General features: G+C 44.6%; 25 protein-coding genes, 2 long non-coding RNA genes and 7 other non-coding genes across 42 annotated transcripts; 24 read left to right on the forward strand and 10 right to left on the reverse strand.

Moving 5' to 3' along the window:
- Window positions 1-8,099: 8,099 nt before the first annotated feature.
- On the reverse strand, window positions 8,100-9,381 carry LOC4351185 (xylanase inhibitor protein 1-like). Its single transcript, XM_015762245.3, has one exon. It carries the CDS (start codon window positions 9,344-9,346, stop codon window positions 8,432-8,434), a length of 915 nt encoding a protein of 304 aa, XP_015617731.1. The 5' UTR covers window positions 9,347-9,381; the 3' UTR covers window positions 8,100-8,431.
- Window positions 9,382-12,826: 3,445 nt separating this feature from the next.
- LOC4351186 (xylanase inhibitor protein 1-like) lies at window positions 12,827-14,140 on the reverse strand. Its single transcript, NM_001423286.1, has one exon. The coding sequence runs from the start codon at window positions 14,070-14,072 to the stop codon at window positions 13,134-13,136; it is 939 nt and encodes a 312-aa protein (NP_001410215.1). The 5' UTR covers window positions 14,073-14,140; the 3' UTR covers window positions 12,827-13,133.
- A 1,323-nt stretch (window positions 14,141-15,463) lies between these two features.
- Window positions 15,464-16,642, forward strand: LOC4351187 (xylanase inhibitor protein 2-like). Its single transcript, NM_001423287.1, has one exon. It carries the CDS (start codon window positions 15,521-15,523, stop codon window positions 16,391-16,393), a length of 873 nt encoding a protein of 290 aa, NP_001410216.1. The 5' UTR covers window positions 15,464-15,520; the 3' UTR covers window positions 16,394-16,642.
- A 1,793-nt stretch (window positions 16,643-18,435) lies between these two features.
- On the forward strand, window positions 18,436-19,599 carry LOC4351188 (xylanase inhibitor protein 2-like). The gene has a single exon (NM_001423288.1). The coding sequence runs from the start codon at window positions 18,550-18,552 to the stop codon at window positions 19,426-19,428; it is 879 nt and encodes a 292-aa protein (NP_001410217.1). The 5' UTR covers window positions 18,436-18,549; the 3' UTR covers window positions 19,429-19,599.
- A 1,700-nt stretch (window positions 19,600-21,299) lies between these two features.
- On the forward strand, window positions 21,300-22,466 carry LOC4351190 (xylanase inhibitor protein 2-like). The gene has a single exon (XM_015760211.3). The coding sequence runs from the start codon at window positions 21,384-21,386 to the stop codon at window positions 22,251-22,253; it is 870 nt and encodes a 289-aa protein (XP_015615697.1). The 5' UTR covers window positions 21,300-21,383; the 3' UTR covers window positions 22,254-22,466.
- A 2,463-nt stretch (window positions 22,467-24,929) lies between these two features.
- On the forward strand, window positions 24,930-25,933 carry LOC4351191 (xylanase inhibitor protein 2-like). The gene has a single exon (XM_015760212.3). The coding sequence runs from the start codon at window positions 24,974-24,976 to the stop codon at window positions 25,826-25,828; it is 855 nt and encodes a 284-aa protein (XP_015615698.1). The 5' UTR covers window positions 24,930-24,973; the 3' UTR covers window positions 25,829-25,933.
- A 7,461-nt stretch (window positions 25,934-33,394) lies between these two features.
- Window positions 33,395-35,454, forward strand: LOC4351192 (xylanase inhibitor protein 2-like). Its single transcript, XM_015760432.3, has one exon. The coding sequence runs from the start codon at window positions 33,430-33,432 to the stop codon at window positions 34,270-34,272; it is 843 nt and encodes a 280-aa protein (XP_015615918.1). The 5' UTR covers window positions 33,395-33,429; the 3' UTR covers window positions 34,273-35,454.
- A 3,721-nt stretch (window positions 35,455-39,175) lies between these two features.
- On the forward strand, window positions 39,176-40,433 carry LOC4351194 (xylanase inhibitor protein 1-like). Its single transcript, NM_001404595.1, has one exon. The coding sequence runs from the start codon at window positions 39,283-39,285 to the stop codon at window positions 40,195-40,197; it is 915 nt and encodes a 304-aa protein (NP_001391524.1). The 5' UTR covers window positions 39,176-39,282; the 3' UTR covers window positions 40,198-40,433.
- Window positions 40,434-41,311: 878 nt separating this feature from the next.
- On the reverse strand, window positions 41,312-42,472 carry LOC4351195 (xylanase inhibitor protein 1-like). Its single transcript, NM_001404594.1, has one exon. The coding sequence runs from the start codon at window positions 42,393-42,395 to the stop codon at window positions 41,493-41,495; it is 903 nt and encodes a 300-aa protein (NP_001391523.1). The 5' UTR covers window positions 42,396-42,472; the 3' UTR covers window positions 41,312-41,492.
- Window positions 42,473-44,161: 1,689 nt separating this feature from the next.
- Window positions 44,162-45,322, reverse strand: LOC4351197 (xylanase inhibitor protein 1-like). The gene has a single exon (NM_001404593.1). The coding sequence runs from the start codon at window positions 45,284-45,286 to the stop codon at window positions 44,381-44,383; it is 906 nt and encodes a 301-aa protein (NP_001391522.1). The 5' UTR covers window positions 45,287-45,322; the 3' UTR covers window positions 44,162-44,380.
- Window positions 45,323-45,753: 431 nt separating this feature from the next.
- LOC4351198 (xylanase inhibitor protein 1-like) lies at window positions 45,754-46,919 on the reverse strand. Its single transcript, XM_015761046.3, has one exon. It carries the CDS (start codon window positions 46,859-46,861, stop codon window positions 45,953-45,955), a length of 909 nt encoding a protein of 302 aa, XP_015616532.1. The 5' UTR covers window positions 46,862-46,919; the 3' UTR covers window positions 45,754-45,952.
- A 970-nt stretch (window positions 46,920-47,889) lies between these two features.
- On the reverse strand, window positions 47,890-48,538 carry LOC9269083 (zinc finger protein ZAT18). Its single transcript, XM_015760897.3, has one exon. It carries the CDS (start codon window positions 48,436-48,438, stop codon window positions 47,947-47,949), a length of 492 nt encoding a protein of 163 aa, XP_015616383.1. The 5' UTR covers window positions 48,439-48,538; the 3' UTR covers window positions 47,890-47,946.
- Window positions 48,539-51,419: 2,881 nt separating this feature from the next.
- Window positions 51,420-52,255, reverse strand: LOC4351199 (zinc finger protein ZAT8). Its single transcript, XM_015761043.3, has one exon. It carries the CDS (start codon window positions 52,152-52,154, stop codon window positions 51,642-51,644), a length of 513 nt encoding a protein of 170 aa, XP_015616529.1. The 5' UTR covers window positions 52,155-52,255; the 3' UTR covers window positions 51,420-51,641.
- A 7,589-nt stretch (window positions 52,256-59,844) lies between these two features.
- Window positions 59,845-63,296, forward strand: LOC4351201 (protein ALP1-like). The gene is made up of 2 exons (XM_015759818.3): window positions 59,845-60,279; window positions 61,922-63,296. The coding sequence occupies exons 1-2, from the start codon at window positions 60,138-60,140 to the stop codon at window positions 62,953-62,955; spliced, it is 1,176 nt and encodes a 391-aa protein (XP_015615304.1). The 5' UTR covers window positions 59,845-60,137; the 3' UTR covers window positions 62,956-63,296.
- A 3,177-nt stretch (window positions 63,297-66,473) lies between these two features.
- Window positions 66,474-67,522, forward strand: LOC4351203 (osmotin-like protein). Its single transcript, XM_015761131.3, has one exon. The coding sequence runs from the start codon at window positions 66,663-66,665 to the stop codon at window positions 67,299-67,301; it is 639 nt and encodes a 212-aa protein (XP_015616617.1). The 5' UTR covers window positions 66,474-66,662; the 3' UTR covers window positions 67,302-67,522.
- Window positions 67,523-68,499: 977 nt separating this feature from the next.
- Window positions 68,500-70,173, forward strand: LOC4351204 (thaumatin-like protein 1). Its single transcript, XM_015759619.3, has 2 exons — window positions 68,500-69,043; window positions 69,489-70,173. Exons 1-2 carry the CDS (start codon window positions 68,523-68,525, stop codon window positions 69,979-69,981), a joined length of 1,014 nt encoding a protein of 337 aa, XP_015615105.1. The 5' UTR covers window positions 68,500-68,522; the 3' UTR covers window positions 69,982-70,173.
- A 420-nt stretch (window positions 70,174-70,593) lies between these two features.
- LOC107278088 (RING-H2 finger protein ATL39) lies at window positions 70,594-71,724 on the forward strand. The gene has a single exon (XM_066305354.1). It carries the CDS (start codon window positions 70,594-70,596, stop codon window positions 71,104-71,106), a length of 513 nt encoding a protein of 170 aa, XP_066161451.1. The 3' UTR covers window positions 71,107-71,724.
- Window positions 71,345-73,486, reverse strand: LOC4351205 (vacuolar protein sorting-associated protein 2 homolog 1). Its single transcript, XM_015759617.2, has 5 exons — window positions 73,331-73,486; window positions 72,989-73,119; window positions 72,284-72,388; window positions 71,848-72,108; window positions 71,345-71,722 (listed from the first exon to the last, which is right to left on the reverse strand). Exons 1-5 carry the CDS (start codon window positions 73,365-73,367, stop codon window positions 71,582-71,584), a joined length of 675 nt encoding a protein of 224 aa, XP_015615103.2. The 5' UTR covers window positions 73,368-73,486; the 3' UTR covers window positions 71,345-71,581.
- Window positions 73,487-75,451: 1,965 nt separating this feature from the next.
- Window positions 75,452-77,229, forward strand: LOC136354031 (uncharacterized). Of its 3 annotated transcripts, none has more exons than XR_010737717.1 (4): window positions 75,452-75,593; window positions 76,308-76,430; window positions 76,506-76,621; window positions 76,795-77,083. It is a non-coding gene; the product is annotated as an uncharacterized lncRNA (long non-coding RNA). The 3 variants fall into 3 exon arrangements; XR_010737716.1 differs by having other exon boundaries at window positions 75,456-75,593; window positions 76,308-76,434; window positions 76,506-76,688; window positions 76,795-77,229; XR_010737715.1 differs by having other exon boundaries at window positions 75,466-75,593; window positions 76,506-76,688; window positions 76,795-77,229.
- Window positions 77,230-78,346: 1,117 nt separating this feature from the next.
- LOC4351207 (uncharacterized) lies at window positions 78,347-80,006 on the forward strand. The gene is made up of 2 exons (XM_015761008.3): window positions 78,347-78,642; window positions 78,761-80,006. Exon 2 carries the CDS (start codon window positions 79,038-79,040, stop codon window positions 79,779-79,781), a length of 744 nt encoding a protein of 247 aa, XP_015616494.1. The 5' UTR covers window positions 78,347-78,642; window positions 78,761-79,037; the 3' UTR covers window positions 79,782-80,006.
- Window positions 80,007-87,207: 7,201 nt separating this feature from the next.
- On the reverse strand, window positions 87,208-89,138 carry LOC112936841 (uncharacterized). Its single transcript, XM_026021169.2, has 2 exons — window positions 88,546-89,138; window positions 87,208-88,007 (listed from the first exon to the last, which is right to left on the reverse strand). The coding sequence occupies exons 1-2, from the start codon at window positions 88,975-88,977 to the stop codon at window positions 87,720-87,722; spliced, it is 720 nt and encodes a 239-aa protein (XP_025876954.1). The 5' UTR covers window positions 88,978-89,138; the 3' UTR covers window positions 87,208-87,719.
- A 429-nt stretch (window positions 89,139-89,567) lies between these two features.
- LOC4351208 (heat shock cognate 70 kDa protein 2) lies at window positions 89,568-93,725 on the forward strand. The gene is made up of 2 exons (XM_015761009.3): window positions 89,568-89,859; window positions 91,774-93,725. Exons 1-2 carry the CDS (start codon window positions 89,646-89,648, stop codon window positions 93,507-93,509), a joined length of 1,950 nt encoding a protein of 649 aa, XP_015616495.1. The 5' UTR covers window positions 89,568-89,645; the 3' UTR covers window positions 93,510-93,725.
- Window positions 90,385-90,471, forward strand: LOC112937233 (small nucleolar RNA Z195/SNORD33/SNORD32 family). Its single transcript, XR_003239748.1, has one exon. It is a non-coding gene; the product is annotated as a small nucleolar RNA Z195/SNORD33/SNORD32 family (small nucleolar RNA).
- On the forward strand, window positions 90,571-90,653 carry LOC112937234 (small nucleolar RNA Z196/R39/R59 family). The gene has a single exon (XR_003239749.1). It is a non-coding gene; the product is annotated as a small nucleolar RNA Z196/R39/R59 family (small nucleolar RNA).
- Window positions 90,715-90,854, forward strand: LOC112937250 (small nucleolar RNA F1/F2/snoR5a). Its single transcript, XR_003239765.1, has one exon. It is a non-coding gene; the product is annotated as a small nucleolar RNA F1/F2/snoR5a (small nucleolar RNA).
- Window positions 91,152-91,238, forward strand: LOC112937232 (small nucleolar RNA Z195/SNORD33/SNORD32 family). Its single transcript, XR_003239747.1, has one exon. It is a non-coding gene; the product is annotated as a small nucleolar RNA Z195/SNORD33/SNORD32 family (small nucleolar RNA).
- Window positions 91,347-91,430, forward strand: LOC112937236 (small nucleolar RNA Z196/R39/R59 family). The gene has a single exon (XR_003239751.1). It is a non-coding gene; the product is annotated as a small nucleolar RNA Z196/R39/R59 family (small nucleolar RNA).
- LOC112937251 (small nucleolar RNA F1/F2/snoR5a) lies at window positions 91,489-91,628 on the forward strand. Its single transcript, XR_003239766.1, has one exon. It is a non-coding gene; the product is annotated as a small nucleolar RNA F1/F2/snoR5a (small nucleolar RNA).
- Window positions 93,726-94,727: 1,002 nt separating the features above from the next.
- LOC4351209 (uncharacterized) lies at window positions 94,728-96,812 on the forward strand. Its single transcript, XM_015760329.3, has 4 exons — window positions 94,728-95,046; window positions 95,940-96,036; window positions 96,156-96,215; window positions 96,507-96,812. The coding sequence occupies exons 1-4, from the start codon at window positions 94,790-94,792 to the stop codon at window positions 96,585-96,587; spliced, it is 495 nt and encodes a 164-aa protein (XP_015615815.1). The 5' UTR covers window positions 94,728-94,789; the 3' UTR covers window positions 96,588-96,812.
- Window positions 96,813-97,060: 248 nt separating this feature from the next.
- LOC112936807 (putative disease resistance protein RGA1) lies at window positions 97,061-101,138 on the reverse strand. 2 transcript variants are annotated; one of them, XM_026021078.2, is made up of 3 exons: window positions 99,989-101,138; window positions 97,542-99,705; window positions 97,061-97,410 (listed from the first exon to the last, which is right to left on the reverse strand). In XM_026021078.2, the coding sequence occupies exons 1-3, from the start codon at window positions 101,042-101,044 to the stop codon at window positions 97,394-97,396; spliced, it is 3,237 nt and encodes a 1,078-aa protein (XP_025876863.2). In that variant the 5' UTR covers window positions 101,045-101,138; the 3' UTR covers window positions 97,061-97,393. The 2 variants fall into 2 exon arrangements, with proteins under 2 accessions (XP_025876863.2, XP_066161760.1); XM_066305663.1 differs by having other exon boundaries at window positions 97,077-99,705.
- Window positions 101,139-106,092: 4,954 nt separating this feature from the next.
- On the forward strand, window positions 106,093-109,565 carry LOC4351211 (probable GTP-binding protein OBGM, mitochondrial). Its single transcript, NM_001404596.1, has 5 exons — window positions 106,093-106,323; window positions 106,861-106,969; window positions 107,292-107,374; window positions 107,916-107,978; window positions 108,074-109,565. Exons 1-5 carry the CDS (start codon window positions 106,198-106,200, stop codon window positions 109,277-109,279), a joined length of 1,587 nt encoding a protein of 528 aa, NP_001391525.1. The 5' UTR covers window positions 106,093-106,197; the 3' UTR covers window positions 109,280-109,565.
- Window positions 109,566-109,846: 281 nt separating this feature from the next.
- Window positions 109,847-109,919, forward strand: TRNAK-CUU (transfer RNA lysine (anticodon CUU)). Its single transcript has one exon. It is a non-coding gene; the product is annotated as a tRNA-Lys (tRNA).
- Window positions 109,920-113,003: 3,084 nt separating this feature from the next.
- On the forward strand, window positions 113,004-113,834 carry LOC4351213 (metallothionein-like protein 1A). Its single transcript, NM_001404597.1, has 2 exons — window positions 113,004-113,214; window positions 113,356-113,834. The coding sequence occupies exons 1-2, from the start codon at window positions 113,162-113,164 to the stop codon at window positions 113,525-113,527; spliced, it is 225 nt and encodes a 74-aa protein (NP_001391526.1). The 5' UTR covers window positions 113,004-113,161; the 3' UTR covers window positions 113,528-113,834.
- A 294-nt stretch (window positions 113,835-114,128) lies between these two features.
- On the forward strand, window positions 114,129-121,089 carry LOC136354060 (uncharacterized). Of its 6 annotated transcripts, none has more exons than XR_010737779.1 (9): window positions 114,129-114,362; window positions 114,778-114,905; window positions 115,558-115,636; window positions 117,034-117,125; window positions 118,020-118,298; window positions 118,403-118,483; window positions 118,956-119,054; window positions 119,152-119,255; window positions 120,702-121,089. It is a non-coding gene; the product is annotated as an uncharacterized lncRNA (long non-coding RNA). The 6 variants fall into 6 exon arrangements; XR_010737778.1 differs by having other exon boundaries at window positions 118,409-118,483; XR_010737781.1 differs by having other exon boundaries at window positions 118,409-118,483; window positions 118,959-119,054.
- The last annotated feature ends 2,057 nt before the right edge of the window (window positions 121,090-123,146 follow it).

A 123,146-nucleotide genomic window follows, 5' to 3' on the forward strand; every position in this document is an offset into this window, starting at 1 on the left:
AAAGAGGTAGTAGGCACGTTAATGTACTGCAAGTGATGCCTAGTCTTCTGCATCCTATGTTACCCATATCATTTGGAAGTGAAAGCTGTTTCATTGCCTCAGGTAAATAATTCAAAGGCAAAAATGCGGACAGTCAGTGCATATGTCCTTGCTTAACTTTGAATTAAGAAAATATTTTTTTCCTCAAGTTTCATTTTCCATTTATTGTGGTGCACATAGCAAAGGGTCCCACCCTGATTAGCAGCTATCATTTCATCGGCCTGATCATCAAATATGTGGAGATAATTCTCGGTGTGTGATGATGGAGACCACCACAAGTTGATGGGCCAGCACTCCAGCGGTTTGTGCTGAAAGATTAAGTTAAGTAATTCAAGTCTCCAGAGCTTTTATATCCAGGTTTGATTTTATTAATGGTTTAAAAACCAGGGCTTCTTACTGATAATAGCATGTGGATTTCTGTATTGCTCTATCTTGGTTATGATGCATGTAGATGCCCGTGAGAGAACGAACCAGCCAATTAACTCAAAAGCTTAAGCGATAAGAATTCCAACTCTCTTTTTATCTTGACGAATTTGCAGGTGATCCTGGTGATGGCAGCAACAGAGACGTCAGTGCAGATAAAACAAAAACCAATTTGCATGATTTGGTCTCTACTAATCTGAAGCTGTAGTTATCTGAGAGAGCCAACAAAGGTGAGCAAAAGCAACATCCACTGGAAGCTGGGAAAAAAAAATTTAGGGATGCATTAGCATTTGTGAGGTTGAGACATGATGAGATCATATAGCCGGGCTTGCATTGGGGCACTTGTTTCTCCATATGACTTAGTGGATATCATCTTCTGGCTGACGCATTGCACACCATTAGCATTAAGATGATTACCTTGTGGCCATGATTTAGACATGTGGATCCAGCAGAGCGGTATACTGTTACTGTGTGCATGCTGCAGTTGTTTTTAAGACAATAATAATGATAATTTTTACTCAATTTTTTGCAGGCACTGTGAGGTCAGATGGTTGTGCAGCCGGGGATGATAGTGTAGCCTGCAGGCTGATGGTTTTGTATACTCTCAGCTATTGTTTATGCTGAACAGTGGAGGACCATTTGATAAAAAAGTCAGCTATCTCCGACCAAATACCAACTTAGTTAGGAGATGGGTAGATGGCGTTGACATGAAATGTTTTTGTAGCATGAAACGAGTGCTGGTGACGATGAGCTAGCTCATCATGTCGATGGAACCAGAGTTGAAGCACTGGTATGTTGGCACTTGGCACCTTGACACATGTACTGTATATCTGCGTGCTGCATTTTATCAGCGGGTGATTTTGCATGGTAAAGCCCTTGAATCAAAATCAACCTGAAGCAAGGTGTAAAATTAAGCTTACTGAGCTCATCTGTTAATTAACGATGATCTACTTAGGCCGTTTGGCCAATTACTGATAATACGCCAAACAATGTATCAACGATTAAAAAAATAATTTATGGTTAAAACTTTTACATATATGTTCTTAATAATTTAAACACTAATGTTGAAAAAGAAACTAGAATGAATAAAAAACCCTCAAAACTAACTTTAAAGTTAAGTTTTAAGATTTAAAGTTTGGCATCGGCATATACGTTGTAGGGCAAAAGATGTGGCCCTTTAGGCATGTTTTGATGGGCCGAAATCCTAGCTTTCGAATAAATAATACTTGTATAGTTTTTTTTTAATAAGACAAATGATAAAAAGAAAATGTGTCTAAAGTCAGGAATATTGTACATTTAAGAAAGGAGGCAATACCTGGTATATACTTTCTTTGTTTTACTGTTTTAGGTTTTGAATATATTAATTAATGGATTCATGTGATTCATATGTGTTTCCGTTAATGAACAACATGTTGTTTTCTCTTTAAGAAAAAGAGAGGGCAGAGATTGGGTTCTCTTGGGCCAGAAGCCCAAGGAACTGCGGCCCATTAGACATTGACATGATTCGATGGCCCACAATGGGGGTGGCATCAGCTAGCTCACTGAGATATATTTTGTTTCTAACTCAATGGAAGTATAAAGGGATAGAAGAATTAGCTAGATTCATCTTTATGACTTAATTCCTTTTCAGTTTCAATATATTACAATCTGACCAATCATATTTTGTTCTTTTAGGACCGACAATAATCCGAACCTTTGTGGAGCTGATAATTGCGGTCCAATTCGGAATCAAAAGAAGAGAGACAACACTTGTGCTTGAGGTTGTTCCCCCATTTGTACTTGTGTTTGTGGCTCTTACCGGCTTGTTTGGTAACTCGAGGGAAGAAGATTGAGAGTTTACATAATGAAATTGATGGTGAGATTAAGATGGGAATTTAATTTTTAATCTCAATATCTTGTTTGGTAGAGATGATGGAAATTGATAGAGAGTTTGGAGAGCGCTACGGCTCAGACGTCTGACATCTCACCAAATATCGGACGCCCAGCTAAACACCGAGCGTATGTGCATGTGCATATTGCTGCACTTCATTCTTCACTCCTCAATCATGAGGAATCTTCTCATCTGACGTCCCATGTCCTAAAGAAAATTGGTTAGTCAAATGTTCTAGTTGACCATTGAGTGAAACATCAAATTATATATGGTGAAACAACAAATCAGCAACTGAAATATTTAAAAATTTTATGAAACATGATGAAGATATATGTTGAAACATATCGCTATCATATATGAAACAACTAGTGTTAATGGATTAAAACATATGTTTTTCTTTCATCAAAATATAATCATGTGATATCTTGTTGTAAAAATTTAATTAAAACGAATACAAATGTGTGATCGAATCATAAATTGGATAATTAGTTTATGAGAAAAATTGTTTTGAAGCTCGCTAAAATGCATACATGCATGCATGTTTGAGGTGGAGAGAGAGGAGAGAGAGCAGGGAGATGTAGTTTCACGAAATTTGTGAAACATGCCGAAGAGATATATTGAAACATATCACTATCGTGTGTGAAACAAAGAGTGTTAATGGATTGAAACATATAATTATTTTTAATCAGAATATAATCATGCGACATCTTGTTGTAAAGATTTAATTAGAACGAATACAACAGTGTGATCGGATTGTAGATTGGATAAGTAATTTACAAGAAAAATGTTTTTAATATCGTTAAAGGTACATGTGTGTAGGCTTGAAAAGGATGTGTCAGAGTCAGCCCGTCCGATTTTTCTCCTTCCGTCCGGACGTCCGAGTTGAAGCATTTTCCAGAGAGTTTAGTTGAAGATTAGGTCATTAATGAAAACGAGTGGCTGAGATTTGTTTAGCCAAAGGAAAGGAGGAATTTCCTCCTAATTACTACCCCTACCTAGGTATTAAACAGGAGAGAGTTCCTTTCTCAATTCCGCATCTCCATCCCACCAAAATTCTTATGTCTGCCAATCAAACAAAACAGTTAATAGCCTCATCCCTCTAAACTCTCAATCCCTCGTGAACACTCCCCTAACCAAACGGGCCAAACTTCTACTTGCTGTTTGGTACTGCAGAAAGAAGATACCAGGTAATTAAAGTGAATGTACATAATGAAGGAAATTTTAGCTTCACTGTCACTGAATCTAGCATATGCTTCCCTTCGAGTTCATCTTATACGCAAATAGGATAAGTGATTATGTGGCCTGCAGATGTTACTCGTGCAACTAATCCATTTGAAAACCGGAGATTCAAGTACAAGAAACTCAAGTTCATCACAGATGGCTTCAAAACCACAATTGGGAAGGGTGGGTTTGGGCCTGTATACATTGGTTATCTGGAGAATGGAACTCCCGTTGCCGTGAAGATGAGATCACAAACATCCTCTCAAGGGAATACAGAGTTTTTGGCTGAGGTACACATACATTACTCTGTCAGTACAACGGACTAGTAACAGTTACTGCTTATTGGATCATGCAAGTGCGTATACTCAAAACTTAGTAGATGAATTAACAGCATATAAATTTATCAATCTTCGAAGTTTCTTGGAATTTTCATGTATGTATTGCAGGCTAGGGTCCACCACAGAAACCGGGTATCATTAATAGGCTATTGCAAGGATAAGAAACATCTGGCCCTTGTGTATGAGTACATGGATGGGGGAAGCCTAGCGGACCACTTGAAGGTTTGCAACCGTTTCCCTCAGAAGCTTATTCTTCATGGTTGCAAATATAAACCTCATTTGGTGAAGCATACCTGAAAATAGTTGCATGTGACATCAGGCTATCAGTTCAATCCTCTTAAATAGTGAACAGCTTGCAGATTCCATCTTTTTCTTCTTCACAGGTCAGAAAGCTTGTCAAACTGAACACCTCACTTGGTTGCAACGCCTTAACATCGCATTAGACTCTGCCAATGGTAACCAGCAAGCTTTGAAGTTTTTCTCTTATGATAATATGTGCTGATGTCTGCATGCTCATCCGAACGTGTCCCTCTTACTGTTTCAAATATTCAGCATTATGATCATTTATCTATGTCTGATGTTCGTTCTTAAATTATTCATGTATGTAGGACTGGAGTACATGCACAGGTCCTGCAGCCCACCATTGATCTCTATCACCATTGATCCATAGAGATGTGAAGACGGAAACTATTTTAATCCCTCGAGAAGATATCTTCTCGTTCTTTGCATGTCACTCAAATGGTTATGAAAAAATTTAAAATAAATGAGAAGGTGTATTAACCTGTGATATAACGCTCCACAAACATACAAGTTAAAATTCAACTTCTACATCTTGTAACGAAAAAAAACAAATTAAACCGCAGCTAGTTAACGTATATTCAAAGTCAAATTTGTTTTTTTCGTTGCAAGATGTAGAAGTTGAATTTTTACTTGCATGTTTGTGGAGTGATATATCACATGTTAATACATCGTCTCTTAATTTTTTAAATTTTTTCATAACCATTTGAGTTGCATATAAAAAATGAGGGGATATCCCCTCGAGGGATCAAGATTCTCTTCCATGTGAAGACCCACGACATCCTCCTTACTGCAAATCTCAATGCAAAGATAGCAGATTTTGGACTGACAAGGCCTTTCAGCAGTGAAACGAAAAGGAAAAAGTATACTTGGACTCCCTCAACTATCGTCCGAGTATGATTCATATCCTCCAACCACAAAACCGGGTATATCAACTCCTCCATCTATCAAAACCGGTGCAAACAATGTCCCTCGGTGGTTTTGGAGGTGGTTTTGGTTGACGTGGCGCCTACGTGGCGGTTTTGACTGAGTCTTTGTCCTATGTGGTGCTTACGTGGCATGAGAATGAAAACAAAAATAAAAATATATGTGGGACCCATACGTCATTCACACACAAAAAAAGTATTGTGGGACCCACATGTCATCCTCCCTCTCCTTCCCTTCTTCCTCCCCCCCTCTCTCTCTCTCCCTTATCTCTCTCTCTTCCTTATCGTTCTCGGGAGTGGCGGCGGGCCGGCGGCTGTGGCGGTGGGGACGAGGCGGAGGGGAGTGGTGGTGGCGATGGCAGTGGCGAGCGGCGGCGATTGCGGTAGGGTCGAGGCGGAGGGGAGTGGTGGTGGCGATGGCAGTGGCGAGCGGCGGCGATTGCGGTGGGGTCGAGGCGGAGGTCGAGGAGCGGCGGCGGCTGTAGCGGTGGGGAGCGGCGGCGATGGGTGCGGCGGCGGCGGAGGTCGGGGAGCAGCAGTGGCTATGACGGTGGGGAGCGGTGGTGGGGACGAGGCGGTGTGGAGCGGCGGCAGCGGCGGTCTGGGAGCGGCGACGGCGGCGGTAGGAGGAGGAGAAGGCGGAACAGGTGGTTTGCGGGGAGAATGCGGTGGAGGAGAGCGGAAGAGGAGGAGCACGGGCATGGCGTCCTTCGGGGAGGAGCTCGTGCTTGCGCCACCACCGGTCCACCGCCATGCTCGTGCTTGCTCCACCGCCGCCGCTGCACTCCCCTTCTCCTCATCCCCACCGCTGCGTCCCGACCATCGCCGTCGCTGCTTCGTGCCGCCCCCGCTGCCGCGCTAGCCAGCCGCCGTCCCCACCGCCACCGGCACCGCCGCCGCCGCCGCTCCCCACCGCCTCGTCCCGACCACGGCCGCCGCTCCTTCGTGCCACCCACGCCGGCGTGCTAGCCAGCCGCCGTCCCAACCACCACCGGCACCGCCGCCGCCACCGCTCCCCACCGCCGCCGCCGTTGCTCCCCGCCGCCACCGCTCCCCTCCTCCTCGTCCCCATCGGCCACTGCCACCGCCGCCGCTCCTGAGGGAGAGAGAGATAAGGGAGAGAGGGGGAGGATGACATGTGGGTCCCACATGGGTTAGTGGGTCCCACTTTTTGTGTGTATGACATATGGGTCCCACATATTTTTGTATTTTTGTTTTTATTCTAATGACACGTAAGCGCCACGTAGGACAAAGACTCGGTGAAGACTGCCACGTGAGCGCCACGTCAGCCAAAACCACCTCCAAAACCACCGAGGGACATTGTTTGCACTGGTTTTGATAGTTGAAGGAGTTGATATACCCGGTTTTGTGGTTGGAGGTCATGAATCATACTCGGACGATAGTTAAGGGAGTCTAAGTATACTTTTTCCAAACGAAAACGCACACCACCACCCAACCGGCGTGTACTCTTGGATACTTGGACCCTGAGTATGCATGACCCACTGGGCCTTTCACGAACGCACTGTGGGGGTATTTTGGCCCAGCAAAAAAGGTTGGCGTGAGGCCCAGTACAGTAACTTCAGGCTTGGCCCATGGAGCTGATTCGTGTTCAACGAGCCATCTGCCTGTCATGCTGGATAAATAATTACAGTATACTATCTCCCTCCCAAAATATAAGAACCTAGTACAAAATAGGACACATTCTATTACTACGAATCTGGACTGAGGGTTTGTTTAGATTCGTAGTACTAGAATGTATTCCATTCTATACTAGGTTCTTATATTTTGAGACGGAGGGAGTAGCATGGAAGACAGCTCACTGGCAAGCTAAATTCCACGAAAACGACATCCATTTTTCTTATGCATGGATCACATCGGATCGGTTAGGGGTAGGAAGTGAAATTAAGGGTTTAGGATTTAGTTCCCAATATTTTTTTTCCAAAAATATCACATCAAATGTTTAAACATATACATAGAATATTAAATGTGGAAAAAATCCAATTACACAGTTTGCGTGTAAATTGCGAGACGAATCTTTTGAGGCTAATTGCGTCATAATTTGACAATGTTGTGCTACAGTAAACATTTGCTAATGATGGATTAATTAGACGAAATCTATAATTTATTTTATTATTAATCTACGTTTAATACTTCAAATGTGTATCCGCCCTCTAACTAAACAACACCCCCTAAGGAAAGTATATATGCGATGGATTTAGTGAAGTGACGTGTTGCTACATCCTGCACCTGCACGCACAAATGGCCGCAGCACAATGTTGACGATGCGACATGCCCATCCGTCTACGAATGTCTTGTTCACATCCTTCTCCTGCGGCTAGCCGGCTGCGATTAAAATCAATCATATATATATATATGAAATCAATCGCTATTAAATTTAATTTTTAGAGTTTATTTTAAAACCTTTTTAAAGTAGTTTTTTTTAGTATTTACGGTTGAGACACTTTAAAACACATACTATATCGTATGACTTATAAATTATTTTTTAATTTATAAACCGTTTTGAGCTCATCCGATTGTGGGCGAGACTCTTTTGGCTACTGCAGTTCCTGTCTACTGACTCGTCAAAGCTGGCCGGTCAAAATTGTATTCTCTCACCATTAGTTTTGTTGTTTTCTATTGCTCTATTGGCCCCATCCGAATGATCGTTTTTAAAATTAAGTCTGATAGTGTTTTCTTAAATTTCTTTGTGGAATTATATTGGCGTGCACACAAACTAATATTACTCAGCTAGCCTTAATAACTTTATTTTTTCATCATTTTTGCATGGAATAACTACTACCATAGATTGCAAAAAAAAAGACTAATTAAGGACACATCGATCACACATGCATTTATGACAAATTAAAAATGTAATTAACACTAGCTTTCGCTAGCAAGCTAGGTCAAAAGAAAAACAACATCCCAACCCAAAACATGATTTTCATAAACTCCACATCATCAAGAAACTAGTACTAGACGCCACTCTTCCAATGCAAACACTACTATTCCATACTTAAATTTAATACTCATTATCTCACATGATGTCTTGGATGTTGTGTAGAAACCATGTCTCATGCAAGACATGATTTCCTTCTCTTTCCTCATTTATTTACTTGTCACATCATTTTTCATTCTAGGTGGCACCTTATTTAATGCTATAGACACCATCTTAGTCATTGGGTTGAGAATGGCCTACGTAGGGATTACTTTCCTATATCAAACACATGACGCCGTAATTACTGAGATAGTGATTGAGCTGCATGCATGCATGCACGGGCTCAAGTAATTATTGGTTGATTTGAGTTTAATTAATTATATCAAGCCAAGTCCTTGACGTATCGGCCGTAGTGAGTGAGCGAGTCGTAGTAGCTGTTCCAGAGCATCACTCCTCCGTACGTATCCGTGTTCTGCACCGCCGGCAGCAGCTTGTCGCGGAGCTCGCCGACGGCGACCATGTCGTTCTTCCCCGTCAAGTTGGCCGCGACGACCCCCAGGAAGATCTGCCCGTCGGGGTACGTCGCCGACCACTTGTTCCACTGCGCCATGACGCCGGCGAGCCCGGCGTGGTTATAGGAGCAGCTCGGGTCGTCGTAGAAGCGAACGTGGATGCGCCGGAACAGCTTGGTGTCCAGCGCCGCCTTCATCCTCGGGTCAGGGTAGGAGCACCTCACCGTCGCCGTGAGCATGATGCCGATGGGGTCGCGGATGTTCTGGTTGTAGTCGTTGATGCGGTTGGCGAGGTCGTCGTAGTGGTCGGCTGGGCCGTTGTCGATGAAGAAGTCGACGCCGTTGACGATGGTGTCGTCGCCGAAGGGGTGGAAGGCGCCGGGGCGGTCGCCGCCGAGGACGGAGTAGTAGAGGTTTTCGGCGACGTCGGCGGCGGACTTGGAGGAAGGGAGGGAGTATTGGTAGCCGTCGCCGCCGATGGAGAGGAGCATGTAGACGCCCTTGGACTGGCAGTGGCGGATGTCGGCGCCGACGTCGCGAAGGTCGTGGCCGGAGAGGTCGAGCCAGTATTTGCCGTGGCCGAAGACGCTGAGGAAGGAGATGATGACGATGTTGTAGTCGCCGGTGTCGCAGGTTTGCCGGAGCGAGCCCTCGGCCTTGTTGCGGCCCCAGAAGACGGCGACGTTCTGCCTCTTTCCTTGAGGATAGGCGGCGGCCAACTGGAGGAGCAGTAGCAAGGAGAGGAGGACGGCGGTGGCAGATGATCGCCGGCGTTGGGACGCCATCGTGTGTATGCTGATGATTCGATGGTGATGAGATTAATTAGGTGCAGATGAGCTTGCATATATATACATGTAGTAGTAGCTCTAGCTAAGCTAGCAAAATTTGCAACAACTAGCTAGCATTTGGACAGATCGATTGATCGTTAGGTAGTAGCAATTCGCAATCCACGGCGGGTGGGTGTAATCCGGAGCTTAGCTAGCACGCATGAGCTCTCTGTTCAGTTTGACTAGTTTGTTTTAGTTCTAGTACATACATATATGCTCTGTCTGTGTTTCCTGCTTTTACAATACAGCCAGCGGCGGCACACAGGAAAAGACTATGCTGCAATGCTATGCTTCTCCTGTCCATCAGGTTATTACCACAAAAACAGGGAAAGTGAAATCACAACACAAATAAAATTTCCTTTCCTGACTCATGAGTACGTACCCAGAGCCAGAAGAAGGAAGAATGCTGCAAGTGCTGAGTGGGGGCCTATTTCCCTGGCCTTTACGCAAACGACCGGCCGGATCGGATAAGAGAATTTTAGACCAACGCTTTCGATCTAGCTGTCTCTGCTTCTTCAAGCTACTCCTATCAACTATATCATACACGACAATATCTATATATATATGTGATCTGGATGGTCATATCTCAACAACAAATTTCTTCAATCCTTTTTCTAGTAGTGTGCATGAATCCATTAACTTACACGCACCATAGGAGAGGGGCCTGCGACACCAACGGCTAGTCATCACCTTCTATAACGTCTTCGTTATCCATAGTTGGGCTATTTTCCGCTATATTATAAGTATATAGGCAAAGAAGGTACCTTGAGCTAATAAGGAAGGACTATGTGGTTCCACTTGGGGTGCAAAATATCTTGCCTGCCCTTATCTCCTATCCGAGTCTTCTAGATCTCCTGGTTCTTATTCCCGAAAAAAGATCTCCTGGTTCTATTTGAAGAATAGATTATATTTTGATATAAATATAGAGCCACCAAGAGAGGAGAGTATTGAATCATGTAAAGAGAGAACATTGTGCAGGGTGTGCGAGAGGTTCTTAGAAGAAGACATCAAGAGCATCGTTGACAAACGCCTAGCGGAGATGTTGCCTTAGTGCCTTTTTGGTCTTTGTAAATATTACTACCTCCATATTTTAATGTTTGACGCCGTTGATTTTTTATCCAACGTTTGACCATTCATCTTATTCAAAAAAATTATGTAATTATCATTTATTTTATTGTGACTTGATTCATCATCAAATGTTCTTTAAGCATGACATAAATATTTTCATATTTACACAAAAAATTTGAATAAGATGAATGGTCAAACGTTGGATAAAAAGTCAACGGCGTCATACATTAAAATATGGAGGTAGTACTTTTATTCCTTACATGTAAATATTGCTCCCTGCTTATTCAATGAATGGCAAGTTGTGCCGTCGTTCAAAAAAAAGAGCGTCATTGACCCGAGGACAAGATCGAGCAAATTGTGGTCTCAACTCTGTACCGTTGAAGGTGGTCAATCTCGCCATGCATTGCACAAGGCGTTACAGGGGCGTGATCGACAAACGATAGCGCAGGTGATGGAGGAGGGTATAAGGGAGAGCTTGCAACTCGAGAGCTCTTTGCATTCTATGAGGTGCAGCTCCACTAGGGATACTCGCCGATGCCGAGTCCATTGGCTTGCTGAGTCGGAACATCGGAGAAACATCAGCTCGATCACTTGCATTGTAGTCTTTAAATTTCTCGGTCCACAAGTATATACGGATTTCATCACTATATTAGATTGTGTTGACACCCAAATTTAACATCTATACGAAAGTATAGAAAGTTTTGGTCAAAATTAAAAAAGACCCAAACATTTCATACAGGACCAGTCTGACCTGTGGCATACGACCATACCGACCGGCGGCATGGGGTTGGACAGATTCCAACGGTCGGTCTGACTGAGGCTGACTCCGAGTCCAACTACGATGTTTCATGTATTTCTTTGTTTGGACCTGGGGTTTTCTGAATCCTATTTGATTTATAGCTAATAGGACGTGGAAAAGGCTCTGTGGAGGTAAGACCAATCTCTTTATAATGGCTATGATCAGTTTAATTGAGAACACACAATCTATAATTAACACATTAGCCAATAAAAATGTTCTTTTAATATTGTCGTCTATTCTTTTACCTAGTTTTTAGCCTAGCTCATCCATTTTGGGTCGGTTCGCGTTGTAAGCCATCTGTCCTCACTGCGAGAGTGCGATTCTTCTTTGTAGGCTTATCTAGAAAGCCTTCCATTTCGTCCACGAGAGGAGTGTTTATCATAATTAGTCTAAATCAGCTCTGCTAACTGATTTTTATTTCTAAACCCACCTTAGATCAGGATCTTCTCAAGGAAAGGTGGTTGGTGACTCCCTCCTGGCTACTTTTTTATGTTCTTTTTTTCCTTGTCAATTAGCTAGAATAATTTTTTTGATACATTTGTAACCATTATTTTATTCTAGTTAATTTACTAAAGTTAATTTAGGGCTTAAGCATTTTCTTGGAAAATCTATTGTTATTAATTCTTTTACATGGCAGGCCTTATTACTTTGTATATCAGTGGCCAAAAGTTTCTGTACCCATTTTGAAAGGTTGCTTTGTTTCAGTTTGAGAGCTATACAAGTACTCCCTCCGTTTTTTAATAGATGACGCCGTTAATTTTTTCTTACATATTTGACCATTCGTCTTATTCAATTTTTTTTTACAAATATATAAGATATAAATCACACTTAAAGTACTATGAGTGATAAAACAACTCATATCAAAATAAATTACAATTACGTAAATTTTTGGAATAAGACGAATGGTCAAACATGTGAGAAAAAGTCAACGGTGTCATCAATTAAAGAACGAAGGTAGTACTATATATGTAGTTAAACTTTCTAAAATTGGACCATTAGTAACGTTAACGACGGACTTATTTCCCTCATGATTTTAATGCTATTCATTAGGGACTATCTATGTGGCTTTTGACAAGGAGAAAAAGCCCAAATTGTACAAATTTTGAACCATTGGATCACTTTGGGATTCGTGTAACATATCTAAACTTAGCATTTTCTCCTTCCCTCCTCAATTCACCCGCTGCCACCACTTCCACGCACTCGCGCTCTTCCTCCACTGGATCCTCCACCACCGCGCGCAGCCTCCTAAATAGTCTTGCATTTTGCCCATGCGACCAATGTTGGCCCACCGCGCCACTGGTCCTCTGCCGCCCACGGCCATCACTTTAAGCCCCGAGAAAACCCCCCTCTTCCCCCTCCCCAACCGCCTCCTATCTTACCCTAACCACAAACCTTAATTCGTATGTCCCCTACCGGAGTTGTAGATGTCGCCAGTGCCGGAAAAGGGGGGAGCTTGCCGGAGTCTAAGAAGAAGAAGCCCATGCACAAATCTTGATGTGGATCCAATGGTCCAAAACCTATAAAATTTCATTCCTAAATTTCGGTCTAATAACATTTAGCAAATCCGTATTCATTAAACATCATGTACAACTTCATTATACATCAATACATACACAGTTGCAAAAAGGAAAAAAGGGAAAAAGAAAAGTACAGATACATCGATCACACATGCATATATGACACACTAGAGTTGTGCAAATAAAAAAAACACTTGCTCTCGAGACCAAGATCAAAAAACAACAAACAACATGTAATTAAGTGGGGGTAGTTTACTACATTAAACCCATGACACCGTGATTACTGCGATAGTGATTGAGCTGCATGCACTGTAGTAGATTATTATAGCTGGTTGATCTGAGCTTAAATTAATTGATTAAATTAAGCCCAGTGCTTGACATATCTTCCGTAGTGAGTCTTGGAGTCGTAGTAGCTGTTCCAGAGCGTCACTCCCGCGTAGCTCTCCGTCTTCTGCACCGCCGGCAGCAGCTTCCGGCTGAGCTCCCCGACGCCGACCATGTCGTTCTTCCCCGTCACGTTCGCCGCCGCGAGCCCCAGGAAGATCCGGCTGTTTGGGTACCTCGCCGACCACCTGTTCCACTGCGCCATGACGCCGGCGAGCCCCGCGTGGTTGTACGAGCACCTCGGGTCGTCGTAGAACCTCACGTGGATCTGCGTGAACAGCTTGGTGTCCAGCGCCTTCTTCATCCTCGGGTCAGGGTACGAGCACCTCACCGTCGCCGTCAGCATGATGCCGATGGGGTCGTGGATGTTCTGGTTGTAGTCGTTGATGCGGTTGGCGAGGTCGTCGTAGTGGTCGCCGGGGCCGTGGTCGATGAAGAAGTTGACGCCGTTGACGATGGTGTCGTCGCCGAAGGGGCGGAAGATGCCGGCGCGTGGGCGGCCGAGGAAGGAGTGGTAGAGGTTGTAGGCGACGTCGGCGGCGGACTTGGAGGAAGGGAGGGAGTAGCCGTCGCCGTCGCCGCCGATGGAGAGGAGCATGTAGACGCCCTTGGACTGGCAGTGGCGGATGTCGGCGCCGACGTCTCGGAGGTCGTGGCCGGAGAGGTCGAGCCAGTACTTGCCATGGCCGAAGACGCTGAGGAAGGAGATGATGACGATGTTGTAGTCGCCGGTGTCGCAGGTTTGCCGGAGCGAGCCCTCGGCCTTGTTGCGTCCCCAGAAGACGGCGACGGTCTGCCTCTTCCCCTGAGGGTGGTAGTAGGCGGCGGCCGGCTGGAAGAACACCGCTAACAAGGAGAGGAGGAAGAAGAAGACGGCGATGGTGGCGGCGGATGATCGCCGGCGTTGGGACGCCATTGTTGTGTTCTGGTGTAGTATGGTTGATGGTTGGATTGTGTTGTTGTTGGGTGTAATCAGTGATGAGATTAGGTCGCATATATATGCATAGATGCATGCATGTAGGTAGGCTTGTTATTGAATGAAAATTTGCAACTAGGGTAGGGAAGCTTTTGGACCAATGGATGATCCTGCGTGCTTGCAGCTGCATCAATCCTCTGTTTCTGAAGCTAAAGCCGTCTCCGGCGCCGATCGAGATCTATCGATGAATGATGGATGAAGATGAATGGCCCCTTCCTCTGCCACTTTTTGAATGCATATATGTGCACGTGTTAAATAACGGTTGGATCACTATCAGTGTGTCTTGATTAATTAATCAACCATGCATGACCCATGAAGAGCCATGCTCTGTTTTTTACGTCCTCTGTTTCGAGCGATCTGTTGAAGAGAGAGCACTGCTCTGTTTTTACATGTTCTGTTTTCCTGTGAAGTGTTCAACTTGAGTACTCTGCATTTACATGATCTGTTTCTATGTCTATAAACATTTGCACATGTTATTTGCATACAACCTTAATAATCGTAGAGAAATTTGAAACAGTCTAATTAGATTGGTGATTACGATATGCCCTTGGAGGAGAAGAATAACAAAATTTAGTACTGCAAAATATAGACAAGATATGTTATTTGTATTTTTCTTAGTGTGTAGCTGCATGTTTATGTACTAACTTATATTATCACAAATTAAAATACTTTACTAATTGTTTTGATATTTTTATTTAACTATTTACACCACATACATAGACTAGGTGTAATTTTATCGGTGTTAATAAAGTAATCACAAAAAGGATATCGAGATACGGAGTAGCACTATATTTTCTAATGTAAAACTTAGTACATTTATACTAGATAAAAATTAATGTCAACTTTTAGTACTACTTTATCAAGGACAGTAAAATTTATAAAAAAATAAATATTTCCTTGCACCTGTTTTTCCTGGGAATTAACTGTTGAAAAACAATCAGTTGTCTGTTAGTACGATACAGGCAGCGGCACACAGCAAAAGATTAGCTAGCTTCTCCTGTGTCCACCAGGTTATTATCCCACACAACAAAAAAGAAAAGCAGATATACTCATCAAAGTACCCTTTCCTTAGACCATAGTGGCCTAATTCCCTGACTTTTACGCAAACGACCTGAGATGATTGCCATCCAGCTCTTCTCCTTCAAGCCCTATCAACAATTAAGCTCTGGATCGAGCAGCACCGACGAAGTAGCCGCCGATCATCGAGTCAAATGCTCACATCTCATAACCTTCAATCCACGTGGAAGAATCAATCCATTAAACTTATATCCTCATGCACATCACGCACACCACAAGAGGACATGAAGCTTCACCTGAAAATCTCTCTATAAATTCATCACAAAACCATCAACCTAGCACACAGCAACTTGCTTTACATTGCTGCAAACATGGGCCTCGTGCACGCACTCCTCCCCTTCGCAGCAGCAGCAGCATTGCTGCTCCTCGCCGCGCCGCCGCCGGCGACGGCCGACGACCCGGGCCTCGCCGTCTACTGGGGCCGCCACAAGGAGGAGGGCTCACTGAGAGAGGCCTGCGACACCGGCCGCTACACCACCGTCATCATCACCTTCTACAACGCCTTCGGCCACGGCCGCTACTCCCTCGACATCTCCGGCCACCCGCTCGCCGCCGTCGGCGCCGACATCAAGCACTGCCAGTCCAGGGGCATCACCGTGCTCCTCTCAATCGGCGGCCAGGGCGGCGCCTACTCCCTCCCCACCAACGCCTCCGCCGCCGACGTCGCCGACAACCTCTGGAACGCCTACCTCGGCGGCCACCGCGCCGGGGTGGCGCGCCCCTTCGGCGACGACGCGGCGGTGGACGGCATCGACTTCTTCATCGACCAGGGCGGCGCCGACCACTACGACGACCTCGCCCGGCGGCTCGACGGCTACAACAAGTACTACCGGGGCAGGGTCGGCGTGCTCTTGACGGCGACGACGAGGTGCTCGTACCCGGACCACCGGCTGGAGAAGGCGCTGGCGACGGGGGTGTTCGCGCGCATCCATGTGAGGATGTTCGGTGACGAGCAGTGCACCATGTCGCCGAGGTACTCGTGGGAGAAGTGGGCGGCGGCGTTCCCCGGCAGCAAGGTGTACATCGGGCTGGTGGCGTCGCCGGAGCAGGACAGCGCGTGGATGTTTCAGAAGGATCTCTACTACGAGATGCTGCAGTTCGTCAGGTCGCTGCCCAACTATGGTGGCTTGGCCATCTATGACAGGTACTTCGACAAGAAGGCCAACTACACTGGTGAGGGTTAATTAGCTAGTGATCATCGTCTTTGCTGTCTGAAGTGAAGACTAGATTTTTACCATTATGTAAAAGATCTGAATAAAGACACCTCTTTTTTCTGTAACATTGTGATTTTGATGTACTTCAATAATGGACGAATAAAATGAGGTCTCAAAAGCTATGTTGGCATCCCTCCAAAAAAAAAAAGGAAAGAAGGTTATGTATGGATCAGATCTCAAATAATGCTTAATAAATTAATCATCACTGGCTGTAATACATCACTGTGTCAGTTTATGTTTCACTGCTATTTTAATGTGCGAAATATATAAATTGTAGGGAGATAAAATGCCGCTTTTCGCATATTTCGATTAGCTGCCTTGGAAATAAACTCGGCGCAACGAGAGTTTAACCGACAATCACATTTCTTTAACCTGGTAGCATGTGAGCTGCAAATTAATTAATTACTCTCTCGAGGTTAAAAATAACTATCATTCGGTACCAGATTAATGTTAAACTTATTGAGATAATATGTATACGTTAATCTTAAAGAAATTACTTCAATAATACAATATATTTATCGATATTTTTATATGTATTGTAATGAAAATAGTGTCAAAGTATTTTTTTTACATTGTCTGATCCTATCCAAAACATTTTTTTTCCAACCTGGAGGGAGTATTTTATACCCAGTAAAAAAATGACACTTGACAGAACGTTTGATTATTAACAAATTCCAAATTGTTTTGTATGAAAACATAATTAAAATGGTATATTTGGATTTGTATGGATAAGTACTTCCATGATCTCATAAAATTATTACTCCCTTCGTTCCTGAGTAGTTTTCACCATTTGCTAGCACAGTTTCAACTTTGACCCCCTAATAGCTTTTAAAAGGTTAGTCTATCATCACAATAGAAAGCTTAATGTGTATGTTTAGGATGTAAAAATTTGAATGTGAACACTGTCCGGTGATAAATATTTAGGTAAAGAGGGAGTATATATAGTTTACAAATTTCCAACAGAAAATTACTTGAAAATAAAAAAAAAAGATACAAATGTTATGTATTTATCACCGGAGGTCCTATTAAACGAAAGAGTCGCCATACACAACGAAGAATCACCCAGAGTGTGTGAGCTGATGAGGATCAACGAGAGCATGTGAACATGTGAAGTGAAGCAGATCAGCAGAGATTTGTCGAGATTTATTATGTGTAGCTCATCCCTTAAAAAAAAAGTGTAGCTCACAAGTAAAACGAGGTCAGAACGTCTCCTATATAATAACTGTGCATCAATCGTATCTGAATAATATCTTTCTGCGAATAATCAAACATGTACAGCGCGTTGTGTACGTATTTCACTCATAGCATCCATTGAATTGGATTCGTCGTTCGATCGTTGACCACCGACATCAGTAGAATCCGGAGGGCTTGGTATAATAGGGGTTGTAAATGGCCTATGTATTCTTTCTCAACTCATCTCACCACTTAAATATGGTAAGAAAAAAAGAAAAAAAAAGAAAAAAGAATATGGTAAATTTTATCCAGTTCTATTATTTACGGTGTTTTCCTCTCAAAAAAAATATTTACGATGTTTATGTTATTGGACTTGTTGGAATGTGATAAATCTGAACAACGTAAGATAAACCTTGCTCCATTCTCGATCTTGTCCAAGGCGTCATTAGTTATGAGAGGGTTTTTTATGAACCGTTTCAAACGGATTGAGAGACTCTATAACTTACTTTCCTCTGACATAGATCGATATCTAGACCCTCTACCTGTAGTAACCGATCGAAGGGTACACCATTTGTGAGGCTGGTCTGAGCTGGGTGACAGTAGTAGAACAGGATTTAAATCAGGAGCCTCTGCCATTGGTTTGTGAAGCTACATCGTTTGGCTAGAGTAATTAAACAATACAAAATGGTAGGGTGTATCATATCTGTCGGTCAAGCATGCATGGCGTCCAACCCCACCAGTCGTCGGTCAACCATGTCTGCTTGCTGCAGGATTTTTATAATTATATTGGATATGCATGCATGCATTCATCTGACCTTGATCCCGTCGTCGTCAGCTTAATCATGCATAAAGATGAACATTACATGCATGCATGGTAACTATATAAACTACTATACCTTCACAGCTAATGTATCTACTACATCTAAAAACAGCTAGCTAATTAACTCACCATCATGGCGTTCGGACGCCGTTCACTCTTCTTGCCGGTGGTGGGCGTCGCGGCCATCCTGCTGCTCGCCGCCGGCCACGCGACCGCCGTCAACACCGGCGAGACCGTCGTGTTCTGGGGCCGGAACAAGGACGAGGGCTCTCTCCGTGAGGCCTGCGACACCGGCCTCTACACCTCCGTCATCATCTCCTTCCTCGCCGTCTTCGGCCACGGCCGCTACTCCCTCGACCTCTCCGGCCACGACGTCTCCGCCGTCGGCGCCGACATCAAGCACTGCCAGTCCAAGTACATCCCCGTGCTCCTCTCCATCGGCGGCCAGGGCGGCGCCTACTCCCTCCCCACCAACGCCTCCGCCGCCGACGTCGCCGACCACCTCTGGGACTCCTTCCTCGGCGGCGGCCGAGCCGGCGTGCCCCGCCCCTTCGGCGACGCGGTGGTGGACGGCGTCGACCTCTTCATCGACCAGGGCGGCGCCGAGCACTACGACGAGCTTGCCCGGCGGCTGTTCAGCCACTACAAGTTCGAGATGCTGCTGACGGCGACGACGAGGTGCTCGTACCCGGACCACCGCCTCGACATGGCGCTGGCGACGGGGCTGTTCACGCACATCCACGTCCGGGTGTTCGGCGGCGGCGGCGACGCCGGCTGCACGACGCGCCACAGGGCGTCGTGGGAGAGGTGGGCGGCGGCGTACCCCGGCAGCCTGGTGTACCTCGGCGTGGTGGCCTCGCCGGAGCAGGACGCCAACGCCTACCTGCCGCGTAAGGTTCTCTTCTCCGACGTGCTCAGCCACATCGTCGAGAAGCCCAACTATGGTGGATTGATGATCTGGGATAGGTACTACGACAAGAAGACCGGCTACTCCGCTGGAAAAGTTTTTTAATTAACTTCCAATAGACTGGAAATTAGTTAACCATGGTGACCAATACTAATGAATAAGGATTTGTAGAAAACAAGGATGTGGTTTTGTCAATGATGTGCTTCTATGCTCATAAATAAATACACGGACTTAATAAGAGGATCAGAAGAATGGATTTTAATCTCTTGAGAGAAATTCCGTTTGTTCTTCATGTCATCGAAATAGTTACGTTAAAAACTTGACTAGATAAGAATTTGATACATCAATCAATAAACATATAATTACAAGTTCGACTTGTAAAAAATAACAAATTAAACTCCAAGTGGTATCACTACTACCCAAATCGTTTTTACATGCAGGTAAAAGCGAATTTTGCATGTGGCCAAAGCAACCGCATGCACCAAAAGGTATGCAAAAATCAGGATTTTCGCATGCGGGTAACGCAAACTCATGCAAAAATCCGTTTTTCGCATGCGGTCACCTATACCGGCCACATGCGAAAATAAATTCAGCGAAAATGAATAAAAATAAAAAAAAAACCCCAAACCCTAGACTGCCGCCGTCGTCGCCCAGATCCGTGCTGGACCCACGCCGCTCGCGCAGTCATCATCCGCTGCCCCCATCGCCCGCCATCATCGCCAACAACGGATCCATGCGAGGGAGGCCCCCGGTGCCGGCGGCTCAGAGGAGGAGAGGAGAGAAAGAGAGAGGGGAAAGGAAATGAGAGGAGAGAAAGAGAAGATAGAGAGGTAAATATCTGTAGAGGGAGAGAGAGAGGAGGGGAGGTGAAAAAAATTGAAGTGGTGAGAAGGGAAAGAGAGAGGAGGAAAATAAAATTGTGAATAAGTGGGAAATATTTTCACATGCAGACCACTCAAGAGACTCACATGTAAAAATATATTTTCGGTCCCTTATGAGACCCGTATGCGAAAATAGATTTTTGTATGTTGACCACTTAAGAAGCTGCATGCAAAAAGGAGGTCGATTTTTGCAGACATGACCAGTTACGGTCCTTCTGTAATCTATTGGGGTTCTCGTATAGAAAAAAAGTCATTTTTATAGTTTATGTGTATATTTAGTTATATATAATATATTTGTAGAAGTTAAATTTGAACTTGTATTTCATGAAACGATATATCATATATCAATCTATCTTAAAAAGAAATTGATATCTATTTCTTGGGATTAAAATATTTTTCTCAAGGATAAATCGGCAGGAGTAAATAAAAGAATCCACACCGTTAATAAATGTGAAGTAGTATGATGTATACTTTACAAACAATCCAACGGGAGCAATCCAGAGCAGCTATTGGTTTCTGAACCTGCAGAGGTGATCGAAATGGTCGGTACGTCCGTACGAGTCGTCGGTCCATGTTTGCAGGCGACCGTACGTACGTGGATAATATGCAATGCATATGCATTACTGATCCATATCACGCGGTGTCGCGATCAGCTAATTAGCTTAGCTGCTAGCAGATGAATAAATATGTGATGAGATGAACAACATTGATTAATATTGGTCAAAATATTTTCAACTCTAAAACTTATTAGTTGTACTCCTACGTACGTATGACTGTCGGAAGAGAGTAGTACGTAATTAAATCATTTTCATTATTAAAAAAGAAAGAAGATGATGAACAACTTCACCGGCCGCGCGCTGTCTGTAGAACTCCCATACATGAACAGCTAGGCATTGCAAGGTATACGTACACGTACCAACTGTTTGCTGGCAACCTGCATTCTGCACGCGATCGAGCGGCACACAGCAATTTATATTGAAGAACAAATCAAAGAGCTTAATTGGTCAACAAGATGAGCTGCCAATAAGTACAGCTGCTACGCATATACTCCTATGCTGTGTACTATATATATCATGCGTATGCCTTTTGCATTCCAAATCATAGCCACTCATCACTGGCTCACCGCAATTAAACGCCATCTCGATCGAAAGCTAGACTAACCAAGTATATATACGATCGATGGCGTTCCGGCGCCGTTCATGCATCCCGGCGGCTCTGGCCGTCTTCTTCCTGCTGCTCGCCGGCCAGTCAACCGCCGGCGAAGACCAGACCGCCGTAATCTGGGGCCGCCACGGCGACGAGGGCACCCTCCGTGAGGCCTGCGACACCGGCCACTACAACACCGTCATCATCTCCTTCCTCAGCGTCTTCGGCCACGGCCGCTACTCCCTCGACCTCTCCGGCCACGACCTCCGCCGCGTCGGCAACGACATCAAGCACTGCCAGCGCAAGGGCATCGTCGTGCTCCTCTCCATCGGCGGCCAGGGCGGCGACTATTCCCTCCCCTCCTCCCGCTCCGCCGCCGACGTCGCCGACAACCTCTGGAACGCGTTCCTCGCCGGCCGCCGCAAGGGCGTGCTCCGGCCATTCGGCAACGCGGCGGTCGACGGCATCGACTTCTTCATCGACCGGGGCTCCGGCGACCACTACGACGAGCTGGCCAGGAAGCTCTACAGCTACAGAAACAACAAGGGGAAGGGGGTGATGCTGACGGCGACGCCGCGGTGCAGGTTCCCGGACCGGCGGCTGGAGAAGGCGCTGGCGACGGGGGTGTTCGCGCGCATCCACGTGAGGATGTTCGGCGACGACGTGAACTGCACGGCGGCGCCGAGGGAGTCGTGGGAGAAGTGGGCGGCGGCGTACCCGGCGAGCCAGGTGTACCTCGGGCTGGTGGCCTCGTCGGAGCAGGACCCGGGATACCTGTCGCCCAAGCCACTCTACTACACGCTGGTGATGTACATCAGAGACAGGCTCAACTACGGTGGCAAGATGATCTGGGACAGGTACTACGACAAGAAGACCGACTACTCCATTGGAAAACTTATTTAAAACCTATATATATACTCCTTTTTCCATTGGGAGCATGGAGATATATATATATATATATATATATACCAAGTATTGAATAGGGCTTAATTTCTAGCTATATGGAATAATGTAATCCCATGTCGCAATTAAATAAGGGTGATTATCTAAATTGTTGTTGTTTTTTGTAATCCTCCAAAATAATATCAATAAAGTTCACTGCATGTGAAAGTAAAATCTTTAGTCATATCTCCTGATAGCTGTTCAAACGCATGCTTACGCAGGATCGATGCAACGTCGTCATTTGTGTATTGAATAACCTTTCATCCTTACGTAGCGTTCTAAACAGCATGTTGACGTAAAATTCATCGCACACATAAATGTCTGAGAGATTTGCTCAACTCTAGCTAGTGCATGTCCTATCAACCGGGTTCAGAACGTGCCAGTTAGTTTGATCCTATAACTAATACGATAAAAATTAAAGATTATATCGTGGGGCCGATATAGTATCATACGATAGAAATTCGTATCAACGACTATAATCGATTGGATTTTAAGTATAAAGAATAAATTAAAAAAAAACATCGCCTAAGACCTAGGTGTAATATAATTGTAAACAATCTAACTCTTATTAAAATCAATCTTAATAGATCAAACACTGAGATAGTATAAAAATAAAAATAATAAAGGAAAGATATTAAACAATTATATATTCTGTGAATACAGACCAATGCTTCAAGTTGATTGGAAATTATCATTAACTTCTATAGGAAGAGATAGATTATCATCGGCTATAACCAGATAGAATATAATTGTTAATAGCCTTTTCTTATTGATCACAATCTTGATAGATCAGACCTAACCAATACAATAAAATTAGGAATTAGCCAATTATATTATCTCTGATAGTTAACTGATGAAACAATTTAGTTATTGATAATTTAGATAACTTATCGGTTGGAACTCCGATGAAACGATGAGTAATATCTATTGACTTGAGCATATCTAACTACCAAATACAATCCAATAGATCGGACTCAAACAAAACAGTACGAGATTAATAATAAACTTGATAGATTTAAACGAGCTGATAGATGTTAAGCAAAGTGGTTGATATATTGAGTCTAACTCATTCCAATACATTTTTCAACCAATTTTCGATAATCGCGGCATTAATTCCTTCCCTGACCCAGTCATGACTAACGGCAATTGCTAAATTTCACAGTTAACACGCCTATTAAAGCTTATTGATTGCTAACTTTATTATAGGAGAGAATTACATATTACACATGTATTATATACCTAAAGATTAGAAACACATGAATAGAAGTAGATAAAGAATTGGAATATTATGGTTTCTCAAATCCTAGAGAAAATATGGAGAGAAAAAGCACAACATAAGTTTATCATGAGGTTGGACTTATGTTAAAAATTTCTTATTAAAAAAACTACGAATTGAGGCAATCCATAAGAAGTTAATAAGATTTTAGAAGGGAGGCATTCTTATGTTCCAAAGGGACACATAGGATTACTAACTACTCCCTCCGTTTCATATTATAAGTCGTTTGACTTTTTTTTATAGTCAAAGTTCCCTAGGTTTAACTAAATTTATGGAAAAAAATAGCAACATTCACGACACCAAATTAGTTTCATTAGATTTAAAATTGAATATATTTTGATACAATGTTTGTTTTGTATTGAAAATATTATTATATTTTGCTATAAACTTGATCAAACTTTATTAAGTTTGACTATAAAAAAAAGTCAAACGACTTATAATATGAAATGGAGAGAGTAACCTTTTGCGAACTAGACTGCCCCGTTTGCATTCACTCTACAGTTTTGAACGATCTTTTGCACAGCACTGTCCTGTTTTTCTTAACTAGTTGCATGCCCGTGCATTGTAATGGGGATCAAGATATAAAAATATGCTTTAATTTTTTATATTCGACCTTTTGTGATGGGTTTTTTTGGGCTTTATGTTTGGAGCAGTTCATTTGAAAGGGGGAGCAGTTTTTTATAAGGCGGAAGGTTTTAAAGGATAAGAAGGAGAACGACCGTGCTTTTAAAATGAGTTAAGAAATACTCCAACTACTACTATGGTTTGCAATTTCGGTAATTTCGAACGCTACCGGCAAGCAGCACAAAGCTTCCCCCGAATTTTTTTTGTCTTTTAAAATATTTGTGAACTTGGTAAAAATTTGTTTAGATTCAATAAAAATATGTTAAATTTTCAAATAATTTCAGCCAAAACACCGAAATTCAATTTTTTAAAAAAAATTTGGGTGGTCACCAAAATTGCAAATCCTGGCTACTACGGCACATCAAACACAATTTTGTTTCTAACACCAGCTATGCATGCATGCATACCTCCTAACGGCACACAGGAAAAACTAACAATAGCTTTTGCTTTATCAGCATACTTATCGACCAAGCTAGTTTTACTTTGGACCGGGGCCAACCGGATAGGATCGACCATCACTAGACACCGTTATCATATGGAGTATAACAGGTCAATGGTCGTATCTCATCAACTAAAGATTCCACTTGACACACCTAGCAGTGGCACACAACAAAGATATTCGAGAGTTTAGAATAGTTTTCCAAGAGGCCCTACTGTTTTAGGCTTTAGCCATGCATCAGCTGCTGCTGCTGCATTCTTGTCTGCCTATATATACATCACAATAACTTACTTGCTTCAGATCATGCAAATCACATACACATAACGTGTGCGTTGCTGCAACATGAAGATGAAGGCTCTCCTCCCCGTAGCCGCCATGCTGCTCCTCGTCTCCGGCCAGCTCGCCGCCCCGGTCACCGCCGACGGCTACGTCGGCCAGCTCGCCGTGTTCTGGGGCCGCCACAAGGAGGAGGGCTCGTTGCGCGAGGCCTGCGACACCGGCCGTTACAACATCGTCGTCATCACCTTCTACAACGTCTTCGGCTACCAGCGCGGCAGGTACGGCCTCGACTTCTCCGGCCACCCGGTCGCCGCCGTCGGCGCCGACATCAAGCACTGCCAGTCCAAGGGCGTCCAGGTCCTCCTCTCCATCGGCGGCCAGGGCGGCGAGTACTCGCTCCCGTCCTCCCAGTCGGCCTCCGACGTCGCCGATAACCTCTGGAACGCCTACCTCGGCGGCCGCCGCGCCGGCGTGCCCCGCCCCTTCGGCGACGCCGTCGTGGACGGCATCGACTTCTTCATCGACCAGGGCGGCGCCGACCACTACGAGCAGCTTGCCCGGCAGCTGCACGGCCGCGGCGTGCTGCTGACGGCGACGGTGAGGTGCGCGTACCCGGACAGCCGGATGGAGGCGGCGCTGGCGACGGGGGTGTTCGCGCGCATCCATGTCCGGATCTTCGGCGACGACCAGTGCACCATGTTCCCCAAGGACGCGTGGGAGAAGTGGGCGGCGGCGTACCCGCGGTGCACGGTGTTCCTGACGGTGGTGGCGTCGCCGGAGCAGGACGAGGGGTACATGTTCCAGAAGGATCTCTACTACGGCGTGCAGCAGTTCATCGACAAGGAGCCCAACTACGGAGGGATCGCCATCTGGGACAGGTACTACGACAAGAAAGCCAACTACAGTGGTGAGGGCTAATGCATCATGATCAATCTCTACCTGCTATATATCTCTCTCAATATATGTAATGTAATGTAATGTAATAATATTCGAATAAAATGAGGTCACAAATTATATTATAAATATGGATCAGACCTCAGATGATTTTTTTTTTCGAACGACTCGCACGAGACGGTGCAAAGTTTTATTGATAGAGTAGGAATAAAATTACAAGATTACAATCCTGGAGGGTCATAACTAGGAAAAAAGAAAAAATATACCACCTCCTATACATCGACAGCGCCAACACACACGACCAGGAGAAGGCTAGCACCGGACCGGCCACCGCTAAACGTGGCCGGCCGACGCTAGACCAATAAAGGAACATAGACGAGATCGCCCTACAGCTAGGGGTGCCAAAACGACGTCTTCAAGAAGAGAAGCGACGGAAAACCGCCGCTGCCGTCCGTCGGGGCTCAAAGGAGCCAGGACTAGGCTTTCGCCCGGCAACCGCCCTTGTTGAGAGGTGAGACAGCACGACAATGCCATTAGGAAGGGGAATTAACCATCGTTGTCGACCCGGCCAAATTAGCCGGGCTAGGTTTTCACCCGCCGATCACCACCTACAAATCCACGGCTGATGCACCGATGCTCCACCACCACTCAACCTCTGCCGACATGTGGGACCCCTGACCTCAGATGATTATTAAATTAATAACTTGCTACTGATTGCGATATGTGAAAGCTTTAAATTTGAGACGGAATCTAGTAAGCATAAAAGTGCTTTACTATAGTATACAAGTGCTTTACGAGAAGAATTAAGCATATCAAACTCTTGCAACTGGCAGACTGGCTATAGCAATGATGTTCACAACCTAAACACAAAAGTCATATTTTGGCCGGTTGCTTCTAGGACAATAAAAATGAACACGCTTTGGGTGAAAATATTCTTAAGACCAAATTATAACTATCGTAACGTGCACACATTACGACAAAAGAAAATTTGTAGAACACCCTTTTTTTTTCTGACATGTCCTATTGCGCAAGACATCTTAATTAAATTACTTACCATTCAAGAAAACTGAACTTTCATGTCGATTGGGCTATTGATCGAAGAGTTGAAAAAACAGCTCATAATGTCATCTTTACAGGGAAATCGAATTTCAATCCCATGCGCAAATAACCTGTAGAAGTCGAATTTCAACGTGTATGTTTCATAAGTGATATATCTTATATCTATTATATACTAAAAGTCCATTAAACTTCCTACAAATGTTCCTAAACTGTCATGTGGCGCTCCTATAAACGCTTCTAGATTGCCACGTGGCGCTTTAATAAATCCTAGAAATTCTAAGAAAAAACAAAACATCTAGCCATCGATTTTCATTTAATCTGGTGGACCCACTATTTTAAACCATTGGATCTTTATTAAGAAAAAACCCAAATCAATCTATAAAAAAAATCCCACGTTACCCCCGTGGTGTCCCCGTGGACCTGTACGTATGTACGTTATGTACGTACGTATCCCGTGCAAGTCTTTTTCTTTTTTTTTCTTCTTATATTCTTAGATTAGATGAAAAACTAAAAAGTCCATGTTAAATTAAAGTTGTAAAAATATATGCTATTTCAAGTATTATTCTAAATAGCGCATCTCATCAAAACATCCACTAAAAATATTAATAAATTAAAATTGTAGATTATATTATTGTATATCTCTTAAGAACATAGTTAAATTGGACTTATATTTTCAAAAAACAAAAAGAATTTAAATTATGAGCAGCGTTCTAAAAATTTACTCACTCCCATAAAGGGAGTAGCCAATCCGATAAGATTTCACTCCCATAAAGGGAGTAGCCAATCCGATAAGATTTTAGAACTCAACCTTAAATTTACTATAAAATATATAGTATCAATCATATATCAATCACATATCAATTAGGAATAGAGCCAAATATATCAATCATATATCCCTACTAATTCCTATGTGTATAAGTTTCATATACAAATCACTATCCACCAATTATCAAGTCATATTAATTACTTATGAGGCATCCGTGCTTAATGCACCTAATAATTAGATGACATCTAATATGCAGTGTGTTATCGAGTACTGATAATGGACAATATTAAGTGAGAAACCATCAACAAATGATAGGTAAGTATTGATACCACCAAGCCACAACAAATAATAGTTGACTACAAATATATTGGAACTATTGGGTAATAGCGTTCTCACACACCTACATACATTCCTAGGATGCCACGTGACGCTCTAATAAATTAGGGTAAATCTAACAAAAGTTATAAGAAAAAGTAAAACATCTAGCCATTGATTTACACTTAAACTGGTGGATAAATTATTTTTAACCATTAGATTAGATCTCTTCAAGTAATCAATTACGACTATGACTAATAGCATTCTTGCACTTCCAAGATGCCGCCTAACGCTCTAATAAATTAGAGAACATATAAGAAAAAATATATTAAGAAAAGCAAAATATGACTGTTTATTTACACATAAACCAGTGGATATATTATTTTCAATCATTATATTATATCTATTCAAGTAATCCCTCACTATGTATATACACAAGAGATGTCATAAAGGAAAAAAAGAAGTGTGTATACGATCAGCCCCATCAAGTAGTTTTCTCTTTCTTTCTTTGCAGCTCTGAGATTTTCCACAAATTGTGCATATGAGTAGCGACCACTCCTGGCGAGGCTGTCGAAGAAGCCACGCTGCACAGCACCGCTTCACGCCATCTCGCCAATTTTCTTGAAAGCATTTTTTTTACTATTAATGTTAAAGGCAATCTCGAGCGCATATATAAACGTGTGCACACCCATCATAAAAATAGGCATACGCACACCTACCCTAAGAGAAAAAATATTTGTCAAAAAAGAGGAAAAAATATGTACTTAGTATTTGCAAGGAAAAACATAGATATATAGCATCAAAAATGTTGCATGTAACCACATTATATCTTTTTAATTATATCATTCCCATCTATATAATTATATGCTAATTATTAACATTATAGATTATTCCATCGTATATTACCCATGAACATGCATAGGTGAATCAAATATATAATAAAAGAAAAAACAAAACAAAAAATATATTAACTCATATGTTAACGAACGATGGTGATAGACGAGCTTAGATATAACCGGAACAATTCGCATTCGCACTGTCATTATAGTTTAAGGGTGTAATTCAGACTATTTCCTTGTAAAAAAAGTCACTTCCACATAATAAGGATTCATGATACAAATTTAATCAATACTAATTTAGTAAAGTGCCCGCGCATGTGCGCGGACCATCTTCCTAGTTAAATTAGAAAAATTGATGACTATTTAGTGGACATGCAAGAAAAAAGGGGAAGGATGAAAATCAATCTCCTCATCGTTACAATGAACTGGAGTATTTGAATTACAAGAAATAACAAGATATCACTACTGTAGATATGCACAAAAGGAACCGGCACGTATAGTGCTTTTGTCCTAGACGCGCGTCTGCGGGGTGCCATCGGCTAGGACCGACACCTTTGTGGAGAGATAGGTGCCGGTTCTAAACAAAAACTAGCACATATAGTCTTAATGCCGGTTTTTTCAGAAGAACTAATATCTATATATAATATATTATAGGTCTCTCCTCTCTCGGTCTCTCTCCGCCTCCTCCCCTCTCCCTCTCCCCCACGCCGCAGCCGGCCAGGGAGCAACGACGCTTTCGTCGCGCCGCCGCCGTCTCCTTCCAAAATTCGGTCGATCCTTTCCTTCTCCGGCCGAATTGATTGAGGGGAAACAATCTTTGAGATATCCTCTACCTTTTCTCTTTTGGAATCATCCTCTACTTCGGTTTGGAAATCGATGGATTCGAGTTTGTTTCGGATTCGTTCTTCCCGAAGTTTCCTTCGCCGTCGCCGGCCGCCGTGGGCCTTTGCCGCCGCCTCCGAGCCCCTTTAAAAGGACCCCCGGTGTCTCCTCTACCCGCCGCCACCCTCGCCTTCGCCTCTCGTCGTCGGAAACGCCCTAGCGTCGTGCGACCTTGCGCCGCCGTCGCCGCCGTCGCTCCAGCCGTCGCCGTCGCTCGGGAAGACCGTCGTCGTGGTCGCCAAGTCGTCGCCGTCCTCGTCCGCCGCTTCGCCACCGTCGGAGACCGCCGGAGCATCGTCGCCGTCGTCAAGCCGAAGACCGCCGCCGTTTCAACCTCGTCGCCGTCGCCGTCCGTTGGTCGTCCGCCGTCGCTTTGGTCGTCGGTGAGTTCGCCGTGCCGTCTGCTACCCGTTGGTGTCCTCCGTTCGTGCCGTAGCGCCGCCGTTCGCCGGTGAGCGTGCGTCGTCCGAGCCGCCGAGCCGCCGCCGCCGGTGGTGACGTCACCGCTGACGTCATCGGGGCCGTTCGTCGTAGTCCGGTCGTGGACCGATCGATCTCGACCGTCCGTTTTGGATCAAGTCGATCTCGGACGTCCGTTCGCGTGAACCGCCGCCGTGCGCCCAGTCCACCGCGAAACCCTAGCCCGCTGACGCAATAAATCTCTTTTTCCTTTTCAAAAATAATTCATTATTGCGTCATAATTCAATTAAAATCTATATAAGTGTTTTAATCCGATTTAATCTTTAAAAATTCATAACTAATTCATCTTAGCTCCGATTTAGTTGGTTCAAGTCTCTAAATTTTTCTAAAATTGAGATCTACATGTTAAAAATATCCACATGTACTGTTCATGCTTGTTTATGTGCTGTTTTGGTGATTTTGCTCTTTTCTGCTTAGATTCCGTCGTTTCCGGAGAGTCCGTTTTCGCCGGAGAAGAGTTTGAAGAGTTCCAAGGCCAGCAAGGCAAGTCACACAGATCCCAAACAACCCTTTGAGCATGTTGATCCCGTTTAAAGCTATTGTTTCTATTCAACTATTGCATTTATTTTTGAATGTCATTGGGTGGAATTAACCTATTGTTTGTTATAGCCCTTTTGTTCTTGTTTACCTTATTCCTTGATACCTTGGGTTATTATAACTTGACTAGTTGAGCTTTATTTATTGGTTCAACTAGATATTGGAAATAATTGCTTAGCCATGCTTAGAAACATCAGCTCACTATTGGGATAACTTATGACTCACTATTATTTAATGATGGCTTAATGATAGTTCATGATGGTCAATCGTGATTTGTTAATTAATTATTTGCCAACTAAAACCTGATAATGGTGGGTTGTGAGCACATGGTTTTGATGGTCGTGCTCATGACAATTAAGGACCGGTTCACGAGTTTCGGTTGTGAAACATTAACCGTGCCAACCACAAGCCAGCATGGGCAACGGCTTTATCTTTTGTATAGCATGGTTCATTGCGGGGCACTAGACTGAGAAGTGGCGGAGATAAGCCCACGGGGGTCGCTGGGGAGTCCATGCCTTGTTTATAAGGGGGTGATTATGATCCAGGAAGGTGCGCTGCAGTGGATTGTGTTATGCAAGGGGTATTGTCACAACTCCTTTCCGAGGTACCGTGGTGGTATTGAGGCACATGGTGACATGATGTGGGGTTGTGTCTTGTGGGTACAGTGGTACACCTCTGATCAGAGTAAAACTATTCGAATAGCCGTGCCCGCGGTTATGGGCGGGTCTAACAATGTCTTTCGTGATTAGTCTCACCCTTCTCATCATAATAAAAGGTGCTTTAACTGGTAATAATTTGATTAGCTCCTGGTTTGGAATGGTATATTCCTGGTTTGGAGATAGAACTGTGCAGTCGGGGTGGTTGTTCAGAATGGTTGGGCCTATGCAACAGGGTATGTTGTATAGTGTTGGTTTAATATTGTTTAATTATCACTTAACTGTTTTATAATTCTCAAATGTTTGCTAAATGCTGCTTTTGCAAATGAAACCCTACTATGCCATCCTTTGGTATCCTTGTGCACTTGCATATTTGCTGCGTGGCTTGCTGAGTATGTCATATACTCACCTTGCAATCATTCATCAGAGGAAGAGTTCTACAATGAGGCTGATGGTGTGGAGGATTAGGTGTAGCCTTGGTCAAGCTGCCTGTGGAGTGGAGCCGTCTGCGCCGTTTAATTTATTTTTCCGCTGCTTAGATCTTTATTGATTGAGAGGAACTATCTACCTCTGTAATGACATTTTATTCGCTTATTAATTAGAGTAATAATTGTACTCTATTATCAATTTGTTATTGTGTGCCTCGGCTGATTCCTGGACGAGGGTTCACACACATGTAAGCGTTTGGAATTTTGGATAGAAATTCCGGGCGTGACACTTTGCGGGGGGCATCCCACTTGAAGGCGCGCGGCGGCGGCTCTCCTTCTCTCCGTCCCTCTCCCCCCACTGGCAGCGCACAGCCGCCCCTCCTCCTCTCCGCCATCGCATCCAGCACCTCCACCTCCAGGCCAGTGGATCCACTGCCACGAGCTCGGGAGCAGCCTGATCTGGCCTCCATGAGCTCGGGGGCGGCCAAATCCGCACCTCCGTTGCTCCCTCGACTTCCACCTTGCCATGGGCTGCTGGTCACTGCGAGCTTGAGGCCGGATCTGACCACCTTGAGCTAGAGGGCAACCAGATCTACGCGGTTGCTAGGAAACCACCACGACAATGGTGGAGGCACCGATGGCCAGATCCATGCGCCACGATGATGAAGGCAACCACCACCAGTGTCACGGCTCCTTCCCCATGCTCTGGCAAGAGGATATTTTATGGATTTCTTTGTTGATTTTATTGGTTTTCTCCTAATCTTGCTTGTTGACATTGGTTATCCCTTCGATGCTGCAATGGATAGCTAATGCTTGGATAGTAGATGATCATTTGCGATAAACTTTGTGATTCACTCTGTGATTTTGATGTTGAAAAAAAATTGTGATTGATTGATAACAATTTAAGGCTCGAACGCGAGGTTTTTGTGCTACTCGATGCATCGGTTGATTCGAGCCGATACATTGAGCTGGTTTTTTTTTATTCCTGAAACCTTAAAGGTGTTCTTACCGAGTGTCGGTTAGAAAATCTAGCACCCATCAGTTTTTCAGTAGTAGTGTGTGCAGATAGCATTAATCATATATGAGTATATCCCAGGGTTTCATTTACCGCGGTAAACCGCGCGGTTACCGCGGTTACCGCGCTTACCGCGGGGGTACGGTAAGGGGTAAACCGCGGTAACCACGTCAAATTCAAATAAATTTGAAAAATAATTTGAATTTTTGATAAATTTTGTACGGTTTGTCGCGGTTTGTCACGGTTACCGCGGTTACCGTGCGGTAACCGTGCTTACCGCCGGGGCGCGGTAACCGCGGCCCCGGCGGTAAATGAAACCCTGGTATATCCTGCGGAAGGAACTTCTAATTAAAAGGGCTGCAGCAGTGTAGCTTCAAAAAGTGAATTTGCCATGCAAGGTTATCCTCATCATATCGATCCATAGGGCAAAAGCAATTACACCAGATCAATATAATGGTGTCGATCATCTCATCAACAGTAGATTCCGCGTGCATCACACCCACTTGTCCGCACACAAGAAGAGACCAGCTACCAAGCAATTTGCAGCGGATGCTAATTCAGCTGGCAAGCAATCCCTCCATCTATATATTGGCTGCAGATGATCAGATGATGCGCTAAATTAATCAATCATATACTACACAATATGATATGATGGGCCTCCTGAGCTTGCTGCTCGTCGTCGTGTCCTGCCTCGCCGCGCCGGCGACGGCCGACTGGTACGGCCCGCTCGCCGTCTACTGGGGTCGCCACAAGGACTACGAGGGCTCCCTGAGAGAGGCCTGCGACACCGGCCGCTACAACACCGTCATCATCACCTTCTACAGCGTCTTCGGCTACGTCAAGGGCAGGTACGGCCTCGACATCTCCGGCCACCCGGTCGCCGCCGTCGGCGCCGACATCAAGCACTGCCAGTCCAAGGGCGTCCAGGTCCTCCTCTCCATCGGCGGCCAGGGCGGCGGGTACTCGCTCCCGTCATCCCAGTCGGCCGCCGACGTCGCCGACAACCTCTGGAACGCCTACCTCGGCGGCCGCCGCGCCGGCGTGCCACGGCCCTTCGGCGACGCGGCGGTGGACGGCATCGACTTCTTCATCGACCAGGGCGGCGCCGACCACTACGACGAGCTCGCCCGGCAGCTGCACGGCCGCGGCGTGGCGCTGACGGCGACGGTGAGGTGCTCGTACCCGGACAGCCGGCTGCAGAAGGCGCTGGCGACGGGGCTGTTGGGGCGGATCCATGTCCGGATCTTCGGCGACAACCAGTGCACCATGTTGCCGTTGGACGCGTGGGAGAAGTGGGCGGCGGCGTACCCGCGGAGCAAGGTGTGGCTGGCGCTGGTGGCGTCGTGGGAGCAGGACGAGGTCGGGTACATGTTCCAAAAGGACCTCTACTACGGCGTGCTGCAGTTCATCCTCAACAAGCCCAACTATGGAGGGATCGCCATCTGGGACAGGTACTACGACAAGAAGGCCAATTACAGTGGTGAGGGCTAAATCATCGATCATACTGTAGCTAGTGTGTGTGTAATCAATCACAATAAATAAACATCCCCTCTATATATGTGTACGTATTGTACGTGTAATATAATGATCGATACAAGAAAAATAAAAGGATATCAGATCATTAGAACGTGTGTATATAAAAGGTACATTTTTGTACCGACCCCTATGATGTTTTTCCTATCCAAAACGCACATCCACGGGACACCTCGGCTAGAACCGGCACCTTTGTACAAAGAGATAGGTGTCGGTTTTGATTAAAAACCGGCATCTATAGTATCAGTGTCGGCTTTTTTTTTAAGAACCGATATCTATATTTTTATTATAGGTGTCGGTTTTATAAAAAACTGACACTATTCAGAAAACCGGCTTGAGCCGAACCCCTATCTCTCTCTTTTTATTAGCCCCTCTCTCTCTCCATTATACTCTCATCTCCCTTATCCTCTCTTCTCTCTGCCTCCTCTCTTCTCTTTGCTCCTCCCCTCTCTTAGCTCTCTCTCCCGTTCCCTCTCTCTCCACTGCACCACCCGACGGCGACCTAGCGGCGGGAGGGGAGGTGGTAGCGGCGCCCTCCCCTACGGTCCATCCAGCTGTCCAGCTGCGGCGGCGGCGGCCCAGCAGCGGGAGGGGAGATGGTGGCGGTGCCCTACCCTATGCTCCATCCGGCCGTCCAGCAGCTGCGGCGGCACCCTCACCTCTGCTAGATCTGGCGGGAAAGGGAGGTAGCGGGGCCCTCCCCTACGCTCCATCCGGCGTCCAACTGCTGCGGCGGCGGCCGGCCCGGCAGCGGGAACGGAGATGGTGGCAGCGTCCTCCCCTATGCTCCATCAGGCCGTCCAGCAGTTGCGGCAGCACCCTCATCTCCGCCAGATCTGGAGGGAAGGGAGGCGGTGGGGCCCTCCCCTCCGCTAGATCTGGCGGGAAGGGAGGCGGCGGTGGCCTGGTGATGACGGCTTCCCACGGCAACGACAGCGGTGGTGGTGGGGGGGGCAGCGGCACCCTCCTCCTCTCCATCCGACGGCAACGGCAATAATGGAGAAGGCGCGTGGGGCGAGGAGACAGTTATGTGTTCTTGAGTAATGTTCTTGATGTGTTCTTGATGAATGTGATTTTGATGTGTTCTTGATGAATGTGATGTTGATGTATTCTTGATGAATGATGAACGATGTTCTTGAAGTGCTCGGGTCCGGCTTGATTCGAGCCGAGCCGGTTTTTCTTTTTGGGCTCGTTCATCCTTACAGATGCCGGTTCTAAATCGACAACGAAACCGGCACCTATTTGATTTTCACATCAGTGCCGCCTTCGTGCTGCTGGTTAAAAAAACCGGCACCTTTGTGGGGTTGTCAACCGGCACTCATCTCTATTTCCGTGGTAGTGTATTTACAACACCATATTAGTTTAATTAAATATCACATGTCATATGTTTTGCTATTGTGTATATACTGGTATTTTTTCTATAAACTGACAAAGTTAGAAAATATGAAACGAACGGAGTAGCTACTTATTGGTGAGAAAAAAAACTACCTACACTCACAATGCATCCCATACTTACAGCAAGGATGGATTTATTGTCGTCGTCAACATCATCGTTGTTGTCATGCTTTCCAATCTCATAAAAAGTTTTATTTAAAAAGAAAAACTTTGTTCTGAACCAAGGTCATAAACAAAAACGTGGATAGGCTCCTATCCTTTCAAGAGTGTGAACACATCTTAAGATACATTATGCGCGAATGCGCGGGTTACCATTCTAGTTGATACTAAGGATGACACTAACCTATTAGTACTGATCAATAGAGATAGAACTATTATCTGTCTCAAATATCTAAACTTGTATAAAAATTATTGTCTCAATTATATATGTCACTTATATATGTCGATTCCTGTCTCCTCAAATACGCTCTTGTATATGTGCGAAACCTGTGGTCGGAGTGTTACCCAACGACAATGACAATCAAAGAACAAGTTGGGCAGCAGTAGATAATTATTGTAAGATTGAGATTGGCCCGGTTTGTATAACTAGAAAACATGCATGCTAATCACCTTGTTTAGAAAAAAAAGGACACGCTAATTAAGCTAGCTAGTTATACTATACCTAGCTTTATATAGCAAGCAAGTAAGAATTATTAGCCTAGCTAGCGTGTGGTTGAGTTGGGTTTGAAGTAATCCACCGGCGAGGCGGCGCCGGCCGGCCGGAGTAGTAGTTAGCCAACAGATCGATATAGACATATATATAGATCGAGAGTTTGTTTCAAATTAAACTTTCAGTGGCACTTTTTTTTTTCTTTTGCTTGGTGAGTTTCGTACGAGTTGCCGCGAGCACACGCTACGTACGCTAGCTAAGAGACATGATGGTGATAAATATATACTCCCTCCGTTTCAAAATATTTGACACCGTTGACTCTTTAGTACGTGTTTAACCATTCGTCTTGTTAAAAAATTTAAGTAATTATTTATTCTTTTCATATCATTTGATTCATTGTTAAATATACTTTCATGTACACATATAGTTTTACATCTTTTCTTTGAGTGTCATGTCGCTCAGTTTGTTTGGAGATGTGTGTTTTTTCTTTTAATATCCCCCCATCCCGTAATGCCAAAAACATTTTCGGTAATTGGCTTAGAGAGGTATCTAGGTCCATTAAGAAGATGATTCTAATTGGAGCTAGTGTTGTATGTTGGTCAATTTGGCGTTGTCGTAATGATAAAGTTTTTAATGGTAAACAATTATCTAACCCAATGCAGGTTATCTTCATGTCTTCCTACTGGCTCCACTTTTGGTCTACAATGCTACCACAGGAGAAGCAGGATACTGTGTGCAATGGTGCTACACTCTTGAAATCGGTAGCCAAGGGTCTCTTATTCCACTATGGGTGGCGTAGTTCCGTAAGAATTGCTAGCTAAAATATTTTATGTGGTTTAACGCTAGTCAATAATAAAGGGGAGTTGGGGATTTATCCCATCACCTTATTTCTCATTTTGATTTACTTTTATCTTACATTTTTATTACTATTAAACTTATGGTTGTGTGTCTTATGACAGAAGCCGGAGATGTAATCCATTTCCATTATCTAAAAAAATATAGTTTTACATATTTCACAAATTTTTTTAATAAGATGAACGGTCAAATATGTGCTATAAAAAGTTAACGGTGCCAAATATTTTGAAATGGAGGGAGTATTAAAGTATATATATATATATATATATGCGGTTTGACAATGGCACGTAAGATGGAATTAATATATGCTGATGCGGATGTGCATGGCGTATAGACGTCAATTGCTGGCCTGGCCGTCAACAAGACAAAAGTCGACGTGGATTGGTCAAAACTTCGAGACCTATCTACTTCAACCGGCCGTACGACGCAACTAGTAGTATTATATTTCGGTCATCGGCTCCATGCTTCTCGATCGTGTGATAATTTCTTTTGTTGGAGCTAATTAACGAGCATGGAATTATATTTCCGTGCTATAATTATATTTTTGTATATTTTTTAGCATGCATTACTCTTTCTTACAAGAATTATAGTAGCTAGTCGATCTGACTGCTAAATGGTACTTGTGTTTATATGTTCTTCCGTGCATAATCGATGAACTAAAAATAACGCTTACGTATTCCGAACTCCTAAGCAGTTCATCTTATATAAAAAATTTCTATATATGATTTTCTAATTTGCAAGTAAATTTATATTATATGTCGATATCACAAATCATTCATCAACCTTTTAGAAAAGAAAAACACGACTCAACCATTCAATTATATATCGATTGAATTGTTATATATGGAAACTATATAGTCAGATTCGTAGTTAAGGGTAATTTTTTTAATTGCAATTAAAAGGTATCTCCAGGATTGTGAAATGCCTGACCTTTTTTCTAGAGTAAAAGGTGCACATTATTGGTTACTCGCTTCACTTGAAAATATTAGTATTTTTAGAAACACGTCATAAAACGCGCACACTCACCTGTTTATATCACACTATAAACATTTTTCTTACTGATTTCAATACATGAAAATCCTAACATTTTCAAAAATATTATAGGTGCTCGGAGGAGGAAGTTAAGCAATTTTAAATTTGGCCATCAATATGATATATAGCTAAAAGGAAATCGTTTTTTACTTTAGTATCTTTAATTTGCTAAGCAATATAGAAATGTTTATATTTTGAGACAGCAGCATTAGTAACTTAATTTGCATTGATGATCACGTTGTCTTTTCTTTTTCTCTACCGTAAGATCTGGTTGACCCGCAGCAAATGGCGCCATTGCTCCCTCTTATTTTTATGCCCTCGCTCTTTGTTTTTTTTTTTTTACAGTACTTTATGGAAGGTTCGCGGTAAGATGCATATATTATTGGTCGCATAAAGAAGGCGTAGGCGCGCGCGTGGCCTTTGAATCATAGCCACCCTTAGCATGTGCGACTCGACTCATCACAACATGATATAGCTAGTTCTAGCTGTCATCCATCTTAGCTAGCTAACCTGCGGGTAGTTAGCAGCCATGGCGTCGATCGACGAGAGGTAGACGACGACGATATCCATATCCATATGCATGCATGGACAACGCATATACCATGGAATAGATGGGTTCGACCAACTTTAATTTGATGGCTACCTTCTGTTTCCATTAACCTTTCATCATTCCATTCGTGCACGCGCCCGCATGTACATGTTCCGCTGTTTTCCATCGATCCATCAACAGCATGCATATGCTGCAGCTGCACCCTGTTTCAGTTAATTCCAATCACCAATGCATTGCATATATTAATCCAGATCGAGGCACACAAGAACAGACTATAGCTACCTATATCTATCTTGTTATTTCTACCTAGACCTTAATTAACTCGTTCCGTTCATCCATGATCCATCTATATATAGACGTCACCCGTGCCTCCATTCTTCACACCAAAAATCATCCCCAATCTTACATCAACTACCTACTTCCTACGTAGCCCAGTAACTATACATTATTAAGGCTAACCAGTAACTAACTAAGGCACACGTACGCAATGGTGGCGCTCGGACGCCGTTCATGGCTGGTCCCGCTGGCCATGGTGCTCGCCGTCTCCAGCTGCCTCGCCGGCCCGGCGATGGCCGCCGGAAAGACCGGGCAGATGACCGTGTTCTGGGGCCGTAACAAGAACGAGGGAACCCTCAAGGAGACCTGCGACACCGGCCTCTACACCACCGTCGTCATCTCCTTCTACAGCGTGTTCGGCCACGGCCGCTACTGGGGCGACCTCTCCGGCCACGACCTCCGCGTCATCGGCGCCGACATCAAGCACTGCCAGTCCAAGAACATCTTCGTCTTCCTCTCCATCGGCGGCGCCGGCAAGGACTACTCCCTCCCGACCTCCAAGTCCGCCGCCGACGTCGCCGACAACATCTGGAACGCCCACATGGACGGCCGCCGCCCCGGCGTGTTCCGCCCCTTCGGCGACGCCGCCGTCGACGGCATCGACTTCTTCATCGACCAGGGCGCGCCCGACCACTACGACGACCTCGCCCGCAACCTCTACGCCTACAACAAGATGTACCGCGCCCGGACGCCGGTGAGGTTGACGGCGACGGTGCGCTGCGCGTTCCCGGACCCGAGGATGAAGAAGGCGCTGGACACCAAGCTGTTCGAGCGCATCCACGTCCGCTTCTACGACGACGCCACCTGCTCCTACAACCACGCGGGGCTCGCCGGCGTCATGGCGCAGTGGAACAAGTGGACGGCGAGGTACCCCGGCAGCCACGTCTACCTGGGCCTCGCGGCGGCGAACGTGCCGGGGAAGAACGACAACGTGTTCATCAAGCAGCTCTACTACGATCTGCTTCCCAATGTGCAGAAGGCGAAGAACTATGGCGGAATCATGCTCTGGGACAGGTTCTACGACAAGCAGACCGGTTACGGCAAAACCGTCAAGTACTGGGCTTAATTAATTAACCTACTACTACTATTTACTGCTACTATGCGTTAATTTGTGCGTGTGTGTTTGAGAATAAAATATGTTGGTGTGTGTTGGTTTTTTTATGTAGGTATATGAATAAAACGAGATCCATATGTAACGATGGAGATCTCGAGTTGTTTGTTTGTTGGTCATCAATCGAATAAAGTGTATGAACAATATATCAGAAATGGTTATTATGTAATTTTGTCTCTTGTTAACCTTCATTTGCTTGCCGCATTGCTTTCTTGGGATGGAATGAATACTGCATAGAGAAACTCTGTTATTGGTCTAGTTGAACAAGCTAACTGAGGAGACAGTGGTTTCGAAGAAAAGTGTGTGATTCGTTCTAAACCCAGGCTAATCCTGCTGTTTTAGGGTCTTTTATGTAGTAGTATCTGTTATCATTTCTGGTCAAAGTACGAAAGTATCTTTTGAATTTTCAGTTTTCTTGTGCGTGTTTCCTTGTCATTTAACGGCTCAATAACAGCATAGATGACGTGAGTGGAAAATCATTCTGAAAGTGACGGAAGGATAGTCAATTTTGTGACGCAAATTAATCAACAAATAATAGTCTTGTAGTAGGAATAAGTACGTGTAGCAGTGCTCTTTGAAAAAGTGTTTGAGCACCGAAAACCATTCCACAGAGGTTTGTCGATACCACAACAACCGAGCGGTTATCGATGAGAAGTAATCAATTTTATCAAAATTTTGAATTTAGTGTGGTTTTAATTGAACTTGGCCGATTTGTCAATTAATTTACAAATACAAACTGACTCAATAAAGCCAATAACTATAACTAAGCAGTTATCGATGTTTTTTTTTTGTAAGTTTAGTGGCATTCACATCCCATTTATACATTTTGTCTCAGAAAATTTTAGATATTGCTTGGAAATTTTTGAACAGTTTTTTAATTATTTCTTTCCTTGGGTAAAATGGTATTTAGCCCTCGTGTATCACTTGGTACAAACTCTGCATCCATAGCATTTTTTTTACGCAAAGGTGATGTACAGTGATTTTATCTCTTCACATGATACCAGGCATGCTCTGTGTTGCTCTGTTTCATGTCAAAAAAACTACTGTCAGCAATGTTCACGAGCGAAGCTGTATAAATTATCACTCATAGATTTTATTTCTTCACGTGATATGTGTGACATACTAACATGTTGGTGTACGCCAAAGTTTTTGCAAGGATTAAACATCTGGAAACGCAAATTTAACTTGGTGTATGAAACCACATAACAAAAGCAGTGCAGCTGATCCGAAATGAAACGGATCGATCAGAGTCAGAGCATGCCTTTGATGGTCTGACCGTAGCGGCTCCTCCTGTCGAAGTGTCGGTTCCAGAGCACGACGCCGCCGTAGTTGGGCGTCCCCCGCACCAGAGGCAGCGCGTCGAACACCAGCGCCGCCGGGTTGATCCACCCGTCGCTCGCCGCGTCCCACGCCGCCGGCAGCCCGACGTGGACGCTCGCGTTCGCGTACCTCGCCGTCCACCCCAGCCACGCCCCGTAGAACGGCCGCCGCTCCGACGAGTCGTACGAGCACCTCCTGTCGTCGTAGAACCGCACGTGGATCCGCCCGATCAGACCCGTCGCCACCGCCGCCTCGCCGCTCGTCTCCTGCCCGTCCATGCACCGCACCGTCGCCGTCAGCAGCACGCCGCCGTGTTCGCCGAGGCGCTTGGCCAGCTCGTCGTAGTTGGCCGACCCGCCGTGGTCGATGTAGAGGTCGATGCCGTCGACCACGGCGTCGCCGAAGGGGCGGAACACGCCATGGCGGCCGCCGCCGAGGTAGGCGTGCCAGAGGTGGTCGGCGACGTCCTTGGCCGACCTGGGCGTCGGGAGGGAGTACTGGTCGCCGTCGCCGCCGATGGAGAGGAGCACGGTGACGTTCTTGGCGTGCTGGCAGTGCTTGATGTCGGCGCCGACGCCGGCGACGGGGTGGCCGGAGAGGTCGGCCCAGTAGCGGCCGTGGCCGAAGACGGTGAGGAAGGAGATGATGACGGTGTTGTAGATGCCGGTGTCGCAGGCCTCCCGGAGAGAGCCCTCGTCCTTGTTCCGGCCCCAGAAGACGGTGAGCTCGCCGGTCTTGTCGCCGGCGACCGGCCCGGGGCCGGCGAGGATGAGGAGCACTATAACAACAAATGAGAGCGGCAATGCACGGCGCCGTTGTGACGACGACGCCATTTGGAAATTAATGGAATTAGAATTGGATTTGGATTTGGTTGATATTCTTTGATCTTTCTTATTGTTGTGAACGATTTGTGAAAATCTGTCGTGCATGTCCATGCTACTTATAGTGTGTTAAGTGAGCTACTGTCGATCGATTTTTCAGCTCGATTAATTGTTTTCAGTGGTCGAATTCCCGTCTTTTAATTCTGTGTATCGATCGTTATCTGCGCCGCTGCCATTTTTCATTGACTAAAGACGAATGTTGTGTGCGCCTAACTATACACAAGTTGCTTGTAATGACAAAACCAAAGGATGGCTCCTTATGAACAAATGGACTATTTTCAGTGTAGGGCGCACCTATAGGGACAGACCCTGATTAGATTATTCAATCTTAGCTAAATTATGCATGTGAGCTATATATGTATCAGTCAATAGTTAGATTATTAGTATATATTGGAACTCCCATAATTATTTTTGCGTTTGTCACTACTATGTATCTCTAGTCTATTCTTGTGTGCCGAAGTGTATATATACTGTTCATTTGATGATATGGCCGTACGTGCGACGACATCGTTGACTGATCGACGAACGCAAGTCTTTGAGATCTATATAGCTAAAAGAGAGTTGCATTAATTTGTCAAATGACCCGAATTCTAGATATACTTGTATAGTACTAGCACATGTTATCAGCTGTCTAGCACTGGTTAGTTTTCAGATGACGCACGTTGATGCATGATTGAGGAGATGCGTCTTTGACACGGGGAGATAGTTTGGTTTGTGCCGGACCTGTGTCTTAAGCCCTCTCGAACACGTGAATGGTTACCATTCATTTCAAAATTCCCTCTCTTTTTTTCTAATATACTGTAAAAAAATAAATTTCTTTTAAAAAATAGCATTCTTTTTTTTAACAATCTCGGCGAATTCCCGTTTTAACAAAGTAGTCATTACGTTTTATATTACAAAAGATGAAATTTAAGCTAAATCGAAATTGTATTGTGCATATTTATAGATTAATATATGAACTGCAACAAAATTTTCATTCATTCTCTTTTTTCTTTGCGATTACAAACAAGACACGCGCACACTCTACACGCCTGTGATTATGCTCCCCTAGCACGTACTCATTGTGACGGAGATTGGCGATGGGTATAACTTTATCACCACGCATGCTCTCTATGAAGCAACGTGTGAGTAATACTCCAGTGGGATTCAAATCCAGTGGATATAACTCAATCACCACATCACACTGTTTTACAGTAAAGTACAAAGTTTTGAATGAGCATTCGGTTTGATATCAAAATTTTGAATACAAACTAGACATGGATATATAGGATAGCAGATTCTAATATCTTGAGGGGATGTTCCCTTGTGTATATTTTTCTTTTAAATTTGGTACAAATAATTATGAAAAATTGTAAAAAAAAATATTAGTTATGTAGAATATAGTGATATATATCGGTCCACCAAAGTTCAAATCCAATAAACATATCGAAAAAAAGGACAAATTCATATTTGTGCTACTATTCTCACGTTGAATTTTTTACATATATATTTGGATGTGTGAGTTGGGTTTGGGCCTAAGATTTTATAGAGTTGTATAGATACGTTATATGAATATTGTCATTTATTTTTCAGATTTTTATAACCGTTAAATGGTTTTTAATCAAACGAGAGGACATCCCTCGAGGGATCAAAATAGTTTATTCCCGGTATATAGCTAGCCCAAGCCCCACTCTCCAACTCTTGAGAACAAATACAACTACTAGCAGATACGTAGTGCATACTTGAATTTATTGTTCATGTACCTTAATTCAAGCATACAGCACCCTGAGAGACACTCACAAATTACATACGCGCACACGTACACACGCTACGCAAACAAATTCAAAGCTGGCTCCATTATTATACACAATCATGCATATACTATTGGGAAGAAGAAGTTGATCGAATTGAAGCTCCGATGAAGCAGCAATGGCGGCCGGATTGAATGTGAGAATCGATCAAACGAAGTCCTTGAGCGCCCTGCCGTAGTAGTTATCGTAGGCTTTGTCGGCGCCTCGGTCCCACAGCATGGCGCCGCCGTAGTTGCTCGCTGTCTGCGCCCTCTGCATCACGGCGTAGTAGAGCGACTCCGGGTTTATCCAGTCCGCCGCCGTCTCCTCCGCCGGAAGCCCCACGTACACCTGGCTCGCCGGGAACCGCGACGTCCACGCGTCCCAGTCCTCCCAGTCGAACAGGCTCCTCCGCCCCTCGCCGTCGGTCTTGTTCGTGCACGCCGCGTCGCCGTAGAACCGCGGGTGGATGCGCCGCACCAGCCCCGTCCCCAGCGCCGCCGCCGCGTTCGCGTCCGGGTACACGCACCTCGGCGTCGCCGTCAGCAGCACCGGCTTGCCGCGGTAGCCGGCGAGGCGCCGGACCAGCACGTCGTAGTTCGCCGGCCCGCCGTGGTCGATGTAGAGGTCGACGCCGTCGAGCACGGCGTCGCCGAAGGGGCGGAACACGCCCCTGCGGCCGCCGCCGAGGTAGGCGTGCCAGAGGTGGTCCGCGACGTCCTTGGCCGAATTGGCGGTGGGGAGCGAGTACTGGTAGCCGTCGCCGCCGACGGAGAGGAGGACGGGGATGTTCTTGGACTGGCAGTGCTTGACGTCGGCGCCGACTCGGGAGACATCGTGGCCGGAGAGGTCGGTCCAGTAGCGGCCGTGGCCGAAGACGCTGAAGAAGGAGATGATGACGGTGGTGTAGAGGCCGGTGTCGCAGGCCTCCTTCAGTGAGCCCTCCGTCTTGTTGCGGCCCCAGAAGACGGCGATCTGGCCGGTCTTTCCGGTGGCGGTGGCGAGGCACGGGAGGAAGACGACGACGGCTACTAGCATCGTCGTCGTCAAGAGACATAGCTGGTGGCGCGCCATGGCTGATATGATACGATGGCTTAATTAGTACGTGATGTGAAGGCATCGCCGGCGACATGAGTAGGTATATATAAGCCGCCATGGCCATGGCCATGCAGAAGATAAGGGCCGGGGGAGCTGTGGTCGTCGTCAATGGCGTGCCGGTGCCGCCTGCAGACAAATCCTGGCGCGGCCGCCGCAGAAATCGACGACCAAACTACACATGGAGACGGACTGCAGGTTATTGTTTTGTTCCGAGACAAGTCAAATTTAAGTCAACAACTTGCAATCAGGACGAAACGTGAGGCTGGTTTAATGGTTTTTGTCATGACAACAATTTGTCATTCTCTGCATGAAGAATTTATACGCCTGGAAGAAGCATCACATTGACGGAATATATTCTTTTTCAAGTCTGACCCATATACGAACATGCATGTGCCAGTAGTAGCCTTATATATACATATAATCAACCAATAATGCAATGCAACTATGGTAAACAGCACAGTGAAACATGCTGGATTCTTTTATATTTCAAAACTAAATTAACATAATCATACTACTTTCAAGCCTGACCCATACGAACATGCATATGCCAGTAGACGGGTACAGATAGTAACAGATGACGCAATGCAGGTTGGTAAACAACACAGTGAACCATGTAGTATAAACACTGGAGTAACATTGCAATTAGACAATGTCTTTGATGGCACGGCCGAATCCGGTGATCTTGTCGTAGTAGCGATCCCAGAGCATGACGCCGCCGTAGTTGGCATCGTCCTGCACCGACGATAGCACGCTCTCCCGCAGCGTCTGCGGGTCCACGAACCCGCTCATCTCCTCCATCGCCGGCCACCCCACCTGCACCCGCGCCGCCGGGAACCTCGACGTCCACGTCCTCCACGCGCCCCAGAACGGCCGCGTCTCGAAGTAGTTGTAGTCGCACGAGCTCTCGTTGTAGAACCGCACGTGCAGCCGCTCGAACAGCGACAGCGTCTTCATCGTCTCCACCTCGTCGTCGAACAGCGCCAGCGAGCACGCCGGCGACGCCGTCAGGCGCACTGCCGGCTTCTCGCGACCGAAGCTCCTCAGGCGCCTGGCGAGCTCGTCGTAGTGGCCCCACCGGCCGCGGTCGACGTAGACGTCGACGCCGTCGAGCACGGCGTCGCCGAACGGGCGGGACACGCCCCTGCGGCCGCCGCCGAGGTAGGCGTGCCACAGGTGTTCGGCCACGTCCTGCGCCGACTTGGCGGTGGGCAGCGAGTACTGGTCGCCGGCGCCGCCGATGGAGAGGAGGACGGTGACGTTCTTGGCCTTTTGGCAGTGCTTGACGTCGGCGCCGACGCCGGCGAGCGGGTGGCCGGCGAGGTCGGTCCGGTAGCGGCCGTGGCCGAAGACGGTGAGGAAGGAGATGACGACGGTGGTGTAGAGGCCGGTGTCGCAGGTCGAACGCAATGAGCCCTCGTCCTTGTTCCGGCCCCAGATGACGGTGAGCTCGCCGGTCTTGCCGGCAGCGGCGGCGCCATTGATGATGAGGAGCACGAGCAAGCTGCAATGCAGAGTAGCCAACAGAGGCGGCCGGAGTTGGAGCTTCGACATCTTCTCGATCGGGCCGATGATACAACACGCACACACTAATTCAGTTCATTCAGTACACAAATTGAAGTCAGTGACAGTCAGTATATGTAGCTCACTGATCACTAGCTAGACATACCGTACGTATGTACGGATCATGTCGGCGCCGTGTACAAATTGAAGTCAGTCGGTCTCTTCCTGTGTGCTGCAGATAGCACGGGATGCAGTAGTGCTGGTGCATGCATGTATACAAGTGAATGCAGAGAAAAAAAGATTGATGAGCTGGCTAGATCGAGAACGAAATAATCAGCTGCAACTTTGGTCATAATCTGGGTGGCATGCAATTAAGTCGTGTGCTGTACATAGGAAATATGCATGGAGTATCAAAGGTGGATAAAAATAAAAACCAAATACACAGTTTACGTGTAAATTGCAATACGAATCTTTTAAACCTAATTACGCCATAATTTGTCAATGTGGTGCTACAGTAAACATTTGCTAATAACGGATTAATTAGGCTTAATAAATTCGTCTTGCAGTTTCATGACGGAATCTGTAATTTGTTTTATTATTAGACTACGTTTAATATTTAAATGTGTGTTCGTATCCGATGTGACATGTAGACCTAACGAAATCTATAATTTGTTTTATTATTAGACTACGTTTAATATTTAAATGTGTGTTCGTATCCGATTTGACATATAGAGACAAAAAATTTTGCTAAAAACAAGTCCTAAATATTCCATTCAAATGAGTCCAATCTTTGGTTGCTTGGTTCTTGTTCATCTGCTTGATTTGAGGCAGGGGCGGTACCTTGACCAAACAAAATCCTACTACTGACTAAAACTTCAATTCGTGCTTGCGTGCGTGTTTCTGAGTCATCAGTGCGCGCGAGGAAGGGAAGCTTATCACAAATACTAACTTGGTAGAAAAAAAAAGTTTATTAAGTAGTGCATCCACATTGTCATAGGCTAAACATTGTATCTGTTTTATTGATTCCTAAATATTTTTTGTACTAAATGGCTGTAAGTTTTTTTTCGCTGTAGTATACTGCAAGACAGTACGGTACTATAGCACACAGCACATAAACCACTGTATATTGAGTGTATCTAAACGAAGAGATCAAGCAGCTGCAGGGAGGAACTGGGCCGAATTTCTGGCATGACGATCTGCTTATGGCCCAGATCAATATTTCTAGGCCGATGCCTCCTCATGTGGCCACCTAGGGCCTGGCCCATCTGAAAGCCCAACCCACACACCTCGCACGCGTGGATTAGAGGCTTGGACGGGCCGGGCCGCCGCTTGTTGGTAGTGGGCCGGAGGTGACTGGTCCGGTGGCCGCCGAGCGCCTGGTGCGACGGGAACCGCCGCCCGCACGTCCGGCACTCGAACGCCGCCGCCGCCGCCTCCTCGTCCCGCCGGCGACGCCGTGGCTCCGCGTCCTCCTCATCGCCGGACGATGACATCGCCGTCGTCGAGCCGCACGCCAGCGACAGCGAGAGCTGCACGTCGAGCTCCGCGAGCTGGCTAAGTTGGTTATCGTCTTCTTCTTCCTCGAGCTCAAGCTGCAGATCACTAGTGTAGTCCTCCTGCTGGTCCATGGCGGTGACGACGACGAAGACGTCGCTATCTCTCGCGAACGCAAAGGTTACACTTACACTTACACTTCACTAGCTTGGGTTAATTAACAAAAGATTAGATTCAGGTGAAGCGGCCAAGCCATCATAGCATATATTTATAGAGAGATCTATCGATGGATCGAATATATAATAATGCATGTGCAGTGTTAATCAGTGTGTGACATGCATATATGCAAGGGTGTCACGCAAGAAACTACTCGTAAGAGATAGAGATGGAATATGTTCCATTTCGGTTTGATTTACACGTAGGTACGAGAATCATGCAAGCCGCGTGTACCACTAGATCTATTAATTTCAGTGTAATTAATTACTAGCAGCGTCGTCAAGTCCTCAGTCCATGCTTGTACTTAAATTAGGATATCTGGATTTGGATAACTCCGGTCCTAATTAACTTAGTGAGCAAGTTTGTGGTAACTACTCCTATAGCAGAGAAATTAATGCGGAAGTACTTCCATTAAGTCATCCATCACAACACAACTGCATGCTAATTAACATGGCTGTAGTTATTAGTAGTTGGTAATCTCCTTTAATTCGCACTCCATAGCTTAGAGATTTCGAACCTACTATGTCAAAATATTAGTAATACCAAAACCTAGCTAAGTTTTGATAATGCTAACTTTTTAGTTATGTGTCTTGTTGACATACTTTGATAGTAAACCAAACACTAGCAATGTTACTATTTGAAGTGCCAATAATTCAATAGGTAATATTTTGGCTTCAAACCAAAATGGTCATTCAAGCTATCTTTGCCTGGGAGAAGCATGCATCAAAATGTTGATGATATCGTAGATACATGGCTCCATCCACCCAAGCCAAGTTGAAATTAAATCTAATTTTCACAAATATTACATGCACATGGATGTGCTTTTAATAGGATTTTAGTGACATTAAAGATTTACCGTTGGTTTTGTACTCACTAGCTAGTTAGTGTGCGTATACTAAGCGTGCGTATCTCCCGTGTAATAAATTTTTTTTATTGCATGCTTGTTTAATTTATAGATGTGTTGCAAATAATTAGTTAAGAAATATATGTGGTATGAAAAGAACATGGGACTAATTAATGGCATGAATCAAGACATTAGTTTGGAATAAGACAAGGAATTATTAGCTACTCTTTAGTGCTATAGGAACCTTGCTGTGCTAGCTTATGACTAAAGTTGTGGGTACGTAGGTCAAGCTAGTCTCCTGAAAACAAACTATACTTATTAAGCCATCACTCATGCAGGACCGCTCGTTACGTGTTGTAGATGAGATTCAGATCCATATCTTAGATTGTTCCTGCAGTGGGATGCCAACCAAAAAACGATGGGCCAATCGATCGAATCAAAATTAATATTAATTAAGAAAATTATCTGTTAGGAAGTTGCTTCGAAATTGCATGGTGATCTATCGAATTCGTTGATATTTCTTTTTGTTTTTTGAAGACTATTCAGCCATTCATTCATTAATAGTATAGCAGTACACAACTAGCTAGTGCCCAGTGACACAAAAAAAACTGACCTGTCAACAACAAGCAAATTTCATGGAAATTCTGCAGCATATATGCTGTACTCCGGTAGCTTCCATCGTCCATCGTTTAATTAGTTGCTTAATTAGATTTCCACCAATCAAACAACTGCGATGCGTCGTCGATCGCATGCATATGCGTTAATTAATTAGCTCATATGTTGATCGACGACGACAAGCTGATCAGTAGTACCATATACTGCTAGCTACTTGGCATTGTACTGTACTAGCAACGAACGTAATCTACATTGACCTTGTCGCATTATTTTAACTATACTCTCTCCATTTTATATTACTTATCATTTTAGCTTAATTTATCCTATATAAAACTTTCATATCTCTGATAATCAAATTTAGACATTCATAAAGTTTAAAATTATGAGTGTTATATTTTGGATTCATTATAGTAAGAAATACTTTCATAATACATCATTGGTATATATATTGTTAAATTATAGAAAATTTTAAAAATTAATGGTCAATATAAAAATGTTTAAATTAAAAAATAAAACAATAAATAATTTTGAACAGATGGAGTACTTAATTAGTTTAGGATAGCTACTAGCTGCTTAGCTTGTAGTATAAGATGTGATATGCATATATTAGCGTATTAATTAGTCACAGTTTAGATTTCAACTTTTGCCTTCAAACTTCTAACTTTTCCGTCACATCGAACTTTCCTACACATACAAACTTCTAACTTTTCCGTCACATCGTTTCAATTTTTTCAAACTTTTAATTTTGGCGTGGAACTAAACACATCCTTAGTGCGACAGTACATTACCGTGTTATATAGCAAGCACGTCGATCGGTCGCGTACGCGTACATAGTTCAAATTGAAGGATGCATATATATAAACAAATGGACAATTCTGTATTTTCTCTTGACTAGAAAAAATGCCCGTGTGTTACAACGGGTAAAGTCTATTTTAATCTTATTATTGTTATATGGTTTAGTTAAGATGAAATTCATTATGGGAGTGCGCTTGGATATATATTTTTAAAAAATCATGAGCTGTAGTTAGGAGTGCGATCGTCTCAAGTTAGCATGCGAGTTTTTTTTAAACAGATTTCTTATATGATTCCTTCTGTATTACCAAAAGTGAACGATTTTAAAAACCGACTCAAATACGGATATATATTTTCATAAGCAAACGAACTTAAAAACCGACTCATACACGGATGACGTACCAAAATACCGACAAAAACATCTTCAATTTTTATAATAGTAGAGAAGAAATATAGATTAAAACCAAAACATAAAATTAAAACCGACTTAAACATGGACGACGAACTGCGGATATGATAACAAATATCATGACGATCATGTCATGGAAACCACCAATAATCACATAACAAAATCTGTAACGAAAACAACCATTTTCAAGAGCAATATATATATAGTGGTTGAACTTGAAACATGTTCCATTGAACGAATACAATTAAAATCACGTGTATTTAATCATTGAAAAAATATAATTGAACATTACAAAATCAAAGACGAACTTAATTGGTATTGTATCTTGTGGCGTATACGTGTATATATATCTAGCTATAAGCATGTTGCGTGTTTGTATACCACTCCAGAACAAACTTAATTATTATTGACATTAATCACTGGTTTTATTCAATTCATATATTGATTTGTCCATTAGCCACTCACAAAAAGTGGATGAAATTATAATTGTGCACGTCGTCGTCGTCGTCGTCGTCACGCTCTTCCGACGAGGAGCCGGACATTGTCGCCGCCGCCGCCGCCGCCGCCGTCCACGTCGTGGACATTGTGCCATTACGACTCACCAGCGGCCGGTGGCGGCGCATGTGGCCGCCGAGCGCCTGGCCGGTGGCGAACACCTTGCCGCACATGTCGCACCGGTGCACTACCGGCGTCGAGGCGCCGCCGGCGCCGAGCTTGCCGGGGCGCGCGCCGAGGAGGAGGTCAAGGCCGTCGGCGCGCACCCGCGGCCGCTTGTGGCTGGTCCGGTGGCCGCCGAGAGCCTGGAACGTGGAGAACCGCCGCCCGCATGTCCGGCACTGGAACGCGCCGCCGTCGAGGTGCACCCGCTTCACGCCGCCGCCGCCCTTGGCGATCACCTTGCTCGCCGGCGACAGTGTCAGCACCAGCATTAGCTTCACCGGCGATCGTGTCGCCGTATTGGTGGCCACTTCCATCGTCGGTAAACTAATGAGCTTAAAGCTTAATTATATATATTAATTAACACCTTAATTGCTGCATGCAAAATTAAAGTGTTAATAGCAAACCAGCTACCGAATGTTCTAATGTCAAGAGATGGGATGGTATATATAGATCGAGAGGTTGGCCGGGGACGTTGACCGGAAGTCAACGTCGAGCTCGAGGCAGTACACATGTGTGAAGTTGCCTTGTGTTTCATGGAATTTTAGTTGGAGCGTGTAAACGCGCGCGAACGTATGCTTGTGACGACACAATCTTACGCACTAGTGTGCGCGAGGATGAGATCGATGCCTTCAGCTCGCATCCTACCGTCCGCTCTGCCTTGAGATTCGTGCGGTAGTTTCTGGGAAGCTACGTGCACATGGATTCTTGCACACGGAAATATTATCTTGTGGATAGCTAGTATGCAATGCCGTGTTTACGAAGACCGAATTCCCTTGGGTTTGCATATGTGTGGATACGATGTTGTCATTGCAAATGGGAACAAGAACTTAAGCGTGTGTTGCATCTTCAATTTCCTTGTTCGTTGGTGAAGTGACATGTGCCACATGCATCTTCTATCTTCCATAGTTGAAAAGTATTAATTTGTACTACTCAATATCCACTATCCAAAAAAAAAACAAATATTAATGACCTAGACTTAACATCGAATCATCTTTACTGGATTGGATATTGATCAAAGAAACGGGCTAACCAATTGACTCAGAATGAGAGTCAGACTTAATATGTTTAACAAATAATTAACAGAAATTGGATAGCAAAAACGCTGAACTAAAACTCTATTTCTTTGCTTCTAGCCGTGTTGTCTCCTAGAAGGAGGAAATTAACCATGTAAGATGTTCTATTGGCCATTAACTCGTGTGTCACATGATAACTATTTTAAACAATCCATGTTATCATCTTGATGTTTACTAGTTCAAAATTATAAAATTATTAAATCATGGAAAATATCATAATTGAGATTTCAGGACAACTTGGTATTTAGTATTACTTTTAAATGATAAGATACTAGTTAAAAACTGAATCTGCAGACTAATTACAACTAAACTTAAGCGTGTTGGATATTCAAAATGTTCATCTTTTCTTGTTTGTTGGTGAAGTGGCATTCATATCTTTCTCTGGTAGGAGAGTGTTAGTTTGTACTTAATATCAATTAATGACCAAGACTTAATTAAGATTTAGTAATGCATCTTGTTCGGTTGGTTGGATATGGACCAGAGTAACTTGTGTACTGGCTAAAACCAATGGTGAGACTGAGACTTTGTTTATCAAATCAGAGAAAGTGTATGACAAAAATACTTAACTTGAACACTGTTTTGATAATATATAAAAAGGCAAACAGTGAGCTAAATTTGCTTCCAGCCGTGTTGTCTCCCACAGGGAGGAAACTTACTTAGATTTGGTCCATGTTGATTTACATATTCAATCTTGCGAAGGAACTCATCAATTGTTTATGGAAGTGATACACAAATACGCTGTCAATCTATGTAGTCTGCAATTAATGATTATTGGTTTCGGGTACAGGTACCCCTTTGTTGAAATTTAAAAATTGCCTGATATTTTAGAAGTAACTTATGGGCAATTGGGCATTTTCACAACAGAACAATACAATGACTTTGTTCTAAAGTCACCAGTCAAAATTAAATACGGAACAAACCTGTGGCTTTTGCCTATCCAAGTGGTTGAATGCACTAGTGAATTTAGTTTGCCGTTTGGTAGCTACAAAACTGATCAAAGCCAAGTTGAGCATTCAAATACATTTGGATGCAATTAATTAATTAGGCTAGTATATTAATTGTTAGGAGTCGATCCTATTCCTATGCTTCCAAAAGAGCCAAAGAAGATAGTTGAAAAAGTAAGGGTTAATTGGATTTATGCCACTGCAAATATGACAAATTAAAAATATGCCACTACTATTCACGCTATCTGCTGGATGCCACTGTAAATTTCTAAAATTGAAACCATGCCACTCCGTCACTCTTTCCATCCTCCCCGTCAATCTTTCCGTCATCCCCATCCTCTCTCCGGCATGTTCACCACGTTGACCCGCTCCTTCATCTTGCCGACGGCCATGAGCTCGAGGAGGAAGTCGAGGAAGTCGCTGTCGTGGCCGTCCGGGTGCACGGCGTAGGCGGTGACGAACATGGGGTCACGGCCGGCGGCGATGGCGAGGGGACGCTCTCCCATGACCACCGCTCCGTCCGGTGTGCTACGTCGTCACCAAGGCGGCCGTGGTGTTCGGCGCGGCGCCTGACGAGGCCGGGCTGGGGCTGCAGGCCATGTTCCTCATGTCGCTCGCGCTCGCCGACACGCACATCGCCATGGCCTACCGCGCCAGCTGCCGTGAACGATGCCGCCTGCTCGTCTACAGAATCAACGTCGAAGCTATAAGTGATTGATTCCCTTATTTGCTCGTATCGTATCTAAACCCTGGATTTTGCTTAGTGGTAGCTTGTTGTCGAAACAAGATTTCGGCAATACTAAAATGGGTGGCTATCAAGCTAGAAAAGTCGATGGGTTTGGAAACAAGGAATTTTATATAGGTTCAGGCTTTCTTAATCAAGAAGTAATACCCTACTTGTAGTGTGGATTGGAAACATATTGAACCCAAAATATGCAAGCTTTCCAGATTCTAATCCGTGTTTTCGAGAGATTCTGGAGAACAATCGAGGCATACGCTTGCCAACCTTTTACTGGACATGACAACGGCCGGAAGAACCCGACGTCCCCTCACGCGAGGAAAGCAATGGTGGAGCGGTGGCCGGCGGACGAGGGCGGGAGGAGGCACCGCCGCTTCTTCTTGCCGCCGCCGGCTGCGGCGCAGGGTGTGGAGAAGGTGACCGCGGAGTTCGCGCGCTCGATGCGGAGCTCGGCGACGAGGTGCAGGTCGCGACGTACCTACGGTCGGCGAGGTGGCCGAGCACCGCGTCGGCGGCAGCGTCATCCGGGGCGGTGGAGAGGAGGAGAACGGGGAGAAGATGGGGAAGACGGAAAGATTGACGGGAGAGTAACGGGAGTGGCATGGATTCAATTTTAAAAATTTACGGTGGCATCCAGCAGATAACGTGAATAGTAGTGGTATATTTTTGATTTACCATATTTGCAGTGGCATGGATCCAATTAACCCAAAAAGTAAATGGTTATCCAGAGGAAAAGTACTTCAGGTAATTGATGAGAGTAAGACCAGGCAGCTAGTTAATTGTAGACTCAATTGCAGAAGTTACAGAGAAATACATTCAGAAATAGCTGTAGATGTGGTAAAATATACGGCCAGTGGTAGTCAACGAGCGTACGCAGTCGTATGTATGTATAATTGCAACGAATTGAAACAATCAATCATGTGAACACCAGGTAGAAAGAGACGTCAAATTATAGGTTAAATCGACCTTGCATTAGATATTTACAATGAGAGATCTTTACAGTGGAGTATGCTGGAAAACTGCGTGAATGATGCTGTTAAATTGTTAGTACTGAATTAACTCCAATTGGGCCGTCTTGGCGATAAATTTCTAATGGGCTTTTTATTCGTCGGCTGCTTGATCAAACACAGACTGGCTGAAAAGGGAAAAGTACACGCAAGGTCCCTCAACTTGTCATCGAGATACAAAATCGTCCCTAAACCGCAAAACCGGACATCCGGCATCCCCCAACTTACAAAACCGGTCATAAAAGATCCCTCGGCGGTTTTCACCCCGGTTTTGCCCCACGTGGCGGTTGACTCAGCGTGGGACCCACGTGGGCCCCACATGTCATGGAGACCACGTCAGCCTCCTCTCTCTCTTCTCTTTCCCTTCCTCTCCCTTCCTCATCTCTCTCTCTCACTTATCTGTAAAGCTAGCCGGGGCGAGCAGGAGAGGAGGAGGGCGGCGCCACGACGGCGACGGCGGCGGCGGCGGCCATAGTGGGGAAGCACGGCGGAGGCGCGGGGAGCCCGGAACCCTGCCGACGACGGCGAGCCCGTAGCCCTTGAGCCCGACAAACTTTGCTACCTAGGCGCCGATGCCGTACTCGCGGGAGTCGACAGCGAGGCCGAGCTCGACGTTGGCCTGGACGGTGTCGTGGCCGTCGTCCAGGAGGTTGTAGGCGCAGTGGCCGTGCGACCAGGGGAGCAAGGTGTCGGCGGCGACGACGCGGGAGCAGGGGAGCAAGGCGGCGGCGATGGGCGCGGCCTTGACCTCGCCACGGTGCGCAGCCTCAACGGCGTCCGCGTGGCCGACGAGATCCTGCGGCTTGTCCCTGACGCTGCCACGTTCCACACCACGCTGCGGTGCGTGAAGGAATCGACAAGCTGCTCAGAGGATTCGACGGCGCCGTGCCGTCGCATCATCCGTCGTCGTCTTGTAGCCAGCAAGGAGCTGCGGCGGCAGCGGCAGCGGGAGCGGGAGGACATCTCCGCCTCGGCCGCCTCGACGCCGAGGATCTCCAGGCGGCGCGGCCGACGGGGAAGGAGCGGCGGAGAGGATATCGACCGGCCGGCTCCCCACCCGACGAACGCGAGCGCGAGCGTGAGGTTCGTGCTGGGTGGTGACGCGGCGGTGGAGACACGGGACAGCAAGCTCGGCGGCGGCAGGCGAGCGCGGCTGCGGATGGGGAGCGGCGGCGCCGACGACTCCGCGCCGCTCGGCCTCATCGTCGTCGGCGGCTCCGGGCGCGGGCGGAGGTCTCCTCTGATAGGCGATGGCGGCCACGGTCACCGCGCCACTGTACGCGGCGGGGGCGTCGCACCGCCTGCTTCTCGTCGCTCGTCCACCATCACCGACCGCACGAGGGGGACGAGGAGGCCGGCGAGCTCGCGCCGCCCTGAGCCCGCGCGCCGCCACCGAGGAGCCGCCGTCGCCGGCTGCACCACCCTCCGGCCGCGCGCGCCGCCGCCTGTGCGAGAGCAGAGAGCGAGAGGAAGGAAGGAGAGAGAGAGAGGAGAAAAAGAGAGAGGGTGCTGATGTGGTCTCCATGACCTGTGGGGTCCACGTGGGTCCCACGCTGAGTCAGCCGCCACGTGGGACAAAACAGGGGTCAAAACCGCCGAGGGAACTTTTGTGACCGGTTTTGTAAGTTGGGGGACACCGGATATCCGGTTTTGCGGTTCGGGGACGATTTTGTATCTCGCTAACAAGTTGAGGGACCTTGCGTGTACTTTTCCTGGCTGAAAAAAACGGAAGTATTGAGGAAGATAGGCCCAACAAGAGGAAGGCCTAATATAGAAGCAGCCCAAGAGCCCGGATTCTTCTGGTCGGGTGACCAACGCAATACATGGCATTTTCTTTTTCCAGATAGAATGAAATGGAACGGTGAATGGTATGATTTAAAAAACTTATTGTTACAATACTTCTTATAAAACCCATTTAAAAATTTATTTATGGACTTGTAGCAGTTAATTTATTGTCTTCACTCCTAAATAATTATCGCAAAATCACTCAGGTTTTCAGCCAATTTTTCGGGAAAAGTATACATTGTGGTACGTGTAGTTGATCTCAAACTAAAACCACACAAAGTGATCGAATTCGTGCAGATGAGGCCCATCCATTTGTGCGCATGGCAACATACATACTCCATATATTTGCTGCTTGATATGATCGATATCGACTTATCTGAACGTCAAGATCGATCGTGCCCCATGAATGACGGATCGATCGATCAATTTATTATTGTTTCTTGTCTCCATCATATATAATCCTCTTCTGTTCATCAAAGCCTTTTTGATACACAACAAGGTGACAAGGATAAAACGGACGCACACAGCATATATATCCATCTGAAACCACGCTTATACGTGCCACAAGAATCCACAGAATACGGAATAAATATTTCCTTCTTGTCGAATAGTTCCATGTATATCCAGAAGATAAAATTAAAAATTGAGGAAATAGATATCCAAATTAAATTGTCAATAAACATGAAGCTTAATTAATAAGGGTCAGTTTGTTTTTTTTGGGGGAGGGGTAGAAGAGATTAGGAGTTATATGGAGGGCTAGGCATATAGCAGTTTTGGTGGGATAGAGATTGAGAGAACTTCCTACTTTTCAATATCTGGAGGGAACTGCTCCTTTACGTTGCCTAAACAATACTTAGCCCTCTCTTTTCTAAGCAAAACTTAATCTCTATCTAAAGTCTGTGTCGATTCCCACCATCTTTACAAATAAAAGATTAAAAAATCAAATTCCCAAACATCACCATCAATTCTCTCGTCTAAACTCTTAATATTCTTACTCGTCTTGCCAAACTTAGTGCTATTATAGATGATTAGTATATATTTCCCCTCTTTCGTATCATATGTCCCTTTGGTTTGCCCTAAAGCGAACCTTTTTAATTTTTTTATCAAAATTATAAAATAATAAGGCAACATTTTAAAACAAAAATAAATATATTACAAAATATGATCGATAGTGGATTTTATGAAACTAATTTGGTGTTGTAAATGTTGTTATATTTTTTTATAAACTTTGTAAGGTTTTATGCCCATAGCTTCTCGGAAAGAAGAAGAGTCATTGTCGTTACAACAAACATAATATGAAACAGAGGGAGTTGAATGATTTCACTTCACAAATTTTGCCTGTGGCAGGTATCCACCAATTTATTCCTGTCCACTTCAAGTCTCAAACTTGAAGCTTAAATTTTGTCAAGTCATCTGGATTCTGTGATCTACAGAACCTTTTATATACTCAGAAGTGTAGGTTGGAATATGAATGTACATCTCTTTGTATTTTCCTCACTTTTACCCCTATTTACTATGAACTTTATATTGTGTTGGTGGTCATTAGTTTGTGCATCCTTTTTTGTTTTGTGCTCTTTGTTAAGAGAATGTTTTGTGCTCTCCGAGAGGTTTGGTTATGCTTTTTGTTAGACGAATATTGTAATAAATGACCGTAGGATTTATTCCATCGTCCAAAAAAATTCTAATGTTTTTACTGAGAACTCATGCAACTATAAATTTAGTGCACAACGTGTAGTGTGAACCACGGCTCTTGGTTGGTGCAAGTCACGGTGTGAACCCTTTTTTCTCCTTCACAAACTTGGATAATGGCAATGATCAGCTAATGGTGACCCCAATTTTGTTCAATAATAGTATATTCTTTTGTGACAGAGACCCAATTGTTTGTCATGTAATTTGAGTCCACATCATCACAGTACCCTACTCTTATACTCCTCTATACAAATACAACTACAATATTCATCTATACTTTTATATGTCATGGTTGTTAACCCAAATCTCTTGTAATGCAAATATAACAACGAGACAAAAAAAGAAAATCACAATTTTATAGTCAACTAGTACCAAATAAGCCAAAAATTACCCTTATCGTAAAGACACATCTACATCGTCAAATTAAGCGAATGACATTTCTTATCTTAATTAAATCATTCTACATAAAATCCTCGATCCGACTCAAATTATTCCCCATTTAGACAAGATCGTCTAAGATAACCTCCATTTCTTCACAGAATACACTCAAACGTACCTCCATACATATTTGTATACACATACAAATTGATTATACACAAGTTCCTATAGAAGATACATATAACATGATACTACTACATCTACAAATAAAGATAGAGGGGGAGAAAGAGAAAGAACTCCATCTTCCATAGTTCCATCCAACATCCAGGCAGAGGCAGAGCCATCCTTGGCTTCCCAAAAACTCTCTTTTTTCTCTTCTCCCTTCCTTTGTTGCTTCTCCTCCTCCTCCATCGTCTCCTCTTCACCTTGCGTCCTCCCCATCCAAAGCTCACAACTTGACGACACACGCACACGCGCTCCCATGTCCTGTAGCCTCCTCTCCATGTCAAGCCACGCCGCCCCCTCGCCGTCGCAGCCGTGAGACATCCCTCCGCGCCGCGGCGAGACTTCCCCTGTGTCCATGTTCGCCGCTGGTTCTTGATTCGTTCAGGTCTCGTGACAAACTTGCTTCTCCTCCTGATTTAATTTGTCCGGTGCGGGAAGGGAAGCCTCCCTCTGCAGCATGGCGCCGTTGCGCGGGGCCAAGCGCCGGAGGAAGGCGGCGGCGGAGAAGAAGGCTGCAATGGCGGCGGCCGCTGCGGCGGGTGGCGCGCCCGGAGCAGGCGGCGGCGACTGGTGGGACGGCTTCTGCATGCGGATGTCAGGTGCGTGCATCTCTCTGAGTCTGTCTGTCTGTCTGCGGCGGCGGCGGCGGCGGTGGTGGTGGCCGCCGTACGTCTCGGTGAGATTTGTGCAGATTGCGTGGCACGTCGGTGGCTGCTCTGGTGCCGATTTTTTTTTTAGATCTAATTTGCATCGGGTTCGAATTCTTGGAGAGCTGAAGTAATCTTGTGCTTTATCGATCATATCAAGGAGCAGTTATAAACTTGTTATAAATGGTGGTACTGCAATACCACTGTCTGTCTGGTGATGCTGCATTCTGATGGATGGACAGCCACTTTAGTCTTAGGATTTGTTTAGGACACCTGCTGCTGTTGCTGCATTATATCAGTTCCGAATCGTAGAGAATTTTGAGCTATCAATTCAGATCAATCGATTATTCTGATTACTATCAGCAAGTTGATATGCTCGTGCAGTTATCATGTCTAGCAAATCGAGTATGGTTTCAGAGCAAATGCAGGCTGCAGACACCATGAAATTGAAAGATAATTGCTTGTTTAATTACTGATGCTAGTCATTGCTTCTTCTGTATGTTCCCATTTTCCAAGCTAAATGTGAGAGAATAATTCCTGTCACAGTAGATGTGTTCTGCACTTCTGTATTGGCTATATGGAAAGCTCCTGATCAGTCCATAAAAAGGCGAGATGTACTATAGCTACTCTTCCTCTAAGTATGCCGTGCTAGTCAGTGGCGAAGCCAGGATTTAGAGATGGGGGGTGCCATTTACGAGACGTGGTAACTCACTTAAGGTTAAGTGAACAGTGATATTGTAGCGTTGATGTATGATCACTAACTCGACATCATACATGTTATAGCGATTAGCTAGAAGAGAGAATGAGAACCCATAGATCATAATTTGCCAATTTAAACAGTTTGTTCCATGATTTTAATTGGAGTCTTGTAATCATTTTTAAAATGATAAATCAGTTAACTAAGTCATTTCATAAGTCCTATATATAGCTAGGCAGTTATCCTATATAGTTAGTCTCATCTGCAACTAATGATGTAATTAATGGCTAGATTATAAGGGCTAATTATCCTTGGGAGAAGAGATGGGAGGGGAGGTCACATAGGGGTTAGGGGGGTGTTGGCCCTCCCTGGCCCCTACGGTGGCTTCGCCACTGGTGCTAGTTGCAGATCATGAAGTTATACATGTGATCCAACCATATGCAGCACCAAAGCAACTGTTGTTCTAAACAATAGCCAGAATTGGTTTCGAACTCTTTCTAGATGGTAGGGGAGTTACATTTTTTTTTGGAGGACCAAATTACTGCAGGGATAGCCCCCACAGTATTGTGGTACCATTTTCTTCCAAGTTGCAAAGTTTCTTTAGTCCTGATTTGGTGGTTTAGTAATATCACATTGAGAGAAGCACATCTTCCGCAAAAGGGTAGTATTGATTTTTCTGACTATCTTCAGACTTCAGCGAAGGGAGATGGATTCTAAGTTATTACATATATCTAAACGCAAGCAACCAAAAGACTTAGGAACTTACATATACTATTATTCAATGATTGAGCTTTCTGCTAGTTGTATTTGTTCAATTAACTGCAAACAAGTTTGTAAAATAGCTTGATGTTTATCCAAATCGCAACATATACTGACCATTTTTTATTTCCTTTTCAGGAACCTTGTCTGGTATACAGGATGCACAAAGATTTGAGTTTATCTTCAAAATGCCAAGGAGAACCTTCAACTACATCTGTGGTTTGGTGAGAGATGAAATGATGGTGAGGTCTAGCAGCTATACCTTTCTTGATGGGAAGGTGCTGTCTTTAGAAGATCGGGTGGCGGTGGCTCTGATAAGGTTGAATTCTGGCGGATCACTAGTGACTGTAGGATCTGCTGTTGGTGTAAACCACTCAACCGTGTCACTGATTACTTGGAGGTTTGTTGAGGCTATGGAGGAGCGAGCAAGCCACCATTTGCGGTGGCCAGATTCCAGTGAAGTGGAGAAGATCAAATCCATGTTTGAGAAGATACATGGTTTGCCAAACTGCTGCGGTGTTGTAGACACAACACATATCACAATGTGCCTTTCTTCAGCTGAGCCAAACTGTAAGGTCTGGCTAGACCATGAGAAAAATTACAGCATGGTCTTGCAAGCTGTTATCAGTCCAGATATGAGGTTCATGGACATTGTGACAGGGTGGCCTGGTAGCATGAAAGAGTCGAGCATTTTGCATAGCTCTGGTCTTTTCAAGATGTGCGAGAAAGGAGCACGGCTTAACGGCAGCAAGATGGTAGTGTCTGATGGGTCAGAAATTGGTGAATACATAATTGGTGATGCAGGATACCCCCTTCTTCCCTGGCTTCTCACACCGTACCAAGAAAAGGACCTCTCAGATTCTAAGCTGGAGTTCAATAAGAGACACGCAGCGGCCATAACAGTTGCTCCAAGTACATTGGCGAACTTCAAGGACACATGGAAATTCCTGCATGGCGAGATGTGGCGCCCCGACAAGCACAGGCTGCCTCGGATAATCCATGTGTGCTGCATGCTGCACAACATAATCATATGCCTTCAGGATGCAACCATCGACGAGGCAGCCATGTCGAACGATCACGACGCGAATTACAAGCAGCAGGTGTGCCAGTTAGCAGATGAGAATGCTGTGAGGGTGAGGGACAAACTGTCTGAGCACTTGGTCAGCAGGTGAGGACAAGAGAAGAAAGAGGGTGTGGATGTCCCGAAGAAACTGAACCTTCTTAGTCTGCTGCAGCCTGCAGCTGAGTCTTTTAGCTGTGAGTTTCAGTTTTGATGAGTTTGTTTATTTCTTTTAGGGGAGAAAGGGGTAGTGCTAAACTGCTAATTAGTCAGTCAGTTGTGACAAATGAAAACCCAACTGTAACCGTAGAGCTCTCCAGCTCGCCCCTGTGATGTGAATTACATTTGATTACTTTGGTTCTGAATGAAAAATATCATACAGATCAAAGCTAAAGTTGAACTGCGGAAACTATCTATGAAATCATTGGCATGATTAATATTTGTGATGAACAATTAGCTTTGCAAATGATTTAATCAATGAATTTGTTTGAGAATATGTGTGCATGTTGGTGTGAGTGCGTGTGACTAATGTGGGTCAGGTTGTGATATTTGTGCCCAAAAACGGTTGTTTTGCCTGATTATATGTAGGTAACTTGAGGTCAGCCTTGGTCAATGGTGAGGACCAAGACTATGCTCATGGAGGAGCAAAGGTCTAGTGTGGTCGGGATATCATGTGAAAAAGTGACTAGTCAGGATTCTTAGAGATTAATTTTGGTCAACGGTAGGGATCGAGACTAGACTTAGGGAGGAGTTGAGGTCTAGACGGTCAAGGATGCTGGGTGACGAAGTTGGATACGAGATGGCACACGTTGGATGGACACACTGTGTGAAAGAGATATTCGCAACAGGCTTCACGAGGTGTGCGTGCAAGCGTCGATGTTCACGAAGAAAATTGGTTAAAGAAAATTGAGCAAGAGGATATGGTGCTACAGTCCATGTGACACTGTAGCGGCATGTATGGATGGCATCGATGCATGCATGTGTGTGTTGGCTGTTTGGGAGGCAAGCAGCATGCAGCGGCTCGGCAGGCAGAGTCGGGTCGGTTGGCTGCAGGCCGAGTCGGCAAGGTGGCAGTCCGACTCGGTTGGCGTTTGGTGTGGCTGCAGGTTTCGGAGAGTTTGAGAGAATTACAAATTTGGTACGTTGTAATTTGATTTGGTAATCGACGGATAGAGTCATAGTGAAACTAGGGGGTCCTATTCCTATTTTGAGTAGGAGATTTTCAATATAAATAAAGAGGGATGGTATGTCTTGAGGGTAAGCAAGTTTGAGAGGTTAGACAGGGTTTCATGAGAAACTTACGAGAAGTGTTGTGGCTGCACCTTGTGAACAATATACTTGAGAAATATAGATCATATTCAATCATTAAGGCATCGACGATCTCTTCTAGCTTCGTAAGTTTTATGTTTATGTTTGGTTTTGGCGTTAGCTTGTGAATGTTAGTTTTGCTACGATTTTGTTAAAGTTAATCCATCCAAAACCTTTTTAATACTTCATAGATCAGATCTGGAAAGTTTCGTTAGTTGGTTCTTGCTAGATTCGAATTTTGCTTAAGTTTTAGGTTTTGTTTAGTTTTGCTGAAATTCTGAGACAGCTGACTTTCGATGGTGTTTTCTCTTAAACCGTCCGGTGGAGTTGTTACTTGGTTTGTCTAGTTTATTATATCAAGTTTGCAACTCGATCTAACGGTTGGTTTAAGAGAAATCGTGTTTTTACATAAGCATTGTCGTGTTGTTTTTAGGCTGACAGTCAGACTGCGAGAATACATGCGGTCAGACCGGCTAGGCTTCAGTCAAACCGATCCTAGAAGGTCGGATAGACAACCAAACGTGTGTGTGTTTTGATCAATCAAGTTTTGATTATTTGACTTCCGCTGGCGTAATCTACCATTCACCCTCCTTTCTGCTAGATTTGGTTACTTGTGTTCGATTCTGCACTATCCTTTTGCCTCATTCGGGAGTAAATTTGTTCATTTCCATTGTAATCGGTAAAGAAACAGAAATTGGAAAATACCATCAGAAACACCTACGCGTGTATGTATGTATGGAGGCAATTAAACTTGGTGTGGTTAGTATTAGTGTTGATTTGTTCCCTTTTAAGAAAAAAAAATCCTTCATAATATTATTATGAGTTTGCTGAATCTTATAAACAAAATTTAGTAATCAAAGTTACTCCATATGTGGATACGGTTTCAAGGGAAGAGCGCTTGAAGAAGACGTACTCCGATTCCTTATAAGTTTCATGAAAAAGGGCCATAGATGATGGATCAAGACCCAACGGGGAGGTAATCCGGCCATGGATCAAGCCGACCGCCGCCGCCGCCGCCGCCACCAGGAGCTTGAACATGCGGCGGCTGATGATGATTACGGTGGTGCCTCCTCTTATCACCTCCCGCTGCCCTCCGGATTCAAGGTACATTTATCTTGTCATTTTTTATTTTTAAAATTTTTTCATAACTCTTTAGTTGACATACAATAAATGGTTTAAATTTTTCACAACTATTTTTTATAATTATTTAGATGCCATGCATCTATTTGAGTATTTGAGTTTTGTTTGTTACTTGTACAAGTTAAATTTGTACTTGTATGCTTGTGAAGTGATATATTATATATTGATCTATCTTATCAATTTTTTTGAAAATTTTTTATAACTTTAGTTGACATGCAATAAACGGGTAGATATCCACTCGAGTTATTAGAATCCATCTTATCTTATACAATTGATCAAACCAATAATCCACTTCGTTGTGTGACTGTGATATAGTATGCTTTGCTGTTGCTTATACAGATTCCCCGTTTGCCTACTACTGCCTGCGCCTTGATGAGGAGGAAGAAGACGCACAGAACGAAGCTCTCGTTGGAGAAGCTCAGACTACCGTCCTTGCTATATAGGAGTATATTCATTGGTAAAGTGAGCTGATAGAATGTTAATCGACACAGCTGTTTTGTATGTAGGACCTGCTATGCAAAGTGGTATCACAACTCACATTAAAAGAAGCAGGGAAGACAAGCATACTTTCTTCTCGGTGGAAAGATCGATGGACATATCATTCTAATCTCTGTTTTGATCACTCCGAGTTTCCAAGATACACCGCAGACAGATTTATCAACTATGTTAACCATGTGTTGCAGCAGCACAGCTTCTTGGCGGTGGACAGGTTCGAGATCAGGTTTCCACTCCAGAAACAGCAGACAAAACATGTGGATAGCTGGGTTGCTTTTGCCTCTGCATCAAGAGCAAAACATTTTGTGCTTGATTTGAGCCCAGCTGTGCACACCAATCACCAAAGTGAAGAGCACATGTATGTATTTCCAGTTGATCTTCTCGATGGTCAAAATGGCTCTCCTATCATATCTCTCCGGCTCGGCCTTGTGTGCTTAAAGCTTCCTTCTGATTTTCTTGCATAGTTTGGGGCATTTTTCCCTGGTAATTAGGAAGGTTGTAACTGCTATAGCCAATCATAGCCTCTGTTTGTACTAACTATTTTCAATTAACACCCTGTTCTAAAAGTACGATTTCTCCAAAATTCGTAGTACATCAGCATTGTTTAGACAACTTGTTCAAAGCTACAGTGTTTGTTAAGTTTATAATATATAATAGTTGATTTATCCAGCGTTCTTAAGCATTTCTCAACTAATTTAAACGGCCAAGTGGTTCTTGATTCAATTGTATAAGGCAGTTGTACATGATGTGTCAGGCAGGTTGCATTTCAGAGCATGCTTTTGCTGCTATTGAACTACCTCTTTCATTTCTATCTTAAATATACGTAGTCAGTAAGAATTCATCACATCAAGGAGCTAAGCTAGCCAAGTAGTAGCCATGGCTCTGGCCTTCGCCGTGCTCGCCACCTTCGCCGCGGCGGCGACGCCGACCACCACCACCAACCTCACCCTCCACAACCTCTGCACCCACCCTGTCTGGCCGCTCGTCACCGCCAACGCCGGCCTCCCCGCCATCGCCGACGCCGCCGGCGCGGCCACCCGCCTCGACGGCAACGGCGACGGCCTCGCCACCCTCGCGTTCCCGCCGGGGGCGTGGTCCGGGCGCGTGGTGGCGCGCACCGGCTGCAGAGGCAACGGCAGCAGCAGGTGCGACACGGGCGACGCGCCGCCGGTGACGGTGGCGCAGGTGAGCGTGCACGGGGCGGGCGGGCTGGCGGAGTACAGCGTGAGCCTGGTGGACGGGTTCAACGTGGCGGTGGTGGTGACGCCGCACGGGTTCGAGCAGGGGCGGCTGTGCCCGTCGCTCGGGTGCGCCGTGGACCTCGCCGCGGACTGCCCCGGCGACGGGGGCAGGGGGGGGTGCATGGCGGCGGGGCAGGCGGAGGCGTTCAAGGCGAGGTGCCCGGACACGAGGACGACGCCGACGGACGTGGAGGTGACGCCGCAGCGGTGCATCCAGCCAGCCGAGCTCAAGGTCGTCTTCTGCCCGCCGGACAACACCTCCTCCACTCACTGACTGATTCATTGATGGTTAGCAAGGAGGAGTAGTGATTAGTCGCAAATAATAATCCTAATTAGCACGTAGTAAGAGGCTTCATGCGCTGATGGTGATTGCATTAAGAAGGCGCGCGTCTGTTCGTCGCCGGTAGCTACACTTGTTACTGTTAGAAATGCATGCTGTACGTGTGATTCATTCAATAAATGGTTTAACTCCGAATCTGCCAGTTCAGACCTCAATCCGATTTATTTGAACCATCACCAAATTGAATTCCACTAGCTACATAGCTAGGCCACAAACAATGCATGGTACAAATTCGTAAGGTTATTATTAATCTGTGTGGCTGAGGATTGAGATGTAGTACAATTAGTATATGGCATCTGCAATATGCTACGCATGTCTCTCTCCATCAGTGCCCTGCTTAATTGGTAGCTCAGGCAAAATAATTATATTTACCACCATTGCCGTCAGGGCTCCGATGCATATATGCTTCATTTTCATTTCGACTTTATAAGAGTATATTTTACTTTAAGGGATACTCCTTCCAATTTCATAATTCTTAATGCTTTAGATAATGACAAGGTTTTCAAAATATATCTTTGACTATGTTTTTTCTATTATAACATGTACAATAAATTAAATATATTTTAGCTTTAGTAATTTGTAAGATAAATCTATATATATATATATATATATATGTTGTTCTAGTGAATTAGAAATAAATATTTTTTATATTAATAGTTAAAATTATAAAAGTTTGATCCCAATCTTATCGAAAACGTCAAGAATTATGAAGCCGGAGGAAGGATTGAGATATGATTGATTATTATATCATATACTCTAATAGACTTGCTCTCGTTTTCCCTAATGCTAGTGCTACGTCCGTGGTTTACAACGAAATTGCGAGGAACATCAATGAATAGTTGTATGGGTTCAATTTTTATCTATGTTTTTCTGCGGGCCGGGTTGGTTTGTTTCCTACGCGACCAGGAAAGTAGGATGGTGGAAGAAAAGATGTCCGCTTTTAAAGTAGTGGAGCAACGAAGCACTATGGAGTATATAGGTCCATTTTTAATATAAATCAATATGGAGTATATAGGTAGTTAGTGGTAGTAAGTAGTTAACCTTATGACGAAGTAATCACCAAATTAAGGCCATGCATGGACGTCTCCTCTTCCTCTTCGTATATATATACCACACGACAGCGGTTGCATCCATCCATCGATCAGAGGAGGCATCATGAAGGCGTCCATGGCGTTCACCGTCCTCGCGCTCGCCGTCGTCGCCGTCTCCGGTGCGGCGGCGGCGTGGACCACCACCTTCACCATGCACAACCTCTGCCCCTACACGGTCTGGCCGCTCGTCACCCCCAACGCCGGTCAGCCCGCCATCATCACCGGCGGCGCCACCATCCGCCTCGACCCCAACGGCCTCGCCAGCCTCGCGTTCCCGGCCGCCGCCGGGTGGTCGGGCCGCGTCGTGCCGCGCACCGGCTGCACCGGGGCGGCCACGTGCGCCACCGGCGACGCGCCGCCGGCCACCGTGGCGCAGGTGAGCGTGAACGCGGCGGGCGGGCTGGCGGAGTACAGCGTGAGCCTGGTCGACGGCTTCAACGTGCCGGCGACGATCACGCCGCACGCGTTCGACGGGAGCCAGACGTGCCCGGTGCTGGGGTGCGCCGCGGACATCAACGCGGCGTGCCCCGCGGACGCCAGGGTCGGCGCCGGGTGCAGGGCCTCGCCGCAGTTCTTCAAGGAGATGTGCCCCGAGGCGAGGACGACGGCGACCGACGTGGAGGCGACGCCGCAGAAGTGCTTCGGCCCCGGCGAGCTCAAGGTCGTCTTCTGCCCAACCAATTGAATGACTGATCGATCAAGCCATCATCCATATATGTGGTCAATTGGCGATGGAATTAATAAGCTTGCGATTAAATTATTTGTGTGATTTCTGTGTACGTGACCATGTAACAAAAATTCCTTTCAAAATCTAAAAATAAAAAAAATCGTGGCATTTGGTTCCAAAGCACAAGGCTACAAATGGCGGCATCACATCACATCAGCCATTCCAACCTCGTAGCAACCGTCGAACACCTTGTCTTGTAGTCGCCATGGCCAACAACCATGCCTAAGCAAAGCAGAGCGACACCTGATCGCGATCGGGCTCAATCATCAAAGCCTCGTCGCCCATGTCTCTCCCGGGGGTGAGCGCGTCGACGTTCAAGTCGCCGGTGTTCATCGGCCTCCTGGCCGTCATGTGCGTCGCCGTCGTGCTCCTGCTGCACCACTGCGTCCTCGTCACCTTCTGCGACACCAGGAGGCGCCGTCGACGCCGACGCCGCCGGGGCACCTCCACGCAGCAGCAGCACGTGCAGCAGGGGGAGGACGACGACGACGACGACGACGAGGACGACATGATGAGCTCGTCGTCGCAGGCGAAGCTGGTGGTGTGCCCGTACAAGAAGGCGGAGGAGTGGGGCGAGGCGATGTGCCCGGTGTGCCTGTCGGAGTTCGGCGACGGCGAGGCGGTGCGCGTGCTGCCGGAGTGCATGCACTACTTCCACGTGGACTGCATCGGCACCTGGCTCCGCGCCAACACCAGCTGCCCGCTCTGCCGCGCCGACACCACGCCCAGCTCCGGCGATCTCCACCACCACCTCTCCATCTCCGTCTCCCTAGAAGAAATCCTAGTGCGCACCTAGCACCCACTTCACCACCGCGATATTATAGCTGTGGGCGGGCGGCTCGCCGGCCTAACCAAATGGCTGGCTGGTGCCGTAGCGGAGTGTAAGCAGCTGCTCTGCTTCAGTTTTTGGAGGGAGATGCAGAAATGAAATTCGTTTTTTGCCTGGATTTGATGCAATCCGATCAATGATGAAATGTTTGTCTGCAAATCAATCTAGCAGTAACTGTTAAATTCTTACTCATTCTTATGCACATCTGCAGGTGATTTAGATTGACACCCTGACTTTCAATATCCTATTGAAATGAAATGCAGAACTGTACACAACTTTGCTCATGGTTTTTCGTATGCAGATGAAAGTAGTCTAATTCTACGAATTGAGGATGATGAACAAAGAGCAATCGTGCTGCAAATAGTAAAGATTTGGACATCTCCCAGAGCATTGAGAGTAACCAGAGAAAACGATAAAAACGATATGAACTACAGATTTCCACTCGATAGTAACAAGTAAACAATCCTTGTGACCGTCGTCAAGCCTCCATAAGTAGGAGTAGTATGATAAGTAAGTTACCGCTAATCACTTTGCCCACGGTTAATCTAGCTAGCCAAGCCACGCCACCGACTTCCGGCGATGTCCAACAACAACGGCAACCCCGGGTACTACAACAACAGGAACGCCGGCGATCAGTCGGACTACAAGGCGACGATCGCCATCCTGTTCAGCGTCTTCTTTGTCGTCATCCTCATCAGGCTCATCCACTTCATCATCAACCAGTCAAACAACCGCGCTCCGGCGAACGGTGGCGCCGCCGCTACTAGCGACAGGCGGCTGGGAGGCGGCGGCGGCGTTTCACGTGTGCCGGCCAGACTTCCCCGTCAGCGTCCGGGCGGCGCCGGCGCCGGCAACGGCACCGCTATGGCGTGGCAGCCACCGCCGTGCACCAGCACGTACCGGAGGGACGACGGGTGGAAGGAGACGGCGTGCCCGGTGTGCCTGTCGGAGTTCGCCGACGGCGAGCTCATCCGGCTGCTGCCGGAGTGCATGCACTACTTCCACGCCGCCTGCATCGACGAGTGGCTGCGCACGCGCGCCACCTGCCCGCTCTGCCGCGCCGCGCCCGCCGGCGATGTCTCCACGGCGTGACATAATGCTAGCTCTTGTCTGTGCATCTCTTTACTGTTTTTTTACTTCACAGATAACTCATTCATCAATGTACATTCATTCCAATATAATTTGATCATATATATTCCGCCAACAAGAGATTAAAAAGTGCTTCCCCATTTAGCATCCGATTCCGCAAAATTCAACCTGAATTCGCAAACTGCAGCACTTCACAGTGCAATGCACGCACGCACACTGAAAATTTTCAGACTCACCAGCAGAGAGAAGCAGTCGTCAGGAAAATTATTCAGAACAAAAGCAACCGAGGGCTGTTAGCTTGTTAGGTGATAATATGACCTTCTTCTAGGATAATAAGAGCTTCTATATATACAAGGGGGCTAGAAAATCGAAGCCTGCAGTTATGTGCCCAACAATCTAAGAAAAATGATGGCATAAAATGTCTATATGCTGATTGTACAATGACACCGTATAGTTATTTCTTCCAAGCCCTATATGCTCACATCTTCCTCAGATTATCAAGCCGGGCCTGTAGGTCGTCATCTATCCCACCGTCCCCACCTCCAGCGGCTTCAGCTTGAGCGGCAACCTTTCCTGCTCCAACCGGTGCAGCAACAGCGGTTGAAGGAGCCCCGACAAGCTGTGTTTAGAGCACAAGGTTGTCAATGTTACATTGTGAATCGAAAATCCCATCCATACAACTGCTAAGTTAGTGTATCCTATCGTAGACTCAAGAGAAGAATGGCATACTAGCATGATGCTTACCTCTGAGTTGACGTCGATGCCAATTTCGTCAAGGACCTGGTTTACCAGTTCTTCTGTTTCTTCCTCCTCCTCATCGCCCTCCAAAGCATCGTCAATGGCATCATTCATTGTGCTACTGACTATCTCCATCTTCTCGTTTTGTATCTCAAACTCCCGCATTATCTTCTGCAGAGCTGGTAGATTCATCTGCCTGTTCATCTGTCTCATGGCTTTTGTGACACCCTTCATGGCCTCACCCATAGCTTGTGTCGATTTCAATGTCTGCAAGCATTCAGTAACAGCCATTAGGAGATTTTGCACAAAAATAGTTTGGGTTGTTAAGAAAAAGGTCAGTTATCTGAATTTGGTAAGACTGTTCTTATCACAATTTACGGATAGAATAATCCGCTTAAATGCCCGAACAGAACTATAGCACCTGCTTGACTGAGATAATTACCTGAATTCGAAGAGATACACCCTGTAGCTGGGACTTGAGGGCATAGAATTTTGTGATCTGATGTCTTGTGCGGATAAGGTCCTTTGCCATAATTTTTACGGCTCCCTGTGAAAAATGTTAAAGGGCATCAAAACATATGCCACAACCGATGATCACTAAAAGCAAGCATTTGGAGTTCTTTTTCTCTTTTTAATTTCATGTTGGGCTTTGAGTTACAAGCAGCACAAAAACTATAACTTAGCCTTAAGGGGACAAAGGTAAATTCTATGAAATAGAAATTCATCAAACAGATCCTGACAGAAATTCTGCTTTCTCCTAACAGAACATGTCAACAACAAACAAAAGCCTGTAACTGATAATCTCAACCAGATTAAATTGGTTAGATTTAACCAATGTGAAGCAATCCTATGCAAATAAATGTAAGCAATGGGAACTGGAGAGTAGAATAAGATAATGTGTATGATACATTTTTAGACCTCATAACATCTGCCAAGCTACTGTGCGAAATTGCCTAATCAAGGAAGAAATGTAACACCAAGCCATCTATTGTATAAGGTATGGTGGGGATTTTTATCAGACATAAAGCTTAGTATGTTGGCATTCAGTAAAGTATGTGACAAGGTTGAATCGAATGAAACTATTGATGAATATGATGGGAGTATGAAATCATAAGTGAGGGAAGGCAATGAGTTTGGGGGGGCGCACCATCTGTCCTTGCTTGGCCACCTTCTTGATCTCGGCGATGAGCTTCTTCTCCTGAGCCTGCAGGCCCTGCCTCTCCCTCTCGATCTCCCTGATGGATTTATCCAGCATCCGCTTGTTCTCCCGCAGCAACTCTGCATGCCGTTGACCAAAAACGAATTCAATGAACACAAAGACTTATTCTATTTCGCTCCAAGAACCAATTCCGACAAGATTAACGCCGTTGGATCGGAAGGAAGCTATTAGGGTTCTTCCGGCGACGGGAGAAAAATCTCGAGTTTGGATCCCAATCGGGGGGGAAGAAGCACGCAGATGTGGTAAGGAGGAGAAAGAGGAAGGACGAACCGGCTGGGGTCTTCCGCTTGCCGAAGATGAAGCTCATGGCGGCTCGATCGATTGGATTCGGGTTTCGATCTGCTCCGCGATTACCCCTTTCCCCCTCGCTGCGATCGATGCAATAACCCTTCTTCTTCTTCTTCTTCTTCTTGGGTGGATTCGGTTGGGTTGGGGATTCGCGATGGATTTGATAAATTGGGTTTCGATTGATTCGTCACCAAGTAAACCCCGTAACGCGTTTTAGTGAGTTGTGACGCGATGCGGCGGGGTGACCTTTTCTTTGCGTCCGTGTCAACGCGATACAAATAAGTTTATCTTTTCTCCTTTGAGTTGTTTCAAAAAAAAAAACTTTTCTTATTTGAATCCCAAACGTATTCGGTTGGAAGCTAATTTTGATTTGTTTAAACCGAAAACAATTAGTAGCTAGTACTACTCTAACCCCTTTCTGTTTATGCTAGACTTGTGGCCTTAGATTTTTAAGTCAATTTTTTCCTGGTTTATTAGTTGATTTTCTATACTTGCTAAAATACTCCATCCGTTTCGTAATGTAAGACTTTCTAGCATTACTTATATTCATATATATGTTAATAAATCTAGATGCGTATATCTGACTAGATTCATTAACTTCTATGAAAATACAGGCAATGTTAGAAAGTCTTACATCGTGAAACGGAGGAAGTAGTAGCACATAAGCTCAAGCATTTTTTTTCTTTTTTTCTTCTTCGAGAAGTCCAATGCAACCTTCCCTCCCTACAGTCCATCTAAATTTATTTGTTATTTTGTTGTGAATCATCCAAATAAGTCATCAATCATGTTAAGTTCATGTGTTTTATATTCCTGTAGGATCGGTACCTTTTTCTGTTTTCATAGTTTCAAAATATTGTGTTCGAAAAAAGACAAAGTATGTTGTGTAGATTTTCTAATCTTCTAAACATAATAAGCCTAAAGATTACCCCGATGTTAAATATTAGGGGTAACGGCCTAACTGGCCATTTGTTTGACATATTTGCGCCTGTTTTTTATTTAACCAGAGGGAAAATAGGGGGACGTTGTCCCTTGTACCGCTCTAATGTTCGTCGACGTATGCGAGGCAGTCATAGCAAGGCTGCAAGCAGTGTTGTATGCGAGGCCACTGGCTTGATCCCAAATGGGTCACCGGCGATCAACTGCAGTATGGCGTCGTCCTTCGGAGTGCCACCTGCATTGATCTGGAACCACCCTTTGGATATGTTCCATCGCTCTCTAAGGATTGGGGTTATTCGTCAGCATAACACAACACCGGCATCCTCTATTAATATTTCGTTATGGATATTGGGGATGTAAAAAAAGAAATTAGCGCTATTGATCAATGCACGTGAATAGAGAAATAAAGTCGCATGGGCAACCGGTGGAAATGGCCATAGCGTGATTTTCTCCCAGTTTTCATGCCGAGAGATAAATTTCTCAACACGTTGTGCTAAACTTTCGTGTACCAACCAATTATGCTTGCATTAGTAAAAAAAAAATTGTATGGAGACAGGCAGAGTGGTGTTGGATATGGATTACAGAATATTGGTAAGCGTTAGATATCATATTCTACCATTAATAAGTAGATGCCGCGTTTGCAATGAACTGAATCGATCTGTACTCCGTGTGTATCAGTATCATCAATTCATCAGTGTTGTATGTCCAGGATATATGTATGATCCATCCATGGATGGATGGTTCCAATCTTTGTCAGCAACCAAGCGATCTAGCTATGTGGATCATGTATATGGATGCGTCCTACAAAAGATTAAAGTAGACGCGTTGCAGGCAGCTATCCATCCGCTGTGTGCTAGCTACTTGTTGTTCTCTGTATGCCATATGCTGATATGCGTATCATCCACACAAGATATATATGTCTCTCGATCCACTTGCCTGCCAACATGTACAAATCTTGTTCAGGATACTGTTACTGCAAGTGTTTTCAGGTAAGGAGTTCAGGAAGAGTCTCAACTCAAGTAAAGATAAGTCATATGAACCACAACATGCAGGATGCAGCCTAATTTTTCTGATGAATAGCACAGTGCACAAGGACAGAAAGTGGCATTGCTGTCATGGGACAAGCATATATGTTGTTTTGCTTTCGGTTTGATTTCTAGCACTAGAAAAATTCAGAGGCGCTCCTGTGCAGCAGCCTGCAGGCAAAGCAAGGCTCCTTCCATTCCGTCAGATTCAATATCGTCACAGGCATGTCATGCACACTCAGCTCTCCATCTCCATCGGTGATTCATCAGAGGAGTTGAGTGAGGTAGGTAGCTATCCGTCCGTTACACTTACTTAGCCATCGATGCACGCGTGCTTCAATTTATGATTCTACTGCATCCACTGCAAGAGCCCATGGCGATTGGCCGTCGTCTCTCCTCTCCTGAAACCTCAAACTGAAGGTTAGGTTAGGTTAGATTAGCTTAGCTTAATTGGATAAGCTCTTCGATCGTCTGCTGAACCATGGTCGTGGTCATGCCGATGGATGCCGCGCCCACCACATCACAATCTTGCCTTTTGGTTTTTGCTGCAGATATGCTAAACTCATCTGTCTCTACTCTTCCCTTGCAAGCTGCAAAATCCATTACCAACCACTACCGGTTGTTTTCTATTAGTCTTCTCTTCCCCCACTCCACTACTAAAAGTTAGTAGTAAAACAAAGAAGAAGAGTATCAATGACTGATTGACTGACTGATGAAGAGAGATCATATTGGCCTGCCAGTTAGTTGTTGCATCTCAGCTTTCTTGCAAATGTTCAGACCTTCACTGCATGCCCAATAACCATATGAATGCCCGTTTATATGCGCAACATGAAGTGGAACTGATGGTTCCAATTATTGTGATATCTTCTTTTATTATGGTTGGTTTTTCTGTCTGGTTCTAACATGATGAGAGCTAGGGAGAAATTATTTATTTATATATGGATGGACAATACAGATTATATTTACAGATTTTTGGCTGGTCCGGTCCTTCTTAACAGCTGATACAGTGCATCTCGTGTTTAGTCATCTCCAGTCCACACCACAAGCAGCAGCAGCTACCCGGCAAAAACAAGCAGCAGCAGCAGCTAGTGATTGATGAAGAAGAGAACAGAGGCTGGCTGGTTGGTATGCAAATTCCAATTAAGCCAGGCTACAACCTTCAGAGTGTGGTCCTTAATTTCCTTTGCTTCATGCAGGATTTCAGCATAAGCTTGCTGATTGCTGCCTACATTTGCCTAACCAACAGACCTTCTAAGCCTGCCATGTGGCCCACTCGCCTTGCCGGGCCCACCTGTCAGCGAGACACTGTGCAGTTAACAACCCCCTCTCCTCCATTTGCATCTAGATTGCTAGCAACATGATTGATGTCTGACCTAATGGTATTTTGTTTCCATGAGGAAGCAAATTTCATTTCTTTTTTTTTTTCTCAGCTGGCATCTGTTGTGCCTCGTGACCTGAAAATCTGTAATTTTGTCTCCTCATCAGGCAAGGTATTACTCTACATTAGGAGAAGAATGGAACTTAATTATGCATGGATCTTCTCTACCCTTCATCCAGCCCTACCAATCTGTTTTGTTTTTCATGTGGTCCTATGTATCTGTGATATGCATGCTACTGGTAATAGTGTGGGGGGAAAAAAAGAAAAGAAGCTGCTCATCTCAGTGGTGAGAAAACACATTGATGGGCATATCCACTATGCACTTGTTGTATTCATTGCAAATGATGGGCCTGTAAAAGCCATCTTTTCAATTTCATGTCTCAGGATTTGTTGCTAGCCTTTCATGTGATAAACTTGTAAGCATTGCACCTGGGGCTCATTATTGAAATTCTGAAGCTAACAGTATCATCTGCAATGGGGAAAGAAAGAAAGTCCAATGTTCTTGGCTTCTTGCAAAAAGGAATAAATACATTTGTTCAGGGAAAGACCTGCAATCAGGTTCTATAATTCTCAATTCAACCTGGCTTTTGATGGATTTTATTCTTTAAGATGACTCAAAAGACCTATCTTTTGATGGTGCAACGGTTATAATTGAGGTCACAAGTAGCATATGCTTTTCTTTTAACTATACTAGTTCATCTTTGCTAATCCTTGTGCAAGTAAATGGTGTACCCCATGCTTGTTGATAAGTTTATGTTACATCCATATTTGCTGATAAATTTTGCTACAAAAGGTAGGATAAAACTTTGCACATGGGTACATCTTTGTACAAGGAAGACTAGCAGCCAGCTTACTAGAACGAAAAACTACAAAAAGGACCACATATTTGTATCCTGTGTCTGTATGCACGGTCGTGTACATCCATATTTATACGGTTGGTGAGAAAATGCTGAAGAATGAAGCAGAGAAACTTGTTTGTTTCCCGGCAAATATGGTCTATGAAGCAAGGTTGTATGTACTATACTCTACTGAGGACCAGACAAAGACGCATCTTCTCACCTACTAGCTATGCTACCTAGCTTCATTTCCAGAACATATTGGTATATCTTTTGCAATAGTATGTCTGAATAATACACTAATCTTGACGTAGTAGTAGACCAGATCACCAGAGGGTCCGGTGCCATGGATTGAGGCTACAAGTGTCATTGTTAGTGCAATTGATTATGTCTAGCATGTATAGTGTACATGTATGATGATATAGCCCATGTCTCGAGGTGATTAAAGCTTTTAAGCTCTCAAGGTTGGAAAAAAAAAGGTGAGACCATGTGTGTGTACAGTAATTTCAGAGTAACTGCAACGGCAAACTGAAACAAGTGTGAAAGTTTTCAGTTGTCAATTTGGGGTTCAGTTTTGTTTATTGGAGAGAATCCTGGAGTCAAGTGGAGATTCCAACAATCAAAATTTAAAAACAAACATGACCTGAAAATCAATTCAAGTCCTCTAGAATAAAACTAATGTTGTGATTCCTTAACACCCTCATTTAGCTCAGCTAATGTAATCATCATCATCATCATCATCTCTAATCCAATCCACAAATCCCTCCAAAGGCCAGCTTAAATATATAGGCTGTCTTGAGGACAATGTTGATTTGTTTTTTGCAGAAGCAAACATGAGAGTCCCTCTCTCCCCTTCCACATTCCACCTCCCCATGTGATGTGAAGCCCTCCCCTGTCCCCTCCCTACCTCCATCTCTCTCTCCCTCTCTTGAACACTGAGCCTCTTTGCTTACATACAATTCAGTAGTGTAGTAATTCACTGCAGCAGCTGCATTTGTTTTGGTGCTGCACTCACTCACTCGTCTTTTGGTTTCTTGGGGGTCAACTGTGCTGTGCTCTTCCATCTTTCCTTTCTCCTCCTCCTCTGCTTCTTTGATTGCTTTGCACTGTTTCAGCTGGGTGTGTGCTTCTCCTCCATTCCTTGGCTCCTGCAACTTTTCACTGTTCTTGGCAGGTTCCTGTGTTGCTTTGTGTTGTTGCTCTTGTTCTTTCTGACTGTTCTCTTGTTCTTCCATAGGATCGGATCGGTACAATACAGCCATTCCATCCATAAAGGTGGCCAAACCTCATCTTTCAGATTCAGCTTGGTTGTTTTGCTGCGTGTGAGCAAGTTTTCTGAGCTTTTCTTTTGTGCAAGAAGCAAAGAACAAGACAAGAATCTGGCTTGCTTGTTCTTTATCGTTAGAAGGAATCTCCGCTTGCTGCTGCTTCGTTTCTGCATCTGTTTCTGTTCTTCTAATGGTGAATGAATAATCCCTAGAGCGAGAGAGAGAAAGCTGTAGATAGAGTTAAAGATGAGAGCTCTGAGCAGAGTCGGCGTCGGGTTGGCGGTGGTGTCCGCGCTGCTACTGCTCGCGCTCGCCGCCGAGCTCTACTACCTCTTCGTCTACAAGCGCCGCCGCTCCGCCGCCATCTCCGACGCCGCCTCCTCGCCCTCCTCTTCTTCTCGCGAGCTGCTCCAGCTTTTCTGCTTCAAGAAGCCGCCCGCGCTCGCCTCGACCTACGCGCAGGAGCCGCACGCCGGCGAGGCGGTGGTGGCCGTGGCCGTCGACGACGACGACGACACGGTGGAGGCGCAGCTGATGCGGCTGGGCAGCCTCGTCGGCCCCACGCGGCTGCTCTTCACCATCAAGGAGGAGACCAAGGAGGACCTCGAGTCCGAGGACGGCCGGAGCCGGTGCGGGAGGAGCCGGAGCCTCGCCGAGCTGCTGCATTCGTCGGAGACGCCGTTCATGACGCCGGCGTCATCGCCGCTGCCGATGGACAAGTCCTTCAACCCTCTGTTCGAGCCCACGGTGGCGGCGGCCGTGACGGTGTCGCCGCCGCCCAAGTTTCAGTTCTTGAAGGACGCCGAGGAGAAGATGTATCGGCGGGCGCTCGCCGAGGAGGCCATGAGGGCGCGGAGGTCGCCGCAGACGAGGTCACCGGCGGCGGCCGGAGAGGAGGACGGCGGGTACATCACCATCATGGTGGGGAAGAACAACAAGGTCATCCCCTTGCCGTCGCCTCCCAGCAATGGTGATGGTGATCTGCAGTAGTGAGTTCTTTGCAAAATTTTAATTAAGAAGGCCTTAATTAACTTTGTTCATCCAGTGTTCTAGTGTAGCTCTTTGCCTGTAATTTTCTCTCTCTCTCTCTCTCTCTTTTCTTTTTGGTTTATGGTCTTCTGATCATGCCAAATTGGATGGTTGGATGTACATAACATGAATATTATCAGCAGCCAAGAACTTCAGATCAATATATTTTTCTTCTTCTAATGTGTACTTAATGACAGTAATTTTGTTGACGTTTAACTTGGTGTAATTAATGTTTTGATAGAGTTCTGTCATTGTTTTTTCAGGGTGTTTGATTGTAACAATTTTTATGATGTATGTACTACGCGGTTAGTTATACTACATGTTACAAACATTAAAGGATTATCTGAAAATCAAAATTCCTTCAGTGACATGTTTATTAATCTGGTTTAACCAACTGTGAGCTCAGATGAACTTTTTCCCTTTTTCTCGTGAGCTGTATGGGTGGGGACTGTATAGAATACTACTGTGCACTCAATTCATCCATCAGAACAGAGGAATGGAGAAAATAATATCTGAAAGCTCCATGCTGACCTGTCTCAAAGTGTAACTTTATACTCTCGACTATTAGCTAACTTATATAGGGTCTTCAAAACAAATTCCTTGCAACTTCTCTCAAGTTACTTAATCACCTTTTAACTGTCATCAAGTCACACCTCAGTCACGCGATTAGCTTTAGTTAGTTCATAATGCAAAATTCCTTGCAATTTTTGACAAGTCTTCTTGAGTCCTTTTGAGCTGTCCTTTTAGTCACAACTTTATTCATACTGCCTTTGGAACAACCAGGGCACAGAGGGAACAATGTATTCTAGGCCTTTCTATAAGTCCAAAGTGTGGAATTCTTTTTATTTCCACAGTGAAAGCTATCAGGGAAAGATACTATATTCTCATTGCTGTAATTATGACTTCATGTGAAGTGATTCTGTTTGCACTTTATCCACACTGCCTTTAGTTAGTCTTTTCATCCAGCCAACTCTTTTGAGTTTTCAGTTCATAGTGCATACCACAAGCCCTGACTGCCTGACCCTGTCATCTTTGTTTTTCTTCATGTGTTCTTCTCTGGTTTATATTGATTTTTACAGTCAAAGTTTACTTGAGAGGTGCAGAGAAAAGATTCCTAGACCAACATCAGACTTGCAGTGTACTTTAATCAAATCCGTAGGCTATTTCTTAGGAATGTGATTGCATTTCTGATTATAATCAACTAGCAGTAGTGTCAGGTTACATCATATCTTCTGATTATAGCACTAAAGTTATGAAAGAAATGGAAAGAGAAATTCACAATGTACTAAGACTGTGTTTAGTTCAGCGCAAAGTTTAGATTTTGGTTGAAATTGGAGATGATGTGACTGAAAAGTTGTGTGTGTATGATAGGTTGATGTGATGGAAAAGGTCCGAAGTTTAGATCCAAACTTTGGATCTAAACACAGACTAAGTATAAATGAGTTAGTACCTGTCATGTCCTGTCTGGAATTTTCAGAAGTGCATGCATAAATGGACAGAGAAAAATTCTGGCGAGCAATTCTACGGTCCTTGAGAAGGTACCATGAGGTACTAAAAAATTAGTGTAAAATTTGGTATCTCATGGTACCTCATAGTACCTAGGTATCAAAATGTACCAAATTTATAATAGAAAAATTGGTATCTCATGGTATCTCCTCAAGTACCATTGCTCTATTCTGGCAGTTAGGCATTTTTATTATCAGTGCCATGTTTGGTTAGTAGAGCACTCATCACATGTACTAGTAGGATCATATTTGGTCTAAGATACAAAAGATGAATTTGGGCATTCGCATTGAGTTGTACTCCGCTTCTTTCTTAGGGCCCCTTTGAATCGTAGGGTAGAAAAAACGGAGGAATAGGAAAAATACAGTATTCTGATAGGAATTGAAGTGTAAAACAGAGGATTGCAAAACACAGGAATGGTCGTTTGATTGGAGCGCAGGAAAAACGCAGGAATCGGATGAGAGAGATAGACTCAAAGGAAATTTTCCAAGAGGTTGGAGCTCTTGCTAAATTTCCTCCAAAATCCACATGCAATGTGCCATTCTATAGGAATTTCATAGGATTTGAAAAGCTTCAATCCTTTGAATCAAAGGGCCAAATAGGAAAATTTCCTATAGGATTTGAATCCTATGAAATTCCTACATAAATCCTTTGGTTCAAATGGGCCCTTAACCTGAAACCATCACTTTGATCTGAATCCTAAACTGCAGTTGGTGAAACCTACCATTTCTGACAACCTTTTCTCACTTCACTAGCTGAAATTAATTTACACAGACTTATCTGAACATACATGTGGCAATGACTTCTCCTACCATTCCTTGATCAATATATATAGTCTTGTGTACACCAAAAGAAGAAGAAAAATACTGTCTTGTGCAGACACATCTACTTTCATGTATGTACAGTGTTTGTTTCAATAACTGAAAGCCCTAGATAGCCCTGTTGACATTGCAATACTAAATCAAAGTAGTCACTGTGCCAGTATGCAAATGATGATGGGTATGTTCTAACTTGAGATTAGACAAGTAGGGAGGAAGCAGGCAACCGCAATTTGCTGGCTCTCTCTGCAGGAGTTAATGTCGATCGATTGCGTACGTCCTGATCTGGCTCTAATACCCCGGCCCCTGACATTAGCATCAAGCAAACAACGTAATTAAGTGTGGTCATAATCCCCCTTAACACGTAATCTGCTTCTATAATCAGAAGAGGTACAGTGCTTGTGATTAGGTGCCGTACGTGCAGTAGATTGGTCGCCTTTCTGTAGGCTTTAAGCGTCAGAATTGTCTGGTAGCCTAACAAAAATGGGGCTCCTGGCTGGCAACTGTTGTTGTTGATAAGCATCCAAAAGGAAAAATCCTCGCCATGACAAGATTGTGGTTTGCAGAGCAGTTTGTTATCATGTATAGTAATTAACAGCCTGCAAAATTTGCAAGAAACCAAGACATTAGATTTAATTTGTTGGTGAGGCACCATCCGTGTATTAATTCTCCACTGATGATGTTGTTGTTCTAGTATAGATGGATTAAATTGAGTTGTGTGTGATATACTTTTATTTATTTATTTGGTGTCGATCTCATCCATTTTGACGTGTTCGATCAGTCAGGCAAAATTAGGATGGTGGCGTTTCTAGTGATGTGCAATCAACTGTGTGTCAAGTGTTGTGCTTCATTCAGTGCATGACCTACTACATATGGCTAATTGGCTATCTACGTAAACTTACATACTTACATTACCTACAACTGCATTAAGGGCCCTCATTAATTATTTTTTTCGATTAAGAGCCCTGATTGATTAAGTTGCGCGGCACTATATAGATGGTTATATATGCATAATGATTTCTTTTTTTAAGAATACACTATAAACACAAGCACTCACAACACACGTGCACTCACCCTCTTGTAAAGTTTTCTATGTGCTATGTTTGTGGGCATCGTAGAATCATAGACATGACGTCGTATTTCGTAACCTAGCGCTAACCCTGAACGATCTTATGAGGAAATGCATTCAAGAGGTTGTCTTGTGAATAGAGCAATAGTTCCAAATTGGAAAAATCTGTTTTCTTCCCCCCTACAATTTCTAAATAGTACAATGTAATTTCTGTTGTACTACCCGCTTATTTTCTAATGAATGAAATTTAGAAAAAAAAGAACAATTAACTAGCTAGCTAGCTAGTGTGACACTGACATTCGAGTTCAGTACGAGTCCTAAAGAAGGAAAATAAAATTGAGCCACCGTTCCGACCATTCTGATCTACTGGTCGGGCTCATCGACAAGTGCGAATAAAAAAATGTGTCATTGTAAGGATTAAAAATATTTTTTATATCAAATATTCAAAATAGTTGATTTTTATACTGCTAGGAACTGCCAGTAGTAATTTAAGTAAAAAATAATAATTGAATTTGTTTGGGCTTAAAGAAAAATCCTAGCTCGGTCACGGGGAATGGCCTGGAAGGAATAGGGTGCATAGGCAGCCTACACATAGAGTCGAGTTTGCAAGGTCATATTAATGGTGTTTTCATATGACTTAAAAAAACAGCGGAATTTGCGGGTAAATGATGGACATGGATGGTCCTTTTTGCATGCATGACAATATGATAGCGTGTTGACAACAGCCCATTTGCCTAATTTTGTGGTTAAGGTGTTGTTCACATCGTCACCGAAGAACACAACTAAATGCTTATTATTTCAAAGGACCATGCTCCGGAACTCATGGGTTGTGATTGACAATATAATGCACCCAACCATGCATCTGAAGTTAGCTAAACCCTACTAGATTATTGTTTTTTGCAGCTACACTGATATACTCCCTCCTATTGTAAATATTTAAAAGTTAAGATATTTAATTGGCTAAACTTTTAAATCTTTGACAATTGTTATGTCAAATTAAGTTTCTAAAACCTAACGAGTTTACGACATTATGGTAGTATTATGGTAAGTTTATAAACACCATTTGTTTTGTATTCCAAATCAAGTACTCAAGAAATTAATTGATGGCCAAAGTTTTCAAAGTAATTAGCTAGTTTTCAATCTAGGAAGATTACTGTCTCATGAGAAGTCACGATGCAAGTTTGACCTCACGATCAACCTGCGCAATATGGTTTATCGAAAAATGGGATCGATCAGGGGATACTATACAATTAGCGATTAATTATCGTTAGTCGTACTTACGGTGTTAATTAGTCCGTGACATGCATGTATGGATATGACGGTACGTGTAACGTACGTAGCTATATACTATGTACGTATTCATGTGAGCTGGATGGTGTAAGATCGACGGTGCCGTATATACGTATGTTTCTTGCAACAGCAAAAGTACGTAGCGTACGTGGCCTGTTCCAACCATCGATCGAGCAGAAGCTGCTCCCATCTAGTTGCAAGCTCGGTTAATTTTGGCCCTGTTTAGATGCTCACAAAAAATTTAATCCCTTTCATAGAGACTTATATTTATGTGAGTCCCTCCCATCCAAACAACCCCTTATTATTACGATCAATTATGATAATCTCAAATGTTTAAACTTTCACTATTTGATAAATGAAAATTTCCTTTGGGCATTTTCAAAATATGTATAATTATCCGAAGGACACCACAAAATCGTGTCATTAAAGAGGAAAAAAAATCTGTAATTGGTTGCCCACATTTAACAACTGAATTTAGTTCTACATCGCTGACATGAACAACTGACTCTTAACCCTCCTCATCGTCAACAGCTGAGGAGCCATTGCCTTCATCAGATCTAGTTGCGTGAGATGTGCCTGGCAACCAAGGGCAATCTTGTTATTTTTAATTTATCTCTCCAAGCTTTTACTTGGAAATGATAAAATAATATCTCCAGTTTAGTGTAGCCAGTTACACAAGTCTCTCAACAGTGACACGATCTTACCGCATCCCCAAGCCAATTACACAAAATTTAAATGTCATATAGTAAAATCAAGACAATTACAAGTGTCACATACAACACGACAAGAAATCAAAAAACAAAACAACAAGGCAACATAGGACCAACCATTTCGCTTATAACTAATTATACTTGGTAACGCTTATTAGCAACAAAAATAATTTATGGGTATAATTTTATATATGCGTTCTTTCTTACTTAAAAGTAAAAAAATATATAAAAAAGTAGTCTTCTAGTAGTACTTAGCCGAAACCCTTTTTCTCGTACAAGTTTGGTTGTTTTGGATGGAATCCAAAAATATACCCTACCAATATTTTGTTAGCGGTTTTTGTTTAAAGCCAAATTATTGGCATTGCAATGTCTAACTTGGCACATTCTAGATTATAAATCAGGGTTTTGGTTTCTTATTGATATCAAATCAAACACCATTTTATCCTATCAAATAATTAGTAGTGCTAAAACTTAGCTAGGATAATGAACCAAACAAGTCCGTTAAGTAGGGTAATGAACCTTACTACATGGGCCGCGGCTTTGGGACATCCACAGGGCTGACAGGCATGCAGATGCTGATAAGGAATGGAATGGAATAAGTCCATTTTGCCTCCCTCATCTCTTGCGCTTGCGTGAATAACATCCCTCAACTGGAAAACCGGGTATAACGCCTCCTTCTTCTCTGAAAACCAGAGCAAATCACCTCCCTCAGTGGTTTGGCTGGCGGTTTCGTCCGACGTGGCGTCGTTGACCTGTTGACGAGCTGACTCTGTGTGGTGGGACCCACATGTCAGTGCAAACTCTCCTTTCCTTCTTCCTCCTCCCTCTCTCTCTCCCTTCTCTCTCTCCCGTGGCCTCTCTCTCCACCTTGGCCAGAGCAATGGCGGCAGCGGTGGCAGACGACGTCGGAGCATCGGTCGCCGTCGTACCAAAGTAGCGAGAGCACGCAGGACGTGGAGAAGGGGAGAGAGAGATTGAGAGAGTCGTCCTCGTCACCGCCGGTGCCACGCGCGAAGAAGAAAAGGAAACCGAGGATAAGGGGAGAGAGAGAGTCGTCCCGTCACTGCCGGTGCCGCCGTCCTAGAGATCCCTCGCGAGCTGTGTCCCGCCACCACCGCCGTCCACCACCGGTCGCCGTCCCGTGCTCCTTCGCTGTCCCCGGGCGGAGAAGAAAGGAAGACCGGGGAGAGAGGGGGCAGAGAGAGCCATCCGTCACGGCGAGCTGCGCCGCCCTGGAGCGTTGCGATGCTACTTCTGGCTTCTTCCTGCGATGCTACTGAGGATGAAGAAAGCCTCTGTCTAGGTAATTCTTTTTCTTCTTTTCTCTCACTCACTCCATCAGCTGCTAGCTTTGCTAGCTAGGAGTAGCTAGCTGCTTGTGCTCTTGCTGTCGAGAGGAGGAAGAAAGACTCGAGGTGGTTGGCTGTCGTGTTGTGCATGGCTGCATTCAGAGCCCCGACGGTGATGTCATCGACAGCGTGCCGCTGCACCTGCAACCGGCGTTCGACCACCCGAAGCTCATTCATTTTTGTTTCAATTTGCAGTGATCGTTTCTATCTCCAGCGACGTTTCTTGATCGTGTTTGTGATTGTGTGCGCGTGCAGGTTGAGCCGGAGCCAGAGGAGAGGCCCAAGGTCGGTGGCGCGGCGGCGGCGCATGGGGAGGCGGCGGAGGAGGAGGTCGTGTTCCCGATGGCGTGGACGGACGACGACGAGTTGTGCCCGGAGGGGACGGTGCCGGTGCGGCAGACGACGAAGCGCGACGTGCTGAGGTCCAGCTCCTCTCCCTGTTTGGGGATGAAGCAGCCTCGTGCCGGCGTGCCGCTGGTGTCGTCCGCGTGAGGAAGAAGATGGGATGGGGGGGCTACTGACAGGTGGGGCCCATAAGCTGACTCAGCAAGTCAATGGAGGGGCCACCGTCACGTAAGTGCCACGTAGGACAAAACCGCCTCCGAAACCATCGAGGGAGGTGATTTGCTCTGGTTTTTAGAGAAGATGGAGGCATTATACCCGGTTTTCCGGTTGAGGGATGTTATTCATCCAAGTACATGAGATGAGGGAGGTAAAATGGACTTATTCCGAATGGAATAGCTAAAAGGAAAAAGTACACCGAAGGTCCCTCAACTTGTCATCGAGTTACAAAATCATCCCCAAACGCAAAACCGGGTATAACGCATCCCAAACTTACAAAACCATTACAAATTAGGTCCCTTAGTGGTTTTGATCCGGTTTTGTCCTATGTGGCAGCTGAGCCAGCGTGGGACTTATGTGGACCCTACCTGTCAGTATGCCACGTCAGCAGGTACCTGTTTCCCCTCCTCTCCCTTGCTCCTCTCTCTCACACACACTCTTCTCTCTGGGAAGGCCGGCCGGCGGTGGGGAGGAGGTCGCCGGGCGAGGAGGTCCGACGGCCGGCCGGCGATGCGGCGGCGGCGGCAGGCGTGCGCGCCTCCTCCTCCCCGGTTACTCCCACGACGCCGACTACCTCACCGCCCTTCCCAATCCCTATCTCATCGCCGATGCCGTCCGCCGGGCCCCGCCACCTTCCTCCGCCCTGCAGCCTCGCCACCCTCACTCTGCCCGACGCGGTGGAGCTGGTCTGCGTGCTGAAGCAGGTGGAGGAGAGGCGGCTGCCCGACACGGTGGAGCTGGTCTCCCTGAGCTCCCATCTGAACCTGACACCGAAATGGCATCAAAGCTGTTGGAATTGTGAAGGTGATCGACAGGCCGTCAGGCCCACGCATGTTTCTTCTCGCTGTAAACCTCATCCCAGGAGGTTTGTTTGTCACCAATCTATCCTGTAAAAGAGATCACCACAAAAACAGAGGAAAGTCAGATCCTACATCCATTGTTCAGTTCCATAATCTCACCCTTATCAAGCAAAAATGAAACAATATGATTCAGGTTCAGCAAGAGAAATTCTGATCCCAAACAGTTCAGCACAAAAAATTCTTATCTCAAACAAAAAATATCACACAGCAACACAAAAAAATTGATACAGTACGATTCAAGTTCAGCAAGAGAAATTCTGATCTCGAACAGTTCAGCATGGCAATTGCTGATCTAAAAAAAAACATGATACAGCAACAAAAACTTCCCAAATGATCAATCACAAAAATGTAAGCTCCCTTTCCCCTATATTTCTTTAGCAATCTTCTTTGCATGCCAAAAGCCTTCTTTCTTATCCATCACCAAAACGAAACAAAGCAATGCAATGATGATGCACTGAAAAGAAAAAGCTCTCAACAACCCGGAGCAGGTGCTGCGCAGGATGGAGCAGGAGAGGCGGCTCGTGCGGATGGGCACCGCCGGGAGCGTGTCCATCCGCGTCCTCACCAGCGGCGGTGGCGGCGAGGCCGTCTCCTTCCTCTTCAACGGTGCCTCGATGGCCTCCTCGGGAGCCGCCGTCGCCGGCCGCACCACCCTCCGGGCGTGCGCGCCGCCGTGGGGGAAGCCGACGAATGCGGCGGCGGAAGGAGGATGAGGACGGGAGCTATTGTCACTCCTTGCTACGATGAGGACGGCCTCGAGTCCGCCGAGAGCGGCGGCAAGGCTCGAGAGTCCACCTCTGCGCCCGGCCCGCCGCCGCCTCGTCGCCATACCACCCTGCCGCTCGTCGCCGGCTGCCCAGCTCCTCTCCCGCCTCCCGCGCGCTGCTCCTCCCCTGTCGCCCGCCGCCGCATTCCCACCTTCCGTCGTCATCTTCACCACCGGCGGTGAAGCACCATCAGACGCCGCCACATCTCCGGCGCCCGTCGCCTCCTCCATCCCTCCCAACTCGCTTGAGCGGACACGAGCAGCCGCAGGAGCTCCTCCAGCTCCGGCCACCGGCGTGGTGCTCGTGCTCCGCCGCGGCACTCTCGCCGGAAAAAGAACGAAGAGAAGAGAGAGAGAGGAGGAACCGAGGAAGAGGAGAGGGAGGGGAGAGATGACATGGCATATATGTGGGGGTCCCACGCTGACTCAACTGTCACATAGGACAAAACCAAGATCAAAACCATAGAGGATCTATTGTGAACGGGTTTTGATTAGTTAAGAGACCCCAAATATTTTTTCAGTTGAGGTACGATTTTGTAACTCGATGACAAGTTGAGGGACCTTTGGTGTACTTTTTCCTAGCCAAAAGGCCTCGGCCCATGTATTAAGGTGACGGCCCACTTGTGCCGTCCTCGAAGACGGCCGACAGACCAACATTCATTTACAGCCCAAAAATTACGAAAACCTAGCTGCATCGCATCTTCTTCTCCTTTCCCCAGGCGGAGCACCGTCCGATGAGCATCCAACGGCTACGGTCAGCACCCTCGGAACCTTCGAGAACACCCTCCCCGCTATAAATTCCCGCCTTTCCGGTAGCATCTAGTCTTCCTCTCCCACTCTTCCTCCTCCCCAAACCCTAGCCGCCGCCGCCGGCGTACTCGAGAGAAACATCAGCATCCATGGCGGGCAAGGGCGAGGGTCCGGCCATCGGCATCGACCTTGGCACGACCTACTCGTGCGTGGGCGTTTGGCAGCACGACCGCGTGGAGATCATCGCCAACGACCAGGGCAACCGCACCACCCCCTCCTACGTCGGCTTCACCGACTCCGAGAGGCTCATCGGAGATGCTGCCAAGAACCAGGTCGCCATGAACCCCATCAACACCGTCTTTGGTAACTACTTATTCCCTGCTCCTCAGTCCTCTCTCTTTCTCTCTCTCCCCCCTTAGATCTCATCTCTAAGGTCTTCGTCGTCGTCGTATGCTAGATCTACTCTTGCCCAGCTCGTTCAGATCTGTTAGATTTGTGTGGGATGCTCTAATTAATTACTACCAACTTAGTAGATCTGGAACTCTTTTGACTTGCAGATCTTGCTCCACTCCTGTTGCATTTTGAATCTGTGTTGATGTGATTTAAGTTGTTGGCAGTGCTTTTTGCATACTATTTGAATTTGTGGATGGTTAGCAGTCAGTACACTAGGATTTATTACTGGATCTGGACAGATATGCTCGTTTCAATCGGCTCGATTTGCTATGTTGATAGCTAACATGTTGTGCTTGTCCTACTGCCCTGGCGCAAATTTGATCCATGCATTCTTTTCGTTAAATGATTTGTCAAGTAGTAATGCTTGTTTGAAAATGATATTATTATTATTATTATTATTTTAAATAAATATAGCCTGAAACATTCTTAGTTTCGAGGAGAAGTGATGATGTCTTATCCATACCACATGTCTGCATCTCATATGATGATTAATCTACATCATGCACTACCATCTGATCTCCTCTAGCTCATACAGCTTTTAACAAGTTAGGCGATAGATGTTTGCTACAAACAGTCAACTGGATTTGCTTTCTTGAAAGAAAAAAAATGAACCGTGTAGTTTGCAACCTGTGATGTAAATTAACCCATTTACTGAACTACATTGATTATTTCAGTAAAATCACCATCTTTCGGCTGAGGTTGCATGCTTAGTTATTATATTTTTACCAATGATGATTTTGTTATGTAGCCAGATACTGTACTTTCTTATGCCATTTGGTATCTGACTCATTGTCTACTTTTGTGACTATGTGTCTCGAAATATGGCATATAATAAGGGGGAACGGATCTTGCGACATTGATGGCTCCTGTATGAGCCTCCAATTACTATATAGCCGTTTACATGTTCTTATCATGTTACTTTTCCAAATTAGTGCTGCACATCTTGTCTGTTTGCAAGTTTGGGTTCATTCATATTGCTGTGGGCATTTTAATACATCTTAACTATAATGTAAATTTCTTGTACATCGCTAAAATTTTCTGCCTTGATTGAGTAGACTCTTAGATGACATCTATCTTACCTTATGCACTTGATTCGTATTTCTGTTACAACATTTTGATTACTTGATGTAGTTCACACAAGCATGACACATCTCTTTGAAAAAAAGATTTCATTTTTTAAAGCAAGCCTAATGCTTTAGGGTGGGAGAAGTGATGATACTTAATCCATACAACATTTCTGCATCTCAGATGATGATCAATCTACATCATGCACTACCATCTGATCTCCCCATCATACAATTTTTTATTTTGTTTTGTTGGATTATATAACTTTAACATTTGATAAAGTGCCAACAGATTTTTATACACAATTTCTTATAGATATTACCATGACAGCTTGCAGCCTGTGATGCAAAAGTACCCATTAAACTGAATTACACTGATTATTCCAAACAAATCACCATCTTTCGGCTGAGGTTGCTTGCTTGTTTAAAATTATGAATGCTTCTTGCACAACCATTTAGGACTTTCGGTAGTTTGTAATGCCATTTGGTATCTGACACATGGTCTGCGCTTGTGACTATTTGTCTTGAAATATGGCATAAAACAAGGGGGAACGGATCTTGCGACATTGGTGGTTCCTCTATGATCCTCCAATTACTATATAGCTGTTTACAATTTGTTAAGTTAGGAGCATACCTTTTGCTTTGTCATCAAAGTCTTGGTTCCTTTGTATTTCTAGTTCAGATTCATTTTTCTTCAGCTTTTGAAACATAAACTCAGTATATTTTTACTGTAATTGCTGACATTGAGTCTTCTCTGCAGATGCCAAGCGTCTCATTGGCAGGAGGTTTAGCGATGCTTCTGTTCAGAGTGACATTAAGCTCTGGCCCTTCAAGGTGATTGCTGGACCTGGTGACAAGCCTATGATTGTTGTCCAGTACAAGGGTGAGGAGAAGCAGTTTGCTGCAGAAGAGATCTCCTCCATGGTCCTCATCAAGATGCGTGAGATTGCTGAGGCCTACCTTGGCACCACCATCAAGAATGCCGTTGTCACTGTTCCTGCCTACTTCAATGACTCCCAGAGGCAGGCCACCAAGGATGCTGGAGTGATTGCTGGTCTCAATGTCATGCGTATCATCAACGAGCCGACTGCTGCAGCTATTGCCTATGGTCTTGATAAGAAGGCCACCAGCGTTGGTGAGAAGAATGTCCTCATCTTTGACCTTGGAGGTGGTACCTTTGATGTCTCCCTCCTTACCATTGAGGAGGGTATCTTTGAGGTCAAGGCCACAGCTGGTGACACCCATCTTGGTGGTGAAGATTTTGACAATCGTATGGTCAACCACTTTGTGCAAGAATTCAAGAGGAAGAACAAGAAGGATATCACTGGCAACCCCAGGGCTCTCAGGAGGTTGAGGACAGCTTGTGAGAGGGCAAAGAGGACCCTGTCCTCCACTGCCCAGACCACCATTGAGATCGATTCCCTGTATGAGGGCATCGACTTCTACTCAACCATCACCCGTGCCAGGTTTGAGGAGCTCAACATGGATCTCTTCAGGAAGTGTATGGAGCCTGTGGAGAAGTGCCTCAGGGATGCTAAGATGGACAAGAGCTCTGTTCATGATGTTGTCCTTGTTGGTGGCTCCACTAGGATCCCGAGGGTGCAGCAGCTCCTGCAGGATTTCTTCAACGGCAAGGAGCTTTGCAAGAACATCAACCCAGATGAGGCTGTTGCTTATGGTGCTGCTGTCCAGGCTGCCATCTTGAGTGGTGAGGGCAACGAGAAGGTCCAGGACCTCCTCCTGTTGGATGTTACCCCTCTCTCTCTCGGTTTGGAGACTGCTGGTGGTGTCATGACCGTTTTGATCCCAAGGAACACCACCATTCCCACCAAGAAGGAGCAGGTCTTCTCCACCTACTCCGACAACCAGCCTGGTGTGCTCATCCAGGTTTATGAGGGTGAGAGGACCAGGACACGTGACAACAACCTGCTGGGGAAGTTTGAGCTCTCTGGAATCCCTCCTGCTCCCAGGGGTGTTCCACAGATCACTGTTTGCTTCGACATTGATGCCAATGGTATCCTGAACGTGTCTGCTGAGGACAAGACCACCGGGCAGAAGAACAAGATCACCATTACCAACGACAAGGGCAGGCTTAGCAAGGAGGAGATTGAGAAGATGGTCCAGGAGGCCGAGAAGTACAAGTCAGAGGATGAGGAGCACAAGAAGAAGGTGGAGTCCAAGAACGCGCTGGAGAACTACGCCTACAACATGCGCAACACCATCAAGGATGAGAAGATCGCCTCGAAGCTCCCGGCAGCGGACAAGAAGAAGATCGAGGATGCCATCGACCAGGCCATCCAGTGGCTGGACGGCAACCAGCTCGCTGAGGCTGATGAGTTCGATGACAAGATGAAGGAGCTGGAGGGCATCTGCAACCCCATCATCGCCAAGATGTACCAGGGCGCTGGCGCGGACATGGCCGGCGGCATGGACGAGGACGATGCTCCCCCGGCTGGCGGCAGCGGTGCTGGCCCCAAGATCGAGGAGGTCGACTAAGCGCGAAATTTGCTAGTGATCCGCGCTTCAAGTTATCTTATTGCATTATTAGTGTCTCTTTTATGTTGTGTTAAAAAACTTTGCTGCTATGACTTATGATGATACCCTTGGTCTGTTTGGGCAGTCCTTTTGAATTGAAGAACTGCGTTGGGAGCTCTATGAGAACTATGAATTGCGTGAGAAATTTAATTATTGTGGTGCTTGCAGCGCCTATTATTTGGTCTCTGTCCCACGTTTATTATTTGCATGTGCGCATTGTTTGCTAGCAATTGCTGTTGTGCTTCTCAGCCAACATGTAAACTGTTTGGATTGTTTCTGATTTTTGGATGCATTTTTTAAAGCGGATAGTGAAGGACGGATAGTATGGGATACGGAAGCAAATATGGATGATTTTTTTTAAACGAGAATGAATATCCGTCGGATATCGGGAACGTCCTCTGGATATGCGGCATATGCGGCCAGACCTTCCAGCAATGATCTTTGATGTAGTTTCAAGTTGTGAAGAGTTTTATGGATGCGAAGGCGATTTCAGGATTAAAAAAAAAAGGTTATTCGTTGTGCACAAGTTGTTCTGTGTGCATAAGTGTTATTCACAGCATTAACAGATGACCCTTTGATAAGTTGTCGTGAGCTGCAGTTTTGTCGCATCAGTATGCATTTGCTTCAACTGAGGTGAAACTAAAGCTCTGTCAACTTTTATGATACTGTGAGGAATTAAATTATTTCCACGTCGTCTGTTATTTTGTGCTGCTTCTCTCTTGGACGTGCATCTAACTGTGCATTAGCAACTGATTAGTAGCAACTGTATTGGTCTCGAGTACTTTTTGGAGGATATCTAGCTATCGTTTGTATGATCTTTAGCCTAGTCAATCCCCGGTATGAAGATTGTATCTCCCTTCGTTTTTCCATGAGACGAACTGACATTTCCTTGTTTGAATCTGCAAGAGTGCTAGTCACAGGCTCATGCCCCCCCCCCCCCCCCCCCCCCCCCCCCTATCTCTCTCTCTGCTTTTTTCTTTTTCTGAACCAAAAAAAAAAGAAGAAGTTAGTAGAGCAAACTGCTGGTATTTCACGATGGGCCAGTTCGGAGTTTGGAAGGCCCATACATCGATTCATTAGGGCAGCACAGCACAACACAACCGTGTTCCCCCAAATTGAGGCGGGAAGCAGTCCACCTCTCGCGCCTTTTTCTCTTCCCGGCCCCAATTCCAACAGGTCAAAGTCAAACCCACTCCCTCCCTTGGAGAACCAACCCACCGCACCCACTCTCGCTGCCGGCGATGCCTCCTAAGCGCAAGTCCCCGGCGGCCACCGCGGCGGTCGGGTCACCGAGGAAGACACGGAGCATGGCCGTCGGTAAGCAGCGCGCCGAGGCTCCGGCCAAGGCGGCCAAAAAGGAAGCGGCGGCGGCGGCGGCACCACCCGAGCAGAAGGGGAGGAAGAGGGCCAAGAAAGAAGATGCACAAGTGGCGGCTGCGGCGGAGAAGGATTCCGGCGCTGTGGTCAGCGACGGGAAGCGCATCGTTGTGGAGGCATGGTAAGTGCCCCCGCGCTCGGGTGAGGTTTTCTTTTAGAGATTAAGAATCTGGACTATGTTGAGGGGATTACTAGTTCATCTTCATCCTTGGGATTTAATGGCGTTATGCTGTGGGCTAATGATTGATTGATGGAAAAAAGGTGAAGCTTTTAGGTACATGCAGTACATACTATGGATGGTCTTCTGTGCATGCTTAAGATTACGATACCCGAAACCATAAGGAAATCATTTTCTAGCGATGTCAGAATTCAGATTCAGAAGAAAAAGAAAAATAACAATGTTCTCTTTGTTCCTAAGTTTAAATAGTTTGCTTGGACGCTTGGAGATTATAGTATTCTGGCTGTAGTGGTTTACTTCTTCTTGCGGATTATAGTTTTCTGTGATTTTCTGTGAAGTTCGATCCATTGCTTTGCTATCTAGGTTTCCTTTTCATTGGTCATATACTCTGCTTCCTTCCTTGATACTTGAGTTAAATAAAATGCTAACATCAGCACAATCTGCTGTATTTCGTACGTTCAAGTAGTTGTAGTTACTGTAACTGCAATAACTGGCGTTTTGTTTTTATGAATTATCACCGAAAAGAATTCCTTAATGTATCTCTAATCACTTAATCAGTATGTAAATCGACCTTCTTTTGTGGAGTATTTACATATAACAATGATGATTGACCATACTCCCATATGGTGCAATAGATCTGTTATTGAACAGACTTATAGTTTGTTTTTTCACATTGGACAAATTGTTCTCCTTGCTTAGCTGAATTATTCTAGATAACTTGTACATCATTCCTTTATCTTGACATATCTAAAAAAGTCCTATTGCATTAAATGAATTATTGGTAGCAATTCTTATTGAATTTCCTTTTATCCTTGCCTCTTTGTACGATTCTCCAGCACTCAATGCAGACAGTTCAAGATTAGAGCTGCGAAGGTAAAGGAGGATCTGGAAAGTTCTGTTCCTGGGGTATCCGTGGTAATCAACCCTGAAAAGGTATCTTCATGGTGTTAAATCCAAGTAATTGTTTTTTTGCGACAATCAACCCTAAGCTAGCTATTTGGTATCTCACTGGCTTCCTTTGTTGTCATCATTGTTTTCCTCTTAATTCTCAGCCACGACGTGGTTGCTTGGAGATTCGTGAGGAAGGTGGTGAAGTGTTCATATCGCTGCTGGTAATCTTTGTTTACTACTTCTTGGTACCTGAATCATAAGGGATTTTTCTTAGCTTTCTCCATCTGTTGTTTGCAAGCTAGCTATCCTTTGGTTTTCTTTAACTTGCATTGGCAGTTCTTTTCAGTGACGATACATTAATTCACCTATGTACTTATTAAAATCAACTGTGTTGCATTCCAGTTTGAACACTGAATCCAAGAGACCATTCTATATAATTATTACCGTATTTCCCAGGAATTAGGCTGTATCATGATTTATGTGTGACTGAACACACTCCAATTTGTGTGCAGAACATGCCACGACCTTTCACAGAAATGAAGAAACTTGACATGGATGAGGTCATCAAGGACATAGCAAACAAAATCTCCTGAATCCAACCAGCAACTAATAGGGTGAAAATCTTTAGGTGGCTTACAACTAGTAGTAAGCCTCCAAACCCACCTTTCTGTTGGAGCTTCATCTTGAACTGTTATTGAATGGCAGTCCGTGTTGCATGCCCATGGTGTGTTGATTCAGTGGCCCTTTCTGTGCTCGATGTATCTATAGACATGCCGAATTAATCGCAGTAGTAACAATGGAAAAGAACTGGTACCTGATGCGCCCCTGTGTTAACCTGCATACCACTCGTAATCTCTAAGATTCAATTCACTACTGATGTTTGGGTGTCATATGTTTTGTTCTAGTCACAGGTTTGAATTGCAGCTGTTTTTGATAGGCAATAAGGTTACCTTCTTAGGTCTTTCCTAACCTTCTCTCAATATAATAGCCAATATAGACCAGGTTGTATTCAGGTGAGAAGCTAAGTACAAAATTAACATTGTGTTAAGTCACTGCAGTCCTCAAATCAAACAATGTTGGCTCAAATAGTAATATATTTGTTTCTTTCAGTGCATTGCAGGAGCTAGTAGAATATGTAGCTATATAAGTAAGCTTAACAAATCAAAAATACAAATCACAAACTCACAGTCCCATCTCATGTACAGAGCTGCATAGTTTTCCTTATGAATGTTAGACTAGGCATTATATAAATAATGAATGTTAGACTAGGAGATTTGCTGACAGTAGTGGACCGCAACAATTTATAGTATGTACTGACTGCTGTCTTTAGCAATGTCTTCGACAGTGGATGGCTGCCAGTTACCCCTTGGGTGCCTTGAGCCGTCGAAGTATTTGTCTCCTACTCATCCTCTGAAGCTGTCCATTAAGCGAAATGGAAACAGTAGGGAGGTGCATCATGCAGTTGAAAGATGGAACAAACATGGGTAAAAATAAGGAAAAAAGAGTATTATGGACAGAAATCAGAAGAAGCAGCTGGGCTGATTTACCTCCAGAATTGGAAGAAGGGCTGTCACCGATATTTGTCTCGAAACTGTAGGGTTCTCTTGTGTATAACACATGCCACTTCCTTTTATCGTCTCCTTGGTCAGCATAGGCCTTGACATGCTGGACATGGCTCAACTTGCCCCACTCAGGACCAGATTCTCCAAGGGCTATGGATGTGAGCAGCTCTAAGCTGCAGTCCAACACCAGATGCATAGGACTCACACCTTGCTGTAGGTATCTCGGGAGTTGTTCCATGTCGCAATCCTCCAGCGCTAGCTTCCGTAGCTCAGGCACACCCTCCAATGTCCTCATCTTCGGGCAGCCTATGATGATGAGCTTCTGCAACCTAGGCATTGAAGTGACCCTCTCTAGGTCAGGGTTATCTTGCAGCTCAAGCTTGACAAGAGAAGCAAAGCTCTCTACAAAGTTGAGATATTTGATGTCACATAGACCCATGCTTGTCAAAGCCGTCGCTTGTGAGGAAAGGCCAGGAGGAAGGCATCTCAGCTTGCAGTTTTCGAGCATAAGCTCCTCCAATTCAGGCATGGCCGGGACATTATTCAGTTGATGATCCCACTCCCACTCCTCAAACTCCACCATGTCGATCAGCCTCATCTCCTTCAACTTTGGGAATGCATGGGCATGGCGGAATTGGCTCGATGATGGCTGCATAGTAACAAATTTAGGGCTAACATGCTTGATTGCAGGGGCACGGGTGACCTGAAAGAAGTTGAGGCATGGGAGCTGGCAGAGGCCGTCAGGGAGCTGGGTGCAGCAGACCAGGTCATCCATCGTCACAATCAACAACCTCATATATGCACCTGCTGCTCCTGACATCATCCACCTTGGTAGCCGCTGTCCAAAATAGCCTGTGATATCAATATTTTCTAGGCACAAGGGTGGGGTAAGCTCATCCAACACCTCCTCGATTCGCCGCTGTTCTTCCTCAGAGACACCTTTCTCATCTTCTACTAACCCATCTTCACCAAGTCTACTGCTACACTCTAATCTCAAGTAGCGAAGATGCAACTTCTCACCAAGCCTAGCCTCTCTAGCCAAGGAGGTAACGGGTACATTCTCTAGCTTTCTTAGTGCAAGTCTCCGTAGCTTAGCAAGAGGACCCAGCTCTTGTAAACTACACCAGTCACCATCTGCTTGTACAGGAAACCCATACAAATACCTCAAATTTGTCAGTCGACAGAACTGTCGGGGTATGCCACTTATGCTTATGCCTAGAAGGTCAAGATGCCTAAGCTGCCCTAGCTTTACAATGCTGTTAGGAAGTCTGACCAAATTTTCAGATATAATCTCAAGGTACTGCAATAATTTGAGTTTGCTGATGTTCTGTAGTAGTCTAGCTATGTCGCTGCATTCTAGGAACAGATACCTCAAGTGCTTGAGTTGGTGCAAGGATTCAACCAAGGATGCACTACAATTTGTGTCTTCTATGTGCAGAGTCCTTAGGCTTGTAAAATTAATCAACGAATCCCCATGGTCAATCTTGAGCTCGCCAATCACTATTAGTGTTCTAAGTGATCCCTGGCCTTGTATGAGTTTCCACTCAAGTTCATCGTTCGGTTGAAAATCATTGGTTTCTACAGACAGCCTAAGAAACTTTTGTGATCTAAGTGCACCTTTGCCTCTTTCATCTGAAGTTGAAACTACAAGTGCTTCATCTCTAGAGATATCTTGAGCAAATGAACGAATGACATCATGCATGGTGCTAACACATTGATCAGCGTATTCTACATCTGGCTCTATTAGGTTTCTGTAAATTAACTCTTGATAGTACCTTTCTCCTAATTTTTCTAAATCATCAGTGTCCCCGTGAAGAAATCCTTCACTTATCCACATGCCAATGACCGTGACATCGTAGAATTCTACATTTTTTGGGAGGAGGGAGTAGTGCAGAAAGCACTGCTTCAAACAAGAAGGCAAATCTTGATAGCTCAGGTATACCGCATCATTTAGTTCACCAGGAGGTACTGACCATATAAAATCTTGCAGAACTTGTTCCCAATCGGCTCTCTGTTTCTCCCTCCTGCGCAACAGTCCTCCCATTACTTTTACAGCAAGAGGTAATCCGTCACATTTGTCTATTATTTCCATTCCGATGTCCTTGAGCATGTCGTCAATTTCAAGCTCCTCCATATCACTTGACGCTACCTGAACAAGTCAGATTATTTTAGCTTACTATATATTCACAGTTGATATTTGTTATTTTTTATGTATTGCATAAGCTAGTCAAATATGGACTTACATGTTTGTAAGGTGTATATATCACACAAATATTGATGTATCTTATCAATTATTCTTTTTCAAAATTTTGGGTAGGTTTTTAGTTAGGTGACATGCACGAAATGAGTGTATGTCCACTTGAGTGGATAAAAACCACTTTATGCAAGTAACATACATGTACGTTGTTGTATGGGAGAATAACACGACGGACCTGTTTCTTGAGGAGTGACCAGGCATCTCGAGGATACAGTTTGTGGACGTGGTGGAAGGGGCGGACGGCTTGCATCCCTCGGGCAACGTCGTCATGTCGAGTGGTTATGAGGACACGGCTGCCGACGGCGCCATGGCTGAAGGGCTCCCTGAGCAGGTTCCACCATGCCCTGTCACTCCACATGTCGTCTAGCACAAGGAAGAACCTCTTGTTCCTGATGGCGTCGACAAGAAGGGACTTGCTGTTGCTGTCTCGAGCATCGCCGGCGCCACTGCCGCCGCCGGCGGACTTGATGGCCTCCCTCAGGAGCTCCACCTCGTTCTCGTCTTCCGTCACGCTCAGCCATATCTTCTTGTGGAATGCTTTCTGGATGGTCTCGTCGTTGAACACCTTCTTCGCCAGCGTCGTCTTGCCGATCCCGCCGGTGCCCACCACGGCAACCACCATGATCGTTGTCATAGCCGTGTTGCCGTTGGTGAGCCTTTGCACCAGCGCGCTGGTGTCCTCCTCGATTTTCTCCCCAACAACACCCGATCTCTCCTTCCCCAGCACCGGGTCCGTCCTGCGGTCGGTGGCGCTGGACCGTCGGGGCGCTGCCATGTCCTCGTAGGCCTCCAGCTTGAGGAAGCTGAAAGCGGCAGCGCTCTTGCAGATGGCGTCGAGCCTGGTGTTGAGCGCCTTGATGCGGCTTCCAATGTCGTGGGCGAAGAGTGGATTGCGGAGGCAGAAGAGCAGCGAGTCCAGGCAGCCCACAGGGTTGGAGGAGGATGAGCTGCCACCACCGCGCTGGCGCTGCATGGCCTTGAGGTGGCAGAGGTCGAGGATGTCGGTGGCGTCGTACATGGCGTGCTTGAGCTTCGTCACCCACCCTTGGACACTCTGGTCGGTGATACGTCGGCGATCGGCGTCAGCGAGGTAGTCCTTGAGGATGCGCAGCTTGTCGTGGAGGGTGGCGATCTCACCGGAGACGCCGAAGAGGAGGTTGACCTCGTCCTTGGCCACCTGCTTGAGCAGGTCGCCGACGTATGACGCGAACGCATCCAGAACAATGGCCATATGTGAGTGGTCGACACTAACACACACTGGAGGGCAGATTGGTTGATGAAGTAGTCAGTGCCCGCGCGTACGCGTATATATAGCTACCAGCAGACATTTTTTCTTTCCTTTTTTAAAATAAAGATTATCCCTGCCTTGCCTTGCTCTTCATCATGTGCTTAGCTTGCTTCTTCTGCTTCAATCTTTTAATTTGTTTTTAGCTCTTTTTTTCTTTTCTTTGTTTTTCGGTCAGATTAATTGTGATGCAAGGAAGGGCTCATTGCAGGGTCCATCTTTTTCCTTGTCATCATTTCCTTCATTTGCTTTCTTCTACCCTCTTCTTGAGTAAATTATACCGTGGGTACATAAATATTGGTTGTTGGCTGTGATTGAGTACAAGATAATGAAACCTGACTATGTTGGTATTAAAACCTTGTTAGTGGGTGCAATTTAAGTTTTTTTAAAAAATAGTCACTTAGGATATCTGCACATCAGCTTGCCACCCTAGCAAAATGGTAAGTACGTTGTACATACCCCTTCTTAATAAAATTTGGTCGGCCTTTCTTTCGACCGACCGGGCAAATGCATATCTTTGAACCATGGAAATCTTCATACACATCAATATTGTCGAATCACCTATCCCGTTGGATTAACAAACTACTACTCATCATGTCAGATTCAACGGCTTACTGATCCACGCAGTAGCTTATTAGCGCATATATATATATATATATATATATATATATATATATATATATGCAAGCACACCGTACTGCGGACTCTAGCGACGACTAGCATCACTAGCCTCTCCAAGGTGTGCATATGCACCATGCGACTGCCTGGGCAAAGAAGAAGAAAATATTGATGTGATATACACGACATAAGAAATAATTAAGTAGTACTAACCACATTGTACACAGGATCTGATCGATCTCGTATGGCTATCGCCGAATGCATTGTCGCCATCGAAAAGACTTTGCGCGAGATCGACGAGTGATTGATGCCGCCTGGGTTAGTTCAACTATTGCTGCATCGCACCGTCGACTAGTCCCGTCCCGTCGCGCCGAGGACGATGACCTGCAATTCCGCCGCACGATGTTGCCGATCGGTCGACACCGCCGCCGCGCCGCGCGTGCAGGTCGCCACGCCGATGCATCACGCCATCACCTGCAACGCAGCCATGGATCGACGATGCATCTCGCTGCTGTTGCGGAATCGACGATGAATCGCCGCCGCCTTCTCCGAGTTCTGGTATATCGCGGTCTCTCCCAGTGACCTGATTTTCGGATCCGATGCACTGGTGGGAACGAGGAATTGTGCGAGCTCAGGTCATTCCGGTTTCCGTGGCTTAATTAAGGGGTACGTAATTTTTTTTCTCGTCAAAAAGTTAAACGGGTCCGCTCGTTAATCCGATATCAGGATCCATCGAAGCTAATCACATATCGACGGTGGATGAGAGCAGGTGTACATCCTCCCAGGTGTATAGAATCATTTTCATATATATATATATATATATATATATATATATATATATATATATATATATATATATATATATATATATATGATTAATTAATTAAATCTAAAAAAAGTTAAAAAATATATTAATACGATCTTTTAAAAAACAACTTTAATATAGAAAATTTTTCAAGCTCAAGAATGTATGCACACGGAAAACAATATAATAGAGGTCGGCAAAGAGTCCTGAACACACCCTAACAAGAGATTTGGAAAGCAGTACTATGTGACATCCTCCAATTCTAACAACACAGTATTAGTAGTTGAAAAAAAAAAATCTTTCTGATTCTCATGGCTTAATAATTGAGTTTACCAATAGCTAGCACATTCAACAATATTTAGGAGAAAAACCTTTTCACTTTAATTACAGGTGTAACTAGAGTGTAGATTTGTTTTGAACGTAAAACCCGCACTTGCCCAGTGGTGGAGAGGGCTCGCCAAAGAGGCAGAGCTTGTGCAATTGAATCCCGCGCTGTCGATTTTATTCCCAATCTCCACCCGCATGAATTTTATACATAGCCTAAATCTTAAGTACCTTTGCGCTGGTACCTTCTATCTTAATGTGTTGGATTTAGAGCAATCAATGGCTCTAATATATCACAAGCACTGTAGAAAGTCTATTTTTTTAAAACAAAGTTTATCCTTGCCTTGCTCTTCATCCTGCACTTAGCTTGATGCTTCTGCTTCGATCTTTAATTGTTGGCTTTTATTTTCTTTTTTTTTATGCGAGATTGTGAGGCAAGGAAGGGATTGTTGAGGGATCTTCATCATTATTTTCTTCATTTGTTTTCCTCTTGCCTCTTCTTTTCCTACCCAATGGGCATTTAGCTCTGCATGCTAGTTTACACATCCTCCCTCAGGTATCAAAACGAGATCAATTTACTTCCTTTAGTGATATGCATCTTGGTTTTGTCCTAAGTGACCTGTTGGCCAGTTAACCCAGCTAACGTGGCATCCACTTTAGTGCCAACATGAACATATAATAATAATAAGGAAAAAAGTACGAATTATACCCCTGAACTATCGTGGTCGACCGTATTACCCCCTTGAACCTGAAAACCAGACATTACTCACCTTGAACTTTTAATACTGGATGAATTACACCCCCTCGACCCAATTCAGAGCAGTTTTGTCCAACACAGCGTACGCGTGTCAATTCCATCAGCATTTTCATTTAAAAAAATTGGTGAGACCCACCTATCATGCCTCTTCACCCGTCTCTCTCTCTCAGGCGCAGGTGCGCATGATGGCGCGGAGGGGCGGGAGGTGGACGGCGGACGCCGTCGCGCAGGGGTGCGGGACGCCGAGGTGGGAGCGGCAAACAACCACCGGCCACAGCAGCTGCCACAACGGCGCACCCTCTGCCGCCGACATCGTGGTGGAGGGCGACCTGGAGGCCGGAGGTGGAGTTGGGGTGGATGATGGAGATGAGCTGCGTCATGCCGAGGCCCTCCGCGACCATCTCATGCACCGTCCTCCGTGTCGCTGGTACGAGGACGAGGAGCAGAGTCGGTACGAGGAGTTCACGAGGAGCGTTGCGTCACCACCGCCTCGTCTCGTGCCGCTGCCTCCTCGTCTCGCGCCGCTGCGCACCGCCCTCTCCCGCGCACCGCTGACCACCACCTGCACCCGTGCGCCACTGACCACCGCCCACCCCCGCGCGTCGCCGTCCGCCACCCACCCCCACGCGTCACCGCCCGCCACCCACCACGTGCCGCCATCCACCGCCCACCCCCCGCGCGCCGCCGCCCGCCCGCCCGTCCACAGAAGCTGGGCGCGGAGGAAATGGAGAGCGGGGGAACGGCCTCCTCCTCCACCGCCGCCATCACCCTCTTCCTCCTCCTCCCCGTCCTCCTCCCGACGCTGCTCCAGCTTTTGGTGTTCGCCACTCCCGCCTCCACGTCTCGCACCCCCGTGCGCCTCTGTCCGCCCCGCCGTCTACCGCCCGCCCCGCTGCGCCGCCATGCGCACCTGCGCCCAAGAGAGAGAGAGAGAGGTGGACGCTGGCGGCCCCGTCCACTGCAGTCGCCCTGGTCACCGCCTTCACCTCCTTGGTCACCGGTCGCACAGCCCCCTCACCCCGTCGTAGCCGCCGGTGTGCCGCGTCGAACCCTTTCCCCAGCCAGCGCGCCACTCGTCCCCGCGTCGCTGCTCACCGCCTGCCTCACGCGCGCCACCGTCCACCGCCCACCCTGTGCGCCGCCGGGCACGCCTGTGCCTGAGAGAGAGATCAGGATGTGAAGAATCTAATGGGTGGTGGAGAGAGAGAGGGGTATGACAGGTGGGGCCCACTATTTTTAAAAAAAGAAAATACTGACTGGATTGCCACACGTACGCCACGTAGGGCAAAACCACTCTGGATTGGGTCGAGGGGGGTAATTCGTCCGGTATTGAAAGTTCGGGGTGAGCAATGTCTGGTTTTCGGGTTTGGGGGGAGGGGGGTAATTCGGTCGATCGAGATAGTTGGGGGGATTCATACTTAATAATAATAATAATAATAATAATAATAATAATAATAATAATAATAATAATAATAATAATAATAATAATAATAATAATAATAATAATGAAAATAATAATGAAAATGTACGAATTACCCCCCGAACTATCGCGGTCGAACGAATTATCCCCCCTAAACCTCAAAACCGGATATTTTTCATCCCAACTGTGCAAACCGGACAACTAACCCCCCGCCTCAATCCATGCTGGTTTTAGTCCTACGTGACAATACAGTCAGCAATTCTTTTAATAAAAAATTGGTGGGCCCCACCCCTCTCTCTCTCCCCAATCTCTCATTCTCTCTCTCTGTTCTCCCTCCCCTCGCCAGCGGAACCACCGAGGACGGGGCGAGGGTTGTCGGAGTCGGGCTCGCCGAGGTCGTTGTAGACGTTGTAGCGGTAGACGTGGTCGTGCTCCTGGTACGGGCCCTGCTGGTCGTCGTTGCGCAGGTTACGGAGCTCGTTGTCGCGGTACGGCTTCAGCGCCGCCGGCATCTTGCTCGGCAGTGAAGTCTAGTAAAAAAAATATGGAAAAAATCGCGCCAAAAAAATCACGCAGAAAACAGAGAAAAAAATCACTAAAAAAGACACGTGGCCGGTGGAGGGCCACACGCGCCAGATACGGATCTAGCGCGCGCCAATTAGCAATCTCAGCTAGGGGATGAGAGGCCATATAAGACCCTGTTTGATTTAGCTTAGGATTATTAGGTGTAAGCTGAAACAAACAAGTAGATTATTATGCTAGATTATTTTAATCTATAAGCTAGATTACTATAATCCAATAATCACCTCTAGAGAAGCTTTTTCCAGATTATTGAGTGGCTAAAGACCCACTACCCTTAGATGCCTCTAATAATCCAGAGAAACAAACAACTCGTAGCTTATTTTATGTTAGCTTATTATAATCCAGTTTAAAGTAATCTGATTTAATAATCTAGATTACAATAATATTATTAAGCTGAAACAAACAGGGGCTTAAATTGAAGTCTACTTTTCTTGTTTTCCTGTGGGATATGGCCCAATGAGAAGGAGAGCCCGTGGGCCGAATCTCACAGTACGCCAGGCCGCTCGTCTTCCTCCTCTCCACTCCCCTGCCGTCGCCACCGCCGCCGCCGCCGCCTCCGCTACTCCGTCCACGACTTCCGTTCCACAGCCAAGATGTGGAGGCGGCAGCATGCTCTCCTCCGCCGCATCTCGCTGCCCAAGCCTCCCGCGGCTACTGGGATCGGATGCTACTACGCCACCGAGCCGGAAGGCAGGAAGCCAAAGACGGCGCCTTTGCAGGTAATTTCTGGAATCTGTTATCTCTAGGCTAGGCTCGGTGCTTGCTATCATGGCAAATCCCTCCCTCCTTTGAGTAATGAGTGCAGGACTATTTAAAATATATATGTGTCTTACCTTGTGTTCTCGGCGACGAGTTGTGTATTTGTACGAAATGTTTCAGTATATGCTGCATTCAAACACTGAGAACAACGGATTGAACTGATTATTTATCACTGCAGCTGAACATCATCCAAGGCAGCAACAGCATAATAAGAAACCACCCGTATACCATTTTACCCCCTTAACAATTTCTCATAAGCAAGCTGTCCTTTTTGTCAGAATTACTATTTTCTTACACACATGCCATAGAGATGCTTTGATTTCCACTGGATTTTAACTTTCTTAATCCTCCCAATTACACTTGTGGGGAATAACAAACTTGCATTATGTAAAAGCTTGACAATAGAAATATACTGAAAGGCACCCATTCTTTGAGGTTTCAAGAAATCCATGTCATCACACGGTGATAGTAAGAAACATCCATACTGAAATTTGCAGTCAAGGGGCATGGTGGATAGGTTCCGTTTGCGTGCCAAGGGTGGTGATGGTGGCAATGGCTGCATCAGTCTTCGGCGCTCCAGGTCAGATCGCCAAGGCAAACCTGATGGTGAGCACTTTTTAACGACTCCCCTGCTGCACAGCCTGTGGAATTGTCACATGGTGCTAGCAGTAATCTTTTTCGTGTATTTGTTTGTAGTGTAATAATGCCTAGTTGTTTCTGTTGTTTCCTTGATAAAGGGATTTCTTTTTAGTTATGCCCTGTCAATGAGGCTTCACACATGACTATATCAGAATATTTCTAGGCTTGTACTATTTAAGTTGGCCAAAGATAATTCATGCTATTTGTTCTAATTTGACAGTCAGTCAGTCAGGATTTTCTTTCTTAAACAATGGAGCCAGATCAGATCTTCCTTATGTGAAATATGCAGGTGGTAATGGAGGAAGAGGTGGTGATGTCATTCTTGAGTGTTCAAGGTCTGTCTGGGATTTCAGTGGTTTGCAACATCACATGGTATATGTTTAAAACCATCATATTGTCCGTTTTGTCCAGAGATGCATACTTTTTCTGCACCTTCCTGGTTTCCTGCTGTTTGAAAACATCATATTGTGCTAGATTTAGGATCTGTGTTCCTAAAAACACTGTGCCGTTGCTGAGAATCTGAACTTGTTGAACTAAAAGGGGCTAACCCTACCCAATCATGATCCTAAAGATTTTTTTAAAAAAAAATCATCACGAAAGAATATGAAGGATCCTGATATATGCCTGCATATATAAAAGACACAATGAGGTTGTTACAATAAAAGGCTGACCAAGATTATTTATCCACCCTGATTATCATGTGTTTCCTTTGGAAATTCTTTTGTTCAACTGTTGTTGGTGAAATTGTATCAAGTACTAATTTGTTTTGGCTAGCTTCAGAGCCTAAATATTTCGTTGTTGTTATGGAGTAGTTTCATATGATATGGAGCAATTCTGTTGAGATATATGTCTGGAGAAAATTCATGCTTAGTTGCTTACCTCACTTGATGCCTGTACACTGCTCTATTTTCAGAAAGCAAGCCGAGGAGCCAATGGAGTTTCAAAGAATCAGATCGGGACAAGAGGTTCTGACAAGGTTACCACCAGTATATGTATATATATATATATATATGCGATTCTCTATCAAAAGAAAACTGGTGACACATCTCTTTCTTCTATTGTTTGTGACAGATTGCGCAGGTACCAGTAGGCACTGTTATTCATCTAGTTGAAGGGGAGCAACCTTCTCTTTCTGTAAATAAGCCAACCAGAGCTCTAGATCCCTGGGATATCCCAGATGCTGTTGAACACTCACCATTCAGCTCCAGTCGTATTGGCAGCAAGATGATGAAAGGTCTGGATAGCAGCCGATCCAGTCAACATATTTCTTCCAAGAAGAACACTGCTGAAAATGATTGTGAAAGAGGAAACAGAAATCATCGGGGAAAGGAACCATATTACATGACTGAGTTTGTGCGCACCGAAGATTATGATGGCACTAGCTATCCACACCAGGTGGGGGTAGATGAAAATGATCAATTTGATGATGAGGATGATGAATTTTGGGAGGACGATGAAGAAGAGTTGGACATGGAGGAGGTAACGGAGGAAAAGGAGGAGGAAGAAGATGTTCGGTATAGTGTTGCTGAAATGACAAAGCCTGGGCAGCGGTTGATCATAGCAAGAGGAGGGGAAGGTGGACTAGGGAATGCTTGTATCCTCAAGGAGATGTGGCTGTCCAAAGCACATAAGGAAGAGGAGATGGCTAGCTTGAGTACTGGACATCCTGGAACTGAGACCTATCTTATCTTGGAACTGAAGAGCATTGCTGATGTTGGGCTTGTTGGTATGCCTAATGCTGGAAAGAGCACATTGCTGAGCGCTCTCTCTAGGGCTCGCCCAGAGATAGCTGACTATGCATTCACCACCCTAAGGCCCAATATTGGTAGCTTAACTTATGAGGACTACTTCTCAGTGAAAGTGGCTGATATACCCGGTCTGATCAAAGGTGCCCACGAGAACCGTGGCCTTGGCCATGCTTTCTTGAGGCACATAGAGCGCACAAAAGTTCTGGCTTACGTACTTGACCTGGCAGCCACGCTCAATGGTCGAAAGGGTGTCCCGCCATGGGAGCAACTGCGGGATTTGGTCGTGGAGCTGGAGCATTACCAAGAAGGCCTGACAAAGCGCCCATCATTGATTGTTGCAAACAAAATAGATGAAGAGGGAGCCGATGAAATGTATGAAGAACTGAAGAAGAGAGTGCAGGGCGTTCCAATGTTTCCAATATGTGCCATCTTGCAAGAGGGAGTACCAGATCTGAGAGTTGGTCTGAGAGACCTTATGGATGCCTCAGATCCTCAGGGTATTGAGTTGAGCAAAATTGTGGTAGATTAAATTAAGTTGAGCAAAATTATGGTAGAATTTTTCCTTGAGATGCTGATGCAGTGGGGAAATGTTTTGGAAAATTTCCCTCTCGGCAGTTCGTACAAATGTGTTGCTTTTGTTTTGCTTTTTCTTGTTATTACTTAGGCTGGGGATGTAAAATCCACAACAGATCGTGAACAACTAGTCATAAAATTAGTGTTTCCAGGGTAGCAGGCTTCAGTTGTTTCATGCTATTCCATTGCATCTGTGATGATGCATCTAGGCTTTGGGGCCGAAAAAGTTCTTATGATTTCAACATCAACAGTGTATAATGCCTTGGAACTCCATTTTGACACTCAGCTGCTGCTGACTTTATCTTGACTAAGCTCGAGCATTTTTTTCTCCCTACAAAGGGAATTGGAGCTTGTGCTGTAATAATAGCTACAGAGAAGAACTCCCACGAACCAACATGGATAGGTAAACAATAGTTGTTCTCATCTGTAGATGTTGGCAAACAAAGACACATCATTTTGCTTGAAATTTCGTCAGAACTTGACTTCACAATGAATAGGCAAGCAGAAGCTCTTCAGCATGTGAGCCCGTCTAGCTCAGTCGGTAGAGCGCAAGGCTCTTAACCTTGTGGTCGTGGGTTCGAGCCCCACGGTGGGCGATGCTTTTTTTTTTTGTTGGATTGTCTCTGAACAATTCATTGTTCTTTTATTTCATTGTTGGATTGTCTCTGAACATCTCATTGTTCTTTTTCTGGAGGTCATAGCTGTAGTTTTTCCTGAGTGGATCTGAACATTGGTAAGTCCATTACGTATTTGCACATCATCGCCATGCTCATTTCATCTTGAAGTTCTGAACAAAATGTTCCTTTCAGAAGTGGCGACATTTGGCCTCCCGTTCTAGTCCTCAGTTAGTCAATTGTGACTTCGGGAAAATGCCCACCGAGTTGCAATCAATCGATCATCCGAACTTACTGTACATTTATATAATATACCTGTAGCTTTCATTCTCCCTTGATGCATATGAAGCGCTGGGACTTCCTAGTTGAATTCAGTAGGATGTTACTCTCAAATATCATGCTTTCTTCCCCACTGACGTCTCTGATATGAGCATGTCCCTGATTTTTGCAATACATAAGTGAAGAAAAAAAATTAAAAATATACCATTTTTTCTCATAATTTATGTTTATATATAAAGGATTAGGAGGATTTGCGCAAATACACCTCTCCCGTGCGTTGGGAACGTGGGAGCGAAACAAATGCACGGCGTGGTGGGGCGGGACCGAGAGCTGCAGCGGTTGCGCGGAACGGTGACGCGGGACCGGCTCGGTCACGTAGACCGAGAGTACGGAACCGAGCCGGTCCGGCGCGGTGGCAGCGCACGTCCGGGACCGAGCCGACGTCCGCTCGATCGCGCGGAACGGAGCCGCGGGATCGCCGCGGTCGCGCGGAATGGATCGGCGGGACCGAGCCAGTTGGGATAAAACTGAGCATGCCTGTTGCTAACTGGAAACTCAGGGTAGGTATATTACTTGTAATCACGGTAATGTTAATACTTGCAGCTGGCCAGTTTCTACGTCCTCAAAGAGCTCGAAGACGACGGACCTGTAACTGGCCATACCGTGAGATCTCTCTACTGAGCCCCGTGGTTGCATCATCAATTTTGTTTGTGTTGGGCAGAAAAGCAGTAAATGTCTCGTAATCATCTGCGTTACTGGCTTGCTTTATCGTTTTCAAACTCCCAGTTTCAGTAGCTTGCTCTTGCGGTTACGTACTAAACCGCTGCAAAATATATGTTTAGCTGCAAAGTTTTGACTGATATGTGTAAAACCGATTAGCAACTTTATCCGGTCCCGTGCATAGGGCAAGCGGGAGCGCGGCCGGTCCCGCATGATCCATTCCGCGCGACCGCGGCGATCCCGCGGCTCCGTTCCGCGCGATCGAGCGGACGTCGGCTCGGTCCCGGACGTGCGCCGCCACCGCGCAGGACCGGCTCGGTTCCGCACTCTCGGTCTGCGCGACCGAGCCGGTACCACGCCACCGTTCCGCGCAAACGCTGCAGCTCTCGGTCCAGCACCACCATGCCACGCATTCGTTTCGCTCCCGCGTTCTCAACACGCGGGAGAGGTATATTTGCGCAAATCTTTCTCCCCCGTGTATATAAACGCAAATTATGAGAAAAATGGTATATTTTCAAATTTTTTTCCATAAGTGAAATGAAATTGCAGTGAGTACCACCCATGGTTCAGATAACCTTGTTCTATGTGTTACTATTATTTTTTAGAGTTAATTTTTTTATATATCAACATGTTACATGTCCTATGTTAGTAGGACACGCATAGTGAAAATACTCCTTGTTGTAGATCATATATATGCTCTGCTAATATATATAGATCATAGTGAAAATACTACTTGTGAAAATACTTAGCTATCATAGTTCCCAGACGTAGGATAGGATTAGCAAGTTGCTAAGGATTTTGGCACAATATTTGTAACGTAGTGCGATAATGTTTTCTATTTTCAGTGCACATATATAAAAAAAAGGAGATCCCATTCTGGATTCTTGATGTGCTGGATGTGATGTTTTATTGTTGTCTCAGTCAGGTCAGCTAAAACAGACAAGTTGGCAACGTAGCATCAAGCCTATTGTTGTCTCGGTACCTCTCAAGGATAGTAAATTTTCTCATGATGAATGTTACAAGGAAGGTTTCTTGTGTACCAGTCTGGGTAGTTGTCATTTTTCAGGCAGTTCTTACTGTCATCTATCCTCTCTGCTTGAAACAGGGCATATGCCTTAGAGTGGAAATAACATAGGATGATGGAAAAGGTTGTTCGTAAGTGTCATGAATGCAGCAGTTTAGCATATTTATAAATAACATTTTTTTAAAAAAACGTATTTATGAACAATCAAGGTTGAATTGATCGACTATCATCCATGCAAATTTCATGTATTTTCCACTCTTATTGACCTTATCAATGGGCCATACCTTTCTGAAGTAAACCCTCACGCAGAAAATACTTGGCTGTAGTCGTACAGCCTTGAAGGTTACAGAGGAAACCAAGATAACATAAAGAATGTACTTGAATAAAATAGAAATACTCAGATGTTATTTTTAATTGTTCCATCAGTACATACTGCACTATCCTTAAAAAATGCCAAGGCATATTGAACAAAATGCTTCTTTATCTAAAACTTAATTGTTTTGATGCAACAGAAACGGTGAGAAGGTACATAGAAGGCCCATTTCTTGCCGCTAGGCAGTTGCAGAAGTCATTGGTAGATATAAAATGACGTATAATTGCATTTTCATATTAGATATTCTAACTTAAATAACGTTGCTGGTGTAATGAGAAGAAGGGAAGAGAAGTCAACTACGCATTGTTGCTTTTGCAGAAAGCAATCACATTTTGACACAGACGTGAAGAAGAACTCTGTTCAGAAAAATTATTCAAGCAAGTAATTTCGGTGTGTAATCTATTTCCATTAGGCCTCAATTCACATTAGAAAATTTACTTGTAAGAAACTGCCACCAAGTAGTAGAAGTTGTAGCCATAGTAAATCCAATAACACTCGCCATCAATATGGAGACTAAAATTTGTGAGAAACCAAAATCAAAATCAAAATCAAATGCTCTACAAAAAGCTTCACTGTCAAATAATGGCCATTGGACGAGAGATAACTTGTATTGACTAATTCCAGACAGCCTAATAGCCTATATCATTGGGACACGTAGCAACGCCGTGGTAATATACGCTTCTTTGCCGGCCGGCCTCGATCCAGTCCTATAAGAAGCGAGGAGGACCCGAAGGCTATGCATTGCGCTCATCATCTCAAAAGCTCTTCTTCTTCTCCTTAGTTGATTTCATCTTCAGTTGCTTGAGCTTAATTACAGACTGAGAGAAGATGTCTTGCAGCTGTGGATCTAGCTGCAGCTGCGGCTCAAACTGCTCCTGCGGGTAATTTTCACTGTAACTTTGCTGACTTGTTCTTGATTTATAGGGCAATCTTTTCATTATTAATATTCTCTAAATATGCAGAGTAATCGTTGTTGCAGAGTTAATTCTTGTGGTAACTGATTGATGTTGATTTTGTTGCAGAAAGAAGTACCCTGACCTGGAAGAGAAGAGCAGCAGCACCAAGGCCACCGTCGTGCTGGGTGTGGCGCCGGAGAAGAAGGCGCAGCAGTTTGAGGCGGCCGCAGAGTCCGGCGAGACCGCCCATGGCTGCAGCTGCGGTTCCAGCTGCAGGTGCAACCCTTGCAACTGCTAAGATGCCTGCCTGCATCTACCATCTATCATGTGTGCGTGTGAATTGTGATGCAGAAAAATAAAGAAGCTTGGCCATTTGGGTTGGTGCTTGACCAATATATATGGGGTGTGTGTGTGTGTGTGATGGGTTAATCGATGTGCTATGTTATTGGTTTCACTATTCACGTACTATGCTTGTAATGGTGTATCCACAGATGAAGTGATGAATATATTAAACTGGTTTGGCTATTATTTCCTATGTATATGTATTTTGTACCTTCAATAGTGGCTCATTACGAAATTAGTCCAATAATTCAGTTTAATATTTACCCGGTTACCTGTTACTCGTAATAGTAATAATATACTCATACATTATAACATTGTAACATACCAAGCTCATAAATTAGAAATGAGCTACAAGTATGACTGGGGATAAAAACGTTGGATACGAGTACCACGCTGCGCGTGGTGAGAGAAAATGTAAAGACTACATTTTTTTAACTGCAGTAGTGCAGTTAATCTGTTTATTAGTACTATTATTATGCAAGCAAGACACATCTCACCTCAAAGAAAAAGGGAAAAAAAAGCAGAGAGAAAAAGTACTACAGTTGGAAACCCAATCTAACGGCTATTCTTGCCCCCACCACCGCCGCCGCCGCCTCCATCCGCCTCGCCTGACCTAGGCACACGCTCCGCCGCCGCCGCCGTTGCCCGCGCAGCGCATTCTCCATTCCCTTCTCTCGCGGAGCCCCAATCACACGAGAGAAACCGCCTTCCCCTAAACCCCGGCGGCGGCGGCGGCGAACATCGGATCGTGGACGAGGCCTCCTCCACCGAAACCAAACCCCTTTGCCGAGGTCTACCTCCGCCCTCCGCTCCCTTCGCCTCTCTTGTGTTTAATTTGTCCACAATCTCCACTACAAGATCCAACTCTGTTTGATTCTTCTGGATTTTACTCCTCTTGATTGCCTAGGGTTCGTGTACGTCTTTCTCTCCTTAGGCTAATATTAGACTGATTCGGTGGTTTTAGCAATCTAGGGTTTGACGGTGAATAGAGGTTCAAATTTGGGCGTTTTCCCATCCTATAATCTTTAGTTATTCCAGGTCTCATAATCTAGGGTTTCAATGGATCTCAAGGGAATAATACAGGGTTTGATGTCGGCATGTATTCAAGGGAAATACCACCTCTGTTTCATCACAACCTATTTTGATGCGTCATGTTGAACTGAATCTGGCTGGCTTGACGTATGTGTGGATGGATTCATTGTGCAGTACTACGAGGCAAGAAGCACAGAGATAGTTGAGGCAGGGGAACCTTTGGGAGTGTGCTGATATGCCACTAATTGCTTAACACACCGAGAAGCTTCTCGGCATTTGCCAAATTTGGCTTCCCAAGACAGGTGCTCGCGGCTAACTATCATCTATTGAAACACTTGAGTTATTTTTGTATTTCTCTACATGTTTAATAATAAAGCCATTTGATTCCTACTGTTATCGATAACCTCCGCTACCTTTTCATATCCAACAAACCATATAAATGTTTCTTCTTTACATCTTCTGTAAACGATGTGCTTACTTCATGATAGTTTAGTTATTAGGCGTTCATTTGCTTTGACTATTCCCAGCTAAGTCTAACAAACAGGCTACTAGCATGAAAAGATCAGGTCATCATGCAGCACTCCTTCATGATGTGCACTCTGTTCTGTTTATTTTGTTGCAAGAATCTAACTTTAGAACCAACCATCTTTTCCATCAACAACAGCTGGCTATTACAATGTTATATGGGAATAATCTATCCCAAAGGCCCTGAGGTTTCTAGAATGCACAACACATTGTTTGAAGCTTGATTTGGTAATTCAAATTTGATAGTATAAGTAGTCTTATGTTTTATGTAAGATACATACACTAGATTATGTTTTCTTGTTAGGCCAAAGGGATAATGGTCATGTACCATGCAAATATATCTGCTCCCAATATGTTCTGTTCTCTTTTCTAGAGGACTAGTCTGTTTTCTTTGTCTATTTCATCAATGGAAGCTCATCTTTTCTGTAGGTCATGGGCATCTATTTCCATAGGCATGGAAGTAAAAATGTTACTTGTGAAGACTTTTGTGCACACATGTGTGGTGCAGGTAGGCCTCTTAACCTCCTATTTCTTTTTGAAAGACAGTAACGAGTATCATGTCTTTATTTATTTGGCCTTTTTGTGAATCAACCATAGTATCATGTCTTTATTTACTTGGCCTTCTTGTGAATCTACCAGTGCATGGGTTTTTTCCATGTATAGTTTTTCCGTGTATATTTAGTTCTGCTGTCATGTTTAAATATCTCACTATCTAGGTTAAGATTTTGCCGGAAAGTATGGCAGTAAACTAAATGTTAAAAGTCAGTCCAATATGTTTTGCCAAAGGTGTAAAGCAAGGCCATGAACCAAACATACATATTATACTTGGCTTATGTACTATTATCACAGCAGAAATGCATCAATTTCTGTTAGCACACTGAAATTATGCGCCAAAATTTCTTTTTCTGTTAGTCCTATTTTCTCCTGATGTTACAGCTAAGGTCATTTCACAGCACCTTGTGACATCTTAATATGGAGTTAGTTAATATTTGTAGTTGTGAATTATGTAGATATTAATACATACTATACCCCTTCAAGTCTCCTGTTAAGCTTTGCCTAATCTGTCTTAAGTTCCCCCTTTCTCCGCTTTCACTGATCCGCTCTTACATCTTGATTAACATGTATTGCATTTAGCAATACCCTCTCAAACTAACATGTAAAAGGAGTATCACCTAACAACACCTCATAGCATAAGCCCCTACCCATTTAAACCACATCGTGTTTTCTTTGCACCCATTCTTAATCGATAGTTCTTTCTTTTCCCCGAGGTGGTAAAAGAAGTGTGTTTGCACCCTTCTTAATCAGTAGCTCTCTCTTTCCCTGAGGTGGTGAAATATACGCTCCTGCATTGGTGAACCTCAAATAGAGGTACTTCATGTAGAAGAATCAATGAGAAAGTATTTTCTCATTTGTAAGTATGTCATAGAAAACAGTTGGCTTAATGATAAAAATACTTTCTGGTGCTTGTTGGCTTTGAAGAGAAACACTGAGAATCAACAAAGTATTTTTACTCGTTATAAAAACTGCCATACTGAAAGTATTTTCTCTGTCAGTACGGCAGTTCTCTTAACGAGTGAAAACACACTTTCTGGTGCTTGTTGGCTTTCAAGAGAAACACCAGAAGCTAATAATACGTTTAAGTACCCACATTGGAAGCATGATACTCTGTCATAGCATACCCGAACAGATATTTTCGTTTTTTTCCATAGCATATCTTGCTGTATTTATAGAAAAGGTGGACCATTAAAATCACTACAACATACCATAAGTACCATGTCTAAACAATGAACTCAGCCACTTAAAAATCCAACATCGTTCTTCATGATTCTGTGCATTTTTCTTTGATGTTTTCAAACTGCCTTGAGAGGCTATGCACCTAATTTTTTTATCTAATACTTTTGTTAGGTTGAACTTTAGTCAGGAAAGGTCTTGGATTCCATCGCAGCTCATGAGCATGTTGAAGTGGCTGTTATTCCACCTGCAGGTCAATCACCAAGGTAGGCTGTATACCGATAATGTTCATTCTCATGCCGGATGAACTAGTTCGTGAACAACACACTTCTCATGGTGGTTGAAGGAATGTATATGTGTTCAAAACACTTATCTTCAATTGAAACTTCTATTTACGTAATCGCAGCAGGGGAAACCCCCGCTGTTAATTTTCACCAAAAAAAGAGCACATACAATAATTACAAATGGGAAAGAGAAAATAAATTGAAACAAAGAAAGCCAGTCTAGGAACTGATCTTCAATTTAACTGAATTCTAAATCATGCTTTGGCTTACATATACGTTTAGTTGTGCAGCCTTACACTATCAATTGACTTGCATATTGGTCCGCTTGCTCTGGTATCCTTTCTTTCTATATAGGTACAAACAACTAATTGCAGTAATTGCTATAAAGCAACCCCAATGCTAAGATATGTTGCATCGCCAACAATATATCAGCTGTTAGATTGAACTAATCCTTAGATATCAGCCGTTACACAAATCAGTCTCATGTATAGACTGGCCCAGCTGGACTCCCCTGTTCCACTTTTGCCATGTCAGCCCATCCCCCATGCCTTCACTTGGCACCTGGAAGGGATGACTCCCACACGTGTGTCAGGAGGCGCTCCTTGCCTGTCCTGTCTGTAATTGCGTTAGAAATTGCCATTATTCATGATTGATCCCATTTGTTCTCTTGAAAAGCCTTTTTTGAAATTCTTATTTAATCACTTAATCAACTTCCATCCCATGGGCATCCAAGCAGAACCTCTGTCTGCACCTGCCTCTCACAGCACGCTCCTTTTCCTGCTCTTGAACAGCTTTCATTTGTTCATTTTAGGTTTTTTTTTTCAACTATTCTTTCATCTGACACATTTAATATTGTTGATCTTTGTTTGTATGAAGGTCCCTGCAGTTTTTGGTGGTATTGTTTTGCATAATCTGGTCACTAGATGCCTACCAACTGCTTGAGATAGTGCCTGGCAAGAAAATCACTGTTCTTTGGCTAAATCTTTACATGGCATCTCTGTTCTGCCATTCTCACCGACATCCAGTTTTCTTGGAGCTTGGCATCCCCTCCTTGTGCAACTCGTTGCAAGAACAAGTCTCTGCTGGCGTTCTCTGCAGTTCATCTATATTCTTTTGTTGATGCTCTCTACTTACATAATGCGCTTCTCTATCTGTGTAAGTGATCGTTCCAACTATACTTGCATCATTCTGTTTTATCTAATCTCTCCTTTTCTTTACCCTGTGCACTTAATAGTGTTGTGCTGTTTGTGAAATCCAAGAAACAGAGCTCAAATAAATTCGCTAGTGTATGTTGCTGTTGGATTGTTCTGCAGCTTTTGCTTCCATTGCTATTAATTTGGGTAAGCACTTGGCCTTCCCATTGTCCAGTGATAGATCTACACATGGTAGTGATACATATAACAAGATGGCTTCAAGAGAGTTGATTGAGTTAAATGAACCCTCTTGCAGCCATATTATTGTTCTTTTTCCTGTTGTGTCTTTTCACTTAGCCCATTGAATTGTTGTGATGGACAGTGGCTGGGGCTTATTTAATGTGCCATACGAAAGTAATTATTCCATGTCAAACTGATGATTTGTGTGTTGAAAGACATAAACAAGCTGGTTTACAGATTTGAATTGTTCTGTAAACTATTCAAATACGCTACCATGTTCTGGATCCTGCTACTCTTGGCAATATTAGGATGGATTTCATCATACCCTGTAAATTTGATGTGCTTATTTGCTTAGGGCTATATAGGAAAACCAATGAGACACCTTTTTGTTAAGATAGAAAACAATATATGCAACTACATGTCTTAAAGTTCTTTGTAGTAGGTAAACCTTCATAGTTTTTCACTTCTGAGCTGCCTTTCAAACAAGAGGATGATTGTATACCCGAGAAGGGGGAAAAGAGTATCTGCATGGCAGACGGTAAGGGAAATTCTTATTTCTACACATGAAAATGATACTCAATGTTTTGATAAGCTCTGTAAATAAGATTGTCAAAGTCTGTTTCACAATTTTTCAGCTTAATCGGAGTAGGCACAAAGCTAAATTTATTATGCCAATTCGTCTGTCGGTCAAAAATTTGAGGACACCTGACCGTTACTTTGTTGATCAATATCTATACAGGTAATACACTGGATCTACTACCATGTTGTTATACAAATGAAAGCACATATTTTACCTGTTACTGTTGAGTTGCAGCATACTTTGGTTCTTTAAGTGTTGCTCTGATATTGTTGTAAACTGAAGGAGGCCCCACGAAATGTTGGCATACAATAATTACACACCAAGTTTGTTTGCTGACTAGATGTTGGCTCGCCATGTGATACCATCACGTTTTGCCACCAATTCTGAATCCGAACCACTAGAAGGTTAAATTTTTGCTGGTCGGCCGAAGGATTGGCCGACCAAATATCATTAAGAAAGAGGGGGGGGGGGCTAGAAGGTTAAACAATCTAGAAGATACACTTGATGGCTCGATAAATGTGCCTAGAACCTCTGTTGATCGATGTTGGCTGACAGTAAAATCAATTAGTGCTGTTGCTTTGATGAAAATGCTCCATGTATCTCAAACTGCGGGTTAAATACGGAGTCTCTGGTCCAGGAGCAGTTGCCAGTCACATTCAGGCCCCCTTTTGAATCCATATTTAACCAAATTGGGTGGACCTTCCACCTGTGTAGCTAAGAAAGAATAGATGTGCTTTGCTCTTTTTTCCGGACACATTTGGCATGGGGCCAGAACCTTAGTCGGAGATGTTAGCCGTTTAGATTAAACCAAAATACTTAGTTTGAAAAAATAGTACAGAACAAAAGACGCTAGATGCTTTGGTCAGCATAGTAAAATACAAACCCAGACCTTGTCTATTGCTCTTCTTCAAAAATAAGATGACAGCAAATAATTTACTTTACTATATTACAGTATATTGTAACTGGTATTGTGCCTGAAACAACTCTCCAGAATGCCTACGTGTATTTCATGTTACCACTATGCCATTGAGAAATTTTCCGTTTATATTATGTCTTCAGGCTGATCACAGTGCCTGATAGGGTAGGGGTAACAGTTATGTGCTTATCATATAGTACTTAATGACAAACAAGACATAGAAAATGTTTCACCGGTGTCATCTCTATGCTTGAAGTTTGGAACTCAAACCGTATTTTTTTTTCTTTTTGCAATATTGTAACCAATGAATTGTTTTTGTATTTCTTGTTTTAATGTTTCTATTCTAGCATTTTTGTAAAGTTCTCCATCCGTTAAAAAATTATAAGCATTTTTAGATTGTTTATCGTAAATTAAGTTCGAGGGAAAAGAATTTGGTGCCCCTCATCATGAGTGATGGTGATGGTGGGTGGGGGTAAGAAAGGAATATTTGAATAAGTGATTGATGGGATAAATAATATTTGTCAATAATTTTAGAAGTGCTTATGTTTTAGAACTGAGGGAGTATTATACAGTCCAATGCTTTGTCAAAATTACCGACACTTTGTTGCTTTATTTGCCCTTGGCAAAATGTATTAAAATTTCGTCTGGTGATATATCATTTATTCATACTCTATTCTTTTACTACATAGCAACACATTTCGATGAAGAGCCTGCGTCGTGGCAGAAAATCGCAATCGGCAAAGGAGAAATCCAACATATCGTGCGTCGGACAGAAGGAACTCTATCAATGATTGAAAAGAGGCTTCGATGCTGGGGCCGCGCCTACTCAGGGCGGACAAAACATTGACCCCTTCCGCCCATTCTTCCGGACATTAACGTCTTGCTTACATTAATTGGCCTTGTTCCATAAAATTATGTTTTAAAGTCGAGCATCTGCCCAGTAAAGGCCTGTGCAGACGCCTATTTGAGCCAAAATCTATATATATATATATATAAGCATTAAACCCTAAAAAACACGACAATTAGCCTTTGGTATAAAATTTCATGAGTACTACCTTGGGCTCAAAGACATCAATGGTAGCGTATAGCTGAGAAACAAGCAAGTATTAGTATTCGGCCTAAAAATTCAGAGTTGCACATATGTCAGGATTCAACCAAAAGTTCTGTTATACACCTAGGACATAAAACGCATGGATATTTGCCATCTACCCTAAATTTAATTGTTCTTAACCTTTGGAAAAAAATAGGCATGAATATAAGATATCAACATGATTTAATTATTCTTAACCCTGGGAAAAAATAGGTATGAATATAAGATGGAGTATCAACATGAAAAAAAACATGAGTATTAGCTTTAACCTAAAATTTCATTAGTATTAATAACCATAGCGCTAAAACACATGAGTGCTAGTCGTCAGCCCAAAACACACGAGTAGTAGTATTCTGGAGAATTCATGACACTCACATTGACTCCAAAAGTGCATGAACATTAGCCTTCAAACATAAACCTTTGACTATAAGCCTTTGGACGAAAATTCCATGAATATTAACCTTGGGCCAAAAATTTCATCAATAGCCTTGGGTTTGAATACATATTATATTTGGACTAAAATTTTATGAGTATTAACCTTCAACCCACAAAAGTATTTTTTTCTCCCGAAAGGTTAATATAGTATGTTTTTTCTCCCGAAAGGTTAATATTCATATTTTTTTTTGCCCAAAGCTACGCTAGAATGGTAGCGTGAGACGATATTATCAGAGGCACACAAAACAAGATGAGCGTGTGACTAGATTTGATTTTTTTAAATAACATCTATATAAAAAGTTTTTTGCAAAAAGCGCAGTAGTTATAAAAAATGAGCTACAGAGATGTAGCTCATCCATTGAGTCGAGCCGAATGCAACGCCATAACTCGGGAAATTATAAGCTAAAGGCTAAAAATCATGAAAAATTTGGTCCTAAGGTTAATATTTATGATAGAAAATTTTGGGGCGGAGAAAAATATTCATGATTTTTGCATGAGTTTTGGCCCAAGGACTATAAAACACAAAATTATATGTCGAATGCTAAATATCACGAAAATCTTGGTCCTAAGACTAATATTCACAATTTTTGTGCACGTTCCCAATGCCAATACTCACGAAATTTTGGGATGGAGAAAAATATTTATGCTTTCTCCAAAAGGTTAATATCCATATATTTTGGCTGAAGGCTTTATAACTCGTCAATTTGTAGCGTGGAGGCTGAATTGCATGAAATTTTTTTGTCCTGATTTTAGTATCCACAAATTTCACATGCCATGCCCTCGATGCTAATACTAGAAATAATTTGGATCGAAGAAAAAAATTGTGTGATTTTTCCGAAAGTTAATACTCACGGGTTTTAGCCGAAGGTTATAACTCATGAATTTGTAGAATGGAGGCGAAATTTCATGAATTTTTTCTTCATTTTAATATCCACAAATTTCACACGCCATGACTCTTCCTAGCAAAATGTTGGGCCAAACAAAAAAAATATGCATTTTTTCCAAAGGATAATACTCACGGGTTTTACTCGAACACTATAACTCACAATTTTATAACCTGAAGGCAAAATTTCATAATTTTTTTGTCGTAATGTTAATACTAGAAAAATTCACACGCAATGAACCTGGTGCTACTAGTGAAAATTTGGGGCAGACAAAAAAAAATCATGCGTTTATTTCCAGAAGCTAAATTTCATGAATTTTTTCCCTGATGTAAGTAATCACATATTTCACATGTAGTGACCCTGATGTTCGTACTAGTGATAGTTTGGACTAAAGATAAAATTTCATGTGCACAACAATCCCAATGCTCATGCCTAGAATAATTTGGGCCGAAGGAAAAAAATTCAAGTGTTTTTTTTTCAAATAGGTTAATACACATTAATTTTCTCCGAAGGCTATAACTCATGGAATCCATTAATAGGCTGAAGGCAAAAATATATGAAACGTTTAGTCAAAAGATTAATACCCGCGAAGTTTATACACAATATATGATCCAAATGCTAATCCTCGTTAATTTTTTTTGGCGAGAGAAAAAATTTAAGCTCTTCTTCCAAATGTTAATCCTCTTAAGCTTTCGGCAAAGGGTATAGGGTTTAGGGCGAAGAAG

The sequence above is a fragment of the Oryza sativa genome, chromosome 11 (assembly GCF_034140825.1).
Source record: "Oryza sativa Japonica Group chromosome 11, ASM3414082v1".
Classification (NCBI taxonomy): domain Eukaryota; kingdom Viridiplantae; phylum Streptophyta; class Magnoliopsida; order Poales; family Poaceae; genus Oryza; species Oryza sativa.

Coding starts and splice junctions, on each gene's coding strand:
- LOC4351199 (XM_015761043.3), bottom strand. CDS start 52,154: ATGGAAGTGGCCACCAATACGGCGACACGATCGCCGGTGAAGCTAATG.
- LOC4351191 (XM_015760212.3), top strand. CDS start 24,974: ATGAAGATGAAGGCTCTCCTCCCCGTAGCCGCCATGCTGCTCCTCGTC.
- LOC4351213 (NM_001404597.1), top strand. CDS start 113,162: ATGTCTTGCAGCTGTGGATCTAGCTGCAGCTGCGGCTCAAACTGCTCC. Junction 113,215..113,355: donor GGCTCAAACTGCTCCTGCGG/GTAATTTTCACT, acceptor ATTTTGTTGCAG/AAAGAAGTACCCTGACCTGG.
- LOC4351211 (NM_001404596.1), top strand. CDS start 106,198: ATGTGGAGGCGGCAGCATGCTCTCCTCCGCCGCATCTCGCTGCCCAAG. Junction 107,375..107,915: donor GTGGTTTGCAACATCACATG/GTATATGTTTAA, acceptor CTCTATTTTCAG/AAAGCAAGCCGAGGAGCCAA. Junction 107,979..108,073: donor GGACAAGAGGTTCTGACAAG/GTTACCACCAGT, acceptor TGTTTGTGACAG/ATTGCGCAGGTACCAGTAGG.
- LOC4351204 (XM_015759619.3), top strand. CDS start 68,523: ATGAAGGCGTCCATGGCGTTCACCGTCCTCGCGCTCGCCGTCGTCGCC. Junction 69,044..69,488: donor CCGCAGTTCTTCAAGGAGAT/GTGCCCCGAGGC, acceptor CCCGGGGGTGAG/CGCGTCGACGTTCAAGTCGC.
- LOC4351203 (XM_015761131.3), top strand. CDS start 66,663: ATGGCTCTGGCCTTCGCCGTGCTCGCCACCTTCGCCGCGGCGGCGACG.
- LOC4351187 (NM_001423287.1), top strand. CDS start 15,521: ATGGGCCTCGTGCACGCACTCCTCCCCTTCGCAGCAGCAGCAGCATTG.
- LOC4351198 (XM_015761046.3), bottom strand. CDS start 46,861: ATGTCGAAGCTCCAACTCCGGCCGCCTCTGTTGGCTACTCTGCATTGC.
- LOC4351190 (XM_015760211.3), top strand. CDS start 21,384: ATGGCGTTCCGGCGCCGTTCATGCATCCCGGCGGCTCTGGCCGTCTTC.
- LOC112936807 (XM_066305663.1), bottom strand. CDS start 101,044: ATGGCCATTGTTCTGGATGCGTTCGCGTCATACGTCGGCGACCTGCTC. Junction 99,706..99,988: donor GGTCACTCCTCAAGAAACAG/GTCCGTCGTGTT, acceptor TGACTTGTTCAG/GTAGCGTCAAGTGATATGGA.
- LOC4351188 (NM_001423288.1), top strand. CDS start 18,550: ATGGCGTTCGGACGCCGTTCACTCTTCTTGCCGGTGGTGGGCGTCGCG.
- LOC107278088 (XM_066305354.1), top strand. CDS start 70,594: ATGTCCAACAACAACGGCAACCCCGGGTACTACAACAACAGGAACGCC.
- LOC4351201 (XM_015759818.3), top strand. CDS start 60,138: ATGGCGCCGTTGCGCGGGGCCAAGCGCCGGAGGAAGGCGGCGGCGGAG. Junction 60,280..61,921: donor CTTCTGCATGCGGATGTCAG/GTGCGTGCATCT, acceptor TTTCCTTTTCAG/GAACCTTGTCTGGTATACAG.
- LOC112936841 (XM_026021169.2), bottom strand. CDS start 88,977: ATGGAGGAGGCGACGGGCGCCGGAGATGTGGCGGCGTCTGATGGTGCT. Junction 88,008..88,545: donor CCTCGCCGCCACCGCCGCTG/GTGAGGACGCGG, acceptor TCTCTTTTACAG/GATAGATTGGTGACAAACAA.
- LOC9269083 (XM_015760897.3), bottom strand. CDS start 48,438: ATGGACCAGCAGGAGGACTACACTAGTGATCTGCAGCTTGAGCTCGAG.
- LOC4351195 (NM_001404594.1), bottom strand. CDS start 42,395: ATGGCGTCGTCGTCACAACGGCGCCGTGCATTGCCGCTCTCATTTGTT.
- LOC4351197 (NM_001404593.1), bottom strand. CDS start 45,286: ATGGCGCGCCACCAGCTATGTCTCTTGACGACGACGATGCTAGTAGCC.
- LOC4351186 (NM_001423286.1), bottom strand. CDS start 14,072: ATGGCGTCCCAACGCCGGCGATCATCCGCCGCCACCATCGCCGTCTTC.
- LOC4351205 (XM_015759617.2), bottom strand. CDS start 73,367: ATGAGCTTCATCTTCGGCAAGCGGAAGACCCCAGCCG. Junction 72,109..72,283: donor GTGTATCTCTTCGAATTCAG/GTAATTATCTCA, acceptor GAATGCTTGCAG/ACATTGAAATCGACACAAGC. Junction 71,723..71,847: donor GCATCGACGTCAACTCAGAG/GTAAGCATCATG, acceptor CTCTAAACACAG/CTTGTCGGGGCTCCTTCAAC.
- LOC4351194 (NM_001404595.1), top strand. CDS start 39,283: ATGGTGGCGCTCGGACGCCGTTCATGGCTGGTCCCGCTGGCCATGGTG.
- LOC4351185 (XM_015762245.3), bottom strand. CDS start 9,346: ATGGCGTCCCAACGCCGGCGATCATCTGCCACCGCCGTCCTCCTCTCC.
- LOC4351207 (XM_015761008.3), top strand. CDS start 79,038: ATGAGAGCTCTGAGCAGAGTCGGCGTCGGGTTGGCGGTGGTGTCCGCG.
- LOC4351192 (XM_015760432.3), top strand. CDS start 33,430: ATGATGGGCCTCCTGAGCTTGCTGCTCGTCGTCGTGTCCTGCCTCGCC.
- LOC4351208 (XM_015761009.3), top strand. CDS start 89,646: ATGGCGGGCAAGGGCGAGGGTCCGGCCATCGGCATCGACCTTGGCACG. Junction 89,860..91,773: donor CCCCATCAACACCGTCTTTG/GTAACTACTTAT, acceptor TCTTCTCTGCAG/ATGCCAAGCGTCTCATTGGC.
- LOC4351209 (XM_015760329.3), top strand. CDS start 94,790: ATGCCTCCTAAGCGCAAGTCCCCGGCGGCCACCGCGGCGGTCGGGTCA. Junction 95,047..95,939: donor CGCATCGTTGTGGAGGCATG/GTAAGTGCCCCC, acceptor ACGATTCTCCAG/CACTCAATGCAGACAGTTCA. Junction 96,037..96,155: donor TGGTAATCAACCCTGAAAAG/GTATCTTCATGG, acceptor CTTAATTCTCAG/CCACGACGTGGTTGCTTGGA.